Source organism: Lutjanus erythropterus, chromosome 20, assembly GCF_056507025.1.
Source record: "Lutjanus erythropterus isolate fLutEry1 chromosome 20, fLutEry1.hap2, whole genome shotgun sequence".
Taxonomy (NCBI): domain Eukaryota; kingdom Metazoa; phylum Chordata; class Actinopteri; order Lutjaniformes; family Lutjanidae; genus Lutjanus; species Lutjanus erythropterus.
In genome coordinates, this window is record NC_139336.1 from 23,443,275 (window position 1) to 23,559,860 (window position 116,586).

A 116,586-nucleotide genomic window follows, 5' to 3' on the forward strand; every position below is an offset into this window, starting at 1 on the left:
CAGGCAGCAGGGCCAGACGGACTGTTCTCAGGAGTTCTGGAAGGTGGCAGTGTCTCTTTTCCAGGTCATAGTTGATCCAGTTGAGAGCAGCTTCATAAACCAGTCTCTCATCTTCCGTCTCTAGCTCCTCGTGTGACAAAAGCTGCACCACCATATCTTTGGGCAGCTGGAGGAAGTCCTCCGTCTTGCAAATCGCAGGGAAGTTGCTGAGGCACATGCCCCAGGAGAGCTCTGACAGCTTGGTGCACTGGTGGGCGTCCGACAGCAACAGCATGCCGAGGCAGTTGGATGGATGAAGGTTTCTCTCTAGGAATTCAGCACAGGCATCTCGGATGTCTTGAAACTCTAGCATGTCCCCGGCTTCTAATAGTGACTCTGCATTCTCCTCATTGATGACCACACGTGACGAGTATGCGTAATCCAACAGGAGCTCTAAAACCTCTGGGTGGATGGAGTCACGGAAGTCGACCTCGCTGGCCTGGCTCTCCCTCAGCCCGCCGCTGAACATGGCCTCAAAGTAGCGGCTGCAGGCAGCCAGCACAGCGCGATGGCAGGGGAAGGAGCGGCTGCCAGCATGAAGCAGGACGTCTGTGAAAAGCCGTTGCTGCCGCAGCGAGTTGAGGTGCATGAGGACACTGTCAGCGTAGGAAGATTTGTGGAATAGGTAGATGTTCATAGAGCCAGTGCTGGCTCTTGATTTTCGGTTCTCATGGACGCACACGGACATTTTCATTGAATCCTGAAACAGAAAAGACAACACAGATCTCTCTTTAATGGATTTCATGTTAAAATGTCCTTTATACAAGGTTGTACAGTCTTTTGCACATGGATGGATGGTGTGAGTCACAGTGCAAATTGTAGATTGCTCTCAGTCAGGATTTCAAATTTTGAAATTTAATAAAAGATGCCTTTGATGTGCCAGTAAGACAACAAAAGTCCTTTGTTAAAGACATGACTTCAATTATATCTGTTAGTTGAAGAACATTTTGCAATTCTCTTTGCAACCATTGTGAGAAGACCTGCGCACTGTAATTATGTTAGCATGTCATTGGCGTTAAGAGGAGTGACAGACTCCAAGAACAGGATAAAGAAAAGAGTTAGGGAAAGAGTAGAAGGAGAAATAGAGGAGAAGGCGTGAGTAGAGAGGGCAAGAAAATGTGAGGGAAGACAAGAGGAAAAGAGGACGAGGCCTAAGCAGTGACCTAGATTATTTTGGGCAAAAAGTTATTTAATAGCAATATGTTTTATTGTGAACATATGATTTAGTTTTATGTCTGTGTATTCTGTCAATTAAAAAGAAAAAAAATCATAATTGGCCAGCCAGAAACTGGAATCAGCCAAGAAGATTGTAATTGGTGCCTCTCCACATATTTTCACTGGGTATTCAGCAGATGTATGCAGTTTGCAGGTTTTGTGAAGAAAAAGTAGATAAAGTGTTTTTGTTCTGCATCTTTTTTTTATAATCATCTTGTGATACCTTCAAATAAACAATAACAATAAAAAATTTTCAACATGTCCACTAATTTTAATGTTGGATGCAAAATATGCATGACACGCTGGTTAGCTTGTATGCAAAAGCTGTGTGTAATCACTGTAAATCAGTTGTAATTATGTTGTTTATCAGAGAGACTAGACTGTTTGTCAGTAAGATTAGTCATGGAAAAGCAGCCTGCTGCAGTTTTAGCAGCTTTCGGTGAATTACTAAAGGGGCCCTAATTGGTCTATTAAATTGTATTCCCATTGTAAATTCACATTTTGATGGTGAAATATTACATTTTGCAGCCCAAATATGATGAATGCTTTTTGGAGAGTATTGCAGTCCCTCCCAAGAGACATTTACCAAGAGATCCAGTGATTACAAGTTGCAAAACAGCATACGTCTGGGAGTTAGGAAGGTCAAGTAGATAACAATTGTCTTCTCGCAGCAACCAGGAGGCTTTTCCACTCTCAACTCCAAGCAGTGCTAATCCGCCTCTTTTAGAGATACCATGATTTACAAGTAAGTCCCTTTGCAGAGCTCCTTAAGAAATGAGGACAGAAAGAGACAGCAGGACTCTTTTAAGCCTCCGAGAAATGCACAGAATTTACTCCACTGCCCTCAAGAAAGAAATAGCTCCCATCTTCGCTGTCCTTGCCCCATCCTTGCTCAGAGCTCACTTTCATTCTTTCACTCTACCCAATTTCCAGACATGTCAAGTGCCTCCTTCACTCTGTTTGCAGAGTCGCTGTCTGACCTACTAAATCCACAGCTGCCAGATTCTTTGACCAGGCTTACATACTTTTTAAGTTCCCTTCTAGGTCACCCAAATAATTTAAGGAGTGTTAGAAAATTGCTTAAAAGTTAACCTCAAGAGGACTCAATATACTCAAGCCAAAAGCTGCATTCCTATTGTAACATATAACATTATTAAACAGTAATGTTAGCTAGGAAATGATTAAATGTTAACACTAGCTGTTGTCAAACAGAGCTAACTGTTTATAATTTTCATTATTTACGTAAGAAAACAAACGTAAAATGTATCAAATCACTTCTGCTGTATGTCACAAACAATTAAATCAACAGCTTTCCTAGTTTTGAAAGATAACAGACATTGTGTATGTATCTGTGTTTTTTATTTTCAAGGAATTATCAGTATTTTGATATGAATGCTTTTCACAATTTTAATCCATTGTAACTGACTGAACTCAAGCTAACCACATCAGCCACTGTTGTTCTGTCAGCGAGAAAATGTTTTACAACCCTACAGTGGTTTGACTGTCAAAAGATCGATTTTAGCTAAACTACCGCTTCAAGACTTATTGGGTTCGAAAGTTTCCAGGTGTCATAAATGATTCCTCTACCACCCCGCTGCAGAGAAGCACAGACAGTTTCCATTTTCCTTCAGTTGCATCATCTGCTCCAAAATCCTCAAATGCTGTCTCATGAATAGACAATCGGGTGTGAACCCTGCACATACAAATGAAAGTCTAGTGGGGCTTTCTGGTGAGCAGTGTCACGCACACCTTAGAATTCAACAGAACTGCATTGTTCCTTGTCATAACTTCCAGGGACATGAATAAAATTCCAGTTAAACTAACTCCCTAGACCAGCTGCTCTGCGTAATGTTTTTATTTTCACCCGGGCTGACTGTTTTGGTGCAGCTGTCAGCAGGGAAAACACAACCGGCTGCATGTGTTAGCATAATATATTCTGTGTGTACAACTGTGTACATTTGTTTTCAGTTACTTTGTGCCACTCAGCCAATAGGAGAGCACAAGTTTCATGTTTTTAGCAATGCTAGCAGCATGCCCCTGGGGATGGCAGTGTCAGTCAATCCTCCACTTTGGTCCAGGAAGAAATATCTCAGCAAATATTGCATGGATTGTTATGGAGATTGGTACAGACACCCACGTTCCCCTGAAGATGAATTATAATAACTTTGATGAGCTGGTGAATTTTCATCAGGTCAAAGGTTTGTCCAATCATTTGGTTTATGATCAAATACCTGCAAAATTATTTAAATTCTCTTCAACCTCTGCTTTGCTGTGTGTTCAGCTGTGCTAAGCACATATTAGCATGCTAACACACTAAAATAAGATGGTAATCATAGTTAACATCGTACCTGTATAACAGAATGATGTTTGCAAAAGCTTGTTAGCATTAGCTCAAAGAACCATTAGGTGTACAGCCTCACAGATCTATTCACATGGCTATGGACTTCTAACATGTTAGCATGATGGTAAACATTGAAAACATTACACCTGCTTAATATAATAATATTGGCATTATCATTTTTAGCATGTTATCTTGTTAGCATTTAGCTGAAAGCACTACTAAGTGCAGCCTCATTGAGGCACTAATATGGGTGTAGACTAGATAAATTAAGTTGGAAAACTAGCCTAAACATTACACCTACTTATATAAAGTTAGCATAGTAATTTTGAGTATGTTAGCTTGCTGACCTTAGCATTTAGCTCAAAGCATCACTGTGTCAAAATACAGCCTAACGGAGCTGCTGAAATGACAATAGATTCTTAGCATGTTAGCATGCTGTCACACAAAACTAAGCTGTTAAGCAGAAACGTTATAGCTACTTAACATAATGTTAGCATTGTCATTTTGAGCATGTTAATTTGTTAGCATTTAGCTCAAAGTATCACTAAGTAGGCCTCACAGAGTTGCTAACATGGCTGTTAGCATGTTAACACATTAAACTAAGTAAACAAGCATTGATGGCTCAATGGGTTCCTCACCTGTTGTTCTTTTTGGCTTGAGTCTCCAACCTTTTTTTGTTTATTTTCTGTTGCACTTTGAGTGGGCTATAGTTAATTTTCTTTAAAATATAGCCTAGGCTGTAGACTCTGTTATTTTATTCTCAATGACTTACCAGAAAAAATCTGGTTTAATATTGAAGCTAAATGACTCATAAATGTGTCATGCATGAATGACCCACAAGAATAGGCACAATGGGAAACATTTTTAAAAAGAATAAAAGAAATGCTTACAGGTGTTCTCACAGCTTTCAGGTAGTCTAGTTTTAACACTGAATACATGCCACATTGTCTTTAATATGTGGTGAGACTTAATTTTAAAAAATACATAGCTTTCCAAGTCACATTTCACAATAATAGTAGGGATAATATTATTAATCACAACCTGATGAAATACAAAACCAACTGCAACCTTGGTTCAACAGGATTTATTGCATTCCAGCACTGACAAAAGTGGCAACTCGTCATCTTCTGGCCTCTGGCTCAGCTATAATGAGAATATTCTAACCTGCTTTCTCACCTGCATATGTTGCCTCCCACACACACACACACACACACACACACACACACACAGTAGTGATGCAGCTCATGTTTTATAAATGGAAGTGGCATGATTAGAACAAGTGGTCCTCATAAATCAGGCACTAAATTGGAGAGCTTTTGCATATACTTATATATATTTATCCCGCTAATAGGAGGGATAGTGAAAAATACAATTATTTAAGAAAATAAAAACATTGCCAACAGCAGTTTCCTGCCAAACAATCTTTTGTTTTTGTGCCAGTGTTCTGACTTCCAAAGTATAATCATTTCCCCTCTGAAATGACTCAAAGAGCCACTTTCTCATCTTGATAATGGCGAGGCACGACATGGTCTGGTTCTAGGAAATGGAAAATATTTTGGTCTGTTGGTCAAATGAGAGTTTGAGTCTGCTGAGCTGTGCTGTGTGTTTAGTGCAATGTAAACATGTTAACACACTAAAATAAGATGGTAAACATTGTAAACATTACAATTGCTTAACACAGTAATGCTAGCATTGTCATTTTGAGCATGTTAGCTTGTTAGCATTTAGCTCAAAGCACCACTAGGTACAAAATGCTAACATACTAAACTAAGATAGCAAACATAGTTTACATAACTCCTGATTAATAAGGTTTGAGCATGTTAGTTTGTTGGCACTTAGCATATGTTAGCATGATAGCTTCACAGACCTGCTAGCAGACTCTTAGTGTGTCAGCATGCCATAGTAAGCTAAGATGGTAAACACGATAAACATATCTCCTTAGCATATGTTATCACTGTCATTTTATTTATGATAGCTTGCTAGCTTTTAGCTCAAAACACCACTAAGTGCAGCCTCACAGTGCTGCTAAAATGGCTATACTCTCATAGTGTATAGATTCAGCATTGTCATTTTGAACAAGTTACCATAACTCAAAGCACCACTAGGTAGGCCTACAGAGCCGCTAACATTGCTAAATATTCTTTGTGCTTTAGCATGCTAACAGGCTAAACTAAGACGTAAACTTAGCAAACATCATACCTAGCTAACATATATTAGCATTTTGGAAGTGATAGCATGTTAGCATTTAACTCATAGACTCTTGTTGTGTTAGTATGCTATCTTACTACACTAAGATCTTGTTCTAGGAGATGGCAAATATTTTGGTCTGTTGTTCAAATAAGAAGAAGTTTAAAATGTCTCAAATTCATGCTCACGTATCTACTCTTTAATTCCCCCTTGTTATAACTTTTAATTTTGCTTAATTTGCCTTTGATGAAGAATTCACCAGTGAAATTATGATAATCACTGCTTGTACATTCCTGTTTTATTCCCCTACCACTATCACATTAAATTACACACTGCCCCATACAATTACTGAAGGTGTTTTTCTTATGTAATCTAAGTTTTGCATTTTATCAAACAAAGTTTTGCTTAGTCATACACACAGTGAGCAGAGGAGAGCCGAACAAAGAGAAGAGCAGTAAAGCAGATACTTATTACATTTGCATATTAAAGGATAAAGCCTGGATTACCAACTAAGCCTGCAGGTCCTTTGTTCATATATTTGTAATTTAAATGGAAATTTGTGCTTTGTTACAAATTTGCTTGTCCCCAACTGTCCAGTAAGGATTTTTCATTCAGTTTGGATGGTTTCAGAGTTTAAAATCATATACTTGAATTCTTGCATATGTCATATAACAGTTCTCCCTCTGGACATGAACCCAACACATGTAAACACAGATTATTAGGGGAATGAGATTACTGCACCCCCATATAAACCACTCAAATCAGATTATTACTTTAATCTTGTTGTTGACGGTGAACAGGTTACAGTGTCTGTGTGTAAACAGCCTGATGGTTACAAGTTGCTGTGAAATTCCTGACATTTGTGTGGCAAAAAAACGCTGATGAAAGCTTCACTGATCAATCAATCGATCAGCAAATCATCAAAAAATAGAAATTAAAAAAATGTCTGATTCCACCTTCTTGAATATGAGGCTTGCATTGATAAGTGATTGTAACTGAATATTTTTGAATTTTGGACTATTAGTTGGACAAAAAAGCAATTTGAAGACATTTTTCACTATTTTCTGGCATTTTATGGATCAAAGGATTATTCAAAAAATTGAGAAAAGGATTCACAAAGAAAATAATTTGTAGTTTTAGCACTAAAGCTGTTATTTGTGGACAATCGGGGAGAACCTTAAGGAACTACTATGGCTATCAAAAACTAACTGGTTGTCACTGATTGATAAGATGATTTAAAGGTGATTGAGTTTAAGATGCAACAAAGTACATGCCATATGTTGTTTGAGTACTTAATAAGCTTATACTGTATATGTACTTTGACCTACAGGCATTGAACTTACATGACTGTTTATATAACACCATGAAGGTTATTTGCATATTCATTGTGAAAATTACCACAATAAAACTGTCACATGAAACAGGGAAACAACAAACATACAAGTTTCTTCTTTGAGCATAAACCAGCTGGAGCTCAAACAGAAAAATAATCAACAACTGCATTCATTTTCAAACAAAATAGTGGAAAAAATGTGACATATTCTCTGCTTTGCTTCGCAGATGTGTCAAGTTTGCATTAAACTTTTAAACTATCTTAAAATTAGGAGTTAGCAGTCAAGTTTTTACTCTAAACCTAGATTAAATTTAATTCTGTTGCACCAAAACTTTAACTCTACAAATATTAAATGAGATCCAGTATACACTTTAAACTTACATTTAAGGAGGTTTAACTTTTAAAATAGCTGTTTTTTTGTGATGCATTGAGAAAAATATACATATATAAAATATACAATATGCAAAATATCTTTATTTTTTTACCTAGCTAGCAAACAGGGTAACATTTTGTTAACTTTTTAGCTAGCTAGCAAAAAAGTATTAAGACTAATTACTTAACTTTTTAGCTATCCACAAAACAATATGACAAAGATTTTGTTGTGAATACAGAGCAGTCCAAATTGTCAGTTCCTCCTCTCTTTTATACATGCTGGGTCCCGACAGTACTTTTTTTTTTTTAAGTATTTAAAATTTAGGCTATTTATTAATTCTAAATTGGGTCAGCAAGCATCTCCATATCGATTAAACTCTATTTAATTCCCTAAACATCACTAAACTTGGATTTACTAAACTGAGATTAGTTTTTCTTTGCAACAGCGCTCTGCTTATTTTCAAATCTGGATTTACTTTTTTAAACCTTGTTTTGCTAAACTCTGATTAGAACTAATCTAAGAGTATATACATTTTTGTTGATGTAACCCAGTCTAAACGATTAACCGATTCATTTTTTAAAATCACCAGATCATCTGACCCCACCTAATTAATGAAATTTACAAAGTAACTGTAGCCCTACAAGCAGCTATAATTAACATTATTGTTTCTATCTACAACCAGTGCTCATGGTATTATTACCTGTTCTTGGTCTACAGGCTCTTTTCTATTACAGTAGGAGTCAGTACATTGATAGGAAGAAAATATGCCAGCAGTGTGAGAGCGAGTGGTTGGCTGGATGTCTGTGAGAGTTGTCATCCTCATATCCCCTCACAGAAAACAGATCCACAGGCACAGAACCGGAAAGCGCATACATGCCACGCTCACAAAGCACACAGTAAAAAGGCATGCACACACGCAGCCTCTGGACTCTATCTGAGGCCCGGCTGCTGGCTGCAGTCTGCTCTAAAATCATTGCCAGGTGTTCACAGTCAACCATGGACTCAGGAAGAGGGATGGGAGGGAGAGACTTCAAAAGTAAACACCAGGCTTATATGGGCCAGCTCTATATACATCTGCCACTTGAGGGGGGAAAAAAAATGAAACAAGATGCAAAACAAGAGGATGCATGAGCAGCTATTGATCTGCATGTCTGCATCAATCTTAATCTGAAACAGAATCAAATTTATAGTTTCAAACCAGCTGTCCACACACACATCTGAGTGAGGTTGACTGTATGGATGTATATTAGTATACTGAATATCACGATACAAAATGGTTACGTGGTTAATTATTTTACATTATTCTTATTTTATAAAATAACTCCTACTGACTGCTGCTTCGTTTTTGTTTTGTCTAGCTACTTTAATTTCATTATTAAACCTACTATGAGGGGATTTTTAACTGGTTAAAGTCTCAATACAAATAATTTAACATGTAGTTAACTTTTTTAGCTAGCTAACAAGCTATTTAATGTTTAGTTAACTCTTTATCTACCTGACAAACAACATACCATTTAGTTACTTTTTAGGTAGCTAATAAATAATATAACTTTTAGTTAACTTTGTCGCTAGCTAAGTATTGATATATGTTGCTTTTTGCTTTTTAGCCAGCTAGCAACCAGTGTAACATTTTAACTTTTTTAAACCTAGTTCTGCTAAACTCTAATTAGAATTGATATTAAATTAAATGAATCTTTGTTGCTGCAACCCGCTCTAAATGATTAACCATTCATTTTTTTATTGGAGTGAGTATGTTAGCCAGTTAAAAAGAAGCAGGAGGAGATTCGTATTTAGGTAATTTTATTTTTTATGTTACACTTTTTGGTTATTACAGCAGAAACATTACCACTTTCGTTCACAAGGGAAAAAAATCAATAAAATATTAAGAGTTCCTTAGAGTAGGCTGGCTTTAAAGAGGGCAAGCATGTTAGGCTAACTATCGCTTCATGGATGTTTTAATTGTGGTTTTATCATACCACGAGTCTTTGGGATTGTTACATTCCTTTTATTAAATACACAACAGAGACAAGCCTGTATTTTCTCGTCTAAGTTATGTAATTAATATACAAATTCTCAATTGTTGCATCTTAAAATCAACCCTTAAATAATCTGTAAACCAAAGTATCAGCCAGTGACAACCAGAAAGCTCTTAGTGGACAAAGTTGTCTTAACTTTTCTCTTAAAGTCTCTCTTGATGGTTCACAAATAATATCCTTGTAATTAACAGCATAAGGCTGCAGCCCTTTATCAATTAAGCAAGTCATAGTTTGGATCATAAAATATCAGAAAATAGTAAACAGTGATGTCCATGACAAATTCCTGAAACTCAAAGTGGTGCCTTCAATCGCTGGTTGTGGTCCAGTTCAAAGATATTCAGTTTACAGTCACTTATGAGTGGCTGGAATCAAAGAATGTTTGGCATTTTTTATCAGTTTATGATTTATTCCCTTTATTTGACCTCTTATCGTTTGTTTGTTTGGTTTTTAATATCGCGATAAATATCGTATCATTGATTTTTTTTAGCGTGGGTTTATCGTACCTTGAGTTTTTGCTATGTATAGTATTTATCTATCAGTTTATCACACCTGATATCGCCTTCAAAACATGTTGTGCATGCATGAGTATGCAAAGAACAAGACGCAGGAAGAAAGCACAATAAAGGACAGAGAGGAGAGATATGTGCCTTATTTCATAAAAAATAAGGAAGCAGTGCATACAAATTGCTAGATAAATGATATAAATAACACAATATTGACATAATCAGTGAATGTCAACAACAATCTTTTGTCCATCAGCCTGTTTTCTGTTGCGCTTTCTCCGCCACAGCCCGGAGTTTTCCATCATCAGGTGATCAGAGATGGATGCATCAGTTATTAGAGGATATCACTCCGTTAACAAACTAAAAAGGTGATATTTAATGTCAGATTTACCTCTTTGGGTGAAAGCAGGAGTTCAATCGTGTCCGCAGTCTCCCTCGAACATGCCACTTCTGAAAGAGCCACGATGCAAGCCTTTGCGCTCGGCGAGTGAAACAACTCCTTGGCTATTTATTTCCCAAACGCTGGCGGAGACTCGGTCGAGGGGAGGCCGTTTTTCTTCACTACACTGGGTTTCCTGCAGATTCCAGGAGTTACATATACGTGCGTATATGTGCGTGTATGCATGTGTATGTTTGGTGTAAAAGGATGAGATGTTTGGAGGCGTTCCTCCTGCGCCGCTGCTCCGCTCCTGTGTGTCGCTCCTCCGCCTGCGCTCCCAGTCCTCTCTGCTCGAATCAATGGGTGTGTTTACAGGCAGAGAGAGGGGGGAGGACCGACTCCCAGTGCAGGAAATGAAGTGACAGTGTGCACTAAAGACAGCCTTTATATCACTGAGGGAAATGAAGACCCCTGCTAAGAGACAGAGTTTATGGATATTTCATATTCAGGGATTGGAGGGTTACTTTAGCAACCATACAATCACTGATCTGTTAAAAAAAAATGTAGTCTGTAATCTAATCCTAGTATCATAGTTAAATCCTGTAACTTGATTACTTTTCCTTTACTTTAATATCAAATATGGTGAAACTATTTTGTTTTGTTTCTGCGTATGTATGTTGGCACTTGGACCATGAAGCTAAAGTTAGCAGTTAGCCTGTGTAGGTAATGTTAGCGGATAGACTGTGCAGCTAATGTTAGCAGTTGCTCTGTGTAGCTAATGGTAGTGGTTGGTCCGTGTAGGTATGTTAGCAGTTGGCCTGTGTTGCAAAGGTTAGCATTCAGTCTGTGTAGGTAATGTTAGTAGTTGGTCGGTATAGCTAATAATTAGTGGTTGATATGCGTAGCTAATGTTAGCATTTTGTATGTGTGGGTAATATTAGCAGTTGCTATGTGTAGCTAGCATTAGCAGTTTGTCTGTATAGCAAAAGTTAGTGGTTGCTATGTGTAGCTAATGGTAGCAGGTGGTCTGTGTAGCTCATGTTAGCATTATTCTATCAGGTCTTTGGTTGTTTTTTAATGGAGTATGATGCTGTTCAGCTGTGTGAGTATAGCTTGCGTTCAGGTCCTCACCTTCATACTGCCAGACTTCTTTTTAACTTTATATCTTAAATAATAATCTGACCTTAAAAAATAAGAATCTCCTTTAGATGTCTTCACAGAAACGGATGAAATGCTGAGACATGAGCCTATTGTAAATATTTTTTCTTTTTAGAAGTTTTCATGCGCACCTTAAAATCAAGATGGCCTTGCAAACCCATGTGAAGCTGTGGCGACCTCTAGTGGGGGTCGGGACACCCAGGTGAGGAAACAGTGTGGACTTTCTGCCACACACATTCTGTACAAACACATCAGCAAACACGAGTTGAAGTAATTTGATTTGTTGCTATCTTGTTATGAAATACCTAATTTTAGAGCCCTTTGAGGTCCCAGGACAATCTGTTCATTGCACTGAAGTTGTGAGGGAATAGCTGAATAAAAATTGTGCACTGTAAAAAAAGAACATACAGGAAGTTACACTATAAAAATAAAATAAAAAAGTTGAGAAAACTCCAAATTTAAAGGCAAATTACTGCAATAGATTTTTGAGTTTTGAGCCCAACTCAAACTCTTTAGTTCTGAAAAGGTTTTGAAAATACTACTCATCTTTGGTTGAGATACTTTACTTTTCTCCTTTAGATAAACTTGAATGTCAGTTTTAGAAACACAAAAAAAAACATAAGCTAATGCTTTCTGGCATGGAAAAGTTTAGGAACCCCAGTTCTATAATGTGTGTGTGTTATTTTTACACTGCTGTTAGGTTATTTACCCAAATTAAAATAGACCTATAGGTATATTATTATTTATTTTTACAAAACAAACAAATTTGTGTCAGTCCTGTTAAAAATGTTGTATACATTTTAAAGCAAAATGTGCAATGCATTGTTCATTGCCACCGTACAGGATGTGAGCTTGTCCCCCATTGTGGAATAACAACAAAACAGAGGACTCAAACACAATTAAAGGTAATATTTTTGTTGTGCGTTTGTGAAGTTGTGACTTTAAAAACGACAACAACATATAGAAAGTACCACAATGTTTGGCTGAGTCACAGCTAACTGACCACTAAACACCATAAACACAGTGTAAATCCTATAGGATCATAGAGGCTCTGTGGTTTTTTGGTTGTGGGGTAGTCGGGAACAGGAAGTCCAATTTTATCTGCAGACATCTTGTGTGAGTCACATCTGTGGTCCTTGTTGATGGTACTTTTGGCCATGACTAAACTCTTCAGTGGACCCTCGAGGCTATGATCTTTATTATTCTGTTTGTTTGTTTTTATTGTGCCGTGCACTTGTGTTGTGGTGATTAGAGCCATTACATAATCACATCCTGTTTCTTTTTCCCATCAACTGTTTTTATGAGGACAGAAATTACACAATTACGGTAGCTTCATATTAAGGATAACACAGCACATTGTTCCTCAGAGAGGAGAGATTAGTTGGGAAGAGAAACTCATTATGACAGCAAATGTTTCATATATATATGACAAGAGAGACATCTAGTGGACAATAACTGTTCTTGACACAGTTATGAGCAGAAACAAACAACAGAAAATAATTTATTTAATTATTAACCCTCATGTCTGGTTTACTTTGGCTTTACTTCCTCATTGGATATCTGCATAATCTACTCTTTGTTTTCTCATTAAATGGGTGTTTTTTTTTTCTTCTGACCCAAAAAAGCCTCTCTTACATAAACATAAACAACACCAACATAAACAAAACAGTAAGTCTCACATTTTTTTGCTTAAAATAAATAATAAATAAATAAATAAAAAAACAACACCAAAAACAAACCCAAAAAAGCATTACTCTTACACTATGTTTAAAGCAATACTGTCAATTTTGCTTCAACGTTTTTGCAAAAAAAAAAAAAACATTTGTCACTATTAAATGTACTAACCACTGTGTTGACAATAGAAATATGCTGTAATATAGTATATAATATTAATTTACCCCTGTCAGCAGTTAAGAATTTAACATTTTTATTTATCATTATATCTTCCACTGTGCAATACTGAACTAACAAAGACAACAATAATTTTGTGCAGTTCAAGTGTGCAGTACTTTGAGCAGCAATAATTCAACAGTACAATACTTTCATCAATCCTGCACCCAGTTTTTCAGTATTATTGTTCCCGTTACTATTTCTATTTCTGTTTTCTTATATTTTCTCCATGTTTATGTATATTCTATTCTTGAATGGGAGCAACAGTAATGTAACCCAATTTTTCCAACAGGGATCAATTAAGTATTTCTGACTCAGATTTAATAATTGGGTGATTGTAGTGTTTTATGCACCAGTTATTTTATGTGTTTGTTTCCTGCAGGGAAAATTGACCACAAAGTTGTTTTGTATCATTCCTGTTGAAAAAAAAAGGCTAAACGGGGAGTTGACTTGATTGTTTCATAAACACAAACACACACTTAATAAATGGTGTGCAAAAAAAAACAAAATAAATCCAGCAGCGCTTCAGTAGACCTTCAACAGGCAAATAAAGAGAAAAAGGTTTTTTGCCTGATAAAAGTCAACGTCGCAAATATATGTTACATTGCAAGTTAGACAGTGTGCAGGAATCCTTTTGCAACTTTTTGGTTTGCGAAGTCTTCCTTTGTTTTGTTTTTTTCAAAATGTATTTTGATACTTTTACCATGAAGCAACATTTTGATCATTCAGTAGAGGCCTATATTTAATAAACTATGTGGTCTCTTAATAAAAAAAGAACAATGATTGTTGTTATTATTACTCCCAGAAAATAAAAACATTTATTCCTTTTGTCAGGGTGAGGGCATTAAAGGGTTAAATGATCATGATCGTGTACATGGATCTGATTTATGCCCAGGGTCCCCAGTTCAGTCATTTGTCCCCAGCTGTTGTCCACTATAGTCCAGATTATGTTTAACTCCCAGGGTGTGTTCCACTTCTGCAGAGAAAGATGAGTCCATCCATCAATATAGTGTCATAGTTTTAGTCATCTCTGGCTCTTCTTGCAAATATTAAACAACTCCCTCATTTTGTTGGAGACAGTCAGAGACATTTCTAGGCAGATATAAAAGTGTGTTTGCTGATACCTGTTGGCTTACAGCTGTACTGTTGTTTGCACATATTGCTCTGCAGAATTACTGAATTTGGTTGCTTCCCATCAGCAATGCAAACAAAAACAATTTGGTGAAATTCCTGCTTCATAAATATACAGTAATATAGTGTATAGATATTAGTTTTTATTCATATCATGATTTGGTTTATTATAACTGATGGGAAAAAAGTCTAGAGCAATTATTTGCTGTAAATCAAGTATAGTGTAACAAGTTGAATATGAGTCAAGAATGACTAAACACATAAAGGGCTGAAGAACGGGTTGAGGTTTATTTGCACAATCATGGGTGTCACCCAACAGGTTGCGATGTTCAGTCTCACTCTACAGTGACACATGTAGATGCTGACAGATCGCACAAACTAAAAGTCGTTGGACAGGTTGGTGCTTGTTCCAGCAGCCACCATGCATGACATTTCCAGCAAGTGAGGACGTAAGAGATATTCACAAACTAACCAGTGGGTGAAGTAATTTAAATCAGCTCCACCTGCAACAGTAAAGTGATGCACTTCCCCCACGCCTGTTCAATTCTCCTGAGAATGTAGAGTGGTATGTGTTTTTTTTAATCTGCAGTAAAGCTCAAGACAGGATGAACCAGAAAGTGACAGATGGAGTGTGTTAAAGATCTTTGTCATGGTGTAACTGTATCTCATATAATATCATATCATCCTGTTTTATTTGATACCTGTGGTTGTTGATTAGGCCTACTTTCGTAGGTTTTCACCTGTATGCTGTGTTAGTGCATAAAAATGAAAAAATATAAATGAAGATTAAGGCAACTACTACAAGTCAGCAAGTCAATACAGCAAGATCAAGGTTAATAATACAAAATATAATTAAAAAAATAAAATCTGATAATGGATAAAGACTTTATTGATTTCTTGGTGAAACTCACAAGCTACAAAAAACAGATAAACACCATTCTTATACAATGAATAAAGCTTTTTCTCTTTTCAAACCTGTTCATTTTAGGTCCATTGAGAGCTCAAGGGCACCTCAGTGAGGGTAATGAGGAAGAGCAAGCCCTGCCTCTCACTGTCCCTGCCCACATTTATCCTACCAGTTGTCCTGCCAGATCTTCTGGTCCCAAACTTGTTTCTCTAACCTCGAGGCCACCTCTGCCCACATTTGTTGGTTAGATCTGTTGGCAAGCAAAGAGACATTCATTATTTTAAAGTGTTTAGTTTTAAAATGTTTTAACTCAGGCTGTTTCAGGAGAGGGAATTTAAATTACTAACTAAAGGTAAGACATAGCAAATGTAAATATCCAGCCATTTGGCTCATTTCCCATCCGGCCCCCACCCAAAGACTTGGGACTTGAGTGTAAAGACTTGTGACTTGCCATAACAATGACTCAGTCCCACTTCTGCAGCTACATCAGTCAAACATTTTGTTATAAAGATGGGAAGAAACGAAGTACATATATTTTGTTACAGTACTCAAGTAGCTTTTTCATGTATGCATACTTTGGACAACTTTTTACTTTTACGCCCCACATTTTAGCACAAATATCTGTACTTTGTACTTATTACATTTTCAAAATAGCGTTGTTACTTTAGTTACATTTCAGGCGTAACACCAAGAAAATGATGTGGCAAGATGAAAAGGTGTAAAAAACACAACATTTAAAAAAAAAAAAAAAAACAAAGACAAAAATAACAATACAGAAACAACAAAACATGACAAGACAGAAATGACAAATGATGTAAACAAGACAAATGTGACGTGACAAGATGAAAATGACGTAAAAACACAAAAACGATGTAACAAGATGTAATGAGATAAAAAATTATATAAAAGACATAAAACATGCAATACATAACAAGATGTAACAAAAACAAAAACAACACAGCAAGATGTAACATGATAAAATTATGTAAAAGATGTAACAAGACGAAAACAACATAAAGACAAAATAAAAGACGTACCAGGATGTAGCAGGGCAAAACAATGTAAAATACATAATGAGATGAGACAGACACAGAGGGAGACTCAACCATAGAGAACAGGTGAGGTGCAGTTTGCTATGCACAGAAACAGTCGGTGGAAATATCCCTTAAAGTACATTTCACAGCCTGTACTGTTTCACTTTTACTTGAGTAAGGATGTTGAATCAGTACTCCTACTTTTACACACTTATCTGTACTTCTGCTTGAGTACAAAATTTCTGTATTTTTCCCACCTCTGCATATTTTTAATAAAGCTTACAGAGATGATGTGGGGTATTTTTTTTAAAGCAGTGCAGGTGATGGTTCCCCTTTAAATGTTTGCACTAATCTCACTTCCGCATTAGACGCCCCGCCCCTTCACATAATGCTGCTGCCTGATCTCCGGCAGGTCTTGTGACTCTCGGGTCTGTCTGCTGTAAACATGACCACCGCTGCTCTGAAGTTTACTGTCCTGCTGGTGGTGACCGTGGGCTCGTCGCTGGGGCTGCGGGACAACTACATCGATGAAGAGTGGGAGGAAGAAGAGGTCAAGCTCGTCGCCGAGCCCTCCAGATACGGCTCTCTGTGGCCTCTGCCGCAGAAAGTGCAGATCTCGCAGGTTTCATTCAAATTAACGAGCTCCAGCTTCAAAATAGTTGACGCCAAACAGTCCTCTGCTGGCCCGAGCTGCAGCCTCCTGCAGGACGCGTACAGGAGGTAAGAGGCTGCGTTTTGTTAATTCATTCAGCTGCTTTGATTTTCATTTTCTGTTTTTACGCTTATGAGAAAACAAGCGCCGTGCTGCGTTCACGGTCCGCACGACAAACCCGCCTGTGTGTCTCTCAACAGGTATTATGAGTACATGTTTGGCAGTGCAAAAAGGCAGCTGAACAAAGGCAAGCGGACGGGCCCCTCTGAGCTGACAGAGCTGTCTTCTGACGAGTCATGTGAGTCAGTCCCTTCCTCATTTCTTCTTTGATATCACAATGAATGTTGATAATGCTGCTGCGCCTGCGCAGTGGAGGAACATGACATTTGCTCAAAAAGTAATACTAGTACTTGAGTGCATGTTGTACTCCTTTATTACATTTTTGTGACAGTTTGAGATACTTTAGCAAAACATATTTTAGCCTCTTGAAAATAAAAAAAATATCATATCGATAATATTTTTAATTTCCTCGAAAGCAGCCAAACTCCATTAGCAAAATCAGCAATTCTACGTTCCTGAACACAGGAGTTACTGGTTTACTGTTGCCCTGATGTGTTAGTTAGTCTGTGTTATTGTGTGACTTATGTGCTTTAAAAGGTTAGTTTGGATTAACTGAAGTCACAAAATAACAAAACCAAACTAGAAGATTGAGGTGCCAGTAGACCAGCAACTCCCGTGCTGTGCAAAGTAAAACGTCAGATTTTACCATTGGAGTCTGGTTGGTTTGGAGAGAGTGATATTTGGCTTATATAACAGTGGTTTCCTGTCGAAAAACGCTGTCCAACAGTAAAGTAAAGCAGTGAAAAGCATCATAATGTCTTTTCCAATGGGAAACCACTATTAGGAAAGCCATATACAGTATCACTCTCTCCAAACCAACCAGACTCTACTGGCAAAGCAGTAATCTTACCTCGCAGAACACAGAAGTTGCTGGTCCACAGTTGCCTTGATTGGTTAGTTCATGTTATTTTGTGACTGTGGTGCGTTTCTTTGGTGGCTAAAATATATTTTTCTGCTGACCCTGTACATGTCAGTACATTACGCACCCTCATACATGGGTACTCCTGCTGATTCTCCAAACAGGAAGTGTGCTGAATGCCATCTACTGTACTGTGAAAACACACTGACTATTGATAAGAACCTCATACAACCTCACTACAGTTAATTTGAATCAAGCCTTTAAGTAAATGATCTACATATTTTTCCCTTGGCTGCTTCTGCGGAAATGAAAGTCGCACACATACATGCATCTTCAGACCTCTGCTGATAAATCATAATAGCCATCTGATGCTATGGTTCAACCAAAACCAAAAAACATTCCACTTTTAGAGGTGGAAAGTAACTAGGAAGTAAATTTACTGAAGTACTCTACTTTATACTTCTGCTCCACTACTTCAGAGGGAAATATTGTACTTTTTAATCCACTACATTTATTTGATACTTTTGATTTTACAGACAAAAACTAAACTATTTCTCTTAAGTAAATGATCTGCATACATTTCTCATCACTGCTTATGCAGAAATGAAATTTGCATACTGTTATCTATGTGCCGCTGCTGATAAGTCATAATGTTTATCTGTTGCGGTTAAACTTTTTTTTGCTGTTTGTGGTACAACTAAAATCAAAAAACAATCTACTTACAGTAACTAAGGAGTACAGTTACTGAAGCACTGCACTCAATACTTCTATTCCACTACATTTCAGAGGCAATTATAATACATTGTTCTCCTGAACATTTGTTTGTCTGCCAAATGGTCATTATATTTCAAATTATTTGAATTTATTTCACATTACAAAATCATATCATATGCAACTGTTTTATTTGATTTGGATTTAGTCTCTTCTTTACTTGTGTGATGTTTGTATTTCTTGTGTTATGTGTCTTTATTCCCATTTTAAACTGTAACTGGTGTGCTGTCTTGGCCAAGTCTCCCATGAAAAAGTGATTTCAGTCTCGAGGTGACTTCCTGGTTAAATAAAGGTTAAATAAATAACTTGCATCCCCAACAGTTTTGGCCTGTGACTCCTTTCAAAACAGCAGTGTGTAGTTGGTGGCCCTTGTCACAAACAGATGTTTCCCCTCTAGATTTCTCACAGGTTTAATCTATATTTAATTGGAAACTTTTTGAAGCCAAAACCCTGAAAATTATCCAGTATCTCACAAAACAAGCAAAGGTTAGAGGAAAGGCCAGAATGTGAATACACAGTTTGGTAACAAAACATTGTGTTTTTCATCTTGTGGCCATTCAGAGGAGGCCTTGACTACCAAGCTGCATATAAGGCAGCTGAAACGAGCTCCTCCTGAAGCAGCAACAGCACTAAAATGCTGCTTAGATATTGATGCTCACGCCTTTGATACTGGAAGTACATTTTGTTCATAATACTTTAACCTGGACAGGGATCTGAATGCAGGACCCTTACTTGTAACAGAGTATTTTACAGTATTGTACTTTTACTTAAAAAGGATCTAAATACTTTGAGAATATGAGGCATGTGTTTGATTCTTATGCTGTATTTTCCAAGCAGAGGAAGCGTGAATACTTAAGACTGCTCAGAGGAATTGTAGCTCACCTGGATGGTAGATACCAGGATTAACATTAATAAAGATGAATGTTCAAAGCCCTCCTGAGTGCTTAAGACTCAGGGTCTTTAGCACCATAATAACCAGCTGACAAGCCTTCACAACACTGTTTGTGTCCACAGATGAACTGTCAGTGGATCAGCCGATTGCTGTCCTGAAAGCACCAAAAGTCTGGGGAGCCCTGCATGGTAGGATATATATTTATTTATTACCATTTTTGCACCACCTCAAACTAAACTCTGCATCCAGGCTGCAACTATCAGTTGATACCATTATCGATGCATCAGTTTATCACAAATTCAAAGAATGTGTGATCATGTCTTTCAAATGCTTTTCTTATCAATCCACTGGTTGAGAACTGAGAATTATTCTATTTACAGTCAGATAAAAACAGAAAAGCTGAAGGCCATCTGATGAAAGAAGCTGAAAACAGATAATTTTTTTAACATTTTTGTTTGATTAAATAGCTTAAAGGAGTAGCTGAATATTATGTGAAATAGACATCAACATCACGCTCATGTCTGTCTGTTAAATATGAGTCTACAGCCAGGAGATGGTTAGCTTAGCTTAGCATGAAGTTATTAATATGTGCTTCACTGTTTCTTGTTCAGGAGCAGTTAGTTCAACATGTCTCCGTTATTTGTCTGGAAACCTCAATGAGGATGACAAGTCAAGGCTTTTTTCCATTCCCTCTTTTAATGCTAAGCTAAGCTAAGCTAATTTCTCCTGGCTGTAGCTTCATATTTAATAGACAGACATGAGACTGGTATCGATCTTTTCATCTAATAGTGCATTTATTGATGGTAAGAAACTTTGCCCACATGTACAACCCCGATTCCAAAAATGCAATGATTTACATAAACTTTTCGACTTGTATTCAGTTAAGTAAAGTACAAAGACAAGATACTTTTTTTGGTCAATTTACATTCATTCTGAATTTGATGCCTGGAATACATTCCAAAAAATTAGGACAAGGGCAACAAAAAAAAAGTACAGATCCTAGACTGACCTGCCTGCAGTCCAGACCTGTCTCCTATTGAAGATGTGTGGTGCATTATGAAGCGCAAAATACAACAACAGGGACCACAGACTGTTGTTGCATCAAGCAAGAATGAGAAAGAATTTCACTTTCGAAACTTTTACAGTTAGTGTCCTCAGTTACCAAATGTTTACTGTAGAAAAGGTGATGTAACACAGTGGTAAACATCCTCCTTTCCCAACTTTTATGAAACGTGTTGCAGGCATCAAATTCAGATTGAGTTCATATTTACACAAAACAATAAAGTTAATCATTTTGAACATTAAACTGAATTTAGGTCAAAGGATGTGTGTTTCAGCTTTTTTCGAATTGGGGTTGTTATTTGTAATCTGGTATAATTAGGTTATAAACATTCGTTGCTGTCCAGGTAGAGCAGAGCGACAAAGATAAGTTAGAAACGTTATTAACCTGCTTACCTAGATTACTGATTGGCCCTGACCCAGATAACAAGTCAGGTGAAGCATTTTATGGTTTTATGGAGTGTATCACTGCAGCAACATGTCTGAAACAAAACCACTTTGTAATATGAAGCTACAAACTGTTTCAGTACACTTGGATGGAAACATGATGCTAGTCTCTGCTAACTCATCTCTCAGACGCTACAGCAACAATAACAACCTTTCCCTGCTCTACCCTCTGCAGCATCCATGTTGTTTTCATGTTACTTCAGCTCGTGAACACACTGAAGTCAGAGGAATGGCTTCTCAAGTCATGAAATGGGACCTTTGAGGGACAAGTGACTGCAGATACAATACAGTATTGATCTATTGCCCCTAATCATTAGCACGATCATCATTTCATCTCCAATCTGGACCAAAACAAACACATGATCACAGATTTTTAAAAAGTGCACGTAGAGTATATATAGTGTGTATGAGATGCGTCCATTTAAAAAGCTGTTGCGTTGATGAAATACCAAGTCTGACGTGGTGTTACATTTTGTGTGGCGCTACAGTGCAACACCTGGCATCACTCCTTCCTGCGCCGTAAAATTCCAGCGTTTGTTATTGTGGAACTTTGACCACATGTTTTGGGGCGTATTATCACTTGTCTGTAACTTTATTATATGGTATCATAAGAAATCTATAGTACAATGTGCAGAGTTCTTACTCCTCCAACACTTTTCAAGCTTTTCCAGCAACTTACAGCTGTGGCAAATTATGTATTCCTATACATATACTGAAAATGATTGTATCATGTCTTCATCACATTAAATCAGACGATATTTCACTAAAAACAACAAACTATGTTTCATAATAGCATTTTACAGAAAGGTGACTGGGTGTCTCTTAGTGCACTTAGCACCTGTACAAACCCTGAATGTGTTCGTTTCTGTTTTCAGGTCTGGAAACTTTCAGCCAGTTGGTGTATGAAGATGAATATGGAACTGTAAGTATGATTGTCTCACGTTGTTCCTAATGAGGACATTTCCTTGAATGAATCTGGCTGATTTTTAACTTTTTGTATCTTTTTAGAAAAGCATCAATTCGTCATCAATCAGCGACTTCCCCAGATTTGCTCACAGAGGCATCTTACTGGACACCTCTCGGCACTTCCTGCCCGTCAAAGTCATCTTGGCCAATCTGGTGCGTCAGTAAGATTTTTTTTTTTTGGTTTTATTTTTCTCATTTTAAACTTTATTTACCAATTTAATTATTTTTTCTTTGTTCACATCACGCAGGAAACAATGGCGATGAACAAAATTAATGTTTTCCACTGGCACATTGTGGATGATCCATCCTTCCCTTATCTGAGCCGAACGTTCCCACAGCTGAGCCAGCAGGTCAGTGAGACTGTTACTGATGTTAAAGGGATAGTTCGGATTATTTCATTGGGGGTTGTATGTTTATTCAGGAACCAATGCCAATACTTATATTTACCTATACCTAGAATATTAAGGTTTATATAAAAGTGTGTTTTTCACCTAACTTTGTTGTTGTTTCAGACTATTTGTCTTCTCCCAAAATTTTCTGAAATATGTTTGCTGCTTCTCCAAACTGTGCGTGTGTTGACCTCCATCTACTGTAGCTAATACTCATACAACCCCAAATAGTCTGAACTGTCCCTTTAAGTCCCAGCAAAGACAAGTGGAGTTTTTCATATTAGGACATTTTATATGTCACAGTCCACCAGAAGAGTTTGTTCATTGTTGTTCTCTTGTTCACAGGGAGCTTACCACCCGTACACACATGTGTATACACCCGCCGATGTGAAGATGGTGATCGAGTTTGCCCGTCTGAGAGGAATTCGTGTTATCCCGGAGTTTGACACTCCGGGACACACGCAGTCTTGGGGCAAAGGTAGCTAGCATTTCTTTGTGAAGAATTAGATCCAATTTTCTCTCAAAAACCACCTCACAGCAAATTCATATCTACTCCACTTCTTGTTCCTCCAAGGCCAGACGGATCTGCTCACGCCCTGTTACTCTGGCTCCAAACCCTCCGGCACCTTTGGACCGGTGAACCCCATCCTGAACACCACGTATGACTTCATGAGCCAGTTCTTCAAGGAGATCAGCACCGTGTTCCCTGATGGCTACGTTCACCTGGGAGGTGATGAGGTGGACTTCAGCTGCTGGTAAGACTGTTCATTTTGACAGCAAGTTTTTATGTAGCTTTAGCCATAGTTTAGTCATCTCAGTTGTTTTATTTTTAGTCTAGCTTTAGTTGACTTGATATCATAAGATATTTTAGTTAAAGTTTTAAGTGTCGTGCATTATTTGAATGCACTGGTATGCACAATATTAAAAAAACAAACTTCTCCGCAGCATCAAAGACTAATGATCAGTTAATTTTGGCTGCTGGTTTTATTTTCCCTGCAGGAAGTCCAACCCAGACATTCAGAAGTTCATGGAACAGCACGGCTTCGGACAAGACTACAGCAAACTGGAGTCATTCTACATCCAAAGGTGTGTTGCTCATTTTCTATAAAAAACATGTTTCTTGTTTCCTATTCCAGATGTAAAATTAAAACAACTGGATTTTTTTCCCCCCCTTTCATCTTTTTAATCTGATAGACTGTTGGACATTGTCACCACAACTAAGAAGGGCTACATGATCTGGCAGGAGGTCTTTGACAATGGTGTCAAGGTAACTTAAATAGTATATAATGCCATATAAATAACATTATCACCTCGTTCCATTTTAGAGTTAGAGTGTAACTTTGTTATTTTTTTTTTAGGTGCACCCTGTTTGCCCATGTTTCTGTGTCTAAGTGACTAATGGAGACAACATTAGAGTGCTGCAGCCAGCAGAACTGAAACTAAGCTAAAGTTAGCTAAGCTAACTACTAAGTAGTAACTACTAAGTAGTAGCTACTATGGCGAAAAAGGTACTTTTAGTGCACATACTTGCCAATAACAGGCTCAGATTGTTATTTAAAGTGTCTTACAACATTATCAATAGGTGTTGTTTAACCAGAAATGTTTGCTTTATTGCTCTCACCAAACTCCCTTTACAAAAGTGGTAATTTTATCATCGTAAAACACACTTAATTTAAACACAACAGAAACACACACACACAAAAAAAAATACTGTGAGAATATCCTGGCTGTTTCTCCCTGCGGCTTCTCTGACCTTCTTCTTGCTCCTCTCATTATATTTTATAATCACATATTATTTTAGAATTAAGGGTTTATTTTAAGCAAACAAGACTGTGTGATGATTGTTAGGACAGTCTGGTTAGTTTGATGAGAGCAATAAAACGTCTGTTAACAAAACATATATCACTCTTTAAAACTCTGGTCTGTCTCTGTTTGGATCCGTTCCATTATGTTGTCAGACACCTAGAATAACGATCTGAGCCTGTCACTGGTAAAACTAGCACTTACTTGCCCAGTGGGATCACATTGTAGATTCTTCTGCAGGCTGCGGCTCAATACTGCAACAATTATAAAAACTGTTGTCCCTATTGGTCACATGAAAATACCAAAGTTACCCTTTTGAAAATGAAGAAGTTTTATTATCTTTCTTTTTTGCTTGCTAACTAGATCAAGATGTTTGGGCAAAATTTCAGTGTTTGATTGCAAAGTACTTTATCACCATTTATTGGCCATTTGTGTTTTTGTTTTTCATTCTGTGTTGTTAAAGGAATAGTTTGACATTTGGGGAAATATTGCTATAGCTAAAATAAAAGACAACATCTCATACCTGAAAGCTAAATAAGAAGCTAATGTGAGTAGTTACAGTTAGCTTAGCTTAGCTTAACTTAGCTTCGTGTTAGGCTGTAAATGTGGTAAACAGCTAGCCTGGCTCTGTCCAAAGGTACGAAAATCTGCCCACCAACACCTCCTAAAGATTTGTGGTTAACTTGTTATATCTCCTTTTGTTTTAACCAAACAACAGACTTGGGGGGGGGGGCTAGTCTTGTCATTGTAAGGTTGCCAGGCAACAAGTGGCGGTAACCTTCCCATAAAACCATAACTTGTATTTTTTTCACTTCATTATTTGTACAGATCACACAAACAAAATGATTAGTCAGCTTTAGAGGTGCTGGTGGGTGTTTTTTTTCACCTCTGACAAAGACCAAGATTGCTGTTTTCTGTGTTTCCAGACTTTATGCTAAGCTAAGCTAACTGGTTTCTAATCAAGGTTTCATTCAGCATACAGACATGAGGGTGGTATCAATTTTCTCATCCAACTTTCACCTATAATATGAATAAATATCTCAAAGTTCAAAAATGCCAAAATTACCCTTTATGATTACATATAACTGATGAATCAAATATTGAAATTTTGCCCAAACATGATCTACTTAAAATAAGTGCATGATCACAATTGTTAAGTCATTTTTTTGTTTTTCATTCTGTGTTGTTAAAAGGATAGATTGACATTTCGGAAATATTCTTATATGCTTTCGAAAGCTAGAATAAAAGATGGAAAAAACAACCTCATGTCCAAATGCTAAATATGAAGCTAAGCAGCTACAGTTAGCTTAAAGACTGGAAATGAAGTAAACCACTAGTCTGGCTCTGTCATTGTAACAAAATCTGCCTACCAACACCTCCTAAAGATCTGTAATTGACTCGTTACATCTTGTTGTTTGTCAGCTAGAATATGAATAAATATATGTCCGTGTTAAAAACTACAAAAATTACCCTTTAAGATTAGGTAGCTTCCAAATATGAAGCTATCACCAGCAGCTGGTTAGCTTAGCTTAGCATAAAGATTGCGAACATGGTAAAGTGCTCATCTGGCTCTGTCCAAAAGTAAAAATTCCACTGACTAGCTCCTCCTAAAGGCTCGTCATTCACTTGTTTTACCCAAACAACATGTTGTGGTTTTTAAGGGGCAGATGTTGATGCTTCCCGCTAGCTAGCTTATTCTTGTCATTGTATGGTTGCCAGGCAACGAGAGGTGATAACTCCCATAAAACCACACCTTGTCGTTTTTACACTTTGGTACCTTCAGCCAGAACCAGGCTAGCTGTTTTCTCTTTTCCAGTCTTTATGCTAAGCTAAGCTAACTGCCTGCTTCAATTAAGTTTCATATTTAGCTCACCTGAATATCTTTCCCAAAATGTCAAACTGTTCCTTTGATGAAAACCAACCAGTCATGTACCATCTAACCTAAGTAGAGGAGCTTGGTCTGTAACTGTTCCAGCTAAAGCAGGACACAGTAGTGCATGTGTGGATCGGCGGCGGATTTTATGACGAGATGAGCAAAGCGACAGCAGCAGGGTTCACCGCCATCCTCTCTGCCCCATGGTACCTAGATTACATTAGCTACAACCAGGACTGGCAGAAGTACTACAAGGTTGAGCCGCTCAGCTTCAACGGTCAGTTTTCACCAGAATGTTTTATTATAACCAATCAATTAATTTGGTGGAGGAAAACCTGTTGATTTAGGCCTGGTTTAATGAATCAAAATGTGATCATTCTGGATTTTGTTCAACAGGCTTACGCTTGAAAAATGCACAGTTGTGACAGAGTCAGAAACTTGACATGAAGCAAACATGGGGCCGTGTGGTTGGTGGTTTTCACATGTTGTTTGATGGACTGATGTAGTGGAGGACCAATCCTGGTGTATTTGAGACAATGAATGAACAAACCAGCCGATTAAATACTCAGTAAAATCCTAATTAAATAATGAGCATTAGCATTGTGGCATGGCAAGAAAGTACACACCTCGGGCCCTATGCAAGAACTTCTCGTACAAACAGATTTAATTACAAACAGTGGGCTGTATATTTTAAAACTTTGAATCAGTTTTGAGTTTATATAAATTACAGTTCATAATCAAGTCCTGTGCAGTGGCCGCTGGTTCGACTTCCACCTGTGGCCCAATTGCTGCGTTGTTGATTAATTTCACGATTATTGTATTAGTTGTTTGGTCTAAAGCTGCAACAAATATTGATTAATCATTATAAATCGAAAATTACATTAATCGTCAACTATTTTGATAATCGATGAATTGGTTTGAGTTACTTTTTTCAAGAAAAGAGTCGAAATTCCCCTTAAATTTGAATATTTTTTGGTATCTTCACTCTTCTGTGACAGTAAACTGAATATCTTTTAGACATTTATAGACATTTGAGGATGTCATCTTAGACGTTGGGAAACAGTGACTGTTTTTTTTCACCATATTCTGACATTTTAAAGACCAAACAACTATTAATCAAGAGGACAAATGACTGATTAATCAACTTTGAAAATGATCGTCAGCTGCAGCCCTAGTTTGGTCTATAAAGTGATGAAAAATGATGATCAGTGTTTCCTAGAACTCAAGATGACGTCCTCACATCTTGTTTTGTCCAGAACTGAAAGTTTGCTGTCAGTGGAGTAAAGAAACCAGAAAATATTAAGAAGCTAGTTGGCGTAAATTTAATAATCACTTAATAACCGATTAATCATTGCAACTCTACTGTCAGGCGTCTTTTCACATGCAAGTTAATGCAAGTCACTGTGCAGGCCAACATCCTCTGTTGCAAAACATGACAGCAACATCAACTATTATTATTATGGTAAGTTTTTTTTGTAATTCATGATGGAGACTTCCCTTCACCCCCTCCTCCCCTGCAGGCCAGTGATCATCATGCAATGGCAGGACTTTTTTTCAAAGTAGATATCTGAAATATATTTACTGTAATAGAAAGAAGACCACAGAGCGTCATCTGCCCATCACTAACTATTGGGGCGCTAATTATGCTAATTTGCAATTCTCATGAACATGTACTTGAAAACGCACAGGCAGATTGTTAAGTTAAGAAGATTAAGATGAGAATACGAAAAAGTTCTTGCATGCGGCCCCTCGTCTTAGATGTCCTGGGTTCAAATCCACCAGCAAGGGGAAAATAAGTCAGGTTTGGTCCTTCATAAACCTGGACCAAGACGAAAGTTGGACGGAACCTTTTTGATTTAAAAACACTCCCTTCAAATGTTGCCATACAAGTTATGAGACATCAAAAAGGAATAAAAAAAAAACACGAAAGACACATCTATGGCTTAAAATGACTCAAAACAGTAGAAGGCTCGGACATTTTCGTCTTTGTTCCACCTCTCTGTCCTCCATTTTTCTTTTTTTTTTCTTTTTTATCTCTCTGATACTGATATTTGCATGTGTGTGTGTGTGCTGTGTAGCTGAAACCAGACACACTTATCCACGTTTGGAAAGGAAACCAGCAGCAATACCAGAATGAGATGGCAAATGTTACATCATTTGGGTACCAGACCCTGCTGTCCACTCCCTGGTACCTGAACCGTATCTCCTACGGACAGGACTGGCAGGGCCAGTACAAGGCCGACCCGCAGGATTTCAAGGGTTTGTGTCTCCATGATTGTTTTACGTAGCAAGACTTTTTTTTTTTTTTTGTCCTGCCCATTGCGACTAAGTCATTTGCTTTTTTTTTTTGCCAGTTAGGTGTTGGGACTTTGCCTCGCTCATATGATTCAGTTTTATTGTCGTGTCAGATTTTATTAGCTGCATCGACTCTTGACACGGATGTTTGTCACTCTTGCGCAAACATGTGTAAGCCTGTTGAATGAACAGAGGAAAAATGCCTTAAGATTTCACTATATAATTCTAATTCAACTAATCAATCATTTTATGTAATCGATCAGAATTATCACTGCAGTTCGGTGGAGTTGAGCTGCCTGAACTCATCAAATATTACACTCAAAAACAGGAACTGAAGCACAGAAGAAGCTTGTGATTGGTGGAGAAGCCTGTCTGTGGGGAGAGTACGTGGACGCCACCAACCTGACACCCAGACTCTGGTACTGTATCACTCATGTGATTTCTTTATAAGCTCTTATCGTCATTATCTTAATGATCATTATCTGGTCCTTGAAATGTCACATGACTGTCGAAGCCCGTTTCCGCCAAAGTGATGAATGAAAAATGATCTTACAAGTCAACGGAATGAGCGACGTTCTCAAAATAATCTCATGACGATTATCTCAAAATACCGACTTCGTGTCTCAAAATAATGTGAATCTTTGTTAAGTAATATTTTGACACAGTTTCTCATTATTTTGACATACTGATGCACAAACTTTGCACTACATACCCCAAATTTGTACTATTGTTCATCGTACTTTTGTATTTAATAAAAAAACAAACAGTATGTATGTTTTCGGAGGCTCAGCGCACACGTCACTTCCTGAGAGCCTCTTGCCGGTTGGAGATGTGTAACCATGGTAACCTGAGCCAATGATGAACAAATTAAAATATATATATTTATATAATACCTAGAAAAGTGAAACCTCACTTATATTTAAAATGTTTTCTACATAACACCAGTCTGCTTTTGTGTTGTTGCTGTCATCACAAGCAGCCTAAATCATTATTATTAATTAAATTTGTTAAGCTATTAAGTTATTTTAAGAAAGTCTCATTATTTTGAGACACTATGTCAATATTTTTTTTAGTTTCTGATCATTTTGAGATACAAAATCATTATTTTGAGAAAGTTTCTCATTACAGTGACTCACAGGATCTCTTCTCTTTCATCACATTGGCTGAAACATGACAGTCTTCTCGTCCTCTTTCACTCTCAGGCCTCGTGCCAGCGCTGTGGCAGAGCGGCTGTGGAGCGCGAAGGATGTGACGGACATCAACGACGCCTTCAACAGGCTGTCGGTGCACCGCTGTCGTATGGTAGAGTAAGTACCCGTTCTCTCTTTATGCTATTCTAGCTATATATATCATCATTTAACAAACACGCAAGTTCATCATCTGAACTATCTCTTCACATCTTCAGCCGCGGGATCCCAGCTGAGCCTCTGTTCACCAGCTACTGTCCCCGTGAGTACAGAGGTATCTGAAAACATCCGAGAGGTTGGACGTGGGAGCGACAAAGGGAAGCAAATCCATATGCTATCAACTCCATGCTTGTATTTGAAACAGACAAATCAGATGCCTTTGTAGAAATATCACTGCACTGATGCTGTGAGGCACATCCTCCTTTTTAAACCTGCAGATCAACAGAACTTGTGATCACATCCATTGTCATCTTGAATTTATGAATGCACTCTTTGTTTTTTTATGAATGTTTGTAAAGTTGATTGTGAATAAAATCTTTACATTTTGGCTGCGAGTCTGTTTCATATTCATAAAAAAAGAAAAGGTACTGGAATAATTTGTTGCAGATTTATTTTGCATCCAACTAAAAACATGGTTCACTATTTGTATTGTCTGTCCTCTTTGCTGCAGTGGGTATTCATGCTAAAAATAGCATTTTACTGAGGCTACTTGTCAGTGTCAAGTCTTTACTGTAAGTCTTTTTTTGGGTGTTAGCCGTTCTTCTGTCTCTGAAGGCTGCTGGTCCCATTGCTGGACAGTTTCACTGTGTTGAGAACGAGATCACAGCAGACCAGACATTTTTTTGAGGAGGGTGTTCTGGTCCTGGGGGTTCATGGCCTCATACGTGTCCAGCTCCAAGGAGAAGGTGGCATTGCCGGACGTCAGTGTTCGCAGGATGGTGGAATAGCCCTTTAAAAAGGAAACAGACATAAATGGAAGGGTTCATACAGCTAGTAAATTCAAGCACTTTCAAGCTACCTAATAACTTCCAAAAGCCTTTATAACAACATTTAAATAGTTACTAGAAATAAAGTTGTGTAAAATAAAGTTTAAAGAATTCCTTTACACTCATATTAAAGGGATAGTTTGGATTGTTTAAAGCAGGGTTGTATGAGGCAATGAAGCTAAACATATTTACACTATTTTCACTACTTTATCAAGCCGTCAGATGGCCTGACCACTGTTTCGCAAGTCAAAGATCGAACTCTCCAAACCAACCAAACTCCATAGGCAAAATCGTAAATTTAACCTCACACCCTGTGACAGTTGCTGGTCCACTGCTGGTTGGTTTGTTTGTGTTATTGTGTGACTTAGGTATTTTAAAAGGTTAGGTCAGATTCACCAAAGTCACACAACAACACAAAAACTGACAGATGGAGGCAGCGGTAGTCTTAACAGCTCCTATGTTCTGTGAGGGCAAATAAATGATTTTGCCAATGGAGTTTGGTCATTCAAGACAGAGCAATATTTAGCTTATATAATGGCGGTTTCCTGTCGTAAAAGGCAGTGTGACGGAACGTTAAAAGGATGAAAACATATTTATTAATATTCTAAATATAGTGTACAGCTCACTGCATAGCTTATGTGCTCGTACTCCTCTGCTTCTCCAAACTGGGGGCACAACAGCCGCCATCTACTGTGGATAATATACTGACTATACATAAGTTCTCAACTCCACTTAAAATAACTTTAAATTCTTCCTTAGAAATTAGCAAGCATTAAATAATCATGATCAAGACTTAAGGGATCAACAAAGGACTAATAAAACTGTGGCAAATATGACAACAGGATTGTTTCATTTTAAATATTAAAAGATTTTTGGTCTACACGAGTAATTGTATAGATGAAACATCAGATTATTTGGAAAATAAAGAATTTTTCAAGTAGTATAATCAAAATAAAGCATATACCATACATAGTATAGCATTTTGCAAACTTCCAAGACTTTGTACAAACCCTGGGATATTAAAAATAATTGTCAGGGTGACCCGTTGGACTGAAAAAGCTGCAGACGAAATGTTTGGACTGGAGGTCATATCTCACCATCATTTCAGCCAGGGGCACAGATGCTAGCAGCACCTTGTTGTCGTGGCGACTCTGGATATCTCTGACGTTTCCTCGTCTTTGGGCCAGGTCCCCCAGCACGGTGCTGAGGTGCTCCTCCCCGACAGTCACCTCCAGTGACATCACAGGCTCCAGGACCTGACCTCCTGCCAGCCTCAGGGCCTGCGTCCAAAGAAGCAGAACCAGATGTTAAAAAAAAAAAAAAAAAAAACAGTAGAAATTTGTTTAGCTCGCTGAGATGAGAAAAGCAGCGTAAGTTACTAGATAATAAGCAAAGTTGTTTTGACTATTTAGGATTTCCTAACCTAAGATAAGACAATGCTTCAATAATACCAAATTTGGAAAAGTTCCATCCTAATCGAAGCCCTAAAACAGGAAGTTTCTCTGATATACCTGTTGCTAATCTTTCGTTAATGCTGCAGTTTACAGTTATGACATGGGAAGCCGTAATGGTTTACCTTCAACATGCTGCGGGACAGACAGGCGGACACCATGGCAGGAGATGTTCCTGGTTCCATGTTGACACTCTGGATCAGCGTGGACACACCGAGTAAAGGATATCCAAGCAGTGGACCTGGAGGTTGAAGCAGGAATTGAAAAAAATTCGGAGGGTCGAGGTAAAAATGCAATCAAAGTCCTTCTTTTGTAAACTCATCCTACTCTTTTTGTTTCGACTGAGTTTCATTCAATGATACCTTGAAGATACGAGCTGCGCACTCCATTCTCCACGGCCTCCTTCATTTCTGGTGACAGCTGCGCCTCCAGTTCCTCTGTGAAAGCGAACTCGCATGAACCACCCGAAGAGAAAATGTCCACAGGTCTGACGGACAGCTCCACTGTCACGACATGTCGTCTCTCGCCGACAGTACGGTCCAGCGTATCTACGGTATCAGAGGAACAGGAAAATTCACACAGGGACAAAAATCGGAAGAGGTTCAAAGAAGCCGACTAGCAGACGCACGTTTTGAAAAACCTTTTCTACTCAAAGGTGGGTAGTACAAATACTTTGTTACTGTACTTAAATGGATTCAGAAAAAGACACAAGAGGAAAAACATGTAAGAGGATCAAAAGTGAAGTAAGAAGTCAAGGAGCTTAAAAACAATGAAAAAGACATGAGAGGGAGACTCAACCACTGTACACTGCGGAAATGTCTCTCAGAGGGCAACTTTTTACTTTGAGGACATTTCACAGGCTGTACTTTTTCACTTTCACTTGAATAAAGAAGTTGAATCAGTACTTACTACTTTCAGAAGTATCTGTACTTGTATTGGAGTAAATACAGTGTTTTGTTGTACCTGTAGTAGAGACCTCCTGGAGAATAGTCTCCCTGTAGGCCACCTGTAGAGGTCCGAGGTGAGTCTCAATGCCGTACTCTCTTCTGATTCGGTCATGGATGATCTCGATGTGCAGCTCTCCCATCCCACACAAAATGGTCTGGAGGACGGAGAGTCAAGACATTTAGTTGTGGCAGATGCTCTGACTGAAGGAAGTCCTGACTAATCCAATGATGGTATTACCTGACCAGAGTCAGGGTCGACCCGGACTTTAAGACTGGGGTCTTCTCTCTGGAGACAGTTGAGTGCATTCTCAAGATCTTTCGAGAAAAAATTTTTAAAAAGTGTGAGTGACTACACGATTCCTGGAGCATGTGCACAAAACTATAATCACTGTGACTGACCAGCCTGTTTGGCCATGGTGGGCGGTTCTATGGTGCAGAAGAAGACTGGATCAGGAACCTCCACCCCTGAAAGCACCACGTTGACCTGCTCCCTGCGCTTCTTCCCTGCCTCGCCGTCATTCTGGGCTCGGCGGGCTGCAGCTGCTGCAGAAGCCTTCGATGAGACGATGGTGTCCCCTGTGACGGTCTTAAGTGAAAGTGGAAAACATAAACAACACATTCGAGGGGAAAACCTTCAAAATAGAAAATAAGAAACGTGAAGCTCTACCTGCTTCAGTCCGACAGTCAGAGCGATGTTTCCCGCCGTCATCGAGGGGATTTCTACGTGCTGATCAGCAAACGGCACCAGCAGCCTGCTCATCCTCTCACTACATGATACACAAAAAAAATTTTGACAGCTACCTATTTAAACTGATTGGTTGGTTGGAGGTTGTAATGAAAACCACGTACGTGCTGTTTCTGTTGATGTTGTGGACGGCCGTCTGTGGTTTCAGAGTACCGGAGTAAATCCTCAGAAACACCAGAGGACCTCGCTGCTTGTCATGGAGAACCTTGAAGGCCAGAGCGCACAGGTCGTCCTTGTACCACCGCCTGGAGGACAAAGAATGATGAACACAGTTTATAGTCAATGAACAAATGTATGACGAAACATTTCATAATAGCATTACATATACTGTGTACCGAAGGACAATTCCAGCGTGATTTGTATTTGTTGACATTTTTATCTATCTCCCAGCATCTTAACATTAAAGGGACAGTGTGGATTTTTTGAAGTAGGGCATTTATACACAGTCGGTAGAAGTGCAACAGATTATAAAATTGGATGCAAATCCTGCATCATTCTGTCAGGATTTATTTCACAATAACCTGCTCGCTGTACAGAACTCTGTGAGGAAGTTCAGTCAGCAGATATGGGGATTTCACTTGATAGAGACAATGTGATGGCTTTTAAATCAGTCGCTCTTCCTTTGACTCCACTGCCACATCGCAGAGTAAAACACAGCAGCATCTGCCTCATCTTTATGCAGGAACTCTGCAGTGAGATTCAGGGAATTATGACGAGTAACAGCGACAATAAAACTGCGTTGCACACTTTGATGGTTGAATTTAGTCTGCAGATCACATGTGGGCCGAACCGTTGTGGATGATGTCGCAGTGGCATTGAACTTTGACCTTCTGGATACAAAATGTCATCACCTCATCATTTAATCTCTTAGACATGTGTCTAATTCTTGAAGAAAACATGTTTTGTGAGGTCAGAGTGACATTTGACCAAAATCTGAGCTGTTCATCTTTGAGTCCAAGCAGACGTTTGTGCCAAATTTGAAGAAATTCCCTCAAGACGTTCCTGAGATTTCATGTTCACAGGAATGAGATGGGTGAACAACCGAAAACATAATAATAAATAAGTGAAAATACACAAAGACATAAAGGTAAAAGAATAATACTGTATGTTCAGCACTGAAAAAAATGGAAAGAAGGATCTAAAAGCTCAGGTGTGTGTTAGTTATCTGTTAAAGAATTCACTCACACCAGGTCGTGGTGTCGTTCACTTGGGGCGGGCAGGTAAGCGGCGATGGCGTCCAAAAGAGGCTGAACGCCTTTGTTTCTCAGAGAGCTCCCACAGAGCACCGGGACGCCTTTACGGGCCAGAGTCACCCGCCGCACAGCCTCCTGCAGCTGTGGACACATCAGCACGGTTCACTCTGTAACAGTGCTTCTTTAAAGGGTGATACTGTGCGGTACCAAGCAATACAACACTTACTTTGATGGAGGGAACGGCGTTGAAATTGTCACTAAAATCAGTCAGCAACAGTTCGGCAAACTCGTCGTCCAGATCAGCAACCTGTGAGTGAGAACAAAAACACGAACCGGAGAATAAACCGACATCTTAATGTTTCTAATGTTTAAAATTGTGATCTTTGCCGTTAACGTGATGTTGGGTACCTGCTCAATCAAAGCCGCCCTCGCCTCGTTGACCTCCTGCAGGAGTTCTGGATCATCCGACCGGTCCAGAGGTTTGCTCTCAAACGTCCGTCCATCATTTCCCACGGAACTCGGCTTCCATATCAGCTTCTGATTGGTTAACAAGTCGACCACACCTGAGAAGTTTCTGCCGCTGCCGACAGGAATCTATGAAACAGGTTGAGAGAATGAAATGACATGATGACACACAATCATTAGGTCTGTATAGTTTGTTTCACAATTGACTCATTACACATTATACAGTAATAAAAATAAATGTTACCTTATCTGATATGTGCAAATATTAAGAATTTCTTTACTTAACAGAACATAATGCAGACTGTCATTACTTGTTAGCTTTACTGACAGCATTCCCTGTTCATTTGATCCTTTTTCTAAATTTAGGTTTTATATATATTTAATAATAATACATTTTATTTGTACAGTGCTTTAAATAGTAAAAAGACAAAGACACTTGGCATGGCAGAAAAGAAAGAAAGGCAAAACATGGAAACATATATATATATATAATTATTATTAAAGGCCACTGCTCTGAAAATACACACTTCTAACAAAGAGCTTAGTGGCTACCGGTCTCACTGCCTGCAAAACTCCATTAATATTATACATACAAAACAGTTATTTCGGTCTGAAACGGCTGTAGTGTTCATGTCCTGCAGAAAAGACTGTCTGTTTACTTTTGAGATAACAGCATCTCTGCATAACTCATAAACAGAGCGTTTCTGTCTCCATGTCAGCCATAGAAGCCCAAATTTGGCCTCTGAAATATTCAAATGCCACTCTCCCATCACATACAGTGATCTTAATTACTATTATTATTATTATTATTATTATTATTATTATTATCATTGTTTGTTTTAGTCCACACAGTCTGTAAATAGCTCTTAATATTTGACACCACAACTGTTCTGTTTTGCATAATTGGACAATAGCAAAAAGTACAAATGCATTTGAGGATTTTTAAACTGTAAAATCAGGGTCCAGGTTGAAAAATGTTGAAGTTGCCCTTTAAGGCCTACCTGCAGGAGGACTGGATTGGCTTTCAACTTCTGTTTTATGCTCTCAATGGAAAAACTTAGGCTGAAAGACAACGTGAAAACCAGATCATGAAAAAGACTTTACCAAAAACTTGTACATTTTTGTCCTGTCTAGTCACTCACTTTGCAGCAGGCTTATCCATTTTATTCAGGAAACACACACGGGGAACATGGTGCTTCTCTGCTTGTCTCCACACAGTCAGAGTCTGAGCCTGTTGGTATTTTCAATGCAACACAAGTACAAATAATTATATAATGATGACAACATATGTTTGAATGAAGAGAGAAGCAGTTTGACAGCAGAGACAAACCTCAACACCAGCAGAAGCATCAAACACGGCGACAGCCCCGTCGAGAACGCGAAGCGCCCGCTCGACCTCCAGAGTGAAGTCAACATGTCCTGAAATCACACAGAGGCTCATTTTTGAGCTCCCTCTCATTTCCACTGAATGTTTTATTCTCACAAGAATGTCGTTTCTACCTGGAGTGTCTATGAGGTTTATTCTGTAACTTTTCCAGTCAAACGTGACGGCTGCTGACTGTATGGTGATGCCACGCTCCCTCTCTTGAGCCATAAAATCTGTGACCGTGTCCCCGTCATCCACATCTGGAAGCAAGTGAGTAACACAAATCAATTAATAAGACAAGTAGGTTGCCCAAGAGTTATAGAGAATCAACTGTCCACATTTAGTTTTTTTTAAATACTGATTTCAAAAAAGGTTGGGACCCTGTGCAAAATGTAAGTAAAGCTTCTTTGTAAGTATACCCTCATTCTGAATTTGACATAAAGGCACATTCTGCACGTGTTTCAACATCATGGCCCGGACTGTTGAGCACCTGAACTTGTATATCAAGCAAGAATGAGAAAGATTTTCCTTTTCAAAACTTCAACAATTAGTGTCCTCAGTTCCCAAACACTTACTGAATAAAAGGTCATGAATCACAATTAAGTTAATCAGTTTGAACATTAAACATTTATACTGTATTCAGTTTAATGTAGGTCAAACCATTGCATCCTGTTTTATTTACATTTCACACAGCATCCCAACATTTTTAGAATTAGGGCTGCACCAGCGTACACACCTCCAAGTGCTCTCGTATATCCAGAGTAATAAAGCATCCTCTCTGTGGTTGTTGTTTTTCCTGCATCAATGTGGGCCATGATGCCGATGTTTCGGATCCTGCATGATACAGTGCAGAGTTAACTCAGAGTCCAAGAGCACAGCTGAAGGTTTAAAAAAAAAAAACTTCAGACTACAATTACTTACTTGGATATATCAGGGTTGACCACAGCCCGCAATGATTTGACATCATCTATGACAGGGATATATGTATAGAGAGATAGATGGATAAACAGTACTACAGGCAAGATGAAAAATATAACTCGATTTTGGGGTGAACTGTCCCTTTAATCGTAATTATCTATCTACAGTTAGCAATGGAAACAACATACCTGGCAGAAAGCTATAATGTCTTTTAACATGACAGCTCACTCTACATCTGCAGCACTGGAGTCCAGCACTTAGTACGTACCGTCCCTGTGAATGACAACAACCCCGTTTTATGAAGTCAGTAAAATAAGAAATAAACATAACGTAGCACTGACAGCTCTTAGTTTGGCATATATCTCACCCAAATCATCATGTTGGATGTCCGAAAGGCTCTAAAAAGCAGCTTCAATGTCTGTTTATCTTCCAAACTTTTCCCTCAGTATCAGCGCCATTGCATTTTTAATACGCAGCGCCACCCAAATGTTAACGGCTACCCCATAACAATTTTTAAAAAATGAAAACAGGGAGACTTATAGTTGTAACAAGCAGATAAACATTGGATTTATCTCAGGCTAAAGCATTTACATGCCCTACAATACAACATCTTTACTGTCAAATGTCACGCTTGCACAAGGTACGGCTCCAAAATACATCCCCCAGAAACAACGTGCGAGACTTATAATTCTGACCACGAACAAAAAATCGGTCCTAGAAATATTAACGGATTTAAAATTGTTTGATATACATACATAAAATTATCCATGCTTTTTTACTCGATATTTATCTTTAAAAATTCTTGTATTAAGTCTCTAATCGAGTTCAGCGTCATGGTAAACAGGTCGTGTCTAGATGAGAATTCCAGACCCGCGAAAGATATCGCGAGAGTGACCATTTTAACCCAAACCGTGATTTTTCGCGGACTACAGCTGCATGTTTTTGTCCGTAAACCTAATTATATTTAAATCACGGCGTTGTAACTTTAAAAAATGTAATTAAAACATAATTACAACATAATAAAACACAGAAAAACGTGCACAATAAATTAACAATATAAACAAATCTCGCGAGAGTTTTACAAATCTAGATTTTCCAGTTTTATTTCTCTGTAAGCTACTTGCATAACGTTCTTTTTTGTTTTTATATGTCGTGTCTATTTTTCATAGATTACTGACGTTTTATACATTTTATAACTGCATTACAGTTTGTAATTTAAAGGTGCCGTTCACATTAAATCAACGGACAAGCCGTTACGTCAGGATGACATACTTCCTCTAAGTATCGGCTTCGGGGAAAACAACACCTAAAGAGCCCCAGCCTCAAGCAAAAACACCGAATATCCTGCGTCTTTACCAACCGATAACACCTACGACGTATTGACTGTAACACTTAACTCCGTACACACAAAATGGTGAGAAAACAAGACCTTTTAATGTTATTATTTGACTTTTATCAAGCAGTTTAGCAGGTTAGCATGTTGTGTTAGCATTAGCTTTGGTTCACATGTGGCAGCGTGACGTGCTGTTCTGCTCTTCTGTTGTGTTTAGTGTAAATATTAAAACTGATAGATACTCAGTTCAGTGTTAATAATTACACCGACGGAGGTACAATTGTAATTACACGTTTATGCACTTATTTTGTGAAAGTTATTTGTTTGCCTGCCATATGGTGTGCTCAGTGCTAAATGTCTGAACGGTGCAACTTTCCTGTAGAAACAATGCTGAAAATCTGTTGATACATATTGATACACTTTTTAAAAACAGTTTTCTTACATTTTATAGACCAAACAATCAATTGATTAATCAAGACGTCACTTGAAGTGATTATGTCACTTTGGGCTCTGGGAAACTGTGATAACAGTTTTTGACTGAACAACTTATCATGAAAATCATTGGCAGCTTAATCAATGATGAAATAATAGCATTCAATTGAAAAGGGCTGCACTGTTCTGTTTGGAGTTTCTTTTGTTGTTGTTGTTGTTGTTTTCCTCACTCATATGTCATGGTTTTCACTGGCCCATTTGTGATCACCCAGCCGTATTGGCCTTCAAAATGCAGATAGAAGGTATTTATTCAAATTGTGTTAAATGTTTACAACACAATGTAGATTGTGTTGTAAACATGAATGTGGCAATTTAAATAATACAAGCTTCCAAAAATCTACATTTTGCTAATAAGATTGGTTTATTGCCAGAAGTTACCATTGAGCAGACTTTTAGGACATATTGGTCGACATTCAAGCTTCTATTCTAAGGCCGCACGATATGGCAAGAAAAATCATAATGTGATTATTTTTACGGTGCGATTGCAATATGATTCACGATTAGTGGGAATATTTATAGGTCAGTATCTCTGCAGCATTACATTACTTCATTATAATGCTGTTTAACATTTTCCTTCCTCAAAAAATTGCAGCTTCTGTGATTTGGAAATTGCACTTGGCCATATTGCTATTTCAATCATATTTTGATTAGTTGTGCAGCCCTATTCTATAATAAATGTAATGTTGTATGTAGTAGTTATTACTTGTAATTGGAAACTGAAGTTGAATTAAAATGTACCTTTGCTTTTGTTTTGTAGCCCCAGAACGAGCACATTGAGTTACACCGCAAGCGGCATGGCTACCGCCTGGACCACCATGAAAAGAAAAGGAAGAAGGAGAGCCGTGAGGCCCATGAGCGGTCCCAGAAAGCCAGGAAGTTGATCGGTTTGAAGGCCAAATTGTACCACAAACAGAGACATGCAGAGAAGATCCAGATGAAGAAGACGTGAGTATAAACGGAGAAAAACTGGGCTTGTCTTAAAGCTACAGTATGTAACATTTTCCCATTAAAATGTCTGAAAATGCCAGACATGTTATAGATTTTAAGTTGAGTACTTGCATTATCCCAAATGTTTTCAACTGTGTTATCACTGGATTATTTTTACTTTTGTAATAAAATCGCTCTCTGACTGAATAGTTCGTGTTTTAGATAAAGACACTAAATAAGCTGGAGAACCTTTGCTTTTGCTTCCTGCTATTATCAGATGTGGACGCAAATAATCATTTTGAGTATATAAATGTAATTTATTCTAGCTGTAAGGTGCTGGAAAAGCTTGAAAATTGCTTGAATTTAACAGGAAAAGGCACAATAAAAAAGGCGCAAATATTACCTCGTTTTCACATGATTCCACACTAGTCTTTTGTTTAGTGGCAAAATGTACATACTGTGCATTTCATAAATGCTAGCTGTTTTTAAAATGCAATGCCTGAAACATACGCCCAACAAACAGCCAAACAATTGTAACTTTGACAATTGACTTGTATCTTTGCAGCATCAAAATGCACGAACAGAGGAAGACCAAGCAGAAGAACGACGATAAGACCCCAGAGGGAGCAGTGCCAGCCTACCTGTTGGACAGAGAGGGACAGTCACGTGCTAAGGTTCTCTCTAACATGATCAAACAGAAGAGGAAAGAGAAGGCTGTAAGTATCTGGTTGATTTCCTGTTTTTAATTTGTTAATTTTATGGTAAAAATCTAAATGTGTGATTTTCTAAACACAAATGTGTGGGGGGGGGTTTCTGCAGGGCAAATGGGAGGTGCCTTTGCCAAAGGTGCGAGCTCAGGGAGAGACAGAAGTGCTTAAAGTCATCAGAACTGGAAAGAGACAGAAGAAGGCCTGGAAGAGGATGGTCACCAAAGTTTGCTTTGTCGGCGACGGCTTCACTCGCAAACCTCCCAAATATGAGCGTTTCATCAGACCCATGGTAAGATCACAGTATTGTTTTATCGTTACATTCTAGACATGAATAACCTGCTAACTGTCTCTTCGCATGTGCTCAGAATTTATCTTAAAGCCGGCATTGAATACCTCCTAACTCCTAAATGATTTTCCTGTCTTTATTGGACTCCAGGGTTTGCGTTTTAAGAAGGCTCACGTCACACACCCGGAGCTGAAGGCCACGTTCTGTCTCCCCATCCTCGGCGTGAAGAAGAACCCGTCCTCGCCTCTCTACACCTCTCTGGGAGTCATCACAAAAGGAACAGTCGTAGAGGTCAACGTCAGCGAGCTGGGCTTGGTTACACAAGGAGGAAAAGTTATCTGGGGTGAGTGCTCACAGTGTGTTCAGTGTATTTACATGTTCTACACTGATGTGTCTATCTCCTACTAAAGGTGTCAAAAAGTATTGATTGTCAGATACTTTTTTAATACCATGTGGTTAAAATGATACAGTCCTAACAACAATAGAATCAAATGTATTGAAGCTTGTAAGAAACAATCTTTAAATGCATATTCAAGAACTCAGTTTAGTCTTTGTCCTGCCTGAAATTTGGCAAACAGAGAAAACCAGACTGTGTTCAGTAACATTTTGTGCAGGTTGATAATATGATAATTGAACTGTATCTATTAGTGCGCTATGTGACAATGTTTTAACTTTTACATTTCTTTTTCTTCGCAGGTAAATATGCCCAGGTGACGAATAACCCAGAGAACGATGGCTGCATTAATGCCGTTCTGTTGGTATAAGACTCTTGTCCTTTTATACAGACTGTACCTGATCACTAACTGAATTTACACGAGGAGTGTTGACGACAACAAAGAACACAAAGATGCAACAAACAATGGCCTTCAAACCACGGGACCGTCCGGAGGATCACTGATGCTGCCTGCACCTGGCAACACAACCGTTTTTGTAACCGCAAGAAGCTCAAACGAAAAGAAGATGGAGTTGATTAATGTGTTAAATGTGATATAAATAAACTCGATATGACAACTGATCGTTTTATTGACTCATGTCCCCTTTTTTTGCTAATTTTTACTGAATATAAGAAGAGAGTGGTTCAGCTGCTTAGCTAGTTATTTACTCTGGAAACAGTAAAACAGACCTCACTCAAGGTTCAGAGTTGTTTTTAGTAAAGAAGGCAAAGAAAAGCAGAGCTGATGAGGAGCACAGGTTTTGTCATCTTAACACAGTGAATTAGTATTAAAGGTACAATGTGCAGCATTTTCTAAACACAGGGTGGGCATATCGATCCCCAAAGTATCAATGCTACCAATATGAAGCCTTGAGCAGAAGTAACAATACCAAACAAATTGATCAACTTGTGTTAGATGACATCCTGGACACATGGACATTATTCTTACTGCTGGATTTTTTTGAATCTCTGCTGTTATTTCCACATGAGCTGCTTTTAACAAAAGTCTTGATCAGTAATGATCTTGAAGTTCCTGGCCAGAAGAAAAATATGTGTTATTGAATTTAATGTGAACTGTCCCTTTAAATAGATGCCAAACCTGGTGGTGAGTGTAAACAAAGTTTTGTGTATTAACTGCAGTAATCTTCTACAACGTTGAGTGTAATCTATTGTTTTCATAGAAAGTCAGAGCCCACAAAGGGAGTGGAACACAACTTTTTCTTTACTAACAAGCGTCTTTCTCTTCCTCCCCGGGTCATTGTGTTCACTGCTGCTTGACGTTCGACGGAGAAACGGACAGGAAGCAGCTCACAATAAACACATTGCTTATAAAAACAGGACATCTGGAGCAGCAGGATAAATCTTGGTGGGTGCAGATTTCCGCAACTCCTCAATGGATCAAAACTAAACAGACTGCAGATTTGTGAAACAGGCCTCAGACTGTGATTTTTGGATTAAACATATGTGCAGCATTTTTGAAACACTGTCAAATTACATACATATCTTTCATCTTGCCTGTCGTGGCATTTATCCTTTGGGATTTTTTATGTGAGTTACAGAGTTTTGGAGACGTCAGCTGTAGAGATGCCTGTCTTCTTTCCAGTATAATGGTACTAGATCACACTAAGCTTGTGGTGCTCAAAAAATATGTACGAAAAATTCAAAACCAGGGTCTCTTTCCGAAAATTATTAGCCGGTTACTCAAGATAATCCGCAGATCTTGCTGTGAGCTGTTTCATGTAGGACCTGCTTTCTTTCTGGTAGATTCTAAAATAGTTCCAGTAGATGCTTTCGCAGAAAGAAAGTGGTGGCCTCATGACCTCTCTGTGAAGCTTTGGCGACCCCAAGTAGGGCTTGGGACCCCCAGCTTGGGAACCAGTAACCATAAAACACTTTATTGGTACAGTAAATATGCAAAACAATCATGCACTAACAAAACAGAATTTTCCATCTAACTTATATGAGCTCTATTATAGTAAAGTATGAAAATAACTCTACTTTTAAAGTTAGTTTTACTACAAACTGTTTTACTCAGTAACTTAATTTCGGCTTCGTGCTTTTCCTGCAGCCGTCCTCCACAGCAGAAGGACGAGGACCCGCCTGAAACATCCACCACATAACGTCACAACTGTTTCTTCCTCTTCTTTATGTTCACCTCAGACCTGGAGTTGCACTTTGCACAGTAGTGTTTTGCAAGCTGTTTGATTATTACACAACTCCTCCTGTTACTAAACTGAGTTTAATGAGCATGATATAATGGTCTATGTACTTACATATATACTAATATATGTATATGTATTAAACAAATGTATTCAGTTCTGTTTTGTGATGAGTTTAGAGTACTGCTAACTTATTTGGGTTTACAGTGTATTAATCTACAATGTAGAAAACTAATTTTGAAAAGTAAAGAAACAAGATTGAATTAGAAGGTGTGTCCAAACTTTTGACAATTGATCAGTCAAGACAGAGGTTTTTAGAGTCGTGAGACTGTGGGCCTCTTCTCTGGAAAAAGGTGTTGGGCCTTAGTTCAGTTGCTTAGTTTGGCTCAATTCTTGGACGTCTGTGGGATCATGATTGTGTTATAGAAAAAAAGGACAAGTCTTCGTTGTATCCATCAGTCCTTATCACTCACAACAGGTGTAACAAACGAGGGGAAGACTCTGCAGCGGAGAAAAGGCAAGGTTTAGTTAGCTTCACACAGAAACAGTCAGTAGAAATGTTCTTCAGAAGACGACTTTTTACTTTACATTTCAGAGCCTGAACTTCTTCACTTTAACTTTAGTGAAGAAGTTGAATCAGTACTTCTTTTTTTTCGCAAGTAGAGCCTGTGTGTATTTTTGCCAACTCTGGTGACGCATTAAAAACAGCAACATTTTGATTAAGTTTTATGTTTTATTCATGACTTGTCCGTCTGATGTGTTTACAGCAGAGAAGCTCGCTAGTGTTTGTGTTCCATCCACACCAGTGACTTTCTTTCACAGTCCAGAAAAAAAGCTCGTTCACATTCAGCACAAACTGTGTTTAGAAAACCTCTCATTACTTCTTTGTTGTTGTCATGGTCTCAAATCCAGGTACAAAGTATAGTGTTTTAAAAAAAACAAAAACTTTTAGCTGAATTTAAATCAAACTAATTGGATAATCAACCACTCTACAATAAATTATAATTGTGTATTCTTCAACAACAGTCAAGTTTCAAGAATAATAAAAAAAAAAAAAAATCTAGTTTTTGTAAAAATCATCATTTTCTTGTGTGTGTTGCGAGGACTCTATCCTGAGTTTATACAGTGTCCAAAAACATCTACAGAGTTCAGTCATGGTGTTAAAAATCATAACTGTAAGGCAAAATCTGGAAACATTTCACTATGGACACATCGATATCAGTTAAACTGTTCAGTGATTCACTGATGACCAACAACATTAAAACCACCCGACTAATGCTGTGATTAGGGCTCCAACTAACAATTATTTCCATGATCTGTTAATCATTTGCTTGATTAAAAATTTTAAATTTGCTATTTGGTTCATAAAATATCAGAAAATGGTGAAAAATACCCCAAAAGTCTAAAAGGTGACGTCCTCAAATGTCTTCTTTTGTCCACAAACCAAGACACACAAGTTTACTGTCAGAGAGAACTAAAGAAACAAGAAAATGATCATGTTTGAGAAGCTGGGAAAAAAAAGCTCTGTGTGTAAAATCTAAAATAAAACGAACCGTTGGCCCCCTGCGGACGATTCTGGCTACTAACTGTCATTTCATCAGAGCTCAACTGAATCTGAAAGTTGAAATTTGATGGCTGGCAACTGGGCTGCTGTGCCTGACTCAGATTTGTCCGTCTGATACCAATATTCAACAATTCGTTCCCGTTTTTTTTTTCCACTTCACCAGCACACTAACCTCCACGTTGGCCTCATGGTATGTTTTACCACTAAGACTCTAAGATGTTTTGATGCCTTTCTTTATTGTCCGTGATGTGAAAACATCAGATTATCACAGTCACTGGGAGTAAAAGTGTCCCTTCCAGTTCGTGTATAAAATCCCAGCGCACCGCAGACCACCTCGCCTGCCAGCCACTGTGGCGCACCACCTCAGTTCATGCTCCGCGGCGAGTTGGGGGCTGACAGCGCACCCTCAGCTGGTTTTGCAGTTTGTGATGGTGTTGAGACTGAAACGTTTACGGCCTGTCATGTTGTTGCACTGCTCTGTGTGCAGTGGCACAGCTAAAAAAAAACTTGAAACTTGTTTAACAACCACTTATCATCCCTGTGCGTTTTTGTTGTTTCCTTCTTAAGCGTCTCAATTTATGCCACAAAAATACATATTTAAATAACCAAATCAATATCATAAATGTATGAAGACTAAGCGACTTTTGGCTTGAACAGACAACAGACTAATCGACGAGGAAGATCTTTAAACAGCCTAATATATCCCTCGCACTGACAGATGCCACTGGGAGGAGATTATCAGTGTTATTAACGTCACCTTTCAGTGGTTTTAATGTTGATGTAACTACTAAAACATTTTGATTATCAATTAATCAAAGTAATTGTCATGTAAAAATGGCAGAAAATGCTGTTTTTAGCCGCTTTTCTCTGTTAATTATCACATTAAACTGAATTTCTGTGGGTTTTAGACTGACAGAACAAGGCATTTTCCTTCATTTTATAGAGACTGTTTTCTTCATTTTGTAGACTTTGCAGCCTGAAGCATTAAATTACCACTGAATCCTGGTGTATCACTCATACAACAGAACCTGTTTGTAAAGTATCAGATAAAATGTGTGGTTGCACTGTAAAAAAAAAAAACACGATGGGTTTTCTGCATTCTGTAGACTTTGCTATAAGCAGTTCTGCTGTGTTGAAGGCTAACTGTGACTGTCAAACTAAAAGTGGACATGTGTGTAAAATAATTCAGAACCCACCCTCTCTCTCCATATTCAAAAAGTCACTTGTTATTTTTGTTGCTGTTTGTTGTTTGCTATATTTGTGATTTATTTATCTTTCTCTTTTTTTGTAAAGCGACTTTGAGTGTCCTGAAAAGCGCTATATAAGTATGTGTTATTACTATTAGTAATAGTAGATCTTAAAAAAGAAATAACGCTGCAATTAAAAAAGACTTAAGGCTGGTGGTTCCAGTACACATTAAAAAAAAAGAACAAACGCACAACAGTGACATGCCATGGTTCCACTGACAGGAGGACACCCTGTTAGTCGCTGACAAGCTCTGAGACTCTCACTGTGGGGCGACATAAAAGAGATCAAACCCTTTAATCAGTGACACAGGATAGCATTTCCAGTCTTATTATTTTTTCATTCGACTGGCACTGAGCTCTTTCATCAGCCTCTTCGCTCGGTGTAAGCGAGACGCAACACTGGAGAAGGGCCTGTCGAAATCCTCCACGTGGCCACAAGGTCAGACGGAGACACCTCTGCAGAGAGTTCAGTCAGCTTGACTTCCTCTCATTAGTCATTTGGCTGAGAGCGTTTTTCTTTCTTCTTTAAAAAAAAAAGTGCACGTAGTGATCGAAGGCAGCGTCCATCAGAGGCTGTCGTTGTAGTAGTCCAACTTGCTCTCTATCGTCTTGCATCCTTTGACAGAGAACACCCGCTCAGATTTGGGGAAATAAACCAAATCTCTGGCCACCTGGTCCGCAATTTTCGGGTCTGGATGAAGTCCTCTGGCTTTCATCTCCGCCATGGCGCACTGGACGACATGCCGGTACTCCAGAGGCAGGAACGGAACAAAGAAGTCCACCAGGTTCTTGTCGATTAAACTTGTGTGCCACAAGCCGCCTGCAGGGCGAGATGAACAGATAGTCACCGTACTGTAGTGGGAAAAAAAAATCTGTTTTTCTTCAAATCAAAAAATAAGAAACACTGTCTAAAACCTAAATAAAAACAGAGTGCAAGAATTTGCAAATACTTTCTGATCTATATTTAATTCAGTACAGTACAAAAGCATGATATTTAATGTTCAGACAGATTAACTTTACTTTTCATTTTTAACTTTCATTTTTCACAAAACGGTGAAACTCACTCCATCATGTTTGCGCCCCTTTAATACCCAAACATGACACTGTTACCAGTTAACCTGTTTACCTGTCGAATGTTCCATACAGGTGTTTTCCGAGCAGTGCACAACCTTTTGTTGCTCCTGCCCCAACTTGTTTTTGGAACTGGTGTTCATATTTCTGAATGATACCTAAAACAGCAACACAAGGAAGCAGTCGTTTAATTTATACTCACTTTGCTTGTTGTTGAACACTGACAGAGAGAGGACAGTTTCCAGGTCTTTGAGCTCGATCTCCTCTCGAGCTCGTCCGTCTCTCCAGAAATCTAAAGCCGTCTGTATGATGCTCTCCCCTCCGGCGTTGCTGGGGCGAAGATTAGAAACAGGCAAGACGGGTTAGAATTTGCCTCTAATTATCTCCTGCAGTTACATCCCTACAATCCAAGTTTCTTACTGCATTTTTGCACACAACTATTCTTAATTGTTTCTTTCTGTTTAGCACTTGCTATTAGGAGTGTAAAGTTTCATCATGATACAATATTACCTCCATTCTTTAGACAATGATACAATTGGAAGAAGCTGACAATTTATTTTCTGATTTTGACCACAAAATTAAAAAAAAAACAAAACTATGCGGTCCATACCAACAAAAACATATTTTCTTTCATCTGGAGAACAGAACTTTTAGGCCAGGTCGCCTCTGCAGCACTACAGTACTTAATTATTACACACCTACTTGCTATTCATGTGACCCTAAAAGACAGACTTTGGTTCCCTGGATCGATCCTTTTCTGTGGTTCTAAAGAAAAACTCTGACTGGTCAGATTTTTACCTGAGGAAGATGAAGATGGCTTTCCGATAAGAAACTCCATCCACCTTGTCGTAGTAGTCGAGGTACGGCTTTATGCTGTCAATCAGGCCAGGATGCATCTTGTCCATCTCGTCAAAGATGAACATGGAGTGCGCACAGTTGGTGACGTTACCTTTGATCCACTGCTGCAACTGAGACTGAACAGAAACAGCAGCATGTTTAAATAAAATTCACTGTGTTTCAATGTAAAATAAATGTTTGTCATCACACCTTGTAGGTATCCAAAAGACTCGAGTGAGGGAAGTGAAGTTCAGATGTGAAAACATGAACAAAGCTGCTGTCCATTCCTTCCTTGTAAATGTTTTCGGCGATCAGCTGACTGACAAAGTTCTTCCCTGTGCCGGTCCATCCGTGCAGAGAGAGTACCAGGGGCTTCTTCGGGTTGTCGTTGCTAATGAACCCGTTCACGGCTTTCAGGATGATGCGTGACGCGATGTGCTGTCCAAACAGTTTGTTTTCCATGTCCACCTGCAGACCTACGGAGGACACAGCAGAAAGTCAACAGGATTAGTCACCGACTTGAAACACCTCTCTCAAAATCTCCCTCTGAAGAACTGTTAAGCTGAGGTGGTAATCTTGCTTCAACTTGTGCCATGACCCATCTAACAGGTGAAAGGTGACAAAATATCAAATCAAAGTTCACTTGTAAAGCTAAAGTAGTCATTTCAGGTTCAGGTTTTATTTCACAAAATAAGTATTAATCATAAACAATCATTTGATTGTTAATGGATTAAATATAGACCTAATTCCAGATTCTGAATGATGAGTATTTGCTGCTTTTTTACGTAATAGTGAATTGCACATTTTTGAGGATGTGACTGCTGGTCAACAAAACAAGCAAATAAAGACATCACCTTTGGCTTTTGGAAATTATGGCAGGCATTTTCTGACATTTTATACCAAAGCATAAATCAACTTACTGAAAAACATAAACAGCAAGACATTTCACCCCAAAATCAAAAATACATTTGTTTCTTATCTGGCTTGTAGTGCTATAAATGCATCCACATTTGTTTTGATGTGGGTTTTGGAGATATATGACAGAAATAAAGTAGTTCCAACATAAACTTCCTCACAACAGGTCTGTTGATTATCTCCTGGCCCAACTGGTGAAGTACAATTATTTTGCTACCAATGACTGGTTAAAGACTTTTCATGCAAAAATGACAGAAAATGTTCTTTTCAGCCTTTCAAATGTGGATATTTTTTACTTTTCTCCACTTCCTGACACATTAAACTGAATATGTTTTGGGTTTTGATCAAACAAAAAGAGACATCTGGACTTTGAGAAGCTGGGATGGACAGCCCCGGTCCAGATTAAACATCACAGTTAACCGAAGTCTTTGTTGTTACTTGATAAATATCAGTAAATAAAACACTTGTGTAGGGGCGAGTAAAACTTGACTTTGGACAAGCAGATTTCTGACCCACTTATCCAAACCAAACAAGTGGAAAGAAACAACAACCTGTATTTACAATTCATTGAATTTTCTAAATGAATGAATGAATGAATGAATGAATGAATGAACTGTCCCTTTACTCTCCAGTGAAATTATTGATTGACTGCTGTCCTAATTACTGTTTATGATATAAATGGAGGTAACCTTTGTTTTGTACGATGTGGCTCACCTCTGCAATAAAACACTGTAAGAAAACCCTGAATATCTGACTGAAATCCAGGCCTGACGCGTTCCTGAACGTTGTTTATTTTGTTTTAAAAGACCATTCCGAATGTGTTATTATATCTTATATTATATCTGCTAATAAATAAGTATTTCTCACAGTTAGGTTTCGGTTTCGACACTCAAGGCACGGCACTACTCTAAACCGCCCGTTAGTGCCAACAAGTAGTTAACGCCTTTGCACAACACGCATATATCTACACATTTAAACAACGCACATACTCACTTGTTGCATTGAAGGCTATCCATTTTGGATCACAACTTTCATGTAAATAATTCCAGATTGTCCGCCCCAGTGTTGCACCAACACCTACAACCACAGTTGTTGTGATCGGATCAAACGTGTTTACCAGCACACTGCACGCCGAAAAAACGTGTAACAACAAACAGAGGTGTGCCGCTTTCATCGTCGAGCTCGCTTTATTCCTGACATTAACCTTATTTACCTGCTAAAAACAACCATTAGTACCGCGCTAAAAAAAAAAACGCGCTGAACCAGCAGGCTAACCACCGAGCACCTTTACAACGGGGAACTTCCGTATACGTCATCAACACGCGACAAATCACGTCGAGCTCTGTTCAAAATAGTGAAGTCAGCTTCCGATTCGTTTCTTAAACTGGTTAATTGGTCGGATCTGTCTTTCCCCTAAAAACAACAATAAAAGACATTAGTACTTTATTTATTTATTTATTTTAAAAAAGATAATAATCTGATGCCTACCAGTAAGTGATATTTAAAATAATTAATCGTTTTTATCCCTCCAAAGTATTTCTTCAAAGATATAAAAAAAGAACATCAATTGATGTGGGCTGCTCTTTTTGTAAACTGGTTCCAGAAGATATACATCATATATTTTGGTCTTGTGCCCACGCTTGTATTTTTTCTTTTTACCAAAAAGTCTGTACACTTATTTCTCAATAAAGTTTACTGATTAAGTATTTTCACTTTCCCACATATTGTTTAGTTTTAATATATTTTTTCATATTATTATAATATAATAATCTCTTGGAAGATCATACACAGGACACTTACAATGCCGTTTTACATTTTCACAAATAGTGTAAATCTGACATGGTCATAAAGAGTCTGTGGCTTAATCTAATTCACCTAATGCCACAAGCCTAAGAAGTAGTTTTTGATCTGGATCTGGTAAAATGTGGTCCAGATGTGAAAAAAGCAGTTAAATTTAATGTTTTTACTCCTCAAAAATAGAATAAACATTTTACAAAACTGAAATTGTGTCTCTGGCATCTCTGAAATAATCTAATTTAGATCTGACAGGTCTTAGTACAGAGAGGTGTCTTATCTGGACCTGGTCCAGTGTGGTCTAGATGTGAAAATGCTGCAAGATGTCCTGTGTTTTTAGCATTTTTACAAACAGAATAAAGGATTTACAAATCTGAAACGCCATTCAAAAGAGTCTCTGGCTATAACCAAATAATATTTGGGAAATTCGGCAAAACTGTTTTCCCGTCAACTCCAGCAGTGTTTTGTGTACTTAAAAACAAAACAAAACCCAACCCTCAATCGGCGTGAGAATGAGCAGATAATGACTGAACTTTCATTTTTGGGTGAACTATCCCTTTAACTATGAACATGAAGCTAACTTCAGCGTCATGAACTGTTTGAGCAAGTTTGAGAAAGATCCAAAAAATAGAGAAATTGAAAATATTTCAGTCAGCCAAATACAGTTTTATACACTTAAGATACACGTATAGCTGCACCTGCTCGGTTAACGTTAAACCAATCGCTGATACTAAATAAAACACAGATATTAAATGTGAAGAGATCACAAAAAGAATCAGCTGCGGTGGCTGATACCCGTGTCTTACCCGTCCTGTTGAAAGAAATCCACTCGGGTCGACAGCACTCGTGGAAATAGTAGAGGATGTTCGGGTACCGGGCTAAAATCCCGGTCAGAGCCGCGGCCATGCCGACTGCTATGCTGGTGCTGATGGGCTCGATCGCCTCCGTCATGCCGGAGCAGACGAGCATCCACAGCAGCAGGACGTGTTGATTCCCCGGCTTCATTTCGCACCGAGCGTCACCGCTTCATCCGACCCGGCTAAAGCAAACAAAGCTAAGATATTCAGGGTGTCTGTCGGCACGTCAAACTGTTTGTCAAAAGCGGACTGAGTCAACACAGAAGAGCAGAGCCGCGTTTGACATGCGCGTCCGGAGCTGACGTCACGTCAGAGTCCAAAGGTGACGTTCACCTGAGGCTAAATGAAGCCCGACCGTGCAGGTTTTGGGAGGGTTGCTTTAAAAACGTATCCCCATGCATTGCTGATTACCTGTTAAAAATGTAAACAGTAACCTGAATAAAACCCTTACCTACAGAAATGTAATCCGATTACTTTCCATTACGTTTGGATTACAATACCAAACATGTTGATGTTGTTTAGCCTAATATAAGGTTTATTAATTGTTTGTCCATAAGTTCCTTCTTTTGCACAAATGTACATTAGATAATTTAAATATACCTTTAAGTAGCTATTCACACTACACACTCAAACCTAAACTGTCAGAGGCAGTGGTCGTAGTATTGACAGGTTAGGTAGCTATAACTGAATTTCTGTGTACTTTAATGAAGTAAAACCCTTGTGAGCCAGTTTCATGTAGAAACTACTTTCATTCTAGCAGAAAGAAAGTTGCTCTGGTAGATTCTGCTGCAGAAAAAAAGCAGTTCTCACGTAAAACTGCTTTCAACAAGGTCTTTGGATTATTTTGAGCGACCCGGTCATGATTTGTAGAAAGAAACAGCACCTAGTCCTATTATACTGGAGAGAAAACAGACATCTCTGCAGCTGATATCTCCAAAACTCTTCAACTCACACCAAAACAGTATAGATGGATAAATAGCACTACAAGCCAGAGGGAAAACTTTTATTTTATTTTTATTTTGGGGGTGAAATGTCCCTTTAAGGTAAAGACAAAAAGATACTCAATAACCAACCTGAAAGCTGCAGAGACCAGCTACACATGCCGAGGTGGACTCAGACTGTCTATAGGTGCAGGGGCGAAAAAATGAAAAGGGCACCAGAGTGCAGAAAGTTGTGATGCATTTACTGTCAAATAATTAAAACTTATTGTAGGACTGTTCATGGCTAATGCATTGTGTTTTCCCTACTGTATAAGGCACTTTTTCACATTTTAATGCACACTGGCCATCATAGAGGACACTTGATCATGTGTTACGTTCAAGCAATTGTCCCCAAAGTCCACCAGTGCAGACAGGTATTTACCTTAAGACTTCCACTTTTTTTTTAGAGCGAATTAATGTATTCAAGTATAATATTTGCATCAGGATAACACATCCGTAGAGTTAAGAAGTCAACTTCACATCCTCAAATCCTCAAAATGTAGACACAACAAGTCAGAATTACCAGTTTAGTTTTAGTGTTTTTTTAAAACAATATTTAGCTTGACTTCCTCTCCTCGCTTATTCGGCTGAGAACATTTCTCTTTGTTAAAAATGTAAACGTAATGTATCCGTCAGCCCCTGCCATTTATATAGAAGTTCAACCTGGCGTGTATCGTCTTGCAGCCTTTGACAGAAAACACTCTCTCAACTTTGGGGAAATAAACCAAGTCTTTGGCCATCTCGGCTGCCACTTTCTGGTCTGGCTGGAATCCTCTAGCTCTCATCTCAAAGCCGATACACTGGAGGATGTGTCGGTACTCCAGAGGCAGGAACGGGACGAAGAAGTCCACCAGGTTCTTGTCAATCAAGCTTGAATGCCTCCAGCCATCTACAGAAAGAGATTGAGAGATAACAGCCTTTCATCAAAAAAAAAAAAAGAAAGAAAATTGAAGTTTTTCATAAAATCTATCTTTGTGTGGTGACCAAAGGAAAAAAAATAAATATGTTGCTCACGTTTGTCGTTAAATACTGTAACGGCGACTGCCATTTCCAGATCTGATAGCTTGATGTCTTCTCGAACTCGTGCGTCGTTCCAAAAGTTAAAGGCTGTCTTTGAGATGATCTCCCCTCCAGCATTGCTGGAGGAAGACCAGAATACATATTAGAATTAACTACTGACTAACTGATTGTTACAGCGTTTATATTTATTAAATAACCAAAACAATACATGTAATGTGTCAATTTTAAATGTTAATGATGTTTAATGATGATAATCATTATTTATATACAGGCCCAGTTCTATGAGGGTGCAAAAGCATTCATTACAGTTTAATATGTTGCATCCTCAGTTCAAATTTGAATCATAAATGCCCATACTTGTAACTTTTGTCATGGTGTGCTTCCTATTTCCTCCAAAGATCACAATTCTCCTGTATCCCTGCCAGGTTATGATTGATTTTCACACCTTTTTTCCTTTTCATTATCACAACTTGTTGCTGACAGTGTACAATACACTCTACAATACAGCTACATTAAACCAGACTTCCTGGACAGAAGAATTCCTGTTTCTTAAGGGAAATTTTACAGGAAAGAGACAAAAAAATAACAAGGCCATTTAAATTTCAGTAACTGTGACTGCGTTATTAATTCTAAATAATTAGTTACTGCCAAAAGTACTGGAATTGCAGTATTACATTACAAAGTAACGTGTTACAGTGTTGAGAGTAATGCATTGTTCATTTAATGATTAAGTACAGTAAATATGAGATATTTATCCTTTAAATAATGTATTTTCAAAACACTTTGCACCATCAAGTAGAAGGAAACTGCATAAAAATCCTCATTCTAAAGTGTCAAAAGACGTACTATGTAGAATTTTCATCACTCATGACTCAAAACTGTAAACAGATTTTTCCCATTACTCCTAAACATTTAAATTCCTCCCAAACTGTCATTATTATTGTGTTAGGGTTCAATAAATGTCTTCATCTTCTCACCTGAGGAAGATGAAGATGGCTTTCCCATAAGAAACTCCATCCAGCTCGTTGTAGTACTCCAGGTACGGCATAAAACTCTCAATCAGACCAGGGTGCATCTTGTCCATCTCATCAAAGATGAACATGGAGCGTCCACACTTGGTGACATTACCTTTGATCCACTCCTGCAACTGAGACTGAGGAGAAACAGTAACATATTCAATTCATACAGAAGGTCAAACAGAACTTGAATTGTGTAAAGTTTTTTTTATCATACCTTGTATGTCTCAAGTTTATTTGGATCCTGGAAGTGAAGTAGTGCTGAGAACACATGGACAAAGCTGCTCTTCATTCCCTTCTTGTAAATGTTTTCTGCGATCAGCTGACTGACGAAGTTCTTTCCTGTGCCGGTTGGCCCGTGCAAAGAGAGCACCAGGGGCTTCTTCGGGTTGGTGGATCTCATGAATCCCGTCACAGAGTTCAGGATGATCGGTACTGCAATGTGCTGTCCAAACACTTGACTGTTCAGATCATACTCAAGACCTGGAGAGTTCACAGCAGGAAGCCAACAGGACAGTTTAGAGTATTTACCACAACTGAAGGGTTCACAGCCGGAGGTTCAGAGACAAATCATACAGTAGACATTACAACAGACATTAAGATTAAATAAAAAAGACCAAACTAGACGACATCACTCAGCCACCACAACTGCCAGATGCAACCAGCAGACATTTGCAAAGTTCAGCCAACATTAACATCCAGTGTTCCAAGGTGACACAAGACTTCAAACTGAAGCAGCTGTTGATCACCTGCAGCCAAGTGACAAAATCTGACATTTTTCATTATTTTCTGACATTTTTTTATACATAGCTAGGGCTGCAACTAATGATTATGTTCATTATTGATTGATCTGCCAATTATTTTCTCGATTAGTGGTTTGGTCTATAAAATGTTGTCCTCAAATGTCTTGTTTTGCTGACAGTTCAAAGGTATTCATTTTTATTGAGGTAAGGAATAAGGAAACCAGAAAATATTCACATTTAAAAAGATGGAATTGGAGAATTTTGACTTTTTCCTCAGAAATTTACTCAAACCAATTAATAGATTATCAAAAGGGTTGCAGAATGATTTAATAACTCAACTGATAAATCTTTGCATCTGTGGACATAGCAATGTTTGACTAAACATGATGTGTTGTTGTTATTTTAGAACTGCTAATAAATAAAAAAGAATGTACAGGGGCGAGTAAAAACTGATTATCCCATCCAGGTATAAGTATTCCTGAGATACAGCCTTCATGAGAACAGGACAGAAACAAGTTTTCTCATTGTTATTACACATTTATCAATGCTCTGTGCTTTTAGATGAGTGCAGTTTTGTTCTCCCTGAAACAAGTTGCCGTTGATTTTAACGATTTTTTTTTTTTTTTTTAACGAGAATTTTCACTTGCTCCTGTATTTTTATTGCAAAAAAGCATAAAACCATCGCAACATGCATCGCATTTTTTTCTGGAAGGAATTAGATTGTTTTTGATAAGCCATGTTTTCAGTTTCAGTTTTATTTCTAACTTTCTTTTAAAGGAAATGAATGCAGATATTTGTCCCTTATTTTGGGTTAAAAAAAAAAAACCTCACTAAACACAACACAACTATTTTTACATTTAAATGTCTCTCATAGGCCAACTCACCATATTTTCTGAAGTAAATCCATTCTGAATCGCAACTTTCTTGCGGAACATGTTTGACTGTCTTCCAGATACCGCCGGCAATGGCGATGGCTGTGATTGATACTGCTGTTGCGACTATAACAAACGTGTTTACCGAGACAATGACAGTAAAAATAATGTGTAAAAACAAACATGTTTGTAATAGTTTCATTATCGAAACAATCTGATTCTCTTCTCCGTCTTGCTGTGACAAGTTGCGCCGCCGGGTTGCCCGTCAGAATTTACGCACCTGTCTACTGCAGGGAGGGGAATCACTGATTTGAAACTATCGCGAGACTTGAACACGGTGTCTCTTCATTGTGTATATTTTTACCAAATACTCATTCTGCATAACGTGACAACCCTGTTGTTAAAATATGAGTGGGCCTCCAGACAGGAAACATTTGGTTAGGGTTGCGGAAAGGTCATGGTTTGGGTTGAAACAATCACTCTCGCGAGATCTTTCACCGGTCTGGGGATCCCTTCTAGACACAACCGCGCGTGAACAGCTGAACTACAAGAGAATGACGGTGTCTACGGCAAGGTGTGTTCAAGTTCCAAGTTCAACTTCTTTTTATAGACTCAAAGTCCATTAGAGCTCATATAAAACGATAACATTTTCTTTGTGGGTTTCCTTTATATAGTAGTTCATGAGTCATCAGTGTTTTATTAAACATTCTTATTTGAATTTAAGATAAATTTTAAGACTAACAAAACTATCCAATGATACAAGTCTCCTCAGTAAAAATTAATGCACTTCCCCCTTTTCATTTACCACATTTGTTTTTACCCTTTTTAATATATATATTTTGTTTGTTTAACATTTATGATTTTTTTTTTGTATGTAGAATTATTATGTGTACTGTCTTTTGTTTGATTTTTTCCAAATAGAAAAGATAGAAAGATAGAAAAGCTGAAAGTATGACTAAGAAAGTCAAAATTATTAATTAAAAGTCAAAATTATGAGATAAATGTCAAAATGATGACATAGAGAGTCATAATCATGAATTTAAAGTAAAAATTATGAGATAAAAATCCAAACAATCTCAACTGAGAATAGAAAGCAAGCAAAGAGTTTGACTTTCAACACAATAATCAACAACAGTGTCCTCCATTCCCAGATGCTCAGCAGATGCACACACACACACACACACACACACACACACACACACACACACACACACACACACACACACACACACACACACACACACAGAAGCGTTGCATCGGGGGCCTGCATCACTCTGTCAGGGTTTATATCCATATAAGGACCTGCTCGCTCTACATTATCCCACTTATGACATGGCTACTTACTGAAGAAACCAATAGTTTGGCATAAGTTATTGATTCAAATATTGATTTACTTGCTTCCACACTTCAATTCTACAGTTAGAACTGGTTGAACTGTCCCTTTACTCCTCTCTCTTTAGCCACATTTTCATAACAGTATTAGAGTAATGGGTCGGTTTGATATGTAGACAAAAGCTCTCTAGACAAAGTACACATGAAGTGGTTCTTACCTGCCAGATAATTCACTAAAGTAAACAAACCATTGAACCAGAGTATTTTAAATACACAAGGAGTAAAGGGGATTGTTGTATTGTAGCTTTGACGTGTCTAATTCAGTACGGCTGAGTCATACTCTTGACCTAGTTAGTATTTGCAGACTTTGCCTTCTTAGAGAGTAGAGGAACTTCTGCTGCTGTGGCCTTTAAAGTCCATTGAGACAATGTGGTCGATACTGGGCTGTAAATACCACAATCTTGTCATGGCTTGATGTATTTGAAATCAAAATATTCTGTCACTATTTTGACAATATGAGGTGAAGTCCTTTTTTTTGCTTTGTGTCATGAGGTCAACCTGTCTGTCAGCCCCTTTACTTCATGTTTATGTTTTTACTCTCTGGATCAGGCTTGTCTGTTATAATATAGAGTTTAGTTTATAGAGACCAAATGTTTCCTTCAGTATCTTTACAGCCTCTGTAGCCCCCGACTCACAGGGTGCTCAGTTTTTCGCATACTTTGAGGATGGGATGTGGATGGTGACATAGTGTGACCAAGAATGGGGTTTAATCTTGCAGCTGCCCCATGTATTAAAGCAGCCAAGTGGGCATCAGAGTGTCACCTAGTGGGTCGTGGTGGCAGTCATACCACCATATCAATAGGTTAAAGGAACAATATGTAAGAGTTGTGTGTCCAGAAGTGAGCGCTGCAGTAGGAATAGTGAGTTGAAGCCTGCACAGTATATTAAATGGGTTGAAATCCTCTTTAATGTGCAGTCTGTGGTTTAAGTGAGTTGTTTTCCCCCCGACTCCCAACCCTAACCCGACTCAAGTAAGGCTGCAGGAAAACTGCAGGAGCATAAGGTGAGTGCAACATAATACTTTGACCATAATAAGCAATGACAAGTAATCGCTGTTCATAAATGTCCATTATCCTGAAAACAAAATGCTCACCGCTCTGAAAATACACACCCTGGAGTTTGACTTCAGGGAAACTCCATTTACATATTGCTCAGTTTATTTCTTACAAGTCATAAACAGACACTAACTCATTCAGAGAATATTCAACATTAATTTGAACTTTTGATTAAAAACATCTGTAATATTTTTACTGTAATAAATCACAGAATGAATCCGATTTGTCATCAGAGATTAAGGACATGTTAAATTGAAATACTTGCTTCTCTGACATTGCTGCACTCTCAGAAATAAGGGTTCCCAAATAGTTCTGCTTGAAGGACTGATGTTCTACACAGAAGAAAGGGGTCCTTGTAAGGGTTTTCATCAAGAACCCTTATCATCCACAGAACCCTTTTTAGAAGATCGAGGGTTCATCAATGCTTTTTTTTTGTTCCATAGCATAAAAAAGTTCTCAGCAAAACCCCTTGGGTGGATTCTAGATAAAACCCATTGAATACAAACAGATCCTCTGTGGAACCCAAACCTTGGAATATAGAAAGGCTTTCAGTAGAACCCTCTGGCTGTGTTCTTGATAAAACTCATGCAATATAAAAAGGTGGGTGATTTTACACTAATGAAAACATACTCCCCATAAATGTAAGCTGGACCTTTAAACAAACTCAGTAGGTGAAGTAAAGGGCAGTGATAAATAGATTTATCATTTAGTTTATTCTTGATATCCATTCGTATCCTCCGTGACTCCTGATCAGGACAGTGGTCATAAATCTGCCAACACAAACTGTCACATGAGGCACAAAGCAAACAAAGGGCGTTCATTTTCTGCTGCTGCTGCTGCTGGTGTTTTTCCTTCCTCTCCTCCAGCCTGTCATTGTGGCAGCGTGTCCTTCCTGGCGTGGACCAAGTCACATTGTGTTCCTTACATGTTCCAGGATCAAGGGTTGTTCCTCGAGTTCCTCAGGATGGCTTTTGAGGGACACACTTGATGAAGCCCAGACTCCCTCGAAAGGCAGAGATAACTGTGAGGGAACGCGGGGATTTGAGTTTTCATTGATACAGCTATGAAACGTGAAAAAAAAAAAAAAAAGTGAAAGTAGCCAAACACCCGCTATGCTCTTGTGTTATCTGTTAGCATCCGCACAGGCACTTCAGGATACAAAGTAGCTGGATTTCTTCTTGTTTCTAAAGAAATTCACTGAGTAACAAACATCTGAATGAGATTTTTGTCCTGCAGATGGAGTTTGGCATGACACCAGTAGATGGTTCTAGGTAGGTAGAGAAGCGTTCCAAGTGAAACCTTTAGAAAACCTTTAGAACCAAAGAGAGTTCTCCTATGGGAACAAGATGAAGAACCCTAAATGGTTCTAGTTAATATCTTTATTTTCTAAGAGGTTATATAACAATGGTTTTCTGTCAGAAAATAATCTATGGAGGTAAAGTAAATCAGTGAAAATATATTAAATTTAATGTACACTTAAACTGATATTGATTTTTATTTTAGGTTGGGTTTATTTTAAGAGGATTTAAAATAATCCAAACTATCCCTTTAAGTAATTTACTGAACTTTAGTTAGAGTTTTCAGAGTCACTCATCCTAGTAAACTGACTCTGACATGTGAACTTTTCAGGATCCATAAGATAAAAGTTAATTGTGAAAATGAAGTGCAACATTACACAGACAGATTTTGCAACAGGTGTTGTCTTTTAGGTTTGTTATTTCTAAAATGAGTGGAACATTATGCAACAGTCTGTTTTCGTCTCTACCTGGACCCGATAAGTCTGCCTGGGCATTTTCTCAGTGATCATCAAATGGGACTGAATAACTTTGCCTGCAGAACAAAACTCCACTCACTATGGATGCTGGAAAATGGTTTGTTTTAGTTCTAGCAGTTTAATTCTAACAGTTTAACTCCAGGTGGGAAACTCAGATTCTCAGAGGTCTTTTCTCCCCTTTTATTCCCATTAAGTTCTCCAGTGCTGCTTCATTCAGAACAGCAGAGGGCTCTTGTGGAGGCGTCGGGTCTTTGAGGGGGAAAACAGAGGGGACAGGTCAAGCTCTAATCTGACTTTAAACAGAGGACACTGCCACCACACACTGACCCCCGACCCCCCCTCTGTTCATCTCATCTAACCCTCGTCTTAACCCCCCCACCACCCTGTGACAGCTCGGGCCGGACGGCCACTTAAAGAACCAAACCAGGGCCAAAGAACATTCCTCATTCCTGTGAAGTGAACGATGAGAAGATCTGCAGAGAGAAGATTACACTCTGAGAAGTAAGGGTCCCAAAAGGGTTCTTCATTAAGGGCTGAGGTTCTATCCAGAACCAGGTGCTTATGAAGAACCCTTTTCTGAAGAAAAGGCTAGTTAGTGGTTCTTTGTAAGAGCTCTTCAAAAACTGTTGAAATCCTTAGAGAACCCTTTCATCGAGTATAACATAAAAGGGATTTCTCTAGAACCCCCTTAGTCAGTTCTAGAGAAAACCCTTTGGAATATAAATGTGTTCTGTGTAGAACCTTCAAGGTGGGTCCTGGATAAAACCCTAGGAATATGAAAAGGTTCTCAATAGAATCCCTTAGGTGGGCCCTCGATAACACCCTTGGAATATAAAAAGGTTCTCAGTAGGACCCCCTGGGGGGGTTCTTGTAAGGACTCCTAAAAGTTGGAAAAGTTCTGGATATAAGCCCCAGAACCCTCTACTCTGGGACACATTGCACTGTAAAAGGGTTATCTGTAGAACCTCTCATAGGGGGTACTGGGTGAAAAAATGTGCTAACTAGAACCATAAAAGGTTCTTTGGCTCATCCCCATAGGACAACCCTGTTTGGTTCCCCAGAACCCCCAGTGAGAGGTTCTACTTTCTGGGGGTTCTATCCAGAATCTTTTCAACTTCTAAGGGTGCTAAAAAGAGCCCATCCCAGGGGTTTTACCAAGAACCGTGTTATATTATGGTACAAAGAACTCATGACAAATCCTTCATGTAAGAGTTCATCTTCAAAAAAGGGCTTTGGGGATGAAGAGTGTTCTTACTGGAACCCGTAGTCTTTCAAAGAACTCTTGAGGAACCCTTTCTTCAAATGAATGTTCTTCAGAAGCAAATGATTCTGAATAGAACCTCAGCCATTCAGGAAGAACCTTTGTGGAACTCTTATTTCTTAGAGTGCAGAAGAAGATCAAATAATTGATAGATAAAAGTTTTCTATATTTTAATTTAATCAGCTTTATTGACATGGCATATTAGATCAAACATGATGCCAAAGCAAAAGAATATAAATCAATAACAATAATATTTAATAAGTTAAATAAAAATATATGTATAAAGATGAACCCTGTGGTGAATGTTGTGTTAAATATAATCAGCAGGAGTTTGCAGTGCACTCACTTGCTTGTACTTGAATGGTTGCACCACTAGGAGGAGCTCACTGCTTCTGTCTGCCAACTGGGTTCTCCTTTGCAGTGCTGGCAAGTGCAGAACACACAAATAACTGAATTACAGTAACTACAAAAGCTTTCACCACTGTGGTACTGGAACTAAAAGAGGGGGAAAAACAGGCACAACATTCAGGAAACCAAGGATACTGAATTACACACAATGGTAACTTAAGAAAAACATTTATTACTTCATTTTTTTTTTTTAATGAGACTGTGGTCTAAAAATCAACGTTTCTGTCAGTAAGCCTCCCCTCTGTTTTCCTTGTGTTTTCTCACTATTGGTTTCTCCCCCAGAAATGCATCAGATTGGATGCTTTACTAAAAACTACTAAAATTGCTTTGAAGATGTTACTTAATGTTTAAGTGTTTTGATCACCCATACTGCGATGTACATGTGATATATACTGTATGCACACATCACCTATACATCAGTGTCTGGCCCAGCAGTTACTAAAAAGTCATTTTGTAGGTATTCTTGGGTATTTTAGTGAGTTTGTTTGTTGCTGGAAAATGATTAAAAACTGTTGATGACTCATTTTACTCACGGGGTTAGGGTTGCCACCTGTCCTGCATTACACAGGACTGTCTTATATTGAAAAATAAAATGCACCGTCACTTACTGAATCAATGCAGGGCACAATTCGTCCCTAATTTTCACGCACGCCCTACTGTAATGCAAAAGACTTTCACATACTTGTCATGACATGAGAGATAACAGTTTCATGAGACACAGTGGAGAATCAGAATTACAGACAAGTTGTCTGTCACTCAGCATCATTGTTACCGTGGTTACAGAGACTCAGGCACCCCTTTTTTTTTCTTTTTGCTTGAACACCTTTAGCTGAAGTCCACTTGTAAAAAGACAGACGCTATTCAAATACAGATCAGAGTGGCAAGTCTATCGTCAAGTCAAATGTCTATGATCTGTTTGAATCCTTGATATAACTGATGCAATTGATTCATCGCTCTTATTGACTCTTATTGAGGACAGAGGACAGAGCGCCTGCTTGCTTTGATATTTACTATATTGTTACCTCCACAGCATATGTGTCAACTAAATATACGTACAGCAGCAACACAAACACACACACACACACACACACACACACACACACACACACACACACACACACACACACACACACACACACACACACACACACACACACACCAGCAGGGAGGATCACAGAGAAGAAGCAGCCAGTTACATTAAAAAACACGAAGCTAACACTGCTTGCGAGGCAATATAAACTTTTACAAAAAGCAAAACAAAAAAACAGTTAGGGGCATGCAGCCTTCAAATGTTTCTTTTGACTGTCCATCAGTATTACAACATTTGTCCAACATTGCCCCAGTAGTAGCCACATTCACCGTGCAGCATGCTAATCAACAGGATAACCTACAAAATAAACACTAAAAAAAACTTCAGGATGGCAAAACTTGCTGCTTCGAAGTTTGAAGTCTGGTCACAGGCAGTCGATATCGATTCATCCCTTAGCTTGATTCGTTACCAGCCCTTGTGTTGCTTGCTCAACACTGTGGTTGTTGTGGTTGCTTGCCAGTAGCGCCGTATTCCAAAATTGCGGTTCCTGCAACCGCCCAACATGGCAGACTCTGTGTAAGAGGACCCACACCCTCTGTAGATATAAACGTTTCACTGATTCTTATTTTCAGGTGATTATGCATGAATGAAAACCAGATGTACAGACAGATACTTGTGTAACAAAAGACTCTGTTAGAAGTAGAAGTACAAATTCAACCTTTTTACTTGAGCAAAGTGAAAAACTACAGGCACTAAAATGTATTCAAAGTATGAAAGTAAAAATCTTTTACATCATTTTTCTTCTTTTCTTCTTGTTCTTGTTTTTCATCTTTTTAGATAATTTTTGGTCTTGTTACATCTTTTTTGATGTTTTTTATTGTTACATTGCTCTGTATCTTGTTATGTCGCTTTTCGTCTTGTTGCATTGTCTTTTGGCTTGCTAAGTTGGTTTTTGTCTTATGTCTTTTTGTCATTACATTTGTTACATGTTTTACATTGTTTTTTCTCTTATGTCGCTTTTTGTCTTGTTACATATTTTTTTGTGTTATTTCATTTTTCATCTGCGACCTTGTTATGTCTATTTACATCTTTTGCGTTGTTTTTCATCTTATGTCTTTTCTGCCTTGTGACATTTTTTACAGCGTGCAATGATGCAAAATAAAAATAATCACTAATTCCCCTCAAATACATTAAGACTAAAGTAACAACCTGTTTTGAAAATATCAGGAGTTGAAAGTACAGATATTTGTGTTAAAATGGAGGGAGTAAAAGTAAAAAGTTGTCAGAAAAATAAATACTCAAATACAGATACCTAAAAACTTTACTTAAGCACAGTAACATAGTATTTGCACTTTAGTTACTTCCCACATCTGATGAAAACACACTTAGCAATATTTTGCTTCATTTCTGCTATATTCTGCCAACCCCTGTAAATCTTACACACTGGACCTTATATTAAGTGTCTTATGTCAAGTCACGATGAATGAACACTACACTTATATTGCCTTTTTTCATAGAAGTGTTTTTACACATTTCTTGTCTGTCGTCTGGAATGGATGGTGGCCACTGACAGGTCTTGTTTTACTTACCAATGGATCCTCACAGCAGGGTAGACAAGTTAACCCATCTAAATTATGGCACAAATCACCCAAAACTCTGGAGAAAATCTGTCTTCGCCGAGAGAACTCAAACTGCCTGTGTGTGTGTATGTTTGTGTTTTTTTCTTTTATTTTGCACGTAGACAGAGTGGATTGGAAAGCAGAGAAATTGTTATGGACGGTGGCCCAGGAGAGCAAATGAGTCTATCAAACAGGCCAAGACATGGCTCAGAAAGGAAGGAAGAGTCCATTTGACACAGATAACCTAAAACACCTGCTCTCAGGTCTGTACCAGCCTGGAAAGTGATTCACAAACAGTGCGTTCAAATGTACACAAGTCCTGGTTATTGTCTGCTTCCCTGCAGGAGCGAGCTGTGGTTTTCTGTGGCTGCCAAACAAATGTCAAGGCGGTTTTCATCTTCCAAGTGGTTTCCTGCGGCTCCCTGCAGAAAGCTGAACGTCCCTCCCCAGCAAAATAGGAACACACATATCCCAGCATGCAACGGGACAATACAGAGCAACAAAGGGCTAACTGAAGCTCTACTTGAGACATTTCTACAGTACAATGCTTGCCGTCATCCAACAAACATGCTCTGAGCCGTCCCTATTGTGTCAGGAGCCCCTGTAGTCCACTATGTAAACATCCCCTCTGTACCCCATCAAGACTATATTCAGACCGTGAGCAGGAAGTGATTTCATATCCAACATCCGCCTCAGTCTTCCTCTTGCTCAGGTGGCGAAGGTTCCCGGCAGCCGACCTCCCAGACCAAAGGAAAGGGGTGATGGAGAGCGGGCAGCGCCCAGTGCAAAGAGGGGGCGAGGTTGGACTTTGAATGGTATGGCCAACAAACATTGTTACCTCAGTATATTGTTATTCACAGTTATTTCCTCCAGATTAATTCTTTATATCCTGAAAACATGAATATGTGCGGCCTTTGACACAGACGTGAGCTACAGCATGTTATCACAGAGGCATTTGTTTTTGTTTCAACTATTTACTGTTATGCCCGGTGAGGAGGAAACCCAAGCACAACACAAGCTCTCAAAAATGACCAGATGCAGTCCAACAAAGAAAGATTTATTCATCATTCATGGCATTGAATAGACGCCAGGGTGAGCATAGCCCAAAATAACAAACAAGACTAGAAGAGATCACTCAGTGGAGTGCAGATCCCCACCAGGCAACAGATGGTGAAGCACCAACTGCAATGCCACCACAACTGCCAGATGCAGCCAGCGGAGGTCAGCAAAGTTCCTCCAACATTAACATGACCTCCACATACGATGTCCCGAGCTGAAACAAGATTTCAAACTGAGGCAACCGCTGATCACTTGAGACCCCTAGTGGCCGGTAAAGAAGAGCGAGAAGTCAGTTGTCAGTGGTCATATAAAACAAAGCAGTCAATGCTTCCACCGTCCAATCAAGTTGCAGTTCACATCCATGTCTGCCTGGAAAAGTTCGAGGACACTCCCTCAAGGCGTTCATAAGACGCTCACAAGAATGGGATGACGTGAAAACATAATGATTGTGGCTACGGCTGTTGCTAGCGTGGAGGCATTAAGAAAAGGTTTTTCAAAAAATCTGAATCACAGATTTCAGCGTACAACCATGAATGTGCACAAAAAAATTAGTCTGAATGGTCCAACAGTAGTCGAGATTAGCTGCAGGGAAGCTTTAGGTCTGCTGATCGCTCACGCACACAAATGCGGAAGCAATCACATGATCTCCTGGGGGGCATAACAATAATTATGATGCCTGGCTGGCCTAGACAAAAAGAAGCTCGGATTACAACACACTTGGAGGAAGTGTGACTTCATTACTCCACTATAACTTTACATAGCAAATAGTTGTTCTCTGACATCTAGTTAGGCAGAATATTTCTGTCTGATTTTACATAAGGTAAAATAATTCAATAATGCAGAAAGTTTGCTTTGTTTCGAATGAGCTTTTACACCCAAATGACATGTTGACTGTATTGCATTACCAAGGGACACAAGGGACCTGTTGTGTCAGGTGTAGTGCTAGGAACCCAAGGAAGTGTAGTGTTGAATGTGATGTTGTTTGGATGAGCAGTTCTTGAGAAAGCTGCAACTGACCGATTCTGAACAAGCACAATTTGAACAGGCTATGCACTAGTATAAATAATCAAAATGCCTCTTGAAGTCACAGTCAATTTAGACCACTAGTTCAGAGTGTGTGCCTATTCAGAATGGCCTCATTTGGCTCCCAGTATTGCTGCCTGCTGCATCATTGCGAGGCAGGTCCATTTGGAGTGCATGGCCATTAAAAATGTCTGCTCGTTATGACCAGGCCGATTGCTAGACTCCTTGAGTGGCATTTTTTTGTGATATATTCCCTGCTCACAGCATTTGAGCAAACCTTGCAGCAAGACTGTATCAAAAAATCCAAAAAAAGCATTTTTTCCTGGCTTGGTCCAGAGTTTTCTTTGCCACATTTTGGTGACAATTGTTCAAAATTTGTATGAGGAGTGGCGAAAAAACAGCACTGGACAAAAAGAAAAACTGCAGAAAATCGATCTAGATGCAAACGGACATGATGTAGAATCATTTGGACCCAAAGACTCCAATGTTCCTGAGATTTACGGTTTCAAAGTTACAGGCTAAACAGGCTCACCAATACATTCATAAAGCATGAAGTAGTCTGGATGAACGGTTGTTGAGAAAATCAACATACATACATATAAAGATTCCTTTCCTTATAGTCAGATAAACCTCAGTGCGACTTTGCAAGAACCAACCAACATAATATCCACTGTAGACCTGTCACATTGGTAAACATGTTCAACTCTACTGATTACAACAGAACAAGTATAAAGTTGAGCCAAAGAACCTGCAGGGAGCTAAGGAGCTGACGAAAAGGCTGACATGCTTGGCTGACAGTCGTAAAACCTTATGGGGGAGCTGAATTAAGGTTTGAGCTGGACCAAAGCCAAAAATCTTTTCACTGTACCATAATAAAACATGCACACACAGTCTGGAATCTGTGCATTGCTGATTAGAAATGATCAAATCAATAAGGGGAAGAAGTGGGAATGAAAGGAAGACATAACTTTAACTGTAACTTTTATTTTTGTAAACCAAAACACCCACTTTTCTCAGTTTTTGAGGCAAAATGTGTTTGTGGAAGAAAATTAATCACTCTTCAATTTCCAGGTTGGGGGGCCAAGCTCCAAAACAAGCCTTAAACTGGCGCAAACTAATCAATCTACGTTTGCAAAAGCACTGAAGCTGAACAGTGGTGTTATTCATTATTTTTAAAATGCCTGGAAACATGACAAATTTGACTTAAAATCATTGAGCTATAACCACAATGATGGAAAAGAAAACAACGAGGAAAGGCAATACAAGCATATAAAACATGATTAATAGCCAGTTTTATGGCTGCATGGCGAGGAAATATAATAGAGATTATAAATGTGTTTGATTTCTTTGAATGACTCTAGCCTGTGAGGAGCTATAAAGGTCACAAGACCAAAACCAAACAAAGACTGTTGAGTGTTTCAAGGTGACAGCTGAGACAAAAAAAAAGGGTGTTTTTCACAAGTGGAAGCAGTGAAAGGACAGGAACACTCAAACACACCTGTGGTCAAGGTAACTGGCCCTTTCAGTTGTGTTTGCGTGGGTGTGTGTGTATGTGAGGGAGTTAAAAGCTAAATAAACACACTGAATTGGGGTCACTGATTCTTCAAACAGGTGTCTTGAGGGCCACTTCAGTATAGACAGGCTTGAGAGGTAATGGATTACATTTAATAGGATTACGTAATCCAGAAGCAACAGAAAGAAATCATGTTACTTTATTATTATGCATTAGGTTAGTGATTACATTTTTATCATGTAATCAGTAAGAAAGAAACCCTCCCAACCCTGAGAACAGAGCTACACAAAAATAAACAGAAATACCCTTTAACTTACAGTTAGAATCTGATTAGAATCTGTCATTTAATCCTGACAAGCAGCTACTTTGAATGTGATCAGAGCAACTAAAGCTGAAGCAGGATGAACTATCTATCCACCATCTGTGAATCCCTGCTGTGAGAGGGTCTTGGGAACAACCCGCCACAGACAGAGAAGTGAAGGATGAAGTGAGGAAACCCAAAATAAATGAAAGGAGGAAGCAAACAGCAGGTGGGGGTGAGAAACAAACAAACATAGGGCTTGTTTTACACCCACCTGCTCCACCGCCTGTCCTTTATCAGCCACTGACACGACAGCCCAGAGTCTGACAACTGGCAAGGGAATGAAATAACTCATTTACCTTTGGTAAATGGTCAGAAACATTTCTCTTAGTTTGAGCGTGCCAGTTGTGGAAGAAGTTTTCCACTCCTTCTGTCAGTCTGCAGGTTGGGTCGCCACTTTGGTCCAGACTGAAATATTTCAAAAGCAATTGGATATTTCACCACAATCTCTGCAAACCTTTAAAAATATTCTCAGGTTCTTTGATGGTACTCTTTTTCTTCAACTTCTTTTTATTTCCAACAAGTGTGCCTGACAGAAGTTTCATAGAGCAACCACTAACCTTAGCTACACAGACCAACCTCTAATGTTAACTGCAGAGACCGATGGCTAATGTTAGCTACACAGACCAGCTGCTAATGTTAGCTGCCACAAACCTCTAATGTTAGCTACACAGACCAACCACTTACATTAGTTACATAAAACAGCCACAACATTAGCAACAAAGTCCATGCAAGTAAGCTCCTTGTAAGACTGCTTATGAATGTCTTATAATCTAACAATAAACATGTTTATTATGCTAGAGTCTACATAGGTATGTTAATAAGCATCTTTAAAGAGCCTTCTTACCTATCAACTAATGCTAATTACAAGCACCTTATATATCAATTTTTATTGATTTATTTTTATTTTCGTTTTGAATTGTCTCTCATTCTCTTTTCTCTTATATCAACTTTTTTCTCAATTCTTTTGTTTTGAAAATTAACATTATAAAAGACAAATTATAAAAGATTTTAACGGAAAAACAAAACCAACAAAGACATAGTACATGAAGTACCAAAACCAAAATGAGGACTTTCTCATGCTGTCTGCTCAGGTGGAGGAACTGTCTCAAACAGATAAGCACTCTCAGCACACACACACAGTGCATCACTCGCCCACTAAAAGCTGTGAAGTGACACTGAGGGATTGGATGGACGGTACCAAAGGCTCAGCTGTGAGATAAGAGTTAATTGCTTTAAGTTTCCTGACCAAGATGGAGAGTGAGAGGTCGCTAAAGCCATCTGCAACCTTTATACCTGGCAACTCTGGGAATCCTTTTCATTTACTCTCCCTCCTTTGCTCTTTGACCCCTCATTCACGCACACATACAAACACACACACACACACACACACACACAGATAATAAATGCTGTTACAGAGAGACGGAGTCACAATCACAGAGTGCTGATTGAACTGTGAAAGTGACTCGGTGCAGACAGTCGAAGGACCAAGACGCTGATAAGAGCTGTTTCAGAGGCTGCTGATCAATGGCCAAACACCATCTGTACGAGTGTGTGTCTGGATGTTTGTGGTCCTGTTTAAACTCACCACCCCCCTCACTGCTGTGATTAACTGCCACCTCCACCGTCCTACAACCCTGCACACTTATCAAAACTTAGTCTTCACAGTTAGGACTGGGACATTTAAGTTTTAAATTGACTCACATGTGGCTCAGTTAGTCAAAAACTACCAACAGGCTAACGAAAGCTTGTAGCTAACCTATAGTAACCATACTAACTGCATGCTAACCAAAGCTAGCAGCTAACATATAGCAGCTATACTAGCAGCAGGCTTGTGAAAGCTAATAGCTAACATACAGTATAGTAGCCTTACTAACAGCAAGGCTAAGCAAAGCCAGCATCTAACATAATAGCCAAACTAACAGCAGGCTAACCAAAGCTGGCAGCTAACATGACAGTACTAACAGCAAGCTTACGAAAGCTAGCAGCTGACTTATAGCAGCCATACTAACAACAGGCTCACGAAAGCTAGCAGCTAATATATAGTAGTCATACTAACAGCAGGCTTGCCAAAGCTAGCAGCTAATGTTTAGTAACATATAGCAGACAATATGACAAAAAGGGAAAGGGGCTGCTTGTCGTGATGAACCTACTTATAATAATTTGACAGTTGTACATACAAATTAATAACATAAAGGCCATTTCTAGTAGACAGTCTGACAACTGCCCAATCATAAATTTGTTATTTGATCCATTAACACAGTACATACAGATGCTACATAACGACTATGGGCCTTGGATGGAGATCAACAGCAACAGATTTATTTATGCATTAGTGTGGTTATGGTTCAGTTCAACGGACACAGAGTTAGCTGACAGCTGAGCAGCAGCTCTGTGACGGCGACATCCAACATCATGTTAGGCCCCTTTGTGCCCGGTAGCCTCCAATGGCGCCCTTTCATGTGAGCGTCGGTTCATTTTTCAACCTGATAAATCCCTGAGCGCAGACTGACAGGCTCTCAGGGAAGACGGATGGGCCTGCAGAGACTTGTTAAAAAGGGGGAACCTCACCACGCTCCTTTGGCCAGGAACAGGAGGGGGGAGTCGCACTGGAGGTCAGCATCCCAGACATTAACGGCCTTTAAATCTTAACCACCAGCCACAAACTGCAACATGCATTCATATAGCTTCTGAGAGGGAAACCTGAACTCATATTAATGTGTGTGCATGTGTTCATACATGATTGAGCTGAGGGAGGGGGTTTCCCTGTGTGGGATGTCAGCACTTCACTGAGGGTTTTACTTCTTGCGAGATGTGTTTTTCAGTGTATACATTACATGCTGGGAAATGGTGCAGATGGTGCCAATGACAGAGACCCAGGAGGATGATTAAGAGGTGGAGAGACAAACGCGAACAGAGAGCAGGAAACCCAGTCATCAGGCTTGTTTTGTGTCCTTGAATGCAACCTAATCCAGGCCCAGTGTGGTCGAATAAGAATTGAATTTATTTTTGTTGAGTTATTTTCAAAAATAAACTGACAGCAGGGTTGACCAGCACGTCCGCGTACCTCCTGTGATGAAATATAGGCAGAGAGTCATAAATATCATCTCTCTTTCACTCTGTGAGGCCTTTGAGCTACGTGTCACAAGTTTCCCCCTGCAGAAATCACAACAGAAGATATCTATTTAACACATTTTCACTGTTATTAGAAGAGCTACAGATCGACAGGCAATGTTACTGCCCAAATAGACCTCCATCTTTGCCTATCTGCTCTTCTACATCACTGGTGGGATCACCAAAACCTCACAGGGGTCATCAGGCCATCTTGATTTTTAATGGGTGTGAGAAAACTTTTCAAACTTTACAGTAGGCCTTTACCTCAGCATTTCATTAATTTCTGTGAGGAAAACAAAATGACATTGTCTATTTTTAATGTTCAGATTATTTTAAATAATTACTTATTTTAAAGAAATCTTGCAGGATAAGATTACAATGAAGATGTGAACACATATGTTCATGGAGGTTTCAAAGAAACAGAAAAAGAAAAAACTTAATTCGTCAGTTAAGAAGCCTATTCTATGGAAGCCCATTTCTACCAGTAAAAGAAAAAAAATCTCCATGATGAGTCATAATTATGACATAAAAATTAATTATCATGAGATAAAAAGTGGAAATCATGAGTTAAAAGGTCCAAATTATGAGACTGAGTGTCGCTACTATTAGATAAAAGTCATAAGTGTGAGATAAAAAGTCAAAATCAACTCACAAAATTACTAATTCTCACTAATTATGCATTCAAAATGGAATATGTCTGAGAATGTATGAAAAAAAAACTTTTATCTCATAGTTTTGATTTATCATGGGGATATATTTTTCTCTTACTGACAGAAATGCACCTTGTACTATTCAGCATGTATGACTGTTAAAATAAAATTAAAAAAAGACAATAAAAACAGAGATTTGTATAAAAAGTTCCTTAAAAAAATAATCAAAATTAATCCAAACTTCCTGCAGCCATCATGTTCAACTAGCTGGTGTTATTGTGCACTGAATATTCAATAATATGAAATATCCATAAAATCTGTCACTTAGTCAGAGGTCGTAAGTTAACTCAATAAAAGTTTGGGAACCACTGCTCCACACCACAGATTTCTGATCTCACTGTTGCTGCCTGCTGCACGCCGTGATCTGTGCGGCTTTTATCCCCGTCTCAGTCCGCCCTTCCCTCCTGTTCATCTCCTCATCTATCAGCCCGCGCTCTGACTCATGTATTATTGTAGCGTTAACGCAGGGAAGCACCCGTCAACCGGAAGATCTGCTTCTGGAGATTGAGCCAGTAACTAAACGATGCTTCCTGTCTCCCACCCCTTATTCCCCTTCTAATGTTGCCTACAGAACCATTACATCAACATTAAAAGCCTCATGTTATAGCCTCACTAAATGATCTCTATCCATGTAAAACTGCAGATTAGAGTTTATATAACCCAACATTGAAAAACAATCATGTCATTCATGCCGTAGCAAATTTATTATACAACAGACTGTACCTGTACATTGCTGGGATGGAAGAAACACTGCCATTTTCCGTTATGGGAACAGCCAAGGTTTGCATGTTTTACTAAAAAAAGCAATTTGCACGCCGAACATTTGTCACCCTCAAATGAATCATGACAAAATAAACAGTTGAGGGGAAAGTACAGACTTTATGAACAGCAGAGGAGGGAACTAACTAACTAAGAACTAACCTGAGTATTTATTTTTCAGACAACTTGCGATGAGACAAAAAATGCTGTGTTAAAGATGTAACGACAAGAAAAGACGAAAAAGTCATAATAAAACAAAAACAATAACAGGACAAAAAAGGCGTAACGATGTAAATGACATAAGAAGAAATGGACGTAAGTACAAGAAAACAACGTGGCAAGACAAAAAAAAAAAGTAATTAGATGAAACAGACATAGACGAAGAGGTTCAGTTAGCTTTGCACAAAGACAGCAGATAGAAATGTCCGTCAGAGGGCGGCTTTTTACCTTTATACTTTGAGTACATTTGAGTAAAGAAGTTGAATCAGTGCTTCTATTTTTGTTTTGTCTTTTTTACACAAGTAGTAGAAGAGAATGTGTACTTCTGACACTTCTGGGTGGAAGAAACTGATATTTTCCACTATGGGAGCAGCCATGGTTTGCATATTATACTAAAAAAAGCTTTATGCATGATGAACATTTGTCACATTCAAATGAAACGTGACAACATAAACAGTCGAGGGGAAAGTACGGACTTCACGAAGAACAAACCTGATGTGAGACGGCCCTCCTTCAGCTCTGACATTTTGCTTGCTGCCATTGCCCACCACTGTCCCTGCAGCAGAATGCCATATGAATCAGAGGTCGTGGGTCACAGCAGGTTTGCATTGAATCAAGCGCAAAATACACCCTGACACGTTACAGATGTATCCTCCACTTCTCACCACCAATACATCTACATTTACGTCAAGGGATTGAGGAGAAATTCAAGTTTAGGCCAAACAGGGCGGATAATCACAACCAGGCTGAAAGCACGAGTGAAAGCTCAGACGACGAGGATCAAAGACGGGGAACAATTGGAAGATGTTGCTCGCTTGATGTTAAATGGTGGGGGGTTAACTGAACTGATGTGCGTGGATAAAAGGTTGGAGCGGCAAATCTGCCCGCCGCTTTTCTTAGCGTTCGTCAGGGTGGGGCCGCGGAGCGGGAGGCACGGGTGAGCAAGTCTGCAGGATTGAGATAAATTCAGAGGGGAGTTGATAGGAAGTGCTCTCACATCACTTCCTCTCTTTGTTTTAGCCGCTATTTTCAAGGCTTGGAATGTAGTTCCTGTCGAGAGGTGAAGGAATTCAAAACAAGTTCATTAACCTCTGCATAGGGGGAGCGCCGAGGTGGGAAAGGACACTGGGCGTGGGTGTGTTGTTATGTTTATGAATGAGTGAGTTTGAGGAGAGGGCATCAAGGAGATTGTGTGTTTTCACCAACTCTGTGGCATTTTAGCTACATTTTCTGTGGTTAGACTGAAATAATCCCATCACATGCAGCTGGCTCCTGTGTGTGGCACGTAGGGTTGACACCTTCTGGTCTGTTGGTCGATTTATTGGTTGATATTCTCTTGTCCGACCAAGTTTTCAATCACTTGCGTTACTTTCACAAGGATCCATTATTTTCGGGGGTGAGTGTGACATACGCACACCTGGAAAAAGTTGCACCAATCGGTCTTTACTAAACCTGGTCCTACCTGCTAAATCGGTCTTTGTTAAGACCAGTCTTTCACATCGGTTGTAGCAACCAAACTTGAGTCTAGTCTTAAGTACGCCTGGTCTTAGCAATGCATGTTCATCTGAATGCCCACAAGCCTATGGCTGTCTGTGACCGGACTTCAAATTCGAAAGCTGTAAGTTTTTCCATGTTTTATGTTGTTCTGCTTGTTTTTTTACATTATCCTGTTGAACTTGATGTTAACTTTTACACAGCTAAGATGGTTATTCCCTTAGGCTGACAAGATGTTGGACTAATGTTGTGATATTGAGGAACAGTCATGAGAAACTACAAGTTAAAGTCTGATGAAACAACATTTCAGGAGTTTCCGTGTTGTGACATATATCTGAGTGAAACAGGGTAGGGTGGCAGTCTACCTTAGTTGATAATCATGTCCTATGGGTAACGCTATAGCTAGGTGTGAAAAGAAATGGTCAAACTGCAGGGATTCATTTGCCGGTCAACACTGTGTAAGTTTGATTATCAGCCGTTTAGGATGCCAGGTGGTGTGCACTCAATCGATTTGCTGAAGACTAGGTAAACTTTTGGTTTTGGATTTTCCCTGGCTGACGACAGCTCTAGTTGTGTGTCCTGTATGTGTCCCAGGGTCTGTGGGAGAATGAGAAATCTTGAGCACCACACCCTCCTCACATCCTGTGGCAGGCCTGTCCTTGTGTGTCTCAGGCCGGGGTCCAGAGACATACCAAAGCCCTGCAGTCCCAGCACACTGACATAAACACTGACCCTTAAAAGGAAGTCTGTGTGTATGTGTATTTGTGTGTGTACTCGCACACTTGCATACGTCTGTGCAGTGTAATAAACTACTATGAACTTCACATGTAACATGTATAAGTCACATATTTGCTAACATCGTTGCTGTTAGACTAAACGTAATTTGGCTCAACAAGTAGGTTTCCATAGCTCCAAACACCTGGCCCTGCCATTGTGTTGCACCAGTGAAGACAGGATGTCAGTCATACTGTGCTCACCAGCAGTATGTCTACAGGCTTTTATTAGTAAGTGGGTATATCTCTCCTGGGACATCTCAACGATGCCCAGTTCTCTGCACACAGACATCCGGAAATCCACCACTTTTCTCCAGCAAAGACCTCAGTGCCACTAATGACTCTCTAGGAAACTACAGTCAGCAGCAAGGGGATTTCAAGTGGAACAGCAAACTTTTTTTCCCAAATCCAGTCTGACAACCTCACAAATGTACACATGAATTCCCAACCTTCTGGGCACACCATGTGTTCTTGTTAACCCTCATCACAGGTCTTGTAAGTCTGAGTTCTGAGCAGTTCAATCAAAAAGTGATTCATCTAAGATTCTCTGAGGTCACAGATTAATTTGGACAATTTTGATTTTTTTTTTTTTTACAGCCGCTGAAAATGAAAAGTATACTTCACAAGAAAAACGAATAAAGATTCTTTCGCAAGACTTTAAAATGTAAAGAATCATTAAAGGAATATATATATATATATATACACATATATATATACACATATATATACACATATATATATATATGTATAGGGATATTCACTCTTTTCAGTGAAAAGACTGATGGGCTTATAGGCTCATGGCTATATCACTGTGGATCGAGACAGAGGTGATATGGTCCATGCAGCACAACATTTCAGGCTCACGAAAATCAGATCAGACTGCCAACTGGAAACTCCTGTGTTGATCAAATATGAATTAAGATTATGTTACTACATTCCTGATTTCACACCTAAAATGTTTTCAGAAGCATATGCAAGTGTACCATAATAGCTGCTGTAATATGATAAAAATCATGACAAAGCAGCTGTCGTTGCTCTGATTGGTTGTAGGGCTCATTTCATTGTTCTAATTGGCTGTAGGTTTATCAAATTACAAACAGAGAAATTTTGGCCAGCACATATTGATGACCCCCTAACCTTTTGTCTAGACTGCTATGGCTACAGCCTTGTGCTATGCTAAGCTAATTGTCTGCCAAAGCTTGCTAAACCCTACTTAATCTTCACAGCCTGCAGACATGAGTGTGGCATCAATTATCTCATATAAGCCTCAGCAAGAAAGCTGATAAATGTATTTACCAAAATGTCTAACTATTCCTTGAGGAGACAAAATGACAGTAAAGAATAAATACATGTTTTCTGTGTACCGATATGTGTGGCTGCTGTTAGTCTGGCAGCCTTAGATGCATCAAGGGTTTGTACTGAAATCTTTTTATGATAGAGGAATTCACTTGGAAAAAATACACATTTAACCTAACAATTGTTTTGCTGACTGCTCGTTTATCTTGCATGCAAGCTCAGCCTGCCTTCCCTTGTTTTATCACCCTCCCTGGCCTCCATTTATTTCTTGATATTGTGCCGTTCTTACATCTCCTCCATGCTCATCTCCTCGGTGCCATCAGCACCGTTGATCTGCAGACCGTTTGTTGATGGGGTAATGCCAGTTGCACTTTGTGGGTACATTAGGGACCCACCACTAATGTCTTTGACATAGTTATGAGAGTGCCTTGCCTCATAAAGCCTGTGTGCGGCAGCGTGCAGTAGCTGTAAACCCCGTCAGAGAGAGGCCCATTTGTCAGGATTGTTTATTGAAGCATTTTGCTGCTGTGCATGCCGCACTCATCGAAGGTTGAGAGGTCATGATTTCTATTTTCATGCTCGCTCATTAGAATGATTGACTCCGTTAGAGGAAAAGCTAAAACCGTGGGTATATTTTTTCAGTGTTTCCAGTCTGTGGAGATATGGTAACTGATGCCCCTTGTGTTACCCCCTCAGTTCAACAGGCACATTTAGAGAAATTTTGCACAAACTGTCAGTTTTGATTTGCCGTGATTTGCTCTCCATAGCTGCAGTGAATAATTGCATTTATACTAAATGGATGTCAAGGACAGTGAAGCTTTGGATCTCGTGTAAAACCGGAGACAGACAGGAGATCAAATAGCTGTAATGTTGAGACTGCTGCACGAGGTTCCCGGGGTTCAGCTGTGGTTTGACATAAATCTTCTCCAGAGTCTCAGTCTGATATACCATAGCTGCTTCTTGGCCATCTGTGCTTAGTTAGCCAGCTAGATACCTTTTTAATGAACCCATCATTAAGACTGTAGGAGAAAGTAACGGCATTGGGCTGGTATTCCCCCTCTGTGGTCCACTGATGGCTCCGCTAAACACAACAATTCAAACAGTGCTGTACTTCATTACAGAGCTGCACTGCAAGACTAAACTCTCCATTCAAGCTTCTCTAAAACACACTAAAGGAGAAAAAAATCAATTCACCACATCAATATGAACCAAGTTATAACCTGACAGAAAGAGCAGGGTGGGGCCTCACACACACACACACACACACACACACAGGAGCTGGATTCTCATAAAGCTCTCATCAGCACAAGGAGTCGTGCTGCTCCTCTGACAGCATTTCACTATTTTCTTACACTCCTGCATGTTCCATTAAATTATCTGTCTTTTCTCTCAAACATCACGGACATCAGAGAGGAAGCTGCTGCAGTCTGCAGGGAAAGTGTTAAAGCTGAGTAAGAGGAAATGCCTTCTTTTCAGTATTTTACTTTAAAATGCAGCATGAATTTTAATATTTCGGTTATAAAAGTTGAAGATGAAGCAATGTGTAACACTAGAAGGCACTGCAATGAGAAAAACTCAACGGAAATCCCCAGGCTATGTTTGGCTTTTTATTCTACAATTTAGAGCTGCCACAATTAATTGCCAGCTATTTTGATAATAAGTCATTTTGAGTTATGCTTTCACGGGAAAAACAGAAACAATTCTCTGACTTCAGCTTCTTAAATGTGACTTTTTCTGGTCTCTTTACTGCTCTATGACAATAAACTGAAATCTTTGAAATCTTTGGCTCATGGACAAAAAAAAAAAAAAAAAAAAAACACCTGAAGAAGACATCTCAAAGCATTTAGAAACACAATATTTTTTCACCATTTTCTGACATTTTATAGACCAAACAACTAATTAATTAAGAAAATAATCAGCAGATGAATCAACAATGAAAATAATTGTTTGTTGCCCCTACTACTATAATCATACATTTGTGTACAAATCTCTTTTTATTGTGTATTTGACCATGATATCTATCATTTTTAAGATGTAAAATGACCTGTCATGTAATTTACCAGTGCAACAATTAATCAATTAATCAGTTTCTGACACAACAGTAATTAAATAATTATTTATTAAAAGGTAGACTATGAAGGATTGTTTGTAAATGCACCATTTTAATTTGGCATGTCCTCCATGACTCAACAAAGGAGAGAGGTAGAGAGTGAATGAAGTGAGAAGAATCAAAGAAGAATTAAATATTATTTTCTGATTATTTCACAGCGGTTATGTTCTCAAGCACAAATAAGCACAAATAAACAGGCCAACACCTCGGCACAACATCAGAGTTTGTGTGACTACAGCCAAAGTGATCCGACGAGAGGAGAGATGTTAAGGTACGTGTCCACAGGATCCGTCATTTCCACGCTTCCCATTCATGGTCTATGTAAGCAGCCATGCAATGCATTCTGGCACTGTGGTGCGTTTCTAAAGATACAATGAATGGAGGCCATGCTCAGTGCATCCATGCCGGTTGCAGGATGGTGTAGCCTGTTATCAAGTGTCCAATGCTGGGAAGTGGTGCACCCTCTCGTGTCCAATAAACGCCCCTGGGGACATGTACCATAACCGCTGGTCGCTATGTTTTGGAGCCCTGACACAACCTGCACGCTGTAATGGCTTGAAACTCCACGTCACTGCCCAAAACGCTGACGCCCAGAAATGTCCAGAACACAGTCAAATATGAGAAAATAAGAAAACACAGGCTCTGCAGATACAGGCACCACCACACACTTATTGTGGGTCATAAGTGATGATTTGGAGAGATTATGTTTACATGAGTCTGCTGTTTTTTAATAAAGTCTGGCACAAGAGAGTCTACAGCCATGCTACAGGCTCTGTGAGGCTGCTATGAGATAGATTTTACATCAGCCTGCTCACAATGACAATGCTAATATGCTCAGGTTAAGCAGGTATAATGTTTAGCATGTTAGCATGGTTACATTGCTAAACAGTAAATGCACGGTACAGCTGAGGCTGACAGGAATGTTATTAGTTTTGCAGGTATTTCGATTATTTAACCAAAGTATTGGAGTATAATTAAAATTTTGACCTGATGATGATGGTCAGAGGATCACCAAAGTCAGTAGGACTCATCCTCTGGACACCATGAATGCCTCTACCAAATTTAATGGAAATCCATCCAATAGATGTTGAGATATGTCAGTCTGGACCAAAGTTTGGCCATTAATGTGGCTAAAAATCCAATTTTACAAACACGAAGATTTGGAGATTTGTTTTTGTTTTTTTACATTAATAGAGTAAACAATTAAATGGTTAAGAATGATAGTATTAAATATGCTTGTAAATATCAGTTTTATTGCAAGTTAGTAAGAGGCTGAGTCTTACTTCTTGGGATGTTGATGTGTTGGGTGGTCTTGTTCTTAATGGACCGGTACTCTCTCTGTCCGTCTGTCTCCCAGAGGACAGCTCTGGAGCAGATGGCCGCCTGGCCGACCAGAAACCTTCCTGCTCTCCGCTCCACCCTGATGTCACTCGGCCCTTTTTGATGTAGCGATCGTCTGTTCAGCAGCGTGGACGACATACATGTGGCTGTCATCAGAGCTGCTCCAGTCTGGGATCCATCAAAAATCTATAAAATTGACCGGTTCAGATTCTTCATCTTATGTTAAGGCAGATTTTCAATAACAAAGAGCAGGACAGAAAACTTCAGGGGTCAGTTTTGAAGCAGGGGTCGAGGACGAGGGGATGAACGATGAGGTTAAAAGCTTCATGTGGGGATTTATGATCCTCATCATCTCCTGCTGTGATTCTTTAATTTTAATAAGGTTGAACATTAATGACTCTTAAGAAAGCATATCTTTCAACAACTGCTTTGTAGATGTAATATACTGACAGAACTGTTCTTAATAATTCAAATGGAGCCTTGATAGTCATAATATATATTTCTTTGCATTTCTTCCTAATTAAATTGTAAATTCTGGAGAGTTATACAGGAAAATTAACATGACATGCAGCACTTTTTTGACCTACAATACTCCAGATTTACAGTTAGCTTTGAGAAACACCAATAAGCTACCAAATGTACATTCTAGCTGCAAAATATTGAACTGACTGCTATCAAATTTTGTTGGTCCTCAGAGGATGAATTCTATTGACTCAGGTGAGCTACAGACTTTTCAACTTGCAACATAATCAGGTTTCACTTTCTTCATAATTATGACCAAATAAAAACTAATGACATTACCAATAGCTTCAGCTTTTGCTAACAAGTAAATGTTAGCATGCTAATATGCAGGAGAGTTTTTGGCTGCAATACCACAGTTGGCCACTGGGGGAAATAAAAAGAAGTTATGCCTTGTTTAGGGATGTTCCAGGCGACTAAAATCCCTGTCAATTAAACACAAATTTTCATTTAGCCTAGTCGACTTGTCTAACAGTAAGAAAATACTTGGAAAGCAGTTAATATTTAGCACTAATTATTAAGTGTTAATGTTAAACACTGTCTGAAAAAATATTGTGTGTATTAAGAGCCATTTGAAGCCATTAATCACAGTCTACAATTGCCAAATCGTGTTTTAAATACTGGTGAAATGTGTGGCACTTTGTGCCGTGCAATATGAACGTTTCACGTTAACCTACAAAACATGACAGCAGCTCACTTAATGCTTCAGAAAGGATCACAGTGTCTGTGGGTAAATGGCATTGTTTAACCAGAGCTGATGTTAGCTGTCAGCCTGACACACGGTGTGGCTAACATTAGCAGCCGCTCTGTTTGCAGGTTAACATCCGCAGCTGTGCTTCATGTGGTCACGTGTTGCTCCAGTCGAGCGGCTATATATGAGTGTATTCTGTCACAGCCTACATTCAACCTTATTTCAATTTTCTATATCAAAACACTGCCAAACAGTGCTGATTTTACAAGCTGTCATCTGTCTGACTTTGCTGATAAAAACATCCGGGGTTGCGTGGGCCATCAGGGCTGCTGTCTGATGGGGTTAATTTGACATTTTATGCCTTTCATTCTAAATGTTGCTGATCCCCTGACACTTTATCTAACGCCATCATCTAGACAAACTTTGTTCTTATCTAGTAAAATGTCTCCACATCTACTGCAGGGCATGAATTAGGACAAAACTGTCCCAAGATCTTTTATCCTGATGTGAGTTTGGCAATCTCATGACATTTCCTCCAGCGTGACCAGCAGGTTGAACCCTGAGTTATCAGCTTCATCTCCAGCACACAGCACTTTTATATCAAATATATCTAATTGGATGTTAACAGATGTATCACTTATGATATGCACATTTGTTTCATGTCTTTCTAACCATTCTTTAAATAAATAACATTCCTATCCCAGCATCATTTCCCTGTTTAGTCTATTTCTGCAAAAGTTGGATGATAAAGCACAGAGGAGATCTAAGACTACCCCACATGGAAACATGGAAACATGGAAACAACAAAACAGTAGAATGCCAAATACTGTCTTGCTACAAAAGTTGGCAACACTATGGTGAATTTTTAAGCCAAGAAATATCATATTTCTCTGCATGTAACAGTGTTCGTTTCTGCGACACCTCAGCGTCTCTGCAATGCGTTTTTGAGCTGGACCAGAACAGTAAATCATTCTGGAACAGGCTGGAGAAAATATTTCAGGATTAGTGTGGCAGCGCGGTGAGTGTCCACACTTAACACTCTCGCAGCCTCAAAAGAACAAATCTTGGGAGACGTTGGACCACAGTCGACACAGCCACCGTTCCAAACATTCGCCTCAAAGCGGGAGAATTTGATTACTATGGTAAATAAGCCAATCAGACTCACATGTGTTTCTGAGTCACAGAGTTTGGTGGAATGTGTATAAACTCTCTAATCTCTCCACACTGTTGATGACAGACTGACAAGGAGAGCTGGCAGCAGCAGGACGGAAATACTGTATGAAGGAGAGGCCATTAAAAGGGACATTACAGCATGTACTTGCATAATAAAATACACATAGGACAAAATTAGTCAAGGATATTTTTTGGTTGGGTTGGGTTTCTTAGACTAATCTAATTTAATGTAACATCTGTTTTCATCAGAGTTTAACAAAACTAGGTTCAAAATGAGGAAATAAAGAATTAAAAATTATTAAATACATTATTAAATACATAAATTATTGTGCTGTTGGTACCAAGGAAGTATAAAAAGAGGGGAGGAAACCTTTTTCTCTAGCTAAACGGTTAAAACATCATATTGTTTGCTACCTAAAAACAAAATATTACACTGTTTGATAGCAAGTTAAAACTTTAAAAAACATGACACTGTTTGTTAGTTTGACAGTTAACAAAAGGTTACACTGTTTTCTTGCTAGCTACGAAGTTAACAAAATGTGACATTGTTTGCTAGCTGGCTAAAATTTAAAACATTATTTTGTTAGCTAGCTAGGTAGCTAAAAAGTTACCCAAATGATACACTATTTGCTAGATAGTTAAAAAGTTTTTAAAAAAAAGTTACCTTAACTTTACACTGTTTGCTAGCTTGCAAAAAAGTTGATAAAACACATTTTTTAATACATAGCTAAAAAGTTAAGATTGTTACACTGTTTGCTAACTAGCTAAACAGTTAGCTAGCCTACACATGATGGCTCAGCAGAGCAGCTCTAATTTCTCCTCCTTTGAGAAAAGCACATTGGCTGAAATAATGAAGCAATACAGAAAGATTTGACAAAAAACAAACAGCACAGTCAGGAAAAAAACAGACTGCCTGCAGCAACTGGCAGACTGTTTTAGCAGATCAACATGAGTGAAAGAAAGAAAAGATGGATCATAAAACTCAAGTGGATAGAGTCTGTCACTTAAATTTTTTCAAGGAATTTGATTATGCAGCTGAATTCATCTCAATAAGCAGCCATTTAAGATAACTAAGTAAAAACTAAACTGAGGTTAAAATAATTTAATCATTCTTAATTTGTTGCAACAGAATCTAAAATTAAACTATGATTTAATCAGGTTGTAAATTTGATCCTAGCTGATGCAATCCAACCTAAGAATTTAACACCATCAGTTTTGAATTATGTATTTTGAAACTACCTCTGGCTGTTAAAGTGGAGCACAGGAAGTGCCAGGACCACCAGCAAAAAGTCCGTGGATGAGTGCATACCTCCCTCGGCTTTGTCTGACGCTGACAGGAGAATGACGGTGTTGGTGGCAGGCCTTGGACATCAGGATGTCCTGTTTGGCTGCTCAGCATGGAAACCCTACACAGCAGAGACACATCCTACACCTCCAGTCTCATTCCACGGTCACTTGTGAATCAGCAGAGTTGATCAAATCCGACATAGCGGTAGTTTGGCATTTCAACATTTATTGACGCAAAGTGTAAGACAAAACAGTTCAGCTTCATATGAATTCTAAAATTAAAGGAAACGTAGGGGAAATGTAGGAATGTTGCTGCAACGAGTCTCCATATCGTCATACCCATCTCACCCATCACAGTAAACACAAATCACACAACATTAAGTCTGACTTCATGTCTCTAGACAGCAATGCATGCAACCATATTTAAGTATCAAATCTCTAAAAGCTGCAGTTATGTAAAACGTTCTTTCTGCAGGACCTCCATTAGTGGTGCTGACTGAATCCTGACCGTAAAGCACTGGCACACAACACTGAATCAAAACTTGACAGACGGAGATGAAAGGAAAGAAAAGATAAACTTTAATGATACTACAGCTATTTGGCAAATCTTTGCATGTTTCCAAAGAAGATCAAACTGTTTTTTGGGCATATTTTGTGAAAATGGCACGTAAGTTTCGAGCCTCCGGGGGGGGTGTTTGCTATGACAACAGCTGAGTGCCAGCTTCAAGTTGCTCAGAGACGTCCTGTCAACTTCTATGTATATTCTAAAAACTTTGATACAAGGAAGATTTTCACTTTTTTCAGTGAGTCCATGTGCATGTGCTTCTCAAGAAACACGAGTCCAACTGGCCAGATGGTGGCGCTGTAATTACCACCCAAAACATGCAATTTAGTAGAGGACACGCCCCTCACACTGTAAGTCCCACTGACCTGAAATTGGACACATAAGTCCAGCTCTACAAAAAAGGCCTGTAAACTATAATGAACCACCGTGTTGGATTTTTGAAAATTAGCAAAAGCTGAAAAACAGTAGTGAATAGAACTCTTTAGATTCTGACTTTCTAAAATTAGGTAGAACGCATCTGCGATAACTATGCAGTAATCATCAGTATTTATTTATCAGCTCCAGATCCAATTGGCAGTCACGTCTAGCTGGACACACTCATTTTCACCCCTTTTTGGCAGAGGCTTGTTGCCTCCATGAGCAGCTTCTGCAGCTCTTTTCCTTCTTTCTTGCATACATGTGCTGCTTTACTTGACTCCATTTGACTCAATACATCACGGCTGAGTTTGCACCCGCTTAAAGGTGTGTATTTGACTGAAACATGCTCGTCTTGAGTCGATATGCTGTAAAAGTGGTAAATAAACATCATATAAATTCACTACAATAAAAGTCTCCCATTATTATATACAAAAGTACTGAAAAAAAAAAAAAAAAGGTCTGCTTCTCTGCTGTCCTGCACAGACACAAGGCCTTTGGGCAGACATCAGGAAAAAAAAAACAAAAAAAACAGAAAAACAAATGTCTCTACCAGTAATAGGAAAGGAGTCATCAACTATTTTAAGCATGATGCTAGCCACAGTTAAAAAAAAAACAAACAAACTGCATATAACGTGCAAATTTTTGTGTGAAGCCAGTAAAGCTGAAGTGATTTTACTTTGCTTTGTGAAGCCTGAAACTGGTTCGTTACTGCTTGATGCTTTAATTTCTTCCAATTGTGCTGCTTCCTTCTGCTGAATACAAAAGGGTGTGAACCTGCCAATTGCCCCTCGCAGCAAAACTTCTGAGTTATTTTTCCAGTTGTCATAAAACTGTATCGATTGTAAATGTTTGTACATTACTCGTCTTCTGTGCATTCGTGCCTTGTGCACATATCTTCAAAGTACTGCCTTAAAATCTTATTGCATGCGCTCAAAGTTTGTACTTTTTTATAGTTGTTGTTGGGCACAGCTGCCCTCTTGTTCATGCCCCATCCAGGGTCACCGCTACTGCCCTTTAGCAAAATCTGTCAGGCCCTCTTTGACGCAGATCCGTTTCCTGTCAAAGTGAGATTTTTATTGTTCCAAGGGAGCAGGCTCCAGAATCTCGCTCCCCCAGCCTTTTCCTGTTTCCTCTCAACGAGGAAGTGCTGCTTTGCTTCAGTTTTTTCCCCCTCTCTCCCTCCCTCCCGCATCTTCTCTGGGACAAATCTGGAACACTGACTGCAAAACTTTGCTTGTGTCGGCCAAGTCTTGATTTCAAAGAATGAAAAGAGTTCCTTAAAAAGAGATACCCTCCCACTCCCTTACACAAGCTCACACACACAGACACAAATACACACACCAGCGCATTCGCAAACAAGTCCACACCGACTTTGCATCCTATATTCTAATGTGCCCCCTCTGAGCGATCAGCCTTGATGGTGTGTGGTCACCTGCGACCCCAAAGTGAAGCGTTCCCATGGTGCCTCAGCACGTAGCCTCTTTTGTTATCGCAGAGAAAATAGTTCTTTGTATGCAGGGAGTGTCAGATCATACATTTAGTCAGAGTAGGACCTTAAATGAACACTAACAAAGGCTGCAACTAACAATTACTTTCATTATCGATTATCTTTTCAGTCTATTAAATGTTAAAGAATTGTGAAAGATGCTTCTCCTGTCAGATCAGAATTTCCCAGAGCTCAAAGTGACGTCTTCAAATCACATCTTCTGACCAACCAAAAGTCAGAAACCCAAAGACGCTTAATTTATTGCCATACATGACAAAGAAAAGCAGGAAAAAAAGAAAAATGACTTAAACAATTAATAGATTATGACTAAACACTAAAGCTATAACAATTAGTCCATTGATCTTTGGTCTGGTTTCTTTACTCCTCTACACTCTTAGAAATAAGTGTTCCAATAGGGTTCTTCTTGAGGTTCTACCAGGAACTGTTTGCTTGTGAAGAACTCTGTTTCTGAAGAAAAAGTTTGTCAAGAGTTCTTTGTAAGACTAAGGGTTCCATTAAGAACCCTTTTCATCCAGAGACCCCTTTTTTGGAAGAATGAGTTCATCAAGAATTGAGATCCTTTTGCCATGGAGTTGTCAAGGGTTCTTTGTATCATAATATGAAAGGGTTCTTGGTAGAACCCCCTTGGGTGGGTTCTTCTTAGCACCCTTTGCAGGTGGAGAGGATTTGGAGAGAACTGCCAGAAAGGGATCTGGGTAGAACCATTACACCATAGAAGGATCCTCTGTGGAACCTCTCATAGGGGATTCTGGGTGAAACCTTTCACAGATGGTCCATGATAGTCATGGTGGGTTCTAGGTAGAACTGTCTGAGAGGGTTTTATGTGGATCATTTATAAAATGTTCTACCAGGAACCACGTGTGTGACAGTAAACTGAATATTTTTGGTTTGTGGGCAAAACAAAACAGCTCAAGATGGCATCTTGGGTTTTGGGAAAACGCTGATAAACATTTTTCACCACCGAGCAACAAATTGATCAATCAAGAAAATGACTGACAGATTAATTGATAGTTAAATAAATCTTTAGTTGCAGCCCCTACTACACGCAGTACAGAACAAAGAGAAACAAACTGCAGTGTAACTGAGTGATTTTCATGATAAATTTAAGCAGAGAATCAGTCCATGTTCTGTTCTGTCTGAGTGACGTGCTGGTTCAAGCTCCCTGAAGCCCAGAGCTACCCGACCACAAACATACACACAGAAATCTTGTGTGTGTGTGTCTGAGTGTGTGTGTGTGTGTGTGTGTGTGTGTGTGTGTGTGTGTGTGTGTGTGTGTATGTAACTGTGTGAGTCAAGCGGTGCGGTTCTGCACATACTTAGAATGACAAATGAGTCGTGGCTGTCAGACTGATCTCAGTCAAGCTCAGCTTCAAGGCAGAGCAGGAGCAGCCTGTCCGTCTTTAACACATGATGATGTCAGAGACCGCACATTAGAGACCCCATCTGAACCCGGGCATGACCCCGTCTTAAACAAACCCCATATAGACTCTAATATGAAGTTGTTTAAAATCATTACCTCTGACTGTCAAAGAAACAAAAGAGTTTTCATGACCGAAATGTAAATAAAGTGAGTAGAAGTGATCAACAGTGTGCAGGATGTTTCGGTTCTTTTATGACTGAATCACTAAAATGTTCAAATTGTGCAAAGTCCTCATGGTGCCAAGGAATTTCAGCGAGGGAAACACATAAAAAATTTGAGGTTTAAAGTTAATTTGTGAATTTGGAAGAAAACAATCTCACTACAACGTTCACTGAGCAGCAGAAATTTCCTGAACAACACTGAATCAACCGTCTTGTAGGACTGTTTTCACTTGCCTTTTACCAAACTCTCGCATAGCAATTAAAGGGATAGTTTGGATTTTTTGACGTGGGGATGTATGAGGTACTTATCCATAGTCAGTGTACTGCCTACAGTCGATGGCGGTCGAGAGGAGTAGTTAAGAAGTTAAGCAATGAACTGCTTTGGACAGGGTCAGCAACAAAATGTATTTTAGCCACTTAAAAAAATCAATGTCAGTTTAAGTGTATGCTATATTTAGAGTAGTTTCACCACTTAAACTTGGCATCAAACAGCCTTTTCCAACAGGAAACAGCGCTTATATGAGCCAAATACAGCTGTCGCTAAACCAACCAAACCCCATACACAAAATCGTTAATTTTACTTCACAGAACATGGGAGTGGTTCGTCTACGGCTGCCTCAATCTGTTAGTTTGTTTGTGTTATTGTGTGACTTGTGAACAGACAGTGAATCCAAACTAAGCCTGTAAAACACCAAAGTCACATAATGGCACAAACAAACTGACAGATCACGACAACAGTAGTCCAGCAACTCCCATGTTATGTTAAGTTAAAATTACTGCTTTTGCAAATGGAGTTTGGCTGGTTTGGAGACATGTGGCTTATATAACAGCAGTTTCCCATCAGAAAAGGCTGTCTGGTGGCAAAAATTGAGAATATTCTAAATATAACGTACACTTAAACTGACATTGATTTTTTTTGGGTGGATCTTTTGTAAGTGGCTAAAATATGTTTTCCTGCCTCCCACACTGGTACACATGTTGCTTCTCCAAACTGGGGGCTTGCCGACCTCCAACTAATCACGTAAATATGGTCTTGTTTTGTTTTTTTTAAGCTTATTTTTTTTAAGTTTTTTTTTTAGCCTTTATTTGATAGGACCAGTCCAAATAGACAGGATACCGGGGGAATTCATCATTACATGATCATATGTTTTAAAATATTGAAATGAATAAATTTGTTCTTTTCTTTTAACTGTATCATTAACAAATTGGCAATATTGTTCACAAGACATCCATGCATATAAAGCACAGTGAATTTAATTCAGTGGTGGGATGACACGCAGCAAAGCGTCGCAGGCTGGAACTGACTGTTGCTGTTGTTCATTTCTCATGAAAACTATCAGTTTAACGTTGTTTTATTTGCCATGTCAAAACCATAGCTCACACTGTTACAGCTGACTCGCATGTGGTTTATGATGGCAGACATATAAGTTGTTTGCCTTGAGATATTAAATGTGTAGGTAAAAAAAATCTCTGAGTAAAAGAGGGAAAAGTGATAAATCCAAGCTATCCCTTTAATATGGTGTGAATAAGAGCGACAACATTTACATTAGAAAAGTCTTTAGTATTCCTGCCACTGAGCTACAGCAGAAGCAGACGGAGGAAAAAGAAACCTTTCTTATCTTGCAACAGTTTGGCCTTAACAAGCTGCAATTTGCCAGATTTTGATCTCAGTGACCTTAACCGCTGTAAACACCAGCCTATACGAGCTCCCACTGAGCCACCAGCTAAAATATCTAAAATACCTGTACTTGGTGTCGTATTAAGCTAAAGGTGCAAAGGTTCAGTAAATACAAATAACCTTCCAGTACTTGTAATTACAACTACTCAAATGACTGTAAGTAAGTCAATTTGGGGGGTACTTTCATAAGTTTGTGATTTTACTTGTAGGGGACAGAAGGGACGGTTGCAACAAGTCTTATTCCTCCAATCAGGAACAAGTTAGAGTGATGACATGCTAAGCTAGACTCTCTCTCCACCAGAAAGACAGAAGACACGTTCAACATCTGCTGCTGCATTAACTAAAAAAAAAATCAAACCCAATCAAATCAGATGACACACAACAGTATTTTTCAACATTAACTAATCGTTGTGGGTTATATAAAAGGGTAGTTCACTCAAACACAAATGTGCATATTTTCTAAAAGGTTGTTGCATTTCAAATTGTTTAGTTTTTCCTATCTCACACTGAAATACAGAGAGATTTAATAACATCTGTAACATCTGCACATTGACTCAAGGTGAAAGGTGAAGTATGTTCCACCCATAAACAACATAAACAGGCAACGGCTGTTATTTGATAAATATTACTTAATTATTTACATTTACTTATATCTGCCCCCAAAATCCAGTATCGGTTTGTTAATGTTGTTGTTGTTATATTGCCTCTTTTATATATTGTAGTAGAACATATATATTTCATATACTTCTTATTTTCTATTCTTATAATCCTCTGTGTTTATATTACATTTTCTATTGTTGAACGGGAGCATCTGCAACATCAGCAACATCCCCCTAGGGATCAATAAAGTATTTCTGATTCTGACTATTGAATTTGAGACAAAAAACAAAAGTTAATTGGTGAGATTTTAATGCGTTTTTAACATGTGGCGACCATCCCCATGCAGGGTTTGGGGTGAGCTGCAACATTTGACTTTTCAAATAAATATTGTGAATGATAAGCCACATGCAAACAGCATCCCCAATCTCCCACACATAGGTATTTTTCTTTACACAATTTTATCTGCTTAATTACTTTTAAAATCATGATTAACAATTGAGCAAGCCAACAATTGAAAAACATCCAATGAGGCTGCACAATTAATCAAAACTTTACTGAAACCAACATGTGGCAACACGGAGGTGCAATTTTTGTTAAAGGCAACATGTGTCTCAAAAATCTTTTAAATTAATGAATGTGACTACATCAGTCAAAATTTGCAGTTAGATATGTTTTCAAAATCTTCACCCTTTCATCTGCATTTTTGTAGCCAGTAAGGTTGAGTACATCGGAGGAGAAGTAATTTGAACTGATGAGGCATTAAACATCACTGCTTAAAAAGTAATAAATACTGAGTAGTTTTATAATAGACTACTGATAAGGCTACCAGTACTTAACGTGTAGTTTTACTGTAACATTTACTTGTTTTGAGTTGCTGATTCCTGAGTTTTTCCTCTGGACTGTGAAGGCACCAGGAGGCCATGAGGTGAGGAGGCTGAAAGCTGCTGCCCTCTTCAAGATGTCTGCTGCGGCACAATGGGGACACAAAAATGCTTCAAAATCAGATTTGAGCAGCGGTTTGAGCAGGATGGAGAGTGTTTGTGCAGGAGAGGGGTTTATCAGCGCCAAACACTCACAGGAAGTCCGGTTTGGGATTGTCCGTCCAATTCCTGCGTTCCACAGGAAGCCCTGCATAAAAAGCAACTGAAAAACGCCCGAAGACATTTCATTTGTCGCCGCTCGACGCACAGGACAGCACCTCCAGTCAACCGAGAGGTTTTTTATTCGAAAAACCCCACCAGCAAGCCAACCGAACCCGAGCTTTAAAAGAAACTGGCGCCATGGAAGAGTCCTCCAATCCACCGCACCGGCGGCTCGTGCCCATGGCCGCCGCTCAGCCTGCGCGCGCACATGCACCTGATGACCCCATACTGCGAGGGTAAGATTTTTAAAACTTTTATTTATTTATTTACGTATTTTTTTTTAAGGCTCATACTCTTGATCAGGCGAGTGTGCCCTGTATAACTGTTTTTAATTTTTAATTTTAATTGTTCATTTTATTTTTTGAAAACAAACTTAAAAACTAATAAAATAAAATAAGGTTAGACTAACTTTATTGCCTAATATTTTATCTCTTAATATGCACACAGAGAACACATTTACAGAAGGATGCTGCTAATCAAAACACTGTTGCAAAAACTTACTTTTTAATCAAACTCAATTTATTAAAGGTATAACATGCAGCATTTTTCTAAAAATAATGGATAGACTCATAGACTCCCTTTAAAGCAGCTCTTATGACCCATTAAAAGTGTGTGGTGGTGGCTGTATTTGCACAGACCCTGCCCTCTGACTGTGTTGCTCTGCTTACCCAACCCAAAACGTTGGCATTTGATGTCCTGCCATCTTTCTGGTGCGTTTACGTTAACAGTTTTTAGCGTTTTAGACACCCTCCCCAAATACACAGTGAGCTGTGAACCTGATTTATCATTATTTGGGGGCTTGACAATTAAATGGTTGCAATTGAAAATATTAAATTATTACCTATTATTCACGTTAAGTGTACTTAACACTGATTTCCATACCTTTAAAAATTGTTAAATTGGCTAAAATGGCCTTTATATAGTAATTTCTTAATGGAAATAATGGCAATTTAGAACAGACTGTCCACATTAGTAATCTACAGCTTCAGATAAAGAAGAAAGGGATCAGCGCTCTAATGTGGACAGATTTTATTAGAGAAAAAACACAATTAAAGCTCTTAATTTCTTGTAGTATTGCTTCTATTACTCATACAGGAAGGCTTTATATCTTCATAGAGCTAGAAAGCCTGGCCTTAATAAGCGTTTTGTTTTTCACATTTTCATATCATGGCTGCGGTTTTCCCTCTGTTTTCCTTTGACGGTGAATTAAAGGATAGGTTCACAATTTTCTAAAGTCTGCTTTAAAACAGTCAGGTGCACATTATATGAAAATTGACACTGGTTTTTGCTTGCCATGATCATTCCTTTTGTCTGAAGCCCGACCGATACTGGATTTTTAGAGCAGTTGCTGATACCGATATTAGTAAGAAGAGAAAATCTGATATCGATATATATATCGGACGATATTCTTTATGTATATAAGGGCGTAGAATTAGGCAGGGATTGAAGGGATGTGTCCCTACCAACATCCAGGGATTACTGAACTGTCCTGATAAATAATTGTATTTAAAAAATGAAAATATAACCACTGTTGTCTGTCAATATTAGTGAGATTCAGTATTGTGATAAAGCACCTGTGATTAAAAAGTGGTTTGGTCCACTGCCTGCCTATAGCTATGGGTCTCTTTTTATTTACAAAATATTTAATATATGAATTAAGCGACAAATCTAGTGAGTTATTCCAGCCATCAGAGGAAAAGTGAGAAATAAACACAAATGTATAGCACAGTGTCTCTCCTCCTCTCCCCACATCATCTGCAATATTTTTTTCCCAGGATGGTGAAGACATGTCCCACCCTACTTGATATCTGATTGACTTACATATACCTGCATATATTTATCAGTATTGTTGTGATAGGTCAGTATCATTCCGCTAATATCAGCCGTGTGACTCTTATCCATACTGTCCATTTTGTGCACTGCTTCTTCATACCAGAAGTGATTACTTATTAAAAATTATTTCCTGTCCACGAGCAATTTTATAAGCCCATCAACGTCAGGTCCGAGGCTAGGACTGCAGGGTTGCATCGAGTCAAATTTAAGATGTTTTAAGACCTTTTTAGGACCATTGTGAATGTAATTTAAGACCTGTTTCACATCCATACTGGTAAAAAAAAAGTACATGCACAGTTTGCATTAGTATTTATCGGTTCAATGTTAGTTTCGTTTTGTAGTTCAGCAGCATGATCATTACAAGCTTTTCTTCAAAAACACATTTAAAAGTTAGACTCAAGATAAATGCAGCTTTATAAAAGTAAGGTCAATATCATAATTCAATCGTTAAGACGATTGTCGGTTGTAAAAATTGCATTTAAGACATTTTGAGGCCTAAAACTCAGATTATTAGATTTGGACTTAAAGTTTCTGCAGAAACCCTGGCCTTTTATTGTTCTTTTTATGTTTTTTATTATGCATATTTTATATTTTCTAGTATTTCTGTATTATTTAAAATAATCAGAAACCCCATTTTAACAGTGATGTCTGCGTATATGTTATGGGTAAATATTTTTTAACATAATCTTTGTAATATGTTCCTCTTTTGTTCCTCTTTTACCAAACTAAGTAGGAGTGCAAAAGAAATAGTCTGTCAAATTGTTTCAAGGGACACACGTGAGAGGAACCCCGTTATATTTTCTATCTTGAGAAAAAACTGTGAACCTGTCCTTTAATTATTCCAGCTGACGCCTTCAGACACGAGCGCAGGGTCTTTTTTTCTCTCTTCTTTTAGTCAGCTCGTGAGGTGTACCAGCAGGTTATGAATGAAAAAAACAAAACAAAAAAAAACCAAAACCCAAAAGTCTTGCGCTCGTGCGGTGACGTCACGCTCGGTAACCCAGAGCAGGCAGTCTGAGAGCTCCGGGACACCCAGCTGGAGGAGGTGGGAGGAGGTGCTACATCACCCCCCACATGCTCCCTGACAGACACACTGAGGAGAAACCACACTAGTAGCGGAGTTTTATCACTGGACTTTGAACGGAACACGGGATCATAACGGGACTAACTTTTTTTTTTTTTTTTTGGCTCAAGCCGCGGACGTTTTTTGTCTCCTTCCTGTTTGCTTTTTTTTTTTTTGTGAGGATTTTTACCTTAAGAAAGCGGATTGTTTCTTTGCACGGTTTGTGGTTATGTTTGTATCCACGCATGCGCTCTTGATGTTGGCTCGTTACTGCGTGTTTGTCGTTGCAGAGGGTTTTTTTTTGTGCGTTTGTTTCTGTATTTGTGGAGTCATCAGTTAAATGTGAGAGCGTGTTGTAGAGATGTTGCTCTGAGTGAAGGATGTTGCCCTGAGAGCTGTAAAATAGCGCCCTCTCATGGTCAATGTGAGACACTGCGCCTGTTAAAGTTACTCCTAATGTGTCAGTAGGTCAGAATTTATTACAGTTTGAAAATTACTTGCAATAAACACAGGCAGAGAAAGGTCATACACTAAAACTAGACATAAAAAAAACATTTCAGTGAACTTAAAATAAAAATTAAATCCCTAGAAAAAATAAAATTAAACAGGAGATGTCTTTAATTTTAGTCATTGGTCAAATTTGTCAACACAACAAGCATAAGGAAGCATTGGTGCGTGTGTTTATTGAGACAGGGATGTTTCCCCCCATGTCACAGACGAATACAAAAATAAAACTATTACCGAAACTAATAAAAACTAAACATTTTCAAAAGCAATAAATTCTAAACGGAAATGAGACAATCCACTCTGGAGAGTAACTGAAAGTAAACTGAAGTGAAAACAAAACCTAACACTGAAATAAAAATAAAAACTAATGAAAAAATGCTAAACTGTTATAACTCTGATGCAGATGAAGATACAAACCAGTTATATTTTTCATTAGTTTATAGTTTTGTCTTGTTTTTTTTATTTATTTTTTTTTTTATTTTGTTTTCAGTTTAGTTTCAGTTTCAGTTTGTTTCCAGAGTTGGTTTGCTCATTTCAGTTTAGTTTTTTTTATTGTTAATACATGTAAATTTGTAAAGCTGTTTATTTTTATTAATTTAAATTAAATTAAATTAAATTAATTTAATTAAATAAGAATTACAATACAAACACAACACTTTGAGTGGTCTAGGTAGGCTAACTTAACTTTTAAGCTTAAGTTTTTAGCTGGCTAGCAAATAATCTAACTGTATAACATCAAATCATGACAAAGTTAAAATTTTAGCTAGCTAACAAAAACTTAACCTTTTTATTAACTTTTTAGCAAGCAAGCAAATGACATGTGAGGCAAGAAGTTCAGAATATATTTTTGGACATTTAAAGGGATAGTTAGTTCAGATTCATCAAAGTCACACACACCATAAATAAAGTAATCAATCAAGGCAGCAGTAGACCAGCAACTCCCTTGTTCTTGCTAAGTAAAATTAGTGATTTTTTATATGGAGTTTGGTTGGTTTTGAGGAAGTGATATTTGACTTATATAACAGCAGTTACTCATCAGAAGGACTTCTGAAAACATGGTAATGCTGTAAAAATACACATTGCTTAGCTTCCTACATGGGTGATCCAGCTGCTTCTCCAAACAAAGGGCGAGGCTTTATTACTTCATACAACCCCACTTCAAATAATCTGAACTATCCCTTTAAGTCTTGCTTCCATAGTCAAGCTGTTTCCCCACTCCATCTTTGCAGAGAGGCTTTTATATCTCTTGTGTAGAAATGTACTTTATGCATCCCAGAGGAAGAGTTTTTAAACTTTTAATAGCCTTCCATAGCGTTATAATAAGAAGCTGTTATCCAGTCATATATGGACATGGCTTTTGCCCTGCAGCACCTTCCTCATCGCCAGTGTAACGACGCTTCAGGTTAGTGTTACGCAAGCGCACATATACGCACACGTTGTCTTCAAAGTGGCCCCCTGCTGCGCTGCTCACTGCTGCGATTTGTGAATGAACACAGGCCTTAGACGTGCGTGTCCTGTCTCTGGGCGTCACGCCAGCGGGGGATCAGGGAGACATGCAAGCTGTCAACCGAGGCTTAGCATCACCTCACCCCGAGATAACTGTAGACTCTTCTGCAGGCTACAGTCCAGTAACCTGCGATCATCACACCCGGCTGGCTTTAACGCCCTGTTAGAGAATCCCCAAGGGTTTAATACATGCCTGTAAGGACGGCATCGCAGCAGGACCAGGTCCAAGCACTCTGGAACCGCTGCACCTTTCTTCCTTACAAACGGGCGGCTCAGTCTTTGTTTTAATCCTGCACAGTGTGTAATAATCCAAAATGGTGTGAAGGGATGAGTGAACATTTCTGTGACTTCTTTGTCCTCTTCCCCTGTCCTTTGTCTTGTAGCCTTGAGTCCGTGCAGGTGCAGGTCAGAGAGAGTTCAACCTGCTTTGTCCAGCTCAGGATTGTGCTCTAGTACATGAGTGTGTGTAATGCACAGATGCCCGCAGTGCGAATGTGGCTGTTTGTGTGCTTGTGTGGGCTCGGTGGCTCGGTGAGGTCAGGAGTTCAGTCTCTGAACCGCAGTTTCCGCTTCACGCCAGGCTCAAGGATGCATCCAGACGACTGCCTAGCAACAAGTTATCTACTGTTTATCCAGTCCTGCATCTCTTAAACATCTCTCTCTGTGTTAACAGAAACATTAACTTCACATGGATAATCAAACTTCAGATTAGCACACAAATCCAAATCCACAGTGAGAGCAAATTAACCCTAACATTACACAGGTCGATACATAGACCACTTTTCTGCTGCTCATAAAAAAGGTTTTAGACTAGAGAACTGGGTTGCACCAACGATTGAATCATGGGTTAACTTTAAATTGTAAAAGGAATAAAGATTTAATTTAAACCAACTAAAAAAGTTTAGTTTTTACTCTAAACATAAATTTAATTTTGTTGCACTAAAGCCTTTAAATTTTGCTAGCTAGCAAACAAAGTAACATCTTGTTAACTTTTTAGCTAACTAGCAAAAACATGATTTGATGGCTTTTCAGCTATAGCAAACAATGTAACCTCTTTAACTAGATAGCGAATGAAATGTAAGTTTTTCATTAGTTTTTTAGCTAACAAAAGTAGCCAATTGATTTCCCCCACAGATTTTTTTTATACATTTGCGTTTATTTATTCAGTTTAATTTGGGTAAGCAAGCATCTCCATACTGATTAACTATTTAATTTCAGCTTCAGTTAACTAAACTGATATTACTTTTTAATCATGAAACTGTGCTCTGTGTAATTTTAAATCTGGATTTACTCAGTCTATGAGAAGAATAATAGGCGTGGAAGTTAAAAATAAATGTTTGATCAGGTCAAACTTTTGAAAATAACAGCGCATCAATACAAATTTGTCCCAGATTTATATGATGATTAATTAATTTGTTGAGTGTTACGTTATTAAGGGAACTGTAGGGCTCAAAAACTTTGCTTGATCTTAATCTTTGTCTGATGTTCTTTCTGTTACAGGTAGCTGGAGTCATCCTCCTGGAGGAAAACGTACTCTCTCAGTGTGAGGAGGACTTTGGCTACGATCCACGACCCCCCTCACCCCCTCCCCGCCCTTCATCCTCCTCTCCTCTTCCCTCCGCCTGGCACAGAAAAGAGTGCGAGAGACCGAGCCAGGGAACGTGGGAAAGAGGAAGACAATGTACCAAACGCTGCTTCTTTCCTCCTCCCTCTTCATCCTTCATGTGATGGGCACGCCGCAGTTCTTCGCTCACCACGGGTAACGGCTCGCTTAATGCTCTTCCTGTGTTTATTATGGCCTGTCGTTTGGTCAGCGTGTTCCTTCAGCTACACATCTCCACTTTAGCTGCCATTCAGACCTGTTTGTTTTAGTGACCTCCCCGACATCCTCGCCCACTGCGTCTGTATACAGATCGGTTAAATGACATTTAAATATTTGTGAGTGCACTCTCTCAGGACCGAAGCCCTACCCTTCTGTCCTAGACTATTAGACGCACTGAATTATGGGCTCATATTGTCATTTTCAGTTGATTTGTACAAAGACCAAAATAAACTGAAAGGCAAACGGAAAGGTCAAGTGGAACCAGAGGGGTCAAAGATCGGCTCTTAACTTTGACACATTTAGGAGCGATTACACAGGTCAGTCAGGAGCAATTAGGCTGCATGCCAACTTTTGGTGACAGAAACCATGAGGCTTTAATCTTTTCAAGCCCTCTGAACATGATGAGAGACACTCAACTGTGTTGCAGCAACAAAGACAGATTTAATACAAGAATAGTTCTCATCATGGTTTAGCAAAACAAAGTTTAAAATTAAATCCAGATTTAAATCTGTTTCACAAAAAAAACTAATCTCAGATGAGTAAATCCAAGTTTATTGATGTAAAAATAATTTTAATCAAATTAAATCAATATGGAAACGCTTACTTACCCAAACTGAAGTAATTAAATAACCAATAAGTACAAAAGACATCTGCTCTGTATTCCTTTAAAGTTAATAAACCATTATATTGTTTGTTAGCTTGTTAAAAGTTTAACCAATCATTACATTGTTTGCTTGCTTGCTAAAAAAAAATGAGTTAGCCTTATTAGGCTACTCATAATGGCAGAGGAGACAGTTATTTTAAAACTAAAACCTCCCTCAGTGTCAGTTTAAAGTTAACACCGGGTCAAATTTTAAATTGGAGTTAAAGGTTTTGGTGCTAAGAGTAAAATATAAACTGACATTTTAATGTCATCTTTCTTAATTTTGAGCTAGTTCAAAAGTTCGGTGCAACATTGTTTAAAGTTTAACCATGATTTAGTGGGGTTTAAAAATGACTCCTTGCTGTCGCAACCCAGCTTTTAGGGCGTAAATATCTCTCTGGAAATTAATGCACTAAAACTTCTCATCTAAAACTAGCACGGCTTCCGGCGCAGGCGCTTTTTGCAGCCAAAAGTCTCCCTGTTTCAAGTCAGTTTTAACGTCCGATTTGACATCTTTCTTTTTTTAGGAGGAGGGTATGTGGCCGAGACCTCCATCAGACTGTTGTCATGACAACGGAGTCCTACGTCCAGCCGGTGCACAAGCCCTACATCACCCTGTGTCAGGGGCATCGCCTCTGCAGCACATACAAGTGAGCGCACCAGCACACAACAACCACAAGCTCCTCCAATATAACAACAACAACAAAATTACAGACATATTTAGTTTTCGTTGCTGAATTTTACACGAGGACTCGGATCACTGCAGTGTCAAAACAGTGTTCTAATTAAACCATTGCAAGATGTTTATGTAATAAAGAGGTAAACAATGCTTGACATGTTTTGGGAAGGGAGAAGGTTAGACGTCCAGTCATAAATAGATTAAATAGACTTTCTCCCACACACACACACAAATGTGTGTTTTACACAGAACTGGGTCATGGTGGCACATATTTGGGTGGAATCTAAATATCGAGCACTTTGTGTAACTACGGGAAATGAACTGCCTGCCCGCAGAGACCGCCGGTCATGTTTATTTTGGACCACATCTCTCTCCATACTTACGCGCTCTCAATCTCTCTCCAGCTCTGATGCTTTCGAGTCCCCCCCCCCCCTCACATTCCCTCAGTTTTAATCTTTTGTTTTAACTCTTCCCTCACCACCAAAATTCAAGTTTCTCTTGCGGGCAGGACGCAGACGATTACAGGCTTCAGACCCGTATGATGATTCTCCTGATTTTTATCTTTTGCCTTAGTTTATCATCTTGTATATCTCTTCGCAAACCAAACATCAAATACTTCATTACTGTATTTAAGTAGTTTTTTCAGGTATCAGTACTTAACTTGAGCATTTATTATTCTGACCACTTTTTACTATAACTCACTATATTTTGACACAAACATCTGCACTTTCTGCTCCTCACATTCTCAAAATTGGCTTGTTACTTCACTTTTTATGCATTTGAAGGGAATTATTGATTATTCTTATTTTGTATCATTGTACACCACCTTCACAGCATCAAGACTGATCAGCCTAAATGGATGTGACAGTAACACCATAGCAAAAATTACGTAACAAAACGAAAGTGACGAGGCGAGCTTCACTTGTTTTTGTACAGAAACAGCGAGTAGAAATGTCCTTCGACAACTTTTATATTTTGAGTACATTTCAGAGGCTGCATCCTTTCACTTTTACTTGAGTAAATAAGTTGAATCAGTACTTCTGCTTTTACCAGAGCCTTTTTCTTACAAGTATCTGTACTTGTATTTGATTAAAGAACGCGTGGACTTTTGCCACCTCTGCCAAACATACCAGAGTCTCAGCAGGCTGCAGCGAGATCTCAGAATTTAGGTCTGACTTTGCATCTCCTCTCTCCTGCCCCTTTCCTCCCTCCCTCCATCCCTCTATCTCATCTCTGACACACTCTTGGACGTCAGTGGTCCGTGGTTTCAATATTCCACCAAATTTCCCTTCTTTCATCATTGTCCTCTCGGTCAGACAGGACATGGAAAAGGCTGGACGACCACACACCAACCACACACACACACGAGGGTGATGACAGCGTTATGAATGACCCGGAAAACCCTAACGGTGGGTGTCTCTGTTTTGTCTCCACAGGACTGTGTACTCAGTGGCGTACCGGCAGGTGAGCAGGGCAGCACCACCTTCGCATTTCTACCCAGAGTGCTGCCCGGGCTGGAGGAGATTTCACTCTCACAACTGCAACCAAGGTAACCTGGAGGGACATGTGAGGGGTTAATGTGTTGATTCATACCTGTATTACCTGCACCTGTTGTGTCTAAAAGTGATAAAAGGTGCAGTTTATTTTGAGAAACATGCATATTCATTTTCTCCCTGAAAGTTAGATGAGATGAAATTGACACCACTCTCATTCCGGTAGGCTATCAACAGTTAGCTTAGCTTAGCATGAAGGCTGGAATAAAAGGGAGAGCGCTAGCCTAGTCATGACTGAAAGTGCAAAACTAATGATTCATTTGGAGAAACGTGTATTCACTTTTTTTGCTGAGAGATAGGTGAGAAAATTGATATCACTCTCATGCCTGTATGCTAAATATGAAGCTGCAGCCAGGGGATGGCTAGCTTAGCTTAGCATACAGACTGGAAGTGGGAAGGGAATAGTTCATTTTGGGAAACATGCATGTTCACTTTTTTTTCACCAAGAATTAGATGAGAAAATCAATACCACTCTCATGCCCATATGCTAAGATTGACGCAACAGCCGGGAGACAGTTAGCTTAGCATAGCATAAAGAGTGGAGGCAGAGCAAAAGGGCTAGCTTAGTTCTCCCTAAAAGCAGTGTCATATTGTAACGTGAAAAAGCGTACAGTTCATTTAGGGAAACATGAATATTCACTGTCTTGCTGAGAGTTAGATGAGAAAGTCAACACTGGATACAGTTAGCTTAGCTTAGCACAAAGACTGGAAGCAGAGAAAGAGCTACCCTATTTCCTACAGTTCATTTCTTTGTCCAGAGATAGATGAGAAGATGAACACCACTGTCATGGTAATACGCAAAATATGATGTGACAGTCATAATGACAGTGACAATCAGACAGTTTGCTTAGCTTAGCATAAAGCGTGTAAGCAAAGAGGAAATAAATAAATATAAATATAAAACCACAAATTGCCATTTTTGGATCTTGTATGGCTTAAACAGATGAGATATAACAGGTTAATTAATGAAACTGGGATCAGCTGAATGGTGGATCTTTTTATTTTTAAACAACCAAGCTAGCTGTCTCCTCATTTCCAGTTTGTATGCTAAGCTAACTTGCTGTAACTTCATATTTAGTGTTCAGATACGAGAACGGTATCGACCTCCTCATCTGTCAGCAAGAAAGTGAATCGGGATATTTTCCAAAATTTCCATCCGTGTGCTAGCTAGCTAAAAAGCTAACAAAACATCACTTTGTTTGCTTGCTAAAAAGTTAGTTAGCCTACTCATGATGACTCAGCAGAGAAGCTCTAATTTCTCTTCCTTTGAGAAAACCTGTTGACCAAATTAATGGAGCAATATTATCAAATAATAGAAGATTTGGAAGATTTGACTAATTTGTCAACCAAAAATTTAAGCTAGTTTTAAAGTTTGGTACAACAAAATTAAAGTTAAACTATGATTTGATCAGGTTTAAAAAATCAGCGCTTCTTGGGCCTACCCAGACTTCATGTGTTTTTAGAGATGCTGGTAGGCAGATTTTAGACAGGCCCAGGCTAACTGGTTCCCCCTGCCTCCAGTCTCTAAGCTAAGCTAACCATCTCCAGACTCAGTCATGAGAGAGATATCAATTTTCTTATCTAATTCTTGGCAATGAAAGCAAATGTTTCCCAAAAAGCTGACTTATTCCCTTGAATGTCTCTTACAGCTGTGTGTGGACAACCCTGTGATAATGGAGGTACCTGCTTAAGACCCAACCAGTGTGCTTGTCCGCTTGGCTGGACGGGGCATCAATGCCAAACAGGTAAACACGCGCACACACAAATTTACCTGACACAAGTCTCTCTGAGCATATTCACGCACATATAAACCCTGTTGTCCTTCCTCTTGTCTTTCTTGTCTTGTCAGACGTGGACGAGTGTAGCGAGCAGCCGCCGTGTGCCCAGGAGTGCGTGAACACAGCTGGCAGCTATCGATGTGCATGCAGAGACGGCTTCAAGCTTTCCGGAGATGGCCGTTCCTGTCAAAGCCTCCCACCTCCTCCTCCTCCTCCTCCTCCTCCTCCTACTCCTGCCTCTCCCACCCAGGCAACAGTGGGTGGCCACACAGATGCGGGTAAATGAGCAGCACAGGAGTGTGTGTGTGTGTGTGTGTTCACATAATTTTGTGTCTTGCAGCAGCAAAGTGTCTGGAGCACAGAAGAGAAAGAGCATAGCCAGCTTCGCGGTCCATTATTACTTTTGGTACGCGCTATGCCACTCTCAACTCGTACCGTGAGTAATAATGCACTGCGACTGGTGCCGACTCCAGACAGATGTGTTGTGGTCGGGCCCCCGTGCGGTGAGACTGGGACCAGTTGGGTCTTTGATAATGACTCAGTTTACTCCTGTGAGTCCTGTGAGTAGAGCAAACATCTGAATCTAATAGAGCTCCCATGCTAATACGGACATATTTTTATCCCGCACACTCCATTAGTCCCCTTAAAAATGTTGCAATGTTGTCTCTTGCTATGAAAAAGTTGATTTTGGTCTGTGTGTGCCTCTGGTATCTTAGTAACAAGAAATACAACGCCCAACCATGTCTGCAAACGTGGTAGTTGACCCCCAGGACCTTTTCCTGTTCTCAGAGTACAAACACTTTGTTACTGCACTTAACTAGATTTACATTTATTTTTTTCTGGGAACTTTTTACTTTTACTCCCCACAATTTAATAGGAATTTCTGTACTTTCCACTCCTTAGAGTTTCAAAAACAGGCTCGTGACTTGAGTTTTGATGCATTTGAGGTGAATTATTGATCATTTTTAGTTTGCATCACTGCACATTGGCTTTCCAACATCAAGACTGACATGAATCTAAATGGACGGGACAGTAACAGAGAAAAGATGATCCATCGGTGTATCCAACAGTGCATGTCATACATGACAGACGTATCAAGACAGAAATGACAAAACAAGACTAAAAAGACTTAACAAGACAAAAAACTACGTTAAAGATGTAACAAGACAGAAAGAAGTAAAAATAATAAAAATTAGGTAATGAGATGAAAAACGTAACAAAAAAGAAAAAGAACACAAAAGACGTAACAAGACAAAAATATAACAAGACTAAAAACGAGGTAACAAGATGAAGAAGGACAGAGAAGATGTGACAAGACGAGAAACAAGGTAAAAAATGTAACAAGACAAAAAAACGGAAAAGATTTAATAACATACAAAAGACATAACCAGACAAAAAACAATGCAAAAGATGTAACAAGACCAAAAGGACATAACGAGACAAAAAAAACCCCAAAAGATGCAACAAGACAAAACAGACAGAGAGGGAGACTCAGTTGCAGAGAAAATGTGAGGTTCAGTTAACTTGTGTCCTTCAGCAGACTTTGTATTTTTAAGCCTGTAGTTTTTCACTTTTACTTGAGTAAAGAAGTTGAATCAGTACGTCTACTTTTAGTCTTTTTTTACTTCTACTTGAGTAAACAGCAAGTGTACTTTCGACACCTCTGGCTAATGAAGACATATTTGTATCCTCCACACTTCATTAGTCTGTTTAAAAATGTTGCAGTGTTGTCTCTAACCGTGAAAAAGTCGATTTTGGTCTGTGTGTGTCTCTTGTATCTTAGCAACAAAATATTACAGCCCCCCTCCATGTCTACAAAAATGGTAGTTGACCCCCAGGACATTCCTAGTCTGTGTCAGCATTATTGCTTTTTTGGGAATTCATGCAACATGAAACCTTAAAGGAGACCTCCCTTTTTCCTGATTTCTCCCCAAATCTTCGGGGATTTTTGTGAACCTGTAAATCTGAAGGGGGACGCTGTCTCACGTCTCGCAGTCAGAGAATGAAAAAGCTCTATGTAAACGTGAGGTTGCCAAATTTCTCTGCTCGGCTCGGCTCCAAACCCCCTCCTATCTATCAGAGACCAAACAAAATTCACACAACATGGAACTTCTCAGCTAAAACGAGTCCCGCAAGTAATGCGGAGTCAGCAAAAAAAAAAAAAAAACAGAAAAACACATGAAGAAAAGTAGGGATGAATCGCCAAAATAATATGACAGATCATTTTTACTTGGTGAAAGTGATGGAGGGTTTATTTATGGGAGCGTGTTCGAGCTCTCAGATGCAAAAGTGCGAAGCCAGCAGAGACTGCATGCCATTATCTGCTCGTATGCACACATCAGAGCGGTGCTGATGGAGATCAAATATGTAAACAAACAAGTTTAAAGGAATAGTTTGGATTATTTGATGTGGGTTGTATGAGATACTTATCCACCCAGAAAATCAACACCACTGATGACTGAGACGCAAAGAGGAGTACCAGCAAGGAAGCTAAGCAATGTCCTGCTGTGGACAGGGTCAGCAATGGTCCGCCAAAGTAATCAATATCATCTTAAGTGTATGCTATAGAATATTTTCACTGCTTTACTTTGCCATCAGTCAGGCTTTTCCGATCAGCGAAACATTGCTCTCTCATACCAACCAAACTCCATAGGCAAAAGCAATAATTTTACTTTGCAGAACACAGGAGTTGCTGGTCTACCGCCGCCATGATCTGTTAATTTATTTGGGTTATTGTGTGACTTTAGTGGTTTAAAAGGTTATTTTGGCCTCACTGAAGTTAAAAAAAATTAACCAATCGAGGCAGCGATTGACCAGCAACTTCAGTGTTCTGGGAGGTAAAATTACTGATTTTGTCAATGGAGTTTGGTTGAGCAGGAGAGGTTGATATTTGGCTTAAGTAACAGCATTTTTTTTTCTGTAAGAAAAGGCTGTCTGACGGCAAGTAAAGCTGTTAAAATATTCTAAATATAGAGAACACTTAAATTTATAGTTTTTTTTTTTAGGTGGACTTTTTATTAAGTGACCAAAATACCTTTTGTTGCTTGTCCACATCAGTTCATTGCTTAGTTTCCATGCTGGTACTCCTCTCTGCTTCTCCAAAGGTGATGCACTGATTGTGGAAACCTCATACAACCCCACTTCATGTAATTCAAACTGTCCCTTTAAATAGCTCAAAAAGTAGACTCTCACTGTGAGTCTGCCAAGCTGCTGTGGAGGAGTGTTGGACTACATTTGAGTCTCTCCATCTTCCTCCAGTTTTTTCTCCTCTCGGTCTCCGTTTTTCACAACGCTCTTGGCCAACACTGTGTTCTCATTCCAGTTCCATCAACCCTGTCTGCTGGGGGTCATCACCAGCTCCCCCTCCTTCTTCCCCTCCTCCTCCTCCTCCTCCTCGCCCTGTTTCTCAACTCATTCTCGTCTCAGTAATGGACCACATCTGGGAGAGATTGAGCCGCTCTGAGTCTGTCTGTTAAAGCACAGCCAGAAAGCAGGGGGTCCCTAATTCCGCATCCCGATCTGGGGTCCCGCGCCTGCTCCAGGGACGTTCCCCCTCGGGTGGAGCCAGCCAGACGCTTTCCCCCCGTAACTGATGCACGTTCACAGGAGGGATGACTGAGCGCTCGTCTATTTCTGGTGACCCCTCTTTTCAGCTCGGCTTATTTGGCCGTTCCCATATCCACGGTTATTCCCCCCCGTGCCCTAAATTCCCCCGGCCTTCCCGCGGCTCTGCAGTCCTCCTCCTGGTTTGTAGTTTAGAGACGTCGTCGTGGCCGTGAATCACTCGAGGAGAGGGATTGATGAGGGCAGGCTGCTCGGAGGAATCTTCTGAGATATAAACTTCAGATCTGTGAGAGGGGATTAAACATCGTTCTCGCCTTTGATCTGTGCCTAAACCGTCTCCCCAACCCTCCATTACTCAGTTTCCACAAATTCAAACACCACAGTCACATCGTCTGATGTATATTTGTAGGGATGCATGATGTGGATCTTTTTCAACTGATACGATAACTAATAAATTACCTGCTTCTCATGGCTGATACCAATATTATAACTGATAATTTCACATTTTTGTACTTTAAAAATAACTTTATATGACCTGTGCAGGGTTTCTGCAGGTCCTTTAAAAAGTCTCTAATCCAATAATCTGAATTTTAGGCCTTACAATGCCTAAAATCTGAAGTTGCATTTACTTAATTCTCAATTATAAATGTGTTTTGGGAAAAAGAAGAAACCAACATTATCCCAATAAAGACTAATGCAAACTGTACTTGTACTTTTTGCCAGTTTGACCAGAGTTAAGTTTTAAACACAGCTGTGTAATAATTAACCCTTTATATTTCTGTATGTGTATGTTTTCTGCAGGTGGAAGGTTCGACCTGGCGGAGAACGTGACGGAGGAGGTGCAGAGCCTGAGGAACAGAGTAGAGCTCCTGGAAAAGGTACACGAGAAACACACATGAACACGTGTTCGAACACAAATAAAAGCCACCTGCCTTTATACTTCCCAGCCTCGCTCACCAGGAAGTCCTCTGCTCCTTACACGATGCTACGATATAAAATATTTAATCCCCCAAACCAAAGTTTCTTTGAAATGCCAGACGCACACGGTGGCATTTTAAATTTTTATGGCTTTTATTAGACGTTAACTCGCGTTTGGTGAAACAATGAGGATTAGCTATTGAAGTATAATTAGATCGCACTGATATTTTTGTTTACGAGGTGAGTAATAGTCCTTTTTCTGGAGCAGCTTCCCCTCATTTCCTCTCCTCTTCCTCCCTCCTCTGTGCAGAAGTTGCAGTTGGTGTTGGCCCCCTTCAGCAACTTCTTCCCGCTGTCGCTGGACGAGGGCTTGTCGGAGAAAACCACCTTACTGTCCCACTCCTTTCAGCAGCTGGACCGCATCGACTCCCTCAGCGAGCAGATCGGCTTCCTGGAGGAGCGACTCGGCACATGTGAGTGACCACAGGCTGAACTGTGACTGGTCGCGGCGCTCAGAGGAGGCAGAAATCACATTTTTAGCTCGAGACCACTGGAACTTTGCGTCCCAAGGAAGCAGGAACAGTTTTTAAACTTCTTCAAAAAGAGCTGTGTAAAAGCTCAAATCTAACAATTGTCCGTAATGTAATAAAATAAAATGTCTATATTAATAAAAATCCAATAACATAATAAAATCTAGTGTCTGTAACGTAATAAACTTTTTGGCTATGACATAAGTTTAGTAATACAATCAAAGTAGATCAAACTGTAAGTGATCTACTTTGCTCTTAAATCTAACCTGATTAGAGTGAAATTTACAGAGATCTATCGGCAGAATGCAGCAGAAATTGAATAATATGTTTTCATTGGTGTATAATCACCTGAAAATGAGACTCGTGGTGTTTTCGTTACCTTAGAATGAGCTCTTTATATCTGCAGAGGTGGCAGTTCCTCTTCCATGAACGCTGCCCCGCCACGTTTCTACAGCGGCCCAGAACAGACAAACTGAACACTGGCTATAGACGTGGACTTTCTGGATTTTTTTTTGCAAGTTTTGCAGACCTCCTTCATGCTTGGAAGGGGAGGGTGCGACATGTTTGCAAACTGGATTCTTGCAAATATCATTAGAAGCACAAGGAGGAGCCTGATTCCCTGATTTTCAAACACTATTTTCTGTCCCATGTACTTCTGTCATTTCAACAAATACGACAAAAAGTTTTTCTAGAAGTTACCAACTGTAGCTTTAAAGGAGAAATCTGTAACATATTTCCTCTACTAAGTCATCAGAAATTAAGGAAACGTGCTGAGTTGAAATACTGGCTTCTCCTCCAACAGTAGTCGCTTTCCTTTGAGATTTCTCTTTTGGGCTGGGGCACCACTTTTTGTTTGCTTGTTTCATGTTTATTAGAGTTAAAATTAATGCCAAATGTTTGCTGAATGAGTTAGCGTCTGTTTGTGAGTCTAAAGAAATCATCTAATAATCTTTAAGAAGGAGCAGACATTAAATTGAGTAATAATAATGTTAACGTAGTCTGGCAGACAGTCGCCGAGCTGAGTGAGTGTTGATTTGTTTATTTTCAGTGCAGTGGGTTTTTGTTTTTTAGTATAACAGGCCTTAACTTTACATCAACAGCCAGTTCAGATTTATAAACAGCTGATTGGTTTACAGTGTAGGACTGGTTACGTCGATCATATGCTGTATAGAAAATAAATAAAGTAGAGATTCAGACTATTAAATATACCATCTAAGGCTCCAACTCACTATTTGGACTGTAGTGCTCATTTTTGAACTCCGCAAATCCCTCCTTTAAGGGTGAATGTATTTATTCAGTTTGACTGAACTGTTTACATATCAGGCGTCCTCACTTTGAGAAGCTCCACGTTTAAGCATTTTATTGTGTTTTGACCTTTCTCACATTTGGTTTTATTACATCAGGGTCAGTTATTATATTTTGGGACTGATCGTGAAGCTCCAACTAAAAACATTAAATCAACAATCTTTAACTTATCAGGTTTGCAGCGAATACAGTGAAATCAAAGCCTGGTCTCATGGTGTATAACTGGTTTTAATTCATTACGTTGTATTAACTCTTCCCTGTCTTCCGCTCTGTAGGTTCTTGCCAGGAGAATTAGCCACCGGACACGGCCGGCAACATTTCCACACACCTCCCATGAAGCGAATAATGACACAACCCTGCTGGAGATTGTACCGCGGAGCAATCATCGCACAAATCATCTGTAATGTTCACTTTTCCCTGACGGCTTCATTTACTTTTCTTGTTGGATTACCGTCAGATCCTTGCTGTTTGTAACACTACCTGTGGCAGGGTCACTTTCAGCATGACATCATCCCTGTAACGTCTGAATCAGTGTCAAAGGTCAAGTTTTGTTTGTTTTGCATCAGTGCAGCTGTGTCCTCTGTCTCACACGGACATCTGTATTTATCTATTTAAATTATGATTACGTTTAGTTATGTCTCAGTGCTCCAGTAGACATGTTTACCTAGTTTTGTAACATTTTGTAATAAAAAGTCTTAATCAAATCCAGTGTGCGTGCTCTCTTATATGAAAGGATTACTGTACAGTGTTTGCAGATACATTTTTTTATATAAGATAAGACAAAACTGTCCACAGAACTAACACAACAGTGGTTGCTTCCTTTTGACCTCTCCCTGTATACTGGAGGAAGTATTCACAGCCTTTGTTTAAACGTGCCACAAGGAGTTTTTAACTGGTTATGAAACAGTCGGCTGATGCTTCGATATGACCTACATAAGCAAACGAGACCGTCGGTGAGAAGAGCAGAGTGAAGAGCCTGTGTTTACATGCTCGCAGACAAATACAGTCAGCCATGCGTTAGCCAATTAAAAAGAAGAGGGGGGAGATTTTTAATTAGATAATTTTATTTTTAGCTTTATATTTTGCGGTGGTGATAAAAACACTACTGCTTCTGTCCACAGGGGGCTTCAAAATCAACAGAATATTAAAGTTCCTAGTTGCGGCTTTTAAGGGACAGCTCACCCGAAAATCAAACCTCTAGTGCTGTTTGTCTGCCTACACTGTCTTTCAGTGAGATATCAGCTGCCTTCTCTCCAGTATAATGGAATTAAATGGCGCTCCGCTTGTGGCGCTCAGAGTGACCAGCGTTCTTTACAAACACAGGCAGAAGGAGAAACCGTTCAATGGAGCAGTACCTGGGTGAACTCATCTCATCTATTGTATTTGAGTTTTGGAGGTATCAGCTGTAGAGACGCCTGTCTTCTCTCAACTACTCACACAAAAACTACTGCTGCATAAATAGCTCTACAGGTAAGAAGTAAATTGTGTATTTTTGATTTTTGTGTGAACTATCCCTTTAAGTAAAAGCATCAATGCCACAGTGTGAAAAAATACTCCATTAAAAGTCCTGTATTTAAAGTTTTAATTCAGTAAAAGTACATGCAGCAAAATGTAAATATAATATCACAAAATACTCATTATCAGAACTTACTGATTCATTAATGTGTAAGCAGCATTTTAATGTTGGCTGATGAAGCTGGAGCTGATTTTAACTTTTTTCTTTGATAATTATATTGACTTTCTTCCTTAAGTGAAAAAAAAAATCAATCAAGGAAAACATCTTGTTTTCTTTTACTTTGAAGAAAATAACTTTTAGGACTCAGTAATAATTTCTTGGTAAAATGAAGATCTTTGCAGCTTTCGTGCTGTGCAAGATGTTATCTACAAATTAGTCATTAGATATACAGTAGTATGAAGTGGAGTAGAAAGTGCATTTCTCTCTAAAATGTGGTGACATAGAGGCCTAAAAGAGCAGAAAATGGAAATACACAAGTGAAGTAGCACCAAAGTATCACTACTGCATTAGGAAAAATACCTGCACTCAAGTAAAAGTACAAACATTATCAGTAAAATAAGTATCGGAAGTATTCACTCAAGTACTCAAAAACATTTTAAAAAAAGACTGACATGAAATCCAACTTTATAAAAGTAACATTAATTCCATAATTCAAATTTTAAGAGCTCTAAAAATCATATTAAATATGTTTTAAGACATTTTAAGGCCTAAAAATTCAGATAATTAGATGTTATACTTTTTAAGAACCTGCAGAAACTCTGAATAGACAACAATTACTCTGCAAGATGAAACTTTTTGCAGTGTTATTATATTAATTTACAAATAAGCATATATGTAGTGGAGAAAAAGCAATTTTTTTCTCTTATGTAGTGCTGTAGAAGTATAAAGTGGCATAAAATGTAAATACTGAGTAAATATACTTAGTTACTTCCCACCATTGACTGTAACATGAATATAAATCAACCACTTAAGAAAAAAAAGAATGAATCTTTATTTATTCTTTTGCAAGGCATTCACGTTTACCCAGAATAGGTGAAATCAAGAACACTACATCATCAATATTAACCAGATACTATAATGGGCGTCTATACCATGTGTGCATATTTACACACACACACACACACACACACACACACACACTCACACACACACACACACGTACAGTAAGGGACCACACACATACAAGGCTCTGCAGGATGTCAGCTCTGCTTCTCGTATCCGTCTAAAGCTACCAACAATTACACTTTAATAGCTTTGGTGAAAGTCAGAGAAAACTTGAAGTCCTTTTTTTTTTTTTTTTTTTTTTCACCCAAACTCAGCATGAAAAGTGCTTTATTAGGGTTCAGAATACTTTGAATCTTTTCCAATATCGTACATGTGAGTTCGTAAACAAACTGCTTCGAGAATCCACCAGCGGGGTTGTTGCAGAGCCTGTGAGCCACCAGTTCAAAGCTCATGACGCAAAGCTCACAAATCACACGTTTGTATTACAAAGTAATCGAGAAACCGAACAGGAAATAAATGGATAAAACACTCCATTAGCAAGATGTATATGGTACAGTTCATATTTTGGAAGAAATCAATTTGGTAGAGTATTTTTTATAACATTCAAACCACTTGCTGCAAAGGTAAAATCGGCTCTTACAGATAAGAAAAAAGTCAATAAATATATTCAAACTACGAAAAAAAATATACATAATTTGATTAATTAGAATTAGTAGGGGCATATATTCCATACTGGCCTTAAATATAAATGAAGTCTTGACCATCATGTGTGCTTAAAGGGATAGTTCGGATTATTTGAAGTGGGGTTGTTTGAGGTTCTTATCCACAGTCAGTGTATTAGCACGGAAGCTAAGCAAAGAACTGCCTTGGACAGGGTCAGCAGCAAAATGTAGTTTATCCACTTAAAAAAAAACATCAATATTGGTTAAAGTGTGTGGTATATTTATAATATTCTCACCAATTTATCTTGCATTAGATAACCATTTCTGATGGGAAATCGACAAGTATTGCTCTCACAGTCAACATCAGTAATTTTACCTCATAAAACGCAGGTGCCACTGATCTACCGCTGCCTCTATCGTAACCCCTTTTTCTAGATCACAGGCATCACACCTTGGTGACTACTTCCACGCCGCATTAAAGCCCTGTTCGTGTTTCAAAGCGTCCAGCAGCAAATGATCGACCCAACTTTCTGTGCAGTCTTCCATCTGATATATATGAATATTCCTGATCTGTTTTTCCATAAGCTCCCATGTCTTGCTTCACAGCTGCCAAGCAAAGTGAAGAGAGAGTCTTCAATAATGGGCTCTTTTTTTTAACCAAATAAGCTCTGGTTCTTGAACCAGTTCTGTTCTGTCCATCAGAGTGGAACCAATGTAAATCAAGGATGTCAAGGATGTTGCTGCACAATGCACAGCAACCTGTAAAATATGACACGTCCACTTCGGTTCCCAAAGAAAACCTATTTTTTTGGTTATCAGGTTCATGACCAGTTTTTGGTTTAACTGCTAAAAACGGTTAAAAAAAAAACGGTTAGGTGTTAGGTTCCACGTTGGTGGAAAAGTCTTTTTTACAATGAGCGAGATTTAACTTACATAAAGGAGGTTTCCCATCAGAAAAGGCTGTCCGGCAGCAAGGTCAAGTGGCTAAAATGTTCTAAATGTAGTGTTAACTTAAACTGATATTGACTATTTTTTGTGGACCTTGGCTTCCCACACCGGCACTCCTGCTGCTTCCCCAAACTGGGAGCGTGGTGACCGCCATCTACTGCAGGTAATACACAGACTATGGCAAAGTAGCTCATACAACTCCACACAAAAAAACCCCAAACTATCCCTTTAAAGCTGAGAGCCCAGCAGGCATCACTAAAACTACTGTTGCACTCAACTATGACCAGCAGTGTACAGGCTTAGTACCAAAGTATTGATAAATCCATTTACAAGATGATCTCCTCATAAGGTTTGCATGTACAAGAAGTCAGTCTAAATTTAACATTTAAAGGTCAAATAAATAGTTTTCCTAGATTTGATGTATGCAAGACAACATCCCACTTTAATACAGTAACTTTATAAAATAAAATAAGATGCAATTACACGGATATCCTGAATGCTGAAATACATTCTCAGATGGTGTTTGATGGGCAAAAGCGGCGAAACATGTGATTTTGCAAACAGTGTTTTATAAAGGCAGTGAGCAACGTGAAATTTAAGACCCGGATGTAAACTAAAAACAGCTCAGTCAGTTCTATCAGGTTAGAAGTCACTGTCAGTACATAAGTATTACAAAAACATGAATTTGATCATCGATCAAGAGCAACAACAACCGATCAAACTTAAGGCCAAAATTCCCACAACTTTTTAAATAATCTAAATATTCTCCTATGAGGTTAAGCAATAATAATTGAATTAGAACATCACAACTAAAACAATGTTATTCACTTTCATATAGATAAAAAAAAACATACAGGGACAACCCTTACACTCTGCTGAGATGTAGACTTGAGAAGGTTTGTTAGTAATTTGAGAATCTTCAAGTTAATCAGAACAAATAAAATCAGTCACAGTTCCACACAAGGTTTACCCTCTTCTTTACAGCAAGAACTACCTTATTTCATTGGTAAAGGGAAATTATGTCATTGGTATCGTGGAATCAGTCAGTGGATGGCTGATTAAGCAGGTCATAGAGGCTGTTTACACCTGGTATTAACATGTTTTCTTGTATGATCAGATCACAACAGTATACGTATAATTTACATAAATCGAGCTGAACCATCTTCCAAATTTCACAAATACAACAACGAATATTTGCTACTTGTTGGCCGCCTTCCTGGGAGAAAGTCCCCAGACTTCCTTTTAAGAAACGCCCAATCTTGTGCGTTGCTGAGTGAGAAGAAACTTTACCAACTTTGTGCAAGGCTGTCTATGACAAATTCTTGATCATTCGTGCCTTCTTGAAAATTCGGCATTAAATGCAAATCATTAAGTTGTTTCTTTCCTTGTCAGTGGCGGCGTTGCTGCACTGGTGGCTATTCCTAACTGAAGTGCATCCCTCTGCTTAAAGTTTACTGTTACAGTAAATAGTGCAATATTGGCTGCTCTTTTGTCACCAGTGAGAAAAAAAATCTTCCTTAAGAAATAGTGAAATTTTTTTTAAGTTGTCGAGTGAAGAGAAACTTAATAAACTTAGTGAAACACTGTCTTTGATAAACTCATCATTTGTGCTTTCTTGTAAGTTCAGCATTAAACACAACACACTGAGTTGTTTCTTTCCTTGTAAAAACAGCCAGTCGCTGCATCGCTGTACCGTCAGTTTATGGGTTTCTTGCTCGCAAAAAATGACCAGCTGTTTGAAAATGCAGTTTCAACTGATCTCACTGTTAAAACAAAATCAAAAATGACAACATTTAATTGATGGTAAGCATATCAAATTTTACAAATACAGTAAACAGTAACCAATATAGGCTACTTCTTTGTCAGTGTGGACAAGGACCCCAGACTTCCTTCAAAAAACACCTAATTTTGTGAGTTGTTGACTTACTGAAACTTTATAAACTTTGTGCCACACTGTCTACAGTAAATTCTTATTCATTCGTGCTTTCTTGTGAATTCGGCATTAAATACAAAACATCGAGTCGTTTCTTACCTTGTAAAGACATACTGTCAGTCCTGGCATCTTGCACCGGCAGCTTTTCCAGTCTACAGTGCATCTACCAGAAGAACACAGCAGC

The 116,586-nt window shown here is 38.9% G+C and overlaps 8 protein-coding genes across 11 annotated transcripts in view; 3 read left to right on the plus strand and 5 right to left on the minus strand.

The window, feature by feature from the left end:
• enc1 (ectodermal-neural cortex 1) overlaps positions 1 to 10,777 on the minus strand; it is a 20,832-nt gene extending 10,055 nt beyond the window's left edge. Inside the window, exons 1-2 of the mRNA XM_084745683.1 lie at positions 10,419 to 10,777; positions 1 to 739 (exon numbers count right to left, since the gene is read on the minus strand). The exon at positions 1 to 739 is cut by the window's left edge and continues 1,078 nt beyond it. Of these exons, the coding sequence (XP_084601809.1) occupies positions 1 to 733 (733 nt within the window). The 5' untranslated portion in view covers positions 734 to 739; positions 10,419 to 10,777. The remainder of the gene's footprint in view (positions 740 to 10,418) is intronic.
• Positions 10,778 to 16,923: 6,146 nt separating this feature from the next.
• Positions 16,924 to 30,213, plus strand: hexb (hexosaminidase B (beta polypeptide)). Of its 2 annotated transcripts, none has more exons than XM_084745483.1 (14): positions 16,924 to 17,246; positions 17,379 to 17,476; positions 19,943 to 20,008; positions 22,202 to 22,248; positions 22,335 to 22,445; positions 22,541 to 22,642; positions 23,027 to 23,159; positions 23,256 to 23,436; positions 23,681 to 23,767; positions 23,876 to 23,948; positions 28,436 to 28,616; positions 28,981 to 29,071; positions 29,855 to 29,959; positions 30,058 to 30,213. In XM_084745483.1, exons 1-14 carry the CDS (start codon positions 16,972 to 16,974, stop codon positions 30,119 to 30,121), a joined length of 1,614 nt encoding a protein of 537 aa, XP_084601609.1. In that variant the 5' UTR covers positions 16,924 to 16,971; the 3' UTR covers positions 30,122 to 30,213. The 2 variants fall into 2 exon arrangements, with proteins under 2 accessions (XP_084601609.1, XP_084601610.1); XM_084745484.1 differs by lacking the exon at positions 28,436 to 28,616 and adding an exon at positions 26,460 to 26,634 and having other exon boundaries at positions 16,927 to 17,246.
• Positions 30,214 to 30,427: 214 nt separating this feature from the next.
• Positions 30,428 to 37,992, minus strand: gfm2 (GTP dependent ribosome recycling factor mitochondrial 2). Its single transcript, XM_084745482.1, has 18 exons — positions 37,914 to 37,992; positions 37,729 to 37,826; positions 37,127 to 37,252; positions 36,957 to 37,045; positions 36,769 to 36,857; positions 36,628 to 36,688; positions 35,570 to 35,755; positions 35,388 to 35,468; positions 35,154 to 35,302; positions 34,073 to 34,213; positions 33,891 to 33,990; positions 33,623 to 33,809; positions 33,462 to 33,538; positions 33,240 to 33,378; positions 32,639 to 32,824; positions 32,402 to 32,517; positions 31,923 to 32,105; positions 30,428 to 30,788 (listed from the first exon to the last, which is right to left on the minus strand). The coding sequence occupies exons 2-18, from the start codon at positions 37,805 to 37,807 to the stop codon at positions 30,660 to 30,662; spliced, it is 2,118 nt and encodes a 705-aa protein (XP_084601608.1). The 5' UTR covers positions 37,808 to 37,826; positions 37,914 to 37,992; the 3' UTR covers positions 30,428 to 30,659.
• A 1,172-nt stretch (positions 37,993 to 39,164) lies between these two features.
• nsa2 (NSA2 ribosome biogenesis homolog (S. cerevisiae)) lies at positions 39,165 to 42,670 on the plus strand. The gene is made up of 6 exons (XM_084746285.1): positions 39,165 to 39,324; positions 40,493 to 40,680; positions 41,228 to 41,378; positions 41,482 to 41,661; positions 41,809 to 42,001; positions 42,355 to 42,670. Exons 1-6 carry the CDS (start codon positions 39,322 to 39,324, stop codon positions 42,420 to 42,422), a joined length of 783 nt encoding a protein of 260 aa, XP_084602411.1. The 5' UTR covers positions 39,165 to 39,321; the 3' UTR covers positions 42,423 to 42,670.
• Positions 42,671 to 47,337: 4,667 nt separating this feature from the next.
• On the minus strand, positions 47,338 to 52,831 carry tor1 (torsin family 1). 2 transcript variants are annotated; one of them, XM_084746257.1, is made up of 5 exons: positions 52,485 to 52,831; positions 49,180 to 49,445; positions 48,931 to 49,106; positions 48,335 to 48,462; positions 47,338 to 47,881 (listed from the first exon to the last, which is right to left on the minus strand). In XM_084746257.1, the coding sequence occupies exons 1-5, from the start codon at positions 52,681 to 52,683 to the stop codon at positions 47,628 to 47,630; spliced, it is 1,023 nt and encodes a 340-aa protein (XP_084602383.1). In that variant the 5' UTR covers positions 52,684 to 52,831; the 3' UTR covers positions 47,338 to 47,627. The 2 variants fall into 2 exon arrangements, with proteins under 2 accessions (XP_084602383.1, XP_084602384.1); XM_084746258.1 differs by lacking the exon at positions 52,485 to 52,831 and adding an exon at positions 50,878 to 51,193.
• A 1,316-nt stretch (positions 52,832 to 54,147) lies between these two features.
• Positions 54,148 to 55,726, minus strand: LOC146308534 (torsin-1B-like). The gene is made up of 3 exons (XM_084746649.1): positions 55,513 to 55,726; positions 54,530 to 54,654; positions 54,148 to 54,404 (listed from the first exon to the last, which is right to left on the minus strand). The coding sequence occupies exons 1-3, from the start codon at positions 55,635 to 55,637 to the stop codon at positions 54,148 to 54,150; spliced, it is 507 nt and encodes a 168-aa protein (XP_084602775.1). The 5' UTR covers positions 55,638 to 55,726.
• A 36-nt stretch (positions 55,727 to 55,762) lies between these two features.
• Positions 55,763 to 92,696, minus strand: LOC146308535 (uncharacterized). Its single transcript, XM_084746650.1, has 5 exons — positions 92,572 to 92,696; positions 92,357 to 92,460; positions 81,420 to 81,663; positions 62,984 to 63,071; positions 55,763 to 56,087 (listed from the first exon to the last, which is right to left on the minus strand). The coding sequence occupies exons 1-5, from the start codon at positions 92,657 to 92,659 to the stop codon at positions 55,763 to 55,765; spliced, it is 849 nt and encodes a 282-aa protein (XP_084602776.1). The 5' UTR covers positions 92,660 to 92,696.
• On the plus strand, positions 92,675 to 111,042 carry egfl7 (EGF-like-domain, multiple 7). 2 transcript variants are annotated; one of them, XM_084745837.1, is made up of 9 exons: positions 92,675 to 92,873; positions 99,047 to 99,305; positions 100,539 to 100,661; positions 102,127 to 102,239; positions 103,893 to 103,988; positions 104,093 to 104,299; positions 108,387 to 108,463; positions 108,814 to 108,976; positions 110,614 to 111,042. In XM_084745837.1, exons 2-9 carry the CDS (start codon positions 99,226 to 99,228, stop codon positions 110,631 to 110,633), a joined length of 879 nt encoding a protein of 292 aa, XP_084601963.1. In that variant the 5' UTR covers positions 92,675 to 92,873; positions 99,047 to 99,225; the 3' UTR covers positions 110,634 to 111,042. The 2 variants fall into 2 exon arrangements, with proteins under 2 accessions (XP_084601963.1, XP_084601964.1); XM_084745838.1 differs by lacking the exon at positions 92,675 to 92,873 and adding an exon at positions 95,543 to 95,752.
• Positions 111,043 to 116,586: the final 5,544 nt, after the last annotated feature.

Excerpts from the sequence above, each read along its gene's own strand:
- LOC146308534 (XM_084746649.1), bottom strand. The coding sequence starts at position 55,637 with ATGTTCATCTTTGATGAGATGGACAAGATGCACCCTGGTCTGATTGAG. Across the intron at positions 54,655-55,512 it reads GCCATCTTCATCTTCCTCAG|CAATGCTGGAGGGGAGATCA; the intron begins GTGAGAAGATGA and ends GTCTTCCTCCAG. Across the intron at positions 54,405-54,529 it reads TACAGTATTTAACGACAAAC|ATGGCTGGAGGCATTCAAGC; the intron begins GTGAGCAACATA and ends CTCTTTCTGTAG.
- tor1 (XM_084746257.1), bottom strand. The coding sequence starts at position 52,683 with ATGAAGCCGGGGAATCAACACGTCCTGCTGCTGTGGATGCTCGTCTGC. Across the intron at positions 49,107-49,179 it reads GTCTTTTGGATACCTACAAG|TCTCAGTTGCAGCAGTGGAT; the intron begins GTGTGATGACAA and ends GTTTCTGTTCAG. Across the intron at positions 47,882-48,334 it reads AGTGTTCAACAACAAGCAAA|GCGGCTTGTGGCACACAAGT; the intron begins GTGAGTATAAAT and ends CTCGCCCTGCAG.
- gfm2 (XM_084745482.1), bottom strand. The coding sequence starts at position 37,807 with ATGGCCCACATTGATGCAGGAAAAACAACAACCACAGAGAGGATGCTT. Across the intron at positions 36,858-36,956 it reads ATGCTTCTGCTGGTGTTGAG|GCTCAGACTCTGACTGTGTG; the intron begins GTTTGTCTCTGC and ends AAATACCAACAG. Across the intron at positions 32,518-32,638 it reads GCGCAGCTCGTATCTTCAAG|GTCCACTGCTTGGATATCCT; the intron begins GTATCATTGAAT and ends TTCAACCTCCAG.
- hexb (XM_084745483.1), top strand. The coding sequence starts at position 16,972 with ATGACCACCGCTGCTCTGAAGTTTACTGTCCTGCTGGTGGTGACCGTG. Across the intron at positions 22,249-22,334 it reads ATGAAGATGAATATGGAACT|AAAAGCATCAATTCGTCATC; the intron begins GTAAGTATGATT and ends GTATCTTTTTAG. Across the intron at positions 22,446-22,540 it reads AAGTCATCTTGGCCAATCTG|GAAACAATGGCGATGAACAA; the intron begins GTGCGTCAGTAA and ends CACATCACGCAG.
- nsa2 (XM_084746285.1), top strand. Across the intron at positions 41,379-41,481 it reads AGAAGAGGAAAGAGAAGGCT|GGCAAATGGGAGGTGCCTTT; the intron begins GTAAGTATCTGG and ends GGGTTTCTGCAG. Across the intron at positions 42,002-42,354 it reads AGGAGGAAAAGTTATCTGGG|GTAAATATGCCCAGGTGACG; the intron begins GTGAGTGCTCAC and ends TTTTCTTCGCAG.
- LOC146308535 (XM_084746650.1), bottom strand. The coding sequence starts at position 92,659 with ATGTCTTCGGGCGTTTTTCAGTTGCTTTTTATGCAGGGCTTCCTGTGG. Across the intron at positions 81,664-92,356 it reads GAATCAGCAACTCAAAACAA|ATTTTTGATGGATCCCAGAC; the intron begins GTAAATGTTACA and ends TCAATTTTATAG. Across the intron at positions 56,088-62,983 it reads TACAAGCAAGTGAGTGCACT|TTGTGGTAAATACTCTAAAC; the intron begins GCAAACTCCTGC and ends TGAACCCTTCAG.
- egfl7 (XM_084745837.1), top strand. The coding sequence starts at position 99,226 with ATGTACCAAACGCTGCTTCTTTCCTCCTCCCTCTTCATCCTTCATGTG. Across the intron at positions 100,662-102,126 it reads CGCCTCTGCAGCACATACAA|GACTGTGTACTCAGTGGCGT; the intron begins GTGAGCGCACCA and ends TTGTCTCCACAG. Across the intron at positions 102,240-103,892 it reads CTCTCACAACTGCAACCAAG|CTGTGTGTGGACAACCCTGT; the intron begins GTAACCTGGAGG and ends TGTCTCTTACAG.